The following is a 144,179-nucleotide window of genomic DNA, read 5'->3' as shown; positions in this document are numbered from 1 at the left end:
ATCCGTGAGCAATGAAAAGGGCTGTCCATACAAATACGGCTGCAACTTCTTTAGGGCCCACACCACAGCCAGGCATTCCTTTTCGATGGCGGCGTAGCTTACTTCTCTGGGTGACAACTTGCGACTGATGTAAGCCACGGGATGTTCTCCGCCATCGGCCCCGACTTAGTACTGCCCCCAATACAAACATAGAAGCGTCTGTGTGAACAAGAAAACGTTTAGTTGGATTGAGAGTTGCCAAGACAGGAGCATTGCTAAGTGCATTTTTCAGATGTTGGAATGTCTGCTCACACTCCGGGGTCCAGGTTACTTGGCAGAGAAGGTTCTTATGGGTCAGGTCAGTAAGGGGTTTTGCTAGGGCGCTATAATTGGGGACAAACTTCCTATAGTATCCCGCTGTCCCTAGGAATGCTAGCACCTGAGTCTTAGTCCTAGGAGTGGGCCATTGGGCTACGGCCTCTAACTTGGCTGGTTCTGATTTCTGCTTTCCACAGCCAACTCGATGTCCCAGGTATTGTACCTCGGCCATTCCTATACCACATTTGGCCGGTTTTAACGTCAGACTGGCATCCCTAATCCTGCCTAGAACCGCTCCTAAATGGGTGTGGCAAATCCAGCCACTGTTCATTGTCCTTTATGTATATGTAATGTTATGCATACGTGTATACACCTTAAAGAACCAAGCGTATGTATTCTGTGTAACATGGTTCAAGGAAATCCTAGCGTTCATATGCTGCCGGCATACGAAAACCGCCAGCATTCATGTAATCGTTTCACGAACTGTGAATTTCAACACCCTTCGTGAAACGAACAAACTACCAAATGGAGACCACACACAGGAGGTCGTGTGGCGCCCATTAAGGATTGCAACATTGTTGCAATCGGCAATTAAGAGGATTCAGGGTGGCCGTCGTTCGGCTACCGACCACGCGGCAGTCGGCCATCTTGGATCCTTTGTTAAGTTCAGCGGTATTTGGTCGTCGAGCGCCTGGAACTAAAATCGGCTACTCGACGGCACGAATACCGCTGGACTTCCAAGCCGTTCGGGAGCCCCGGTCCTTCGGTAATGTGTTTCTATATAGTCATTCGGTAGTTTGAAGGTAACTTAGAAATAATGTGTAATTTGTGCTGCGTTCGGTTATTTAAGCTGGGATCTGAGCGGCACTTTCACGAAATGTGCGCTCAGACCCCAGCTATCTACCGAACGTCCATTCGTTTAAATCAGACGAATATTGTATAAGTTATAGATTTTAATGTAAAATATTTGTTCTGCTGCACGAGGGGATAATCCACTTAACTGTATATTCTGGTGGGAGTGTCCCTCTCGTGCAGCAGTGTATTATGGGAGAAATGACCAGGTTGCTAAGTTCCCCATGTAGTCCCCTACTGTACAACCCCTGTAATGTCAGTAGGGAAACCACTTGCATGGGGAATTGCATAAATACTGTGACCTGTGAATAAAGCACTCAGTTGACTCCCAGCCTATGTTTCGTCTAGTTCTTGGGAGGGAAGGATTCTTACTACGCTACCTGGAATATTGTATGCTGTACCTGCCTATGCTGATTATTGCCTGTGTTCCTGACTACCAGCGGAGATCTGTGGATTATACTACCTCTCCGCTACAATGGGCCATGTGCTTCTGGCAGGTATTGCTAAAAATGGCAATATTATGCACAGGTGTAGTCCTGGAACCCATCTAGGAGTTGGTCCACCATCCGCTGGAAGGTAGCCGGAGCATTTTTCATCCCAAACGGCATGGCTTTAAAGTGGTACAGGCCGAATGGGGTGACAAAGGCTGACTTAGGGATGGCGTCCGGAGCCAAGGGAATCTGCCAATACCCCTTACACAGATCAATAGTAGTGAGGTATTGGCCTCTGGCCATCCGGTCTAGCAGTTCATCTATCCTAGGCATAGGATATGCGTCTGATACGGTCTTTTCGTTCAATCTCCGGTAGTCCACGCAGAAGTGGGTCGTGCCGTCCCGCTTTGGTACGAGGACTACCAGAAAAGCCCAGGGGCTATCTGATCAATCACCCCCAGTTGGAGCATCTCATCAATCTCCTTGCCATATTCTCCCGTACCGCTTCAGGGAGGCGGTATGGGGTCTGGCGCATGGGGAGTTGCCCTGGGGTTTCCACCCGGTGAGTGGCCAGAGGAGTGTATCCAGGTATATTAGAGAAGATCTCTTGCTTCTCTCGCAACAGCTGCTGTACCTCGGTACGCTCCTGTGGGCTCAGCCGGTCTCCCAGCACAACCTCTCCTAAATCCCCAGACAGCCTACCGTCTCCCAGCAGATCTGGCAGGGGAAGGCTGTCAAACTCGTCGGAGTTGGGTGCAAAAATTGCTGTCACCTCCTCTGAGCGTTCCTGGTAGGGCTTCAGAATGTTCACATGGAGCATGTGTCACCCTCCAATTCCTGTACAGGGGCCAATTATATAAGTGGTGTCACATCTCTGTTCCACGACTTTATAAGGGCCTTGCCAGGCGGCCTGTAGCTTATCATGTCGGACAGGTTTTAAGATTAAAACTTTCTGCCCAACCTGGAAGCTACGGTTCCTGGTGCCCCAATCATACCGCTGGCGCGTCTGAGCCGCCTGAAGGTTTTCACTTACTGTCTTAGTTAGGGCCTCCAGTCGGTCTCAGAGCGCCAACACATATGGTACAATGGGGGTACCGGTCTCCCTCCCAATGTTCTCTCATAAGGTCTAGGGGCCCTCTTACTCTCCTCCCAAATAACAGCTCAAATGGGGAAAACCCGGTTGACTCCTGCGGCACCTCCCGGTAAGCAAAGAGGAGGTGAGGCAGGAATCGCTCCCAGTCCCTGTGGGTCTCGGGGAAGGTTCGGAGCATTTGCTTTTTGTAATGTCCCCACTTCTGGCAGTGATGACAGGGTGTGGCGAAACCGACCTCGCCACGTGTCCTTGGAGGGGGCTGCTTGCCCGCCTCTTGCCTTTGGACTATGGCCCTGGGAGATTGGGCCCTTCTACAAAACGTATTCGGCCCTAACAGAGTGCATGTCACTCATTCTGGCCCTTTAAACACAGTGGGGCCATTCAGTACTTGCCCTGTGTGAGCAGTGATACCCCCAGATAGCTATGCCATGGAGCCTATTCATATAATGAAAGTGTAGCGTTACTTACCTTATCCGGGGGCCGGCCGCGGTCCTCTCTTCAAGCCGCGCGCGGTTCTGCGGCTGCACGAGCCGCGCGCGGCTCATCCGACTCTCCTAACAGGAAGACGGGCAGTGACCGCGAGATGCGGTCACGTGTCCCGCCCGCAGCTAAGAGCGCGCCGCGAGTCTCGGGCGCGCTCTTAAAGAGACAGTGGGAGCCTAAATTGCAAAAAGGCTCCCATTGGCTCCTGTCATGCCAATCACCCCATACACTTACCTGTTGGGGGTGTGGAAGTGACAGGAGCCAATCACATTAGTTTGAAGGCTACTTATACTCACCCTTTTCCCTTAGTTCCTTGCCCTATCGTGGTTTCTGCTACAGTTCCCTTTAGTGCTTGTTGTGTTCAGTTGTGTTTCTCCGTATTTGACCTTGGCTTTGTATTCTGACTTCGTTTTCGCTTTATCCTTGTCTGTTCTGTTTGCCGGCTTGCTGATTCCTGTGTACCAGACCCCGGCTAGTTCTCGTTTACGCTGTCTCTTTGTGCCCTTGACCTCGGATTGTTCCTGACTCTGTACTTCTCCTATTACGTCGAGTCCGGCCACTCTAAGGTCCGGTAGACGTATCTCTCCTCTGTGCTGTCTTCTGTTTGGCTGGATTCTGCGTGTAGGGGTATATTCTCGTTACATTACGATAGGGCCATGGACCCCGCAGATTTAGCTCAACAGATGGCGTCCCATGAGGCTAGATTTGTAGAGCAGGATCACCGTATGGATCAGATAGCTCAGGCGCTCCAGACGCTCTTAGCTAGAACCATTCCAGCAACCACACCTAACCCTCCTACACCCCTGCTTCCTGAAGTATCCACTTTGCCTACTACTTCGGCCCATTTAACATCTCCTCCTAGGTATGGAGGGGATTCCAAGACATGCAGAGGGTTCATTAACCAAATAGAGTTTCATTTTGAGATGTATCCACGTTCGTTTCCCACAGAGAGGTCTAAAGTTGGGTTCTTTATGCACCAACTTACCGACAAAGCACTAGAATGGGTGAATCCTATTTGGGAAGCTAATGGACCTATGGTGCATGACTTTCACAGTTTTCTTACAGCATTTCGCAGAACTTTTGACACTATGAAAAGGTCTAAAAATGCCGCAAGAGCATTAATGAGAGTTAAACAGGGTTCTAGGTCTGTGGCTGATTACGCTATTCAGTTTCGTACTCTTGCCTCACAGGTAGATTGGACCAACAATGGGTTAACTACTGCCTTCATGGAAGGCTTCTCAGACTCTATATTGGATGAGGTAGCAGCTAAGGAACTTCCTGTTGCTTTAGAGGACCTTATTGACTACCTCATTGATATAGATAATAGGATTCGTGACAGGCTCTATACTAAGAACAGAAATAGACATTTTGTTACACCTATTCACCCCAGAGTTGATACACCGGAGAGTGTAAAAGTATCTGAAGAGGAACCTATGCAATTAGGGGTTGCCAAACTCTCTGATAATGAAAAATTACATAGGAGAAGGGAGGGACTCTGCCTATATTATGGTATATTGTGGAATGTCCTTTGCTCCCGGAAAATTCTCGCACCTAAGACCTTATAGGGGACTGGCCTTGGGTGTGATTTCTAAGTCTCCTACATTGCCTCCTAACCGACTGCTTCTCCCTGTTTCTTTACATATGGGAGAGAGTTGTATCGTTGAAAATATATATGCTCTGGTTGACTCTGGGGCAGCTGAGAATTTTATAGACTCTAGTTTTGTAAAGAAAAACAACATTCCCATCAGGGAGAAGGAGATACCCTTGGCCGTTGAGGCCATAGATGGTAGACCATTGATATCTCCAGTTGTTACTCATGAGACTGCACCGTTACACATGTACACAGGGGTTTTACACTATGAAACCATTCGGTTCCAGGTCATCACCTCTCCCTCTTCACAATTAGTGTTAGGGTATCCATGGTTACGTGCCCACAATCCCATTTTTGACTGGGAGACAGGGCAGATAAAATCATGGAGGGAAGCCTGCCATGAGTCATGTACTATTGAAGTCACGCCTGTGAATTCTATTAATGTTCCTACCATTCCTCCTTTGTCTACGGCTATACCCTCTCAGTATTTATCTTTAAAGACGGTCTTTGATAAAAGAGAGGCTGACAAATTACCGCCTCACAGACCCTACGATTGTGCTATTGACTTGTTGCCTGGCACTATACCTCCAAAGGGCAGGGTGTACCCTCTATCGGTTCAAGAAAACCGTGTCATGGAGGAATACATTAAAGAATCATTAGACAAGGGATTTATTAGGAGATCCTCTTCTCCGGCTGGAGCGGGGTTCTTCTTTGTATCAAAAAAAGAAGGTGATTTAAGACCTTGCATTGATTATAGAGGTCTTAATAAAATCACCATCAAAAATGCTTACCCTATACCATTAATAACAGAATTGTTTGACAGGCTCAAACATGCTACGGTATTCACCAAATTAGATCTTAGAGGAGCATACAATTTGATACGTATAAAAAAAGACCACGAATGGAAGACAGCCTTTAACACTAGGTCAGGTCATTATGAGTATACCGTCATGCCATTTGGGCTTTGCAATGCCCCAGCAGTATTCCAAGAATTTATTAATGATGTCTTAAGGGACTTTATTCACTCATTTGTTATTGTGTACTTGGATGACATTTTAATATATTCTGCAGACTTACACACTCATCACAGACATGTTACAACAGTTCTGAAGACCCTTCTTGCTAATGGTCTTTATTGCAAACTAGAAAAATGTCTATTCGACCAATCCGAGGTCCAGTTTTTGGGGTATTTGATTTCCGCTAAGGGTTTTCGAATGGATCCCCAGAAGCTCGCTGCGGTCATAGAATGGCCTCTGCCGCAAGGTCTGAAAGCCATCCAGCGTTTTCTGGGTTTCTCTAATTATTATAGACGTTTTATCAAAGGTTTTTCGTCTATCGTAGCACCTATTACTCGTATGACTAAAAAGGATGGCAATACACGTGCCTGGTCTACCGAGGCACTTCAGGCTTTTGACTTTCTTAAGACTACGTTCGCCTCTGCACCTATTTTACAGCATCCTGTCCCCTCATTGCCATATATACTTGAGGTTGATGCTTCCGATATAGGGGTAGGTGCTGTCTTATCCCAAAGAGAGTCTCCTGACAAGCCATTGCATCCTTGTGGCTTCTTTTCTAAACAAATGTCCAAAGCAGAAAGGAATTATGATGTGGGTAATCGCGAACTCCTTGCTATCATTTTAGCACTCAAAGAATGGAGACATTTGTTAGAGGGCACTAAGGATCCTATCCTCATATTTACGGATCATAAGAACCTATCCTACCTTAGCGAAGCTAAAAGATTGTCTTCCAGGCAGGCTAGGTGGTCACTGTTCTTGTCTCATTTTAATTTGTAACGGAATGCAGTATATTAGTCCACGATATCCGTTGGTATCTTCAGGTAATCCACAGTCAGAGCAGAAAGCACGGCAATATCCCAATCCTCCCAATAACCGGACGAAACACAGTTTGGGAGTCAACTAACTTGCTTTATTCACAGACCTCCATATTTATGCAGTTCCCCATGCAAGGGGTTTCCTTACAGATGTTACAGGGGATTTCTCCCATCAGGCATTGTAATTATCCCAACAGGCATTGCTGCACGAGAGGGATACTCCCACTAAAATGGACGATTAAGTGGATTATCCCCTCGTGTAGCAAAACCGACAATTTATATAGAAATCCATATTTTATACAATTTTACTCGCTTTTAGACGAATGACCGTTCGGTAGATAGCTGGGGTCGGCGGGCACATTTAGTGAGAATACCGCTCCGATCCCAGCTAAACTAACCGAACGCCGCACAAAATACATTAAAACATTGAGTTCGGTTTAAAAGTACCGAACATCTATGGGGAACAGAATGTGCCGAACGCGGAACTCCCGAACGCTCTGGAAGTCCAGCGGTGTTCGGATCATTGAGTAGCCGTTTTCAGTTCCAGGCTCTCGAGGACCGAACACCGCTGCAGAGACAAAGGATCCAAGATGGCCGACCGCCGCATGGTCGATAGCCGAACGACGGCCACCTAGGAGAGCCCTTAATTACCGATTGCAACATTGTTGCAATCGGTTAATTGGTGCCACACGACTGGTGAGTGGGTGGTCTACCTGGGGAGCCCGCATTCGTATGGCGAACGGCCTGGATAGCCGTGTTTCGTCAAACGAAAGGGATTTGTATGCTGGCAGCATACGGCTGCCAGCATGCGAACGGCCATAATACGGTACATATACAGTTTAAAATACACAGCATATATTCAGCCTACGGACAACCTTTAATACTACAGTCCAGAAGTGGCTAGGTTTGCCACATAATTATATAATCACCTATAGGCCAGGTGATCGGAACACTAAAGCGGACGCTCTGTCCAGACAGTTCGAGACTATTGACAAACAGGAGATTGATGTTACTCCTGTCATTCCCCCAGACAGGATAATAGCAACTACTGTATTGCCTATTTCCTCGTCCCTCTTGCAGGCCATACAAGCGAAACAAAGCATGGCTCCTAGCGAGAGGCCTAATGATAAATTGTTCGTTGACGTTCCCGAGAGACGGGATATTCTGTCACTGTATCATGATACTAAGACTGCTGGACATCCTCGTATTTCCAAAACGGTGTCAGCCGTTTCTCTGTATTTTTGGTGGGATACCTTACGTAAGGATGTCACTGACTATATAAGTGCTTGTACTACTTGTGCATGTATGAAATCCTCTCGTAGAGTTCCTTGTGGGCTGTTGCATCCGTTACCCGTTCCCGAGAGACCTTGGTCTAATCTATCAATGGATTTTATTGTTATAATGATAGTAGATCGGTTTTCCAAAATGGCTCACTTTGTGTCTCTTCGCAAGTTGCCCACTTCCAAGGAACTGGCTCTTATCTTCGCTAGAGAAGTGTTTCGATTACATGGTATTCCCTTATCTATTGTATCCGATAGGGGTAGCCAATTTATTTCCAGGTTCTGGAAAGCCTTTTGTTCGGAGATGGGTATTTCTCTCTCATTTTCTTCCGCTTACCATCCCCAGTCTAATGGAGCTGCTGAACGTGCCAACCAGTCTCTGGAGCAGTACCTCCGTTGTTTTGTGTCTCACCATCAGGACAATTGGTCTGACCTGCTTCCTTGGGCTGAATTTGCTCGGAATAACGCCACTCATGATTCTTCCGGCAAAAGCCCTTTTTACGTTGTCTATGGCCAGCATCCCGTTGTTCTTCCGGCTGCATTCTCCTCACAGGGCATGCCAGTTCTGGATGAACATTTGGCTGGTTTGCGTAATACTTGGGAGCAGGTTCAGCATTCTTTGGTGGACTCTGCTGCCCGCCAGAAGGCTCAGGCTGACAAGCATCGCAGAGCGGCTCCTTCCTATGTTGTGGGGGACAGGGTTTTGCTTTCCACACGGAATATTCGCCTCCGGGTGCCTTCTATGAAATTGGCTCCCCGCTTCATTGGTCCTTATCGCATTATACATAAGGTTAATCCCGTTTCTTATGCCTTGGGTCTGCCTAAGAATCTGCGTATACCTAATGTCTTTCACACCTCGTTATTGAAGCCTTACGTACGCAGCCGCTATACCCGGCATACTCCCCCTCCCCCTCCTGTCTCTGTGGAGGGTTATGAGGAGTTCGAAGTGTCTGCTGTTCTTGACTCTCGTTTCCTTAATCCTGTATTTAGGTCCCCACATGTGTAATGGAGTTTATCTTTGACCTGGGAGATAATTGGATTACTTCTCCAATTATCTCCAGGGCAGAAGGGAGGAAGCCAGGATGCATTGTGGGGATGTTTTACTTTTCCAGATTAAAATACTGCCAGCCAGGGGGAACAAAAGATACTTTTACTAACTTTTGAACCCCTGGTCTGATTCATGCCATTTTTTAATATGTTGTTCCCCTGAATGGATTGATTGTGGATATGTATTTTTATGTGAATGTGATGTATGGTTTTAAAGTTACAGAGTATGTGTGGAAACTGTATTTTACTGTATGTAATAATTATGTTAATAGCTTATCTGAGGGGAGGGGATGTGTGGGTTGTATTGTTACTTGATTGGTTGTTTTATGCCTCCCCTGGGTGTGTCCTGTATGTGCACAACTGTAATAAAAGCAGGCTGGGTGTTCCAGACCTCAGATTCTGCTTGACCCTCAAACCGATGTGTCATCTCGTTTTTGGGGGAATTGGATTGTATGCTGACTGCCAGGAGTGTAACCCCTTTTGCATGGTTTTCCTGTTCAGCTGATTCCAGGGTTCGTGTGTTCCCAGTTCGGAAGGTTGGTGATTGCTGTAGCTGCTGGTCTATGGAAAAGGGGGATATCGCCTAAACTGGGTTTTATCCTCTTGAAAGTGAAACGGTCCGTTACACAGGGCCCTGAGCTAGGCTGACGAAATCACGATTGTACAGCAGGTGGTGGTGGTGGTACTGTGGGGTAGTTTGTCCCCCCAAATTATTTTACTGTAGTCTTTTGGACTACCGTTTTTTGTAGCCTGTGAGCATCCAGGTAGTCGTCTGCTTTCCTAGCAGTCTCTGTGAGGGATATAGGGTTACGGTCCCTTACCCACTCCTGGACATCGGTTGATACCCCATCATAAAATTGTTCCATTAGCAACATTTGTATGACATCCTCCATGGGCCATGCTTTGCTAGCTTGTACCCATCCGAGGGACGCCCGCTGTAGCCTACAAGCCTACTCAGCATGCAAGTCCTTCTCAGCTTTCTTTAATTCCCGGAACCGCCTTTGGTATGCCTCTGGTGTGATGGCATACTGGGCCAATATCATTTCCTTTACTCTACTGTAGTCCCGGATTTCATCGTCTGGTACAGTACGATAAGCTTCTGCTGCTCTCCCAGTTAAATGCCCAGCCAAAATGAGTACCAAATCTTCTGTACTGATCTTATGCAAGGCACCCAGTCTTTCAAAATCCTGGAGGAAGGCATCTATGTCTTCCTCTGCCTCCACATAATTTTTAACAGCTTGGTAAGGTACTTTTGTCTTACCCTCTGTGTTGGTAGTGGTTGCTGTGTTTCTTACTGTGGCCTGTGGTGGTCTTTGGCGTAGTATAAATTCTTGCACTTTGGTCATAGTCCTGGAGATAATATCAGGCGTTGGATTTTCTCCATAGAAGGCCAGCCTAAATTGTAGCTGCCTTTGACATTCTTCCTGTTCAGATCCATCTGCTGAATTTTGCTGTTCAGGGATTGCCCTGCCCTCGGTTTGGTATTCTTTTGTTGCTTGCTGCAATACCTCTTGCTTCTAGTAGGTTTTTTAGTGTGGATCTTTTTAGCTTAGCATAATCACTCTCCATCCGTATGCCATTAGTCCTTGTTCCTTTGTGAGTCTGGATCCCAGCGCTGCCAACCAATGTATCGGAGGCCTGGTATTCCACAGGTTAACTCCTGGCCAAAAGAAACTCTGGGTCAGTCGGTATCGGGTACGACTGACCCCCAAATGCCCGGATAGCGGAATATCGTGCGCTATCCGGAGCAATTCGGCTCGGTACCTCTGTGGTACAACTAACTGTCTTAAAACAATTGGATCTAACCCAGCTACCTGCTTGTCTGACTCCCTGTATAACAGCTGTCCCTCCCATACAAATCTTTCCCTCAGTATGACACTTAATCCCATTACACATACTGTAGTTTTCCCCGAGTTCTGCTTTACCTCAAAACGAAGTGTTGTCTCGTTATTGGGGGAATTGGATTGTATGCTGATTGCCAGGAGATTGTATGCTTTTCCTGTTCAGCTGTTTACAGCATTCATATGCTTGAGAGCATTCGTATGCTTCTCCGGTTTGGTGGTTGTGGTGTCTGTTGCAGTGCTTGGAGTCCTCAGGAAGCGCTAGAGCATCCATCAACGGAGGTACACAGTCGGGGTGCCCGTCGATCCGTTACAATATGTTTTTTATCAAATATACGTGCGTTATATAACATAGTATATAACAAGAAACAGCTGCTTATAACTTGTGAAAAACAATCTATGTCATGGCCACGCTCTTATACTCATGCCCACACAAACATGAAAACGATGTATAAATATAACTTGCGTATTAAAAGAGTTTGAGTTGGATATGGAACACGTCTCTACTTTTCATTTCCAATTTCCAGAGCTTTGTAAGAGTTGGCAAACATCCATTTAATCCGAGGGTCCCGGTATGATTTTATCCCCAACACATCCAGCAAACAAAAGGAGAATTAAGATGTGGCGAAACCGACCTCGCCACGTGTCCTTGGAGGGGGCTGCTTGCCCGCCTCTTGCCTTTGGACTATGGCCCTGGGAGATTGGGCCCTTTTCCAAAACGTATTCGGCCCTAACAGAGTGCATGTCACTCATTCTGGCCCTTTAAACACAGTGGGGCCATTCGGTACTTGCCCTGTGTGAGCAGTGATACCCCCAGATAGCTATGCCATGGAGCCTATTCATATAATGAAAGACTATGGGAAAGACTTTGGCTCCATGGCAATTAAACTGTATTTGTGTGGTCTGCGTGCCATTCACCTAATAATGTGCACGCAGACCTGAGCTATCTGGGGATATGTTACATGTCTGTGTTTAATCTATAAAAAGTTTATATATTTTAAAACATAATCCTGTATTTAGGTCCCCACATGTGTAATGGAGTTTTGTCTTTGACCTGGGAGATAATTGGATTACTTCTCCAATGATCTCCAGGGCAGAAGGGAGGAAACCAGGATGCATTGTGGGGATGTTTTTACTTTTACTGTTTGAGTCAGATTAAAATACTACCAGCCAGGGGGAACAAAAGATACTTTTACTAACGTTTGAACCCCTGGTCTGATTCATGCCATTTTTTAATATGTTGTTCCCCTGAATGGATTGATTATGGATATGTATTTTTATGTGAATGTGATGTATGGTTTTAAAGTTACAGAGTATGTGTGGAAACTGTATTTTTACTGTATGTAATAATTATGTTAATTGCTTATCTGAGGGGAGGGGATGTGTGGGTTGTACTGTTGCTTGATTGGTTGTTTTATGCCCCCCCTGGGTGTGTCCTGTATGTGCACAACTGTAATAAAAACCAGGCTGGGTGTTCCAGACCTGAGATTCTGCTTGACCCTCAAACCGATGTGTCGTCTCGTTTTTGGGGGAATTGGATTGTATGCTGACTGCCAGGAGTGTAAGCGGATTGTATGCTTTTCCTGTTCAGCTATTCCAGGGTTCGTGTGTTTCCAGTTCGGGACTTGGAAGATTTGTACAGTTTGCAGTCCGGGAGATTGGTGCTTGCAGTAGCTGCTGGTCTATGGAAAAGGGGGATATCGCCTAAACTGGGTTTTATCCTCTTGTAAGTGCAACGGTCCGTTACATAAGAACTATGTGGAAGCTGACATGGTCTTGTTGTCAGCCATATGGCTACTCTTAGCTATTTTATGGAGCAAAATGTATGGTGTCCAAATTTATATTCTTTGAATGACTTATACTTTTTTTCTGAACTATGCTGAACTATTTTTTTTGTAGAGTTAGCCAGAAAGGGAGGAGGTGTTAGCTGACCCAGGGAAGGATGTAGTATGTGTCGTTGATGTATGTTGAGTGTGCCAAGGATGGATTGCCATGTTGTGAGGAACTGGGTGTGGATATGACTGGGTTTGACTCGACCTTGGGAATGGGGATATGGTTAGGAGATATAGGACGTAAGGTCCTGGTTGCAATTACTGTAATAATTGTGAGTTTGATGATAATATACTTAATGATGATAATATGCAAATGGATTTTCCACCATTATCAAGAAGTGTTTCCCATCTCCACCCAATACCCAAGCTATGTATTCACAGGTGCGGCTATTAGAAGTCACAGGTGGTGTCAACGTGAGGGCTGACATGTCTATACGGTCAGGGTTTCCCCAGATGTGCTTTTTTTTAAAATACCAGTTTTTGTCACTGTTCTTTTTTTTTTACCTGGCCCCCGACCACCGGGTGGACTAGTAATCCTACGAGTGATGGGTATTATTCCCACTTTGACTATATGCATTCATGTTGTGAATGAAGGAAGGAAACTGTTGGGAATAATAGACTTTGCCTATACTGACCCAAGGCTCAAGCTACAGATGACTGGATGTTCAGTCTGTTTAAAATGTGCTAACTTGGAGCATGTCAGCTATTTGAAATAATATATTTTGTCTGTATACAATTGTGACAGATCTCTCTGAATTACTTTTATTTCTCCTTGGTTCGTCTGTTTGTTCCGATATTTCCCTGTCCGTACGGTTCCTACGTTATTCCCCTGTTTTACCGAAAGACTTGCTGAACGGCCGGCCACCCAGCATGGAAGTGTGCTGCTGGTTAACCTCTTGGCCTCATTAGGACGTTGTGGTTAACTGCAGACACTTCCTAATTGTCGACAGTCGGCTTGGTGGTTGTCGTTGGTAGGAACGAACATGTGGCGGCAGCCATCTGGGACATACAAATGCCCAGCGGTGTTCATCGACGATTTCATGGAACTGAAAACGGACTGTGACGAGACCAATCTCGCCACATTGCATTGGAGAAGCCTGGTCGCCCGCCTGCTGCCTTTGGATTATGGACCGGCAGCTAAAGGGTTAATTTTACTGTGCAGAATAATTTAGTTCTCCCTTTCTGCACAGCCATTCGGTAGATTCTATCTACCGAACAAACAGCCTGTTTGCAACCTTCCCAGAGCCGTGGGAAGCCGGCCGGCGCCGTTAATTGGCCACCCAGAAGCTGGAGTGTGCTGCCAATTTACCTCCCTGAAGCTGCGGTTAGCCGCAGCTTAATTGATTGTTACTGGGTGGCCGCTGTTACCCTTAGCGGCCGCTAGGTGGCAGTGTTCTGGAGCTCCCCGGGCAGCCAGCGCTTTTCTGCCCGGCTTTCATGCACCAAAATCGGACACTTTTACGTGCAGGCACCGCTGAACCTCCAGCCCCTGGTTCTAATTCGTATGGATTTGGTGAATGCAGGGAAATTCGGTAGTTTGTATAGGTGAATGTTTTAACCCAGATAGCCATGCCATAGAGCCAATTCGTGTAATTAAAGACTTTGGCTCCATGGCAATTAAACTGTATTCGTGTGGTCTGAGTGCCATTCACCTAATAATGTGCACTCAGAACTGAGCTATCTGGGGATATGTTACATGTCTGTGTTTTATGTATAAAATGTGTCTTTATGTATTTTAAAGTGATAGTCTGTCTTTGTGTCCCCACGTGTGTAATGGAGTTTTTTCTTTGTCCTGGGAGATAATTGAATTACTTCTCCAGGGCAGAGAGGAGGAAGCCAGGATGTATTGTGGGGATGTTTTACTGCTGTATGTCTGTAATTGGTACTTGTCTGTCCGTTGTTACAGTCTTCCATCTGGTCCCCTAGGGGAGTGTCCACCAGGTGGGAGACCTGCATAAATACAGGGGCAGGTAGCCCTCAATAAACAGACCACTGCTTGACCCTCAACACAGAGCCTTGTCTCGTTCTTGGGGGGATTCACTGTATGCTGATAGGGACTGACTGCCAGGAGTGTAAGCCGCTTGGGAGCTTTTCCTGTTCGTCTGCTAGCAGCTATTCGTGAGGTTCCAGTTCGGGAGTTTGGAGTGCTACCTTATTCCCTTGTATGCAGTTCTGGGGTTTGGTGCATTCCCTTGTATCCAATTCGTGAGTTTTGGTGTTTCTACAGTAGCTGTGCCTGTCTGTGAAAAGGGGATTATCGCCTAAACTTATTTTTACCCCTTTTCTGCTGAAACGGTCCGTTACACGGACACTATTTTCTCACAAACACCACTGAAGCCGCCGACTTCCCTTCTTCTCTCCAGCATACGAACGTCGGCCCATTTGGTACTTTTCCTTACGAATGGAGTCATCTCAGATAGCTATCCCATGGACCCCATTCATATAATGAAATACTATGTGAAATACTTTGGCTCCGTGGTGATTGAACTGTATGTATGTGATCTGAACGCCATTCAGTAATAATGTGCGCTCAGATTTAAGCTCTCTGCGGATACATTGAACATGCATGTTTCATTCGGTAGTTGTAATATTGTATATTTTTATGTCTTTTTATTGTCTTTATTAAAATTAAAGGTAATGCTCTATCCTCGGAGATAATTGAGTTACTTCCCAATTATCTCCAGGGTAGAGAGGAAAGTTCTATACGGCTTAAGGGGGAGTATTTATACCTGTACTCTTATGATTGGCTACTGTATCTTTCTGTCACAGTTTTCCACCAGGTCCCCTAGAGGAGTGTCCACCTGGTGGGAGACCTGCATAAATACCTGGCAGATAGCCCCAATAAACCAGATTCCTGCTTGACCCACAATACGGAGCCTCGTCTCATACTTGGGGGGATTTATTTGTATGGTTTTTCCTGTCCGGCTGTTTGGAGTGTGCATGATTCGTATGGTACCTGTTCGGCTGATTGGAGTGTTCGGTAGCTGCCTCTGCATTCGGAAAGGGAACATCCTAAACGGTTGTAACCCCTTTTATGCCTGGGGTGCCATTACAACAATGCTTAGTGAAAATACAGAGCTATAAACTTTACTGTCTCAGAGCGTTGGTCTTATTTCCTGTTTTCTATTTCTGTAATTCTAACTGCGTAGTAACATATCTACTTTATGAGTTCGTAGTAACTTTTAATATCAGCTGCATAGTTAAACTGAAACTATAATGAGTACATTATACCTTACATTATACCCCATTACACATGCAAGCTAGCTGTAGGATAAGATATGTTGAGATAAGTTTGATGAATGATGTTATTATTGAATAATGTTTATAAGACCACCCCTGTTTCCTCTTGAATATAACCTGTTACACAGCCTGTAACGGACCGTTTCAGCATGAAAGGGGAAAAATCCGTTTAGGCGATAATCCCCTTTTTGAGAGACAGGCACAGCTACTGCAGAACACCAAACTCCCGAACTGTATACAAGATAACACTCCGAACTGGAACAGCTGAACAAGGAAAGCATACAATCCGCTTACACTCCTGGCAGTCAGCATACAATCCAATTCCCCCCAAGAACGAGACGACACTTCATTTTGAGGGTTAAACAGGAACTCTGGACTGGCTCATCCAGCCTGGCTTTTATTTCCAACTCACACATACAGGCCACACCCAGGGGGAGGCATAAAAGAACCAATGACATAGATGTTACCTCCCACACATCCCCTCCCCTTATTGTGACACATAATCCCATTATGCATACAGTGTAAAATATACTTTTACACAACTTTCATAACTTTAAAACCATACATCACATTCACATAAAAAATACATATCCACAATCAATCCATTCAGGGGAACAACATATTAAAAAATGGCATGAATCCGACCAGGGGTTCAAAAGTTACTAAAAGTATCTTTTGTTCCTTTCTGGCTGGCAGAAAAACATCCCCACAATGCACCCTGGTTTCCTCCCTTCTGCCCTGGAGTTAATTGGAGAAGTAATCCAATTACCCAGGACTAAAGGCAGACTCCATTAACCACATGGTTGCAAAACAACATAAAACACTTTAAAATACATAAAGTCACATTTACACATAACACACAGACATTTCACCCATCCCCAGATAGCTGGGATCTGCACGCACAAAACTACCGAATAGCGCGCAGATCCTACTCACACAGTACAATTGCCATGGAGCTAAAGTCTTTCCCATAGTCTTTCATTATATGAATAGGCTCCATGGTATAGCTATCTGGGGTATCGTCTGGTCCATAGTCCAAAGGCAAGAGGCAGGCAAGCAGCCCCCTCCAAGGACACGTGGCGAGGTCGGTTTCGCCACACTTCTCCCCTTTTCCAAATAGACTAACAGGGTATCTGACCTCCTGCCGGTCAGTGCCCTGGTTAGTCCAGCAGCCCACCCACAAAACAGAAACAGCAGTACAGCCCACCCACAATAAACGGTTACTACACCTGGGTAAGGGAGAATCTGGTCCATGTCCAGGTGCCTTACCACGGCTGTGTGGGGGACTGGTAGGCTGCCTTGGTGGGTTGCTGAGGGGGCAGAGACCAGCGGTACTCTGTCCTGGTGCCCGCACTACCACGGGAGTAGTCTGGTTGGAGCCTGGTTGCTGGAGACTGACTGTCTCCCCTTTAGGTGCATAGCTCGGCTGCCGGAGGGAGAGACCGACTGTCTCCCCTTTGGATACACCGCTCTGTGGCTGGGGGACAGGACCGACCGTCCCTACCCCTTGTGCTGTAAGTGCAGAGACTACGGTCCCATCTGCACAGTTGTGGGGCTTAACATCTCCCCTTGGTGGGTTAGGCTGCCGTTGGAGAGAGGGTGTAACAAGCTCCTCTCTCTGGACGGTGAACTGACGCTGGGGAGAGGGGTTAGCAGGCTCCTCTCCCTGCCACTCTCTCTGCTGGTGGAAAGGGAGACCAGCTGTCTCCCCTTTCATTCTCTTGTCCTGCTGCTGGGGTGCGAGACTGACTGTCTCTGCTCCCTGCAGGACACACTGCCGCTGGGGAGGATGGACAACACCATCAGCTCCCTGGGGTACACACTGCCGCTGGGGAGGAAGGACGGCACCATCAGCTCCCTGGGGTACACACTGCCGCTTGGGAGGAAGGACGGCACCTTCTGCTCCCTGGGTTACACACTGCCGCTGGGGAGGAAGGACTGCACCTTCTGCTCCCTGGGACACACACTGCCGCTGGGGAGGAAGGACGACACCTTCGGCTCCCTGGGTTACACACTGCCGCTGGGGAGGACGGACGACACCATCAGCTCCCTGGGTTACACACTGCCGCTGGGGAGGAAGGACTGCACCTTCTGCTCCCTGGGACACACACTGCCGCTGGGGAGGACGGACGACACCATCAGCTCCCTGGGGTACACACTGCCACTGGGGAGGAAGGACTACACCTTCTGCTCCCTGGGGTACACACTGCCGCTGGGGAGGAAGGACTACACCTTCTGCTCCCTGGGGTACACACTGCCGCTGGGGAGGAATGACTACACCTTCTGCTCCCTGGGGTACACACTGCCGCTGGGGAGGAAGGACTACACCTTCTGCTCCCTGGGGTACACACTGCCGCTGGGGAGGAAGGACTGCACCTTCTGCTCCCTGGGACACACACTGCCGCTGGGGAGGACAGACGACACCATCAGCTCCCTGGGGTACACACTGCCGCTGGGGAGGAAGGACTGCACCTTCTGCTCCCTGGGACACACACTGCTGCTGGGGAGGACGGACGACACCATCAGCTCCCTGGGGTACACACTGCCGCTGGGGAGGAAGGACTGTACCTTCTGCTCCCTGGGACACACACTGCCGCTGGGGAGGAAGGACGGTACCTTCTGCTCCCTGGGGTACACACTGCCACTGGGGAGGAAGGACGGCACCTTCTGCTCCCTGGGATACACACTGCCGCTGGGGAGGACGGACGACACCATCAGCTTCCTGGGGTACACACTGCCGCTGGGGAGGAAGGATGATACCTTCTGCTCCCTGGGACACACACTGCCGCTGGGGAGGACGGACGACACCATCAGCTCCCTGGGGTACACACTGCCACTGGGGAGGAAGGACTACACCTTCTGCTCCCTGGGGTACACACTGCCGCTGGGGAGGACAGACGACACCATCAGCTCCCTGGGGTACACACTGCCGCTGGGGAGGAAGGACTGCACCTTCTGCTCCCTGGGACACACACTGCTGCTGGGGAGGACGGACGACACCATCAGCTCCCTGGAGACAGGCACAGCTACTGCAGAACACCAAACTCCCGAACTGGATACAAGATAACACTCTGAACTGGAACAGCTGAACAAGAAAAGCATACAATCCGCTTACACTCCTGGCAGTCAGCTTACAATCCAATTCCCCCCAAGAACGAGACAACACTTCATTTTGAGGGTTAAACAGGAACTCTGGACTGGCTCATCCAGCCTGGCTTTTATTTCCAACTCACACATACAGGGAGAGGTGGTGCGCGTTATGACGTGCTGACGTGCTCTGCGTGCGGCGTCGTTGTGACGGAGGAGGAGGGGCAGCCACCAGGGATGGCGGGTATCGAGGCGGCCGTTTCGAGATGAGCCGTCCGTGCTCACGCTGCAGCTCCGAGGAGTCACTACGGTCTGCCAACGGGGAATGAACTCTGCCTGATCCCCCTGTCTCCAGCCTTGACAGAGTACCATCTGCTCCCTTATTTAACCAAAGCTTAAGGTAATCTACCGGAGGAAAACACTCTGCCTATATGTCCTCAACAAGGTTGCGGTGGCCGCTTCCCACGTGGCAAACGCTGCTCCTCTGACCAAGGAGTTATATTTTTCTCTACTTTGTCTACTGATACACCCTGAAGGGAAACTCACACTATTAGTGTGTAACTAAACTCCACCAAAATCAGCCAAAATTATTTCATATATCTTGTTGTGTGGGGCAGAACGAGCAGCTGTATATTCCTATAGACATTCATATTCATATTTTTTATATATATATTTTTGTGTGCCAACTCAGTATACCACTGTGCAATTCCAGGAGCAATTCTAGGTTTGTCTATGCAAACATAATCAACGAGCAACTATATTTACTGGTGTGCAACCTCAGCTCGGATTGATTTTTCTCCAATATGGCCTCAAGAAAGCCTAATGACACTAAGACCTCATCAAGGAAAGATAAAAAAGATTCTTCTCAAGATAAATCAATGAACACTTATTTTTCACCACAACAGAATAAGAAGTCTAAATTGACAGTGAACGATACAGATACAGATATTAGCCTTGATAATCCCGAGGTTGAGGGCAGAAAATCCGTTGAAACAGACCAAGTTACACTTACTATATTACAAACTACCCTTAGAGCGAACCTGGATGAAATAAAGATCGAATTAGCTACGACTGCAGCAGCAATTAAAACAGAAATTAAACAAGAAATAAATGCTCTTGCTGCTAATATGCACAGAATAGAAGATCAATTCAAAGCAATGGATTTTCAAGTCAAAAGTCTTATGCAAGAAAGTACGAACGCTCAAATTAAGATTTCGGCATTAGAACTTAAAATAAGTGACTTGGAAGATCGCAGTCGGCGTAAAAATCTACGTTTCAGGAATATACCTGAGAAAGACCAATCTCGCCGAGATCACCACAATGACCACCATAAACCACAATTGAATGTACTGGGTGAGTCTTATCTGAATCAGAATACTCTACACATATATATATAAGAGTATAACAAAATATCATTTATTGTATAATAAACCAATCATAAAAAATGAAACAACATCTCAAAACGTCCAGTATCAGATGTAATCGTGATGAATAGTAAGGGGCCCCTTATTCATATTCTTGTCGACAAAGGACTGATGTAAAAAATCCGAGATGTGCACATTAGCATAAAAACTATATGTGAACTCAAAAAAGTTCAAGCAGTAGGCTCCAGTCCAGTCCGTGAAAAAATATATAAGTGGATAAACGGATAGTGCCCAGACGACCAAGCCGTCTTACGGAGAGGGAGCTCAAACACCAGCCAAACACCCTGGTCAAGACTAAGAGGGAAGCGATAGGGATGGCCCCAAAGGTGAAAAATCACATCCAGATATGGAAAACTATGGGGATATCACTTCAGCAACTTACCCTATCCGTCCGACCATCGGGTGAGAAACTGGGAGCACATAAACTCCAAACCGTGAGGGCTGCAGGAAAAAGGCCGTTCTCGCCAGGTCGCTTGCCGAAAATCAATGGCGGGTCGTAAAGGACGAATCGGCTGGGAAGTTCAAATCCGTCGGCGGTGTGGTGAGGTAGCAGACAGCACGTCTACGCGTTTCGTCCTAGCTGGAGGACTTTTTCAAGACAATGTCTGCTGTCTAAGAGCCGGGTTTATATACCCACTCTTAATTGATTCATAGAATGGTCATGATTGTTAATTGATTCATAGAATGGTCATGATTGTTAATTGATAAACTGAGATCATTACAGATCTAAAGTAAATGGTCATAATTGTTAATTGATAAACTGAGATCATTACAGATCTAAAATAAAATATGCTGCAAGTGGATAGAAAAACACAAAATATAATAAATGAAAACATATATCCTTATTAGGACAATCTCATATTATTAACATCGAAAAATTATATATATATAGACATAAAATAAAGATTAAAAATATATTTTTATTTTTACTTTTATTTTTACTAATAAAGTATTTCAATCTCAAGTTTAACAGAGATAATTAATCAATCTTGATTTGTGAGCCTTTTTTTTTTTTTTTTTTTATTTAAAAATAATAATAATGATAATATAGTTCAATTGTTTTATAAAAATCTGTTATTTATATATATTAGATTAGGAACAAGAACATTAAAATAAATGTTGAGCACTATATTTTTGTATATATATTTATATGTATAATTAAGAAAAAGAACATTGGAAAAAATGCTGAACACTCATATAGGATTCATATAAGTGTTAAAGAGACCATGGGGTCTAAGGTGAATCGTAATATATATGTGGTTCCCGATTCATCCTCTCCCACATATAGAGACAGTGAAAGATCTTTCACTCACAGGGACAAATAAGTATGTCTTCCAAATTTTAAATGTTACATTCCACTTCTTCATTTAACCCATTAGGAGTAAGTGTGTTGAGTATAAAGATCCATTTAGTTTCTGCTGTAATTAAGGCTAATTTTCTATTGGGTATATTCTCTGCAATATGCTCGATGCCCATTACTAAAAGCTGTGAAGGGTTACTGTCATGGGCCATTTGGAAGTGTCTGGCTACTGGAGATTTTTTATCACGGTTGCTGATGGCTCGTCTGTGTTCCCTGAACCTGGCTTTTAATGGTCTTGAAGTCTGACCTACATATAGCAAGTCACAAGTACATATCAACAGATATACCACAAATGAGGTATTGCACGAGATTCTAGTGGTTGTATGGAAGTTCTCATCTTTAGAGGAAGGGGGAAAATTCTTTTTTCCGTGACATATGTGTTGGCAGGTGGATGTCAATGGTTTTTTACACTCCACGAGTGGTCATCATCCTACGTGGATTAATAATATCCCGTTTAGCCAGTTCACCAGGCTCCGACGCAATTGTTCCTTTTTGGAGAATTTTGAAGAGGAGTCGTTGGACCTTTGCCAGCGATTTCTGGATAAGAATTATGACCCTAGCATCATTGGTCGGGCGTACCAGAAGGCTAGAGGGCTCAATAGAGATTCCCTTATCAACCAGCGTAAAATTGGAATGGACGGAAAGAACTCTAAAATTATCCCTGGGTTTGCAGCTGATATACTGATTTCATCACCTTCCCCCTCAGTCAAACATAGGGAGATTCTATCTCTATTGGAGAATCATCCGATAATAAGGAGACCTAAACCGAGGATAGACTTTCACATCAGTACTAGAGAGGTGGGTCAGAATAAAGGTCCCATCTTCTCGACAACGTACAATAGGGCGTACAACCAGATCATTCATATCCTAAACAATCATTGGTCTATTCTGCGGTTGGATCCATGGCTTCGTTTCAGTATCCCTGAAGTACCCAGAGTAACATTCCGTAAAAATAGGAATCTAAAGAACCTATTGGCCCCTTCCAAATTTCCGACTGCAAAAACTAATCTAACATCGATATTATGTGAAGCAGGAAATTTCAAATGTGGTGCCACCCGATGCTTAACCTGCCAACACATATGTCACGGAAAAAAGAATTTTCCCCCTTCCTCTAAAGATGAGAACTTCCATACAACCACTAGAATCTCGTGCAATACCTCATTTGTGGTATATCTGTTGATATGTACTTGTGACTTGCTATATGTAGGTCAGACTTCAAGACCATTAAAAGCCAGGTTCAGGGAACACAGACGAGCCATCAGCAACCGTGATAAAAAATCTCCAGTAGCCAGACACTTCCAAATGGCCCATGACAGTAACCCTTCACAGCTTTTAGTAATGGGCATCGAGCATATTGCAGAGAATATACCCAATAGAAAATTAGCCTTAATTACAGCAGAAACTAAATGGATCTTTAGACTCAACACACTTACTCCTAATGGGTTAAATGAAGAAGTGGAATGTAACATTTAAAATTTGGAAGACATACTTATTTGTCCCTGTGAGTGAAAGATCTTTCACTGTCTCTATATGTGGGAGAGGATGAATCGGGAACCACATATATATTACGATTCACCTTAGACCCCATGGTCTCTTTAACACTTATATGAATCCTATATGAGTGTTCAGCATTTTTTCCAATGTTCTTTTTCTTAATTATACATATAAATATATATACAAAAATATAGTGCTCAACATTTATTTTAATGTTCTTGTTCCTAATCTAATATATATAAATAACAGATTTTTATAAAACAATTGAACTATATTATCATTATTATTATTTTTAAATAAAAAAAAAAAAAAAAAAAAGGCTCACAAATCAAGATTGATTAATTATCTCTGTTAAACTTGAGATTGAAATACTTTATTAGTAAAAATAAAAGTAAAAATAAAAATATATTTTTAATCTTTATTTTATGTCTATATATATATAATTTTTCGATGTTAATAATATGAGATTGTCCTAATAAGGATATATGTTTTCATTTATTATATTTTGTGTTTTTCTATCCACTTGCAGCATATTTTATTTTAGATCTGTAATGATCTCAGTTTATCAATTAACAATTATGACCATTTACTTTAGATCTGTAATGATCTCAGTTTATCAATTAACAATCATGACCATTCTATGAATCAATTAACAATCATGACCATTCTATGAATCAATTAAGAGTGGGTATATAAACCCGGCTCTTAGACAGCAGACATTGTCTTGAAAAAGTCCTCCAGCTAGGACGAAACGCGTAGACGTGCTGTCTGCTACCTCACCACACCGCCGACGGATTTGAACTTCCCAGCCGATTCGTCCTTTACGACCCGCCATTGATTTTCGGCAAGCGACCTGGCGAGAACGGCCTTTTTCCTGCAGCCCTCACGGTTTGGAGTTTATGTGCTCCCAGTTTCTCACCCGATGGTCGGACGGATAGGGTAAGTTGCTGAAGTGATATCCCCATAGTTTTCCATATCTGGATGTGATTTTTCACCTTTGGGGCCATCCCTATCGCTTCCCTCTTAGTCTTGACCAGGGTGTTTGGCTGGTGTTTGAGCTCCCTCTCCGTAAGACGGCTTGGTCGTCTGGGCACTATCCGTTTATCCACTTATATATTTTTTCACGGACTGGACTGGAGCCTACTGCTTGAACTTTTTTGAGTTCACATATAGTTTTTATGCTAATGTGCACATCTCGGATTTTTTACATCAGTCCTTTGTCGACAAGAATATGAATAAGGGGCCCCTTACTATTCATCACGATTACATCTGATACTGGACGTTTTGAGATGTTGTTTCATTTTTTATGATTGGTTTATTATACAATAAATGATATTTTGTTATACTCTTATATATATATATGTGTAGAGTATTCTGATTCAGATAAGACTCACCCAGTACATTCAATTGTGGTTTATGGTGGTCATTGTGGTGATCTCGGCGAGATTGGTCATTTTTAAGTTTATTGATATTTTCATCTTGATTGTTATGTAGATCTGCATAATTAATTGGAGCGCTCACATACCAGTTATATCTTTTCGGTTTCATTTAATAAGTCGCTCCCTTGTATGTGACGCAGCCCTACTGTTATTTCATCCCATTGGGTATACTTATTTCTCACTGTCAGTCCATATTACATTTACATTTTATATACCTGAGAAAGACCCACAAGAAGATCTAAAAAAAACCTTGCTGGATTTCGTGGAAGTTCTAGGTATTGGGTTTGATCCACACGATCAAATAATAGATAGTTGTCATAGATTATCTAAACCCCAATCAATTCAGAAAAATCTTCCACGGGACATCATTGCTTGCTTTTTTTCATATGACTTTAAGGAATCTATTCTGCGGTCAGTTCGAACAAATCAAATCAATTCTGGCTGTTTTCAAAATGTACAGGTGTTTCGGGATCTCTCCTTTGAAACCAGACAGAAAAGGAAAACATTTAGTTCTGCAACTCAATTACTTAGATCTCACAACATAAGATACAGGTGGCTACACCCCTTGAAACTTTCGCTGATATATGAAGACAAAAGAGAGACTTTTGATACCAATATGGACTTGGTGGAATGGCTTAAGGGCAAGAAATTAATGCAATAGCACCATTAAGTGGTTAAGAATACAACGTATATAATGAAGTGCCACGCTGGGGACGGGGGGGAAAGGGGGAGACAGGGGATAGGGGTAATAGGAAAGGAAAAAGAATAAAATAAAAGAGAAAAAAAAGGGGGAAGGAAAAAAGAAAAAGGGAAAAAAAAAAGAAAAGGAAAAAAACAACTCCTTTAAATACCCGTCCAACCGTACTATAATACGGATTCGGTTCCACTCCTCGAAAACAACAGCCAAGTGACACAATTATGGCAGTTTGTTTTACTACAATTTGATAGTAGTGTATGATATGTCAGTCTACCTATACTCACTATTATTAGAACGTTAAGATCAACGGTTACATAGGGGACCAGAATATAAAGTTATTACAATTAGCCATGGGTACTCAAAAGGTACAAATAGGGGGGACGATAAGGTGATTTGGGATTTTTTAGTTTGTTTAAGACGATTCACCAGACGCGAGAAAACTATGATCTAAAGCCTGATGTAATATAGATTCACTATTTACTTATTCACTATTTGTTCGTCTGTGCAGATCAAGAATCATTCTGCTAGCTGATTTACATTAGAAATGGTAAAGACATGGACAAACTTAAGACGTCACGGTATATTGGTATAAGCAAGTTGATACACATTAGTAACTCTATAATGCCATGTGCAAATTAAGTTGCTATGGCCTATATATATTTAGACACGGTATTTTATAATATAAATAACTGTTAGAGTCATTTAATTTTGTTTTATTACTATAGGATAACACTGTGTGAAAATATGAAAATGGGTAAAGGGAAAAGAACGTTAATTTGCCAAAGTTTAAATTTATCACTATTTCGAAGCAATTATGGAAGGAGGTTTATGGGGACAGACTCAACGGAAATTAATCTATGCACATTCTCATATAAATGCGCACAAATAATTCTTATGGGCACAATGGTATTATATCTGTACGATAATTTCATATTTTAAAAGTCATGTTGGTGGGGACACACGTATTAAGGTAAAATAAGATAATTTTTTGAGTAATTTATACCCATTGCTATTCACTCTATTAAGAAGTGGGGGTAGATGGGTAAGTAGGCGATTAGATTATGAAGTTGATAAGTCATGGCATGATTACCCAATGGCGATATATACTGGCGAGGTGATAAGTTGATTCTGGATAGGAGGCGGTCTAAGGGGGCTTAGCTAAATTAAGTAGCCCCACAGTGGAATTCTATAAATGCTACGGGTAAATTCTATTTTTCTATGCATATCAATTTTTTCTTTTTTTTTTTTTTTTTTTTTTTCTTTTTGCATTTATATAGTGGCCCCGACTGGTTAAGTGTATTGACACTAAAATACACAGAACATGTTGGGTGGGACCAGTCTAGGAGTATCTCTCTCTCCCCGAAATAGTAATATTGGACGTAAGACCCTAAGAGGCTGTGGTTAGCCCTTTCTGGGAGGTTGCCCCTCTTGGTGTAGTGATACTACATCGTTTCTGTCAATTTCTAATTCCATCTGAAATTTACAGTGTAAGAGAGAAAAGAGGGACAAGGAGGAAACGGGAAGAACTAGGGAACCAGGTTCTTCTATATTTGTTACATGTTGTTTGTGGCTATTGGATCAATTTTGATCCAATTTCTTTTTATCATGGGTGTTATATTTTTGTATTCGACTTGTTTTTTTTGTTTTCTTAGAGCATATGATATTTTGGAGAAATTTTCGATGACAGTTCAATTTTTTGACTCTAGACGTTTGGACCAAGTCCATCAAATACTTTTGAATACTCCACACGAAAGATATGATTAAGTTTATGTCGCTAAATGTACAAGGCTTAAATACAAATAGAAAGAGGAGAAGACTGTATGCCTCGTTAGTTGAACACAATATACAACTGGCATTCATACAAGAAACCCATTGGCTAAAGGATCGTACCCAGAATTGGGGAGGGGATAAGTTTCCCACCATTGTTCATGCTTCATTAACAAATACCAAAAAAAGAGGGGTTGCAGTTATCTTCAATAGTAATATCAATGTGGAAATTGAGTATATTGAATTGGACACAGAAGCTAGATTTATAATTATTGTCTGTGCCATTGATAATACGGTCTATACTTTAGTCAATGTGTATTTGCCGAATGTAGATCCTATGGCTAAATTTATGTCAATAATGAAGCAAGTCGATAAAGTGCACAAAGGTCATCTAATTATAGCTGGGGACTTCAATTGTGTCAGTGATCCTAAAATGGATAAGTTGTATACATTTGGTACTCTGATTGATAAAAGAACAATTAAGCAGGCTAAAAAACTCCATACCATTTGTAAACAATACAACCTGCACGACATATGGAGAATATTGCATCCAACCGACAAAGATTATTCTCATCAATCTTGTGTACATGGATCATATTCAAGGATTGACTTTTGTCTATTGGACGCAAACTCGATTTCTTCATGTAACACAAGTGAAATTAAAGACAGTATTTGGTCAGATCACAGTTTTATATTAATGGAGTTTGGTAATAAATCTCCCCCAGTTCGAAATACTTGGAGATTGAATGATGCTCTTATTAATGATCCAAAGAGCAAGGAGGAACTAACTCAGTTATTAAAATATTTTTGGCAGGAGAACAGCCCCTCCGATACATCTCCAGCAAATAATTGGTGCACACATAAATCAGTCATGCGAGGATATTTAATTAAATTAGCCCACATTATGAAGATAAAAACTGGAAAGACTTTAAGTGATTTGTATATTGAGTTTTATAATTTATCAAAATTGAACAAACAGAATCCCTCTACAGAAATCAAAACTAAGCTAAAAGGGTTACAAAAACTAATAAATTTAAAGGTTGAACAGAAAATTATAACAAATATTCATAAATTAAAACTAAATAATTACCACACGGGGAATAGAGCAAATAAAAATCTGTCCAAACGATTACAAAATTATAATGCAAAAAATAGAGTTGAACAACTGACCGATGGTCAAAAGGTTTACTCGACCCCTACTTCAATAGGGGAAAGATTTAACCAATTCTATGAGGATCTGTATAACTTGAAACTGTCCCCTAAGGTTAATGATATCAAAAAATATTTACTTGATACGCAAATACCAAAAGTCACTCACCAGGATATATTAAATTTAAATAAAACCATTTCGGAGGACGAAGTTCAGTTTCAAATAAATAGACTACCCATAAATAAAACCCCGGGTCCGGATGGTTTTACAAATTTATATTATAAACATATGCAGTTTCTGTTGACTAAACCTCTAACGGATATGTTTAATCAAATAGCCATAAACGAGTCCTTTCCAACCGAACTATTACAAGCAAATATCATTCCAATACTAAAACAAAATAAAAGCAGTATCGATCCTAGTAATTACAGACCTATAGCGCTAATTAATGTAGACATGAAGCTATATGCGGCTATAATTGCGGAGAGAATCAAGTCCATAATTACGACCCTGATCCATCCCGATCAGATTGGATTTGTACCGGGTAGGCTAGCATTGAGCAACACTAGGAGAATAATAGATATTGTTGATTTGGCTAATAGAGATCAGCTGCCCCTCCTGGCCCTGTCTTTAGATGCTGAAAAAGCATTCGACAGGGTCGGGTGGGGCTACATAGCTGAAGTTCTCACTGCTTTCGGGCTTACAGGTTGGATACAAAATGCCATAATGGCTTTGTATTCTGCTCCCTCTGCGCGCACTGTGGGCCCTAATATTACCGCAGGGTGGTTTGCTCTTAAAAATGGTACGCGTCAAGGGTGTCCACTCTCCCCCTTGTTGTATATTCTGTCCATTGAGCCTTTGGCTATTAATATCAGGAACAATCCACGGATTAGAGGTGTTCAAATGGATACTCTGGATGTTAAAATATCTCTCTATGCGGATGATGCGTTACTTACGCTCTCCGCTCCAGAGTCGTCTCTGAAATTCCTAATGTCTGAAATTGACAGATACTCCATTATTTCAAATTTCAAATTAAATATTAACAAATCCACAGTAATGTTCATGAATATGAGCAGTGAACAAGTTACTACCTTAGCCGACACTTATAAATTTATATGGACAGATTTAGAAATAAACTACTTGGGGCTAGTTATAACTGCTAACCCGGCTGGAATAATGGAGAGGAATATTTTGATTTTTATTCGCAATATGAATCTTAAACTTAAAAAATGGAGAAATTTAGAAACCTCATGGCAAGGTAAAATCAATATTATCAACTCATATATTCTACCTAAATGGCTATACTTGTTCTCCATGATCCCACTTAAAGTCCCTGCACCCTGGTTGGCAATGATTCAATCAAGCTTTAACAATTTTATCTGGAATTATAAAAAACCCAGAATTACTCAAAAGATTCTAACCAAAAAGTTGAGCAATGGCGGTCTAAACTTCCCTAGCATTGTATATAGTTACCAAGCAAATATTATTAGGCATATCTATCTTCTCCAGGATCCCATGCAGGTTTCTGAGCCCTGGTATATTATAGAATCCAAAGTGGCCCATTTGGATAAATTACAACATTCTTTGTGGACAACCACAAAGATTTCTCTTAAAAATTCTCCACTAACCAGCTCGTTAATATTATCCCAGACTCTGGAAGAATGGCTAAACATTAAGAAAAAACTAGGCATAAATAATTCTATACCTAAAACATGTACGCTCGACATACTGGAAATATTGATAGAAGATTTCTCGTTAAAGCACTGGAATAATGTTGGCAAACTGAGGATTGCAGACATCATGCAGGGAGACAAGATCGTACCTTTTCAAAGCATTATAGATACTCGTCATATTCCAGGCGGAGAAATCTTTACTTACCTCCGCTTAAAAAACTTCATCCATAAAAACGTTATTAAATCATCTAATATATTTGCAAAGAAATTGGAATTTATTTTTCGAAGTCAAGCTATCAGAAAAATTTTGTCTGTTGCAGCGTCCTTGCTGGAGCTGCTAAAAGAATCCCCTTATAGAGTGATCAAAAGGTGGGAATTAGAACTAGATTTGCAGATTTCTGTAGAAGAGTGGATTTCCTCTCTAACTATGGTAAATAAATATATACACTGCCTTAACCTGTCTGAGTGCCATTTTAAAGTGTTATATAGATGGTACTATACTCCAGCCAGACTGGCCAGAATATATGATTCTACTGATCCAACGTGTTGGAGATGTGGAAGTCAGCCAGGCACTTATACACACATATGGTGGACCTGCCCTGCGGTTAGATATTTATGGCTATGGGCGTTTAATATCTTTACAGCTATGACGACAAATAGAATTGAGGAGAATGCCGCTTCGGCCCTCTTACATCTAAACCTGATTTTTAACTCCCAGAAGGACGTTTGTTTTGCCATACATTGCCTAGTGGCTGTTAAAATTATTATTGCGCGACATTGGAAATCATCAAAGCCGTTTGACAAGCGGCTACTGATCGATCAGATCATGTTCCAAATGTCAATGGAATATGCGCTGATCAACAATTCGACTTTTAGGTCGAAAAAGAAACAATGGTACACAGATTGGTTAAAAAAATACAAGGGCTTATTTGGACACCCTTCTATCTAGATAGTTTGTTATATTTGTATTTTACTGTGATGTACTTGTTGGCCTTATTAAGGGATAAATCAAATACTATATAAAATAGATGCGGAGCTATATAGATTAATTTAGGAAGTTGAAAACAATCGATTATGTGCTCTAAATTATCTGCTCTAAAATTTGGTGATGGTTTTTTTTTTTTTTTTTTTTCGTTTTTGTTATTTATGCTGGTTCCTATGGGATCATTGTGACAATATCTTTCTGTACAATGTCAAATAATGTGTAATAATTTATTCTAATATTTATTTGTTTGTAACACTGTACATGAATTGATTCTCTTAGGCCCAATATAATTGTCTCTTATTGTGAAAAAGGAAAATATTTCAATAAAAATCTATTTAAAATAAACACTTTAAAATACATAAAGTCACATTTACACATAACACACAGACATTTCACCCATCCCCAGATAGCTGGGATCTGCACGCACAAAACTACCGAATAGCGCGCAGATCCTACTCACACAGTACAATTGCCATGGAGCTAAAGTCTTTCCCATAGTCTTTCATTATATGAATAGGCTCCATGGTATAGCTATCTGGGGTATCACATTCCCATAAAGTCTGGTCCATAGTCCAAAGGCAAGAGGCAGGCAAGCAGCCCCCTCCAAGGACACGTGGCGAGGTCGGTTTCGCCACACAGCCTATTAAATGTTAGGAGTCCCAGGCTTAGCACTGTATAATAACCGAGTAATTGATGCCCTAGCCTGTTCCCTCGCCAAAAAGGTTTCAATGCGACATCCCAGGCCCTGGGGGAACTTCTAATGGATACCCAGTTTAATAAGAAAGCAATACATAAACAGAAATAGTGCGATGACCAAACGTAGAAAAGTGCAGACAAGCCACTACTAATGGGACACACTCCCTATATTCCTTTCAAAATCAGTGCAAAGAGAAACTGTATAACAGCAGAGTGAAAATACAGTGTAGGGCGCCACTTCACAAGCAGAGTGGTGTATGTAGCGGAACGCAGTAAGCCTGTCCTGCAAAATGCCTGTGTGACTGTAATTGTTATATTTTTTCCTATGTTGAAATTGCTATTCGCCTATTTAATATGTGAATTATATGTTATTCGGTAGTTTCCATCCGTATTATATACTTATGGAAACTACCGAACGGAGAGACCACCCCGGAGAGAAGTGTGCCAGCAATTAAGGTTCACATTCTCTCCAAACCGCAAGTTAACCGGCTCATTAACAGTGTGTCTGGGTGGCCGCCATTCGGCATGCGTACACGTGGCGGCGGCCATCTTACGCATGAAAATCTCAGCGGTGTTTTGTCGTCGAGTGTCTGGAACTCAAATCGGACACTCAAACAACCAAACACCGCTGAGACCTCCAGAGCTCCGTAACTACCGAACGGAGAGACTTAACGAATCCCCATTCGGTAGTTACAAAGTACCGAATGAGCGAATCACTATCTAGGTGAATTAAAGTATGGATGGCAGTTATAAATGTCTGTTTTAACTGCCGAAAGGAGACCGACCGCAGGGCCCATTCTCATGGAACCCTTTTCGGATACCAACTCGTGTGCGGTCGGTCAAACTTCACCTTCCTGTAACTGCCGAACCACTGGTCCGATCTGGGTGAATTTTGGATATTATATTCACCCAGATCAGGGCTACCTAGCGGTACCCTAATATTAAGGATATGTGATGGTTTAGGGGTACATCCAAGTTTGGGGTAAAGTACGGTACAAGTTAAGGGGATTATGACTCACTCTGAGGGGAGGAGATGTGTGGGAGGTAACAAGCACTGCATTGGTTACTGTCATAATTACTGTAGTTCCCTCCCTTGCATGGGAGCAGGCTTTATAAGAAACCTTGGAATAAACGATTGTCAGTTCTACTCCTGAAACTGTGTGTCGTCCAGTTATTGGGAGTGCTGTGGGGATTTCGCTGTACCTTTTTACCTGCTGGAAACTCTGCTGTGGATTTACTAATGACTTGTTCCTGAGCCTTCCTTGGATCTACAGTGGAGAATAGCTGCGAGAAATCAGCTCTCCGCTACATTGGTTGGCAGCGCTGGGATCCAGACTCACAGAGGAACAAGGATTAATGGAGATTGACCTTTCTACGCTAAAGAGAACCACATTGAAAGACCTTCTGGAAGCGAAAGGTGTTTCTGCCAGCAGCAAATCCAAAGCAACGCTTATCACCGAAGTAATGGCAGAGTACAGAGCAGAAGAGGTCCAGGCCACGGAACAAAGACCTGAAACAGAACAGGAGGAGTTCCAAAGGCATTTACAATTCAGACTGGCCTTTTATGGGGAAAACCCACCAACAGAGATCATCTCTAAAACAATGACAGAGGTGCAGGAGTTTGTGATGAGAAACAGGAGACCACAAACACCGGAAAGAGGTGCAGCAGGAGCTGTGGCACAAGAGGGTAAGCCTAAAATTCCCTATCAAGCGTTTAAAACGTATGTGGAAGCAGAGGAGGATATAGATGCCTTCCTCCAAGATTTTGAGAGACTGTGTACGCTGCATAACATACCAAGGGAAGAATGGGTACCCATATTAGCAGGACGGCTGTCAGGAAGGGCAGCTGAAGCTTACCGCACTGTGCCTGATATTGAAATTAGGAACTATAGCCGGGTAAAAGAAATTATCCTGGCCCGGTATGCAATAACAGCAGAGGCATACCGGAGGCGCTTCAGGGAATTGAAAAAGGCGGACAAAGATTCGCACGCAGAGTGGGCTTGCCGACTAGAAAGGGCAGCTCTTGGGTGGATGCAGTCGAGTAAAGCGCGGTCCATGGAGGACTTGTTACAAATGCTGCTGTTGGAGCAGTTTTATGAGGGGATATCCTCAGAGCTACAGGAATGGGTGAGGGATCGTAACCCCACCACCCTCACCGAGGCTGCCAAAAAGGCAGATGATTTTATGGACGCTCGCAGACAAACCAAAGCAGTGAGTACCAAACCTGTCATGCGACCACTAGGGGGGAATTCCTTCTCTCCTAACCCTCAACCCCCACCAAGACAACTCCCTCCACCAGCACCAGCAGCAGCGCAGCAGAGATACCGCACACCTGCTTCTGTGCAATGCCACCGATGCCAGAAGTGGGGACATTTCCAACGAGATTGTCCGCAGTCTAGAGACCGCACCACCTGGATCCGACCAGGGCCTCCACCACCACCACCGAGAGCAGCAGCGCATCACTACCAGGACGAGGTACCACTTCCCTACAGCTCTGCCGTCCCAGTCACGACTGTAGAACAGTGGGAAGTGCTGCATGAGGCCAACCCGTTACAAGCACAGGCAGATAATCGGCAACACCATAGGCAGACCGTGTATCTGGAAGGGAAGCCTATGCAGGGGCTCAGAGACTCGGGGGCCACCATCACCCTGGTGCAAAGCCATTTGGTTTCGGACAAAGCTAAACTGAATAAGACTGTGGCTGTCAGGGTTGCAGGGGGAGCCGTGTATCGGCTGGACACAGCCAGGGTACACTTGCATTGGGGTGCGGGGTTTGGGAATGTGGAAGTGGGGCTAATGCCGCAATTACCTGCTGAGGTGGTCCTAGGGAATGATCTGGGCAAACTCACCTCCGCATTTGAACCACAAACTACTGAGGAAGCACACCCAGTAGTCACCAGGCAACAGGCCCGCACCCAACACAACAACGCACTGCCGGAGGTCCAGGTAAGAGATTCCTCCCCTTCCCTAGACTGTATCCCTTGGGCCCCTCCTGACGAGTTTGTAGCCGAGGTGATCACTGACCCTACCTTACAAGTATACCGAGACAAGGTCACCTCTATCCAACCGGGGGCGGAGGGGGAAAGATTTGTATGGGACAGGCAGCTATTATACCGGGAAACGAGTAAAGAGATAGCTGGGTCAGACCCCATTACTGCAAGACAGCTGGTGGTACCTCAGAGGTACCGAACCGAATTACTCCGGATAGCGCACGATATTCCGCTATCCGGACATTTGGGGGTCAGCCGTACCAGATATCGGCTGACCCAAAGTTTCTTCTGGCCAGGGATTAGCCAGGAGGTGCGCAGGTATTGTAATACCTGCGATACGTGCCAGAGGGTAGGAAAGAGAGGGGATAAGCGTAAGGCGAAGCTGCACCCCCTACCCATAATTGAGGAACCCTTTCATAGGGTTGCAGTAGACATTGTAGGCCCCTTCCGGAAGCCTAGCCCATCAGGCAAACGGTACATTTTGACCGTAGTGGACTACGCCACTCGCTACCCCAAGGCGGTAGCCTTAACTAATATACATGCAGAGACGGTGGCTGAGGCGCTGATGCAGATTTTCTCCCGGATGGGGTTACCCAGGGAGATCATCTCGGATCAGGGCACTCAGTTCACGGCAGAGGTCACCCAACAGCTCTGGAAGTTTTGTAAAATTAAGCCCATAATTAGTGCTCCGTACCACCCCCAGACTAATGGGCTCTGCGAACGGTTCAATGGCACCTTAAAACAGATGCTCCGAACCTTCGCAGAGACTCACCGAGACTGGGAAAAATTCCTGCCGCACTTACTGTTTGCTTACAGGGAGGTGCCGCAGGAATCTACGGGATTTTCCCCCTTTGAACTGCTATTCGGGAGGAGAGTAAGGGGGCCCCTGGACTTGATTAGAGAGCACTGGGAGGGAGACCGTAGCACTGACGGCACCCCTATTGTACCATATGTGTTGGCCCTCCGAGATCGCCTGGAAGCCCTCACAAAGACGGTAAAGGAAAACCTACAGGCAGCTCAGACACGTCAGCGCACCTGGTACGATAGGGGCGCCAGGGACCGCAGCTTTCAGGTCGGACAGAAAGTTTTAATTTTAAAACCTGTCAGACACGATAAGCTACAGGCCGCCTGGCAAGGCCCTTATAAAGTGGTAGAACAAAGGTGTGACACCACTTATATAATTGGCCACTGCGCAGGGAATGGGGGGCGACGCATGATCCATGTGAACATGCTGAAGCCTTACCAAGAACGATCAGAGGAGGTGACAGCTATCTGCGCCCCCACCTCTGAAGAAGGCGACAGCCTACCTCTCCCCGATCTGTTAGAAGACGGACAGCTAGCTGGGGATTTAGGAGCGGTTGTACTGGGGGATCGGTTGAGCCCACAGGAGCGTATCGAGGTACAACAACTACTGCAAGAAAAGCAGGAGACCTTTTCTAATGTACCTGGATACACCCCTCTGGCTACCCACCGAGTAGAAACCCCTGGTCAACTTCCCATGCGCCAGACTCCGTACCGCATCCCTGAAGCGGTACGGGAGAATATGCGCAAAGAGATTGAAGAGATGATACAGTTAGGAGTCATTGAGCCCTCAGATAGCCCTTGGGCCTCTCCAGTAGTCCTCGTACCAAAGCGGGACGGCACGACCCGTTTTTGCGTGGACTACAGGAGATTGAATGAGAAGACCGTATCCGACGCATATCCGATGCCTAGGATAGATGAGTTGCTGGACCGGATGGCCAGGGGTCAATACCTTACCACTATTGATTTGTGTAAAGGGTATTGGCAGATTCCCCTGGCCCCGGACGCCATCCCTAAGTCCGCCTTTGTCACCCCATTCGGCCTGTACCAATTTAAGGTCATGCCGTTTGGGATGAAAAACGCGCCGGCTACCTTCCAGCGGATGGTGGACCGCCTCCTAGATGGGTTCCAAGACTATACCTGCGCATATCTCGATGATATTGCCATATTTAGCGATACCTGGCAGGAACACTTGGCCCATATAGGAGCAGTTCTAGACAGGATCAGGGAGGCTGGTTTGACCCTGAAACCAGCGAAATGTAGCATTGGGATGGCCGAGGTACAGTACCTGGGCCACAGAGTAGGCTGTGGTAAACAAAAGCCGGAACCAGCCAAAGTAGAGGCAGTATCACAGTGGCCGACCCCGAAAACTAAAACCCAAGTGTTAGCCTTCCTAGGGACAGCAGGGTATTACCGGAAGTTTGTGCCCAACTATAGTACCCTGGCCAAACCCCTCACTGACCTGACACGTAAAAACCTTCCCCGCCAAGTAACCTGGACCCCGGAGTGTGAGCAGGCATTCCAACACTTGAAAGATGCACTTGTTAATGCCCCTGTCTTGGCCGCTCCCAATCCAACTAAACGTTTTCTTGTTCACACAGACGCTTCTATGTTTGGATTGGGGCAGTATTGAGCCAAGTCGGGGCCGATGGCGGAGAACATCCAGTGGCTTACATCAGTCGCAAACTTTTACCCCGGGAAGTAAGCTACGCCGCCATCGAGAAGGAATGCCTGGCTGTGGTGTGGGCCTTGAAGAAATTACAACCCTATTTGTATGGACAGGCTTTTTCTTTGCTCACGGATCACAACCCGTTGGTCTGGCTGAACCGGGTGGCTGGGGACAATGCCAGGCTGCTGCGCTGGAGTTTGGCGCTGCAGCCCTTTGACTTTAACATTCAATACCGCCCGGGTAAGCAAAATGGAAACGCCGACGGGTTGTCACGACAAACTGATCTGGAGAAATAATCCGTGAGCACCCCGGTCATCCCCAAGCCGATCCGTGTGGGATCAGACTGTGTATGCCGGCTTGTGGGCAAGGGGGAGCAGTGTAGCGGAACGCAGTAAGCCTGTCCTGCAAAATGCCTGTGTGACTGTAATTGTTATATTTTTTCCTATGTTGAAATTGCTATTCGCCTATTTAATATGTGAATTATATGTTATTCGGTAGTTTCCATCCGTATTATATACTTATGGAAACTACCGAACGGAGAGACCACCCCGGAGAGAAGTGTGCCAGCAATTAAGGTTCACATTCTCTCCAAACCGCAAGTTAACCGGCTCATTAACAGTGTGTCTGGGTGGCCGCCATTCGGCATGCGTACACGTGGCGGCGGCCATCTTACGCATGAAAATCTCAGCGGTGTTTTGTCGTCGAGTGTCTGGAACTCAAATCGGACACTCAAACAACCAAACACCGCTGAGACCTCCAGAGCTCCGTAACTACCGAACGGAGAGACTTAACGAATCCCCATTCGGTAGTTACAAAGTACCGAATGAGCGAATCACTATCTAGGTGAATTAAAGTATGGATGGCAGTTATAAATGTCTGTTTTAACTGCCGAAAGGAGACCGACCGCAGGGCCCATTCTCATGGAACCCTTTTCGGATACCAACTCGTGTGCGGTCGGTCAAACTTCACCTTCCTGTAACTGCCGAACCACTGGTCCGATCTGGGTGAATTTTGGATATTATATTCACCCAGATCAGGGCTACCTAGCGGATATGTGATGGTTTAGGGGTACATCCAAGTTTGGGGTAAAGTACTGTACAAGTTAAGGGGATTATGACTCACTCTGAGGGGAGGAGATGTGTGGGAGGTAACAAGCACTGCATTGGTTACTGTCATAATTACTGTAGTTCCCTCCCTTGCATGGGAGCAGGCTTTATAAGAAACCTTGGAATAAACGATTGTCAGTTCTACTCCTGAAACTGTGTGTCGTCCAGTTATTGGGAGTGCTGTGGGGATTTCGCTGTACCTTTTTACCTGCTGGAAACTCTGCTGTGGATTTACTAATGACTTGTTCCTGAGCCTTCCTTGGATCTACAGTGGAGAATAGCTGCGAGAAATCAGCTCTCCGCTACAGTGTATATATTTACCAACTTGTTGCTGAGCATGTAGATCTCACATGAAAATAGAAGAAAAATATCAGTGCAAATGCTTTAATTGACATGAGATAAAAATAAAATAAAATGGAACACACACAAATATAGTGGCACAATTGAAAAAAATCAATATGTGCAAAAGCATGTGTGCCTCAAACACGCTAATACCCTGTGTACAGCAGTCTTTGATGGTGTGGAATTTCAAGAACAGTCTCTCTTCACTGACCGTCATTCGGAAGGCAGCAATAGCGAGGTGTCTAGCTCCCAGCCGCAGTAATCCTTTCAGGGTTCAAAGTGTGCTCAACGCGTTTCGTCTGGGTTCTTAGACTTCGTCAGGAGCTTGTCTTTCTTCTGTGACCGGCAATTTAACCCCTTAAGGACCAAACTTCTGGAATAAAATGGAATCATGACATGTCACACACGTCATGTGTCCTTAAGGGGTTAAATATGCCAGGCTGCGTCCTCTCGTAGTGTGTGGGCATGCGTTGTGACGGGACGTAATCACGTCTGCGTCTACCGCCCATGTGCGTTCCACCCAGGAGCGCAAATAACTTTAGCAATCTCGGCACACGGGACGAGCCCAGAAACAACATAAAAGAAGCCCGTCTCAAGCCACTTGCCCAATTAAAAATAAATAATATATATGTATGATCCATAAATCTATTGGATGTATAAAGAATAATTATAACACTTATGAAGCATAGTAAAAAGTGGTGTGTGCTAAAATATAGATAAGTGAATCGATCATAGAGAGTAGATAAGGAGTCAGGCTTATATAAAACCCCATATTGAAAGGTTACAATAGTAATCATTAGGTTAAACAATACATTGGATATTAACAATATCGTTAAATTTTTTTAAAAAGTTGATAAAAAATTACGGTAAAAATTACAATTACATTAAACATAATGTTACAAGGACTCGTTATAGTGTTACAACCTGACTCTTTTCGTTAAAAACCTTATTCTACCGGCATTCAGATCATACGAACGGATTACACAAACTATTATAAAGACTCATTTGTCGGTACGAACGATGGACCACCCAGCCGTTGGCTTGTGCCGCCACTTAACCTCGTCACCCCTCGAAGTACCGAATGGCCGACCACCCTGCGAGCGGAGTGTGCCGCTCACTAACCGCACAAGGCGTTGTGGTCTGCGGTTAACCACGAACTAATTGATGGTCCCAGGGGACCCCCCATTCGTATACAACTCCCCAAAGGGAAACTACCGAAAGACTCACGAATGGGGGACCACCTATGTTCCGGCGTGTGGCATTGATTAGAACGTTCATCTTGCGGTTAACCGCAGGTTAAGTACCCTTTCCGGGCGGTCTCCGTTCGTATTCCGAACGGTCGAGACAACCAGGCTGATAGCGGGATTCGTGTGACTATGTACCCGACCTCCGCTCCATAAGTACGGAGTCGAGGTCCCGCTGTCCATTGACCGACCTAAAAACATGGCCACCATCAGGGGTTCACAACCAAAGTGCCGAACAAGACTTTCTATAACAGAAACCCCCAGTTCTGTTCGTGGGATCGGGGCGCAATTCGTACACTTGATGTACCCCGATTTGAGCTACCGAATGAATAGTGGAATGAACTATATTGTATATAAGATGCCAAAGTTATATATTTTTATGCTGTTTTCCAGGACACAATAAAGCGTGGTCTTTTAGGCGCTTGGAGATAATTAGATTGTATAACCGTTGGCCTCATTATCTCCAAGCTGGGCAGGTACTAGTTTGAATGATACATTGTATTATGATTGGTTGAATCTTTGTACTGTACCAGTATCTCATCAGGTCCATAGGGGGCTGTCCCTGGACCTGGGGACTTGCATAAATTGCCATGCTTGTGTGCCATTAAAGCCAGTTCGTTTTACCCTCAACTCGCAGCCTCGACTCTTGTTGTAGGGATCCGGGAATCCTAGCTTTACTATAGCTAGTGGGATATTCTACATTTACAGGTTTCTACCGATTGGAAGCTCGTTCGACTCTCTGACTTCGGGAACCAGGACATCTAAAGCGATCCAACCTCCGGTTAGACCATGGCAATCGTAACACATAACTTCATTAAAGATGGCATCCCAGTAATATTGCCATGGGCATCAAATTGATAACAGTTCTCATGAACATATAGGAGCATACAGGAACATACATAGGGTTACTGTAACGAACCGTTTTGCACACAAGAGGTTAAAAACCGGTTAGGCGATATTCCTCTTTCCAGATGCACAGGAAGCTACTGCAAGCACCAATCTCCCGAACTACAAACTACACGAATCCTCCAACTCCCAAACACGAAACACACGAACACTGGAAACAGCCGAACAAGAAAAGCATACAACCAGCTTACACTCCTGGCAATCAGCATACAATCCAATTCCCCCAATAACGAGACGACACTTCGTTTTGAGGGTCAAGCAGAATCTGCCAGAGCTGTGGGTTTATTGTTCTTATATACACATTAGTACCTGTAACGGATCGCCTGGCACCCCGACCGAGTACCTCCGTTAATGGATGCTCCTAGCGTTTCCTGAGGATTCCAAGCACTCTGGCAGACACCACAATCACCGAACTGAAGCAGCATATGAATCTTCTCAAGCATGGGAATGCTGTAGACCGTTTAATAGGAACCATACGAATAGGCTTGCACTCCTAGCAGTCAACTGGAACAGCATGCAATAAATCCTCCCCCAATAATGAGACGACACATCACTTTGAGGGTAAAAACAGGAACTGAGGCTGGCACTCCCAGCCTGGTTTTTATTACAGTTGTTGAGAATACAGGTCCGCCCACAGGGAGGGACAAAACAACCAATCAATCGGTACAATACACACAGACACTCCCACAAAAAATCCTCCCCTCTGCCTGTAATAGGATTACTGAACACAATAGGTAATCTCATTATCACAGGCAGAGGAATACAGTTTTAGAAAAAATATCACAGGGACCCCAAAACATGTACATATAATGTATATAACCCCATATAAAGTATATACTCAGAACCAGGGGATCTGGGTGAACCACATATCCAAAATTCCCCCAGATCCATTCAGTAGTTTGGAAGATACAGTTTAATGCAGATTCCGCAGAACATATACAGATTATATACAAAATAATTACTGTATAATGTGTCCCCTGTTGTATAGTTTAAAACTACTGCACGATGTCTTTTTGTGCCAAATACCGGCGAGATGGCACCGTGTAGAAAAGTCACAACAATGTCTGTGAGTTAAAATGGCCGCCATCCATTGTTCTCACCATGTGCTTCATCCATTGTTCTCACCATGTGCCTCTGATACATGAAATGGTGGTCACCCAGTAACTCCACAGTATGTCCCCAGATGGTTCTTAAAGGGCCAGTAAGGTCATACATAATCCATTATGCCCAAATATTGTACTTGAAAGGCCATATCTCCCAGGGACCATAATCACAGGGCAGGAGGCGAGCAAGCAGTCCCCTCCAGGAAACTGGGGCAGACTCTGGTGCAGGGTCCAGTCCGCTACAGTACCACCCACAGGGTTTTGGAAAACAACCAATAAACACAGACAATACACTCAGACACTCCCACACAAAATCCTCCCCTCTGCCTGTGATACAATTACCTTACACAATGGGTAATATAATTATCACAGGCAGAGAAATACAGTTTTTCCACATTATTCATAACTGTAAAAGTATGCATCACATTCACATAAAACTTTTTTCAGAATCAGCATACTCCAAATACAAACATACATCAAACTCATACAAATTGGTCCAGTGGTTTATAAGATAGATCGTAGTCCTTTAAGACCAAATGAAGCATGGCTTTTCTGCCCAAAACCAGTTCCACAGAGTCTTCTATCCTGGAGATAATTGGGAAGTAATCCAATTATCTCCAAGGACAGAGGCAAAACTCCATTGAACACATGGCAGCAAAAGACAATAAAATACATAAAATATATAACTGTGCAGCCATTGCATAAAACAGGTACATTCAACATATCCCCAGATGGCTCAGATCTGAGCGCACATTATTACTGAATGGCGCCCAGATCACACACATACAGTTCAATTGCCATGGAGCCAAAGTCTTTCATTTCACGAATGGGCTCCATGGCATAGCTATCTTGGGTATCACTGCTCAAACAGGGCAAGCACGGAATGACCCGGCTTTCGTGTCTTTGCAGGGGAAAATCGAGCGTTTCAACATGGGGCCATAGTACAGTGGCAGGAGGCGGGTGACCAGGCTCCTCCAGTGGCCAGTGGCGAGGTTGGTTCCGCCACAATCACAAATGGAAAAGGAGGAAGGATATACAACTAGGAATAATAATCAAAATAAAAAATATATATATAAAACATTAATATAAATATAATATAATTTTATTATGCGTTATGATCTTCTTATAAGGATATTTATATTAATGTTTTACTTCTCTATATCCTGTTTCTATGTGTCTGTTTTATGCTATATTTCTTAATATATTTTTAATTTATATTTTTGGTTATTATTCCTAGTTTTGCCTTGCTCCAGTAGGAAATCATAACAGCAGTTGCACTTTGGAACAATAGATCAAAGTACAGTGAGAATCCCATTTAAGTTTTAAGAGTCATAATAAAAGTGGTACTATAAACCTGTGTGACATCATCTGTTGGTCCCTTGATTGGGGGTAAAACACGTGAAGTAAGAAAATGGTTAATTTTGAAACGCTGCGATGGTTTGCACAACATGGATAGCAGCCTTCAGAATAAAGCGAAAATGCTGCCCTCCCCCCCCCCCCCATTTTTGCCAGCCTCCTACCAAAAGACTACGGGCCAGGTCAGCGACTGTAAAGACCCATATTTTATTCCCCCTGATTCGGCACTTTACGGTAAATAAGTGATTTATCGGTGAAATAAAGGAAATCTGAATATGATAAAAAGGTTGAGGTTGCTGTGGCTGAGCCGGTTAATGTAATGCCTGGTAGATAAATACGGTAAGAGGTTCCAGTGGCCCCTATTGCCGGCCTATCCGGTAAATACCATGTGAGTAATTAGTAAGAGGAACATGTCCAGAAATGGTTAATATTCTCTGTCACTTTAATAACATCTCCTGATGGCACTACATTCATATATAATCACAGCAACTACACTGCTCCCATGTAGCTGAGCAATGAAAAGGTTCTCCTGCTCTCTCATCATGTCACTGTCACTCCCAGCTGGAGATGGGGACAGGAAGTGACGTCACGGAGGCGGCCGGCGCCATGATGGATGAGGGCAGTATGGGCAACAGGCAGCCATTAGCGGATTGATTTCACTCAGTTCGGGCACATTGCGCTGTATGAGAATTCCAATCCTTAATGTCAGTGTCCATTACCCATAATACTCCACGGGATTAAACAGGATCCTTGCCCTCAGCCAAAATGGCGCCACAATTCCTGACGTCACTTCCGCTTCCCCGTGGCGTGACGTCATTCAGTGTGCGCCGTGCAGAGCTGGCTGAGTGAGCGGAGGGTGAGTCCGGGGTTCATTGAGTTTATTGGGTTATTCCTGGATCCAGAGCAATAATATCACTAATCAGTCAATTACACTAACATGGGGAGAGGGGGGAGCATGGGGAGAGAGAGAGGGGGGGACATGGAGAGAGAGAGAGAAGGAGAGGGGGGAACATGGAGAGAGAGAAGGGGGAACATGGAGAGAGAGAGAGGGGGGAACATGGAGAGAGAGAGAGAGAAGGAGAGGGGGGAACATGGAGAGAGAGAGAGAGAAGGAGAGGGGAACATGGAGAGAGAGAGAGAGGGGGGAACATGGAGAGAGAGGGGGGAACATGGAGAGAGAGATGGGGGGGACATAGAGAGAGAGGGGGGGACATGGAGAGAGAGAGGGGGGGACATGGAGAGAGAGAGGGGGGAGACATGGAGAGAGAGAGAGGGGGGAGACATGGAGAGAGAGAGAGGGGGAACATGGAGAGAGAGAGAGGGGGAACATGGAGAGAGAGAGAGGGGGGAACATGGAGAGAGAGAGAGGGGGGGACATGGAGAGAGAGAGAGGGGGGGACATGGAGAGAGAGAGAGGGGGGACATGGAGAGAGAGAGAGGGGGGGGCATGGAGCGAGAGAGGGGGGGACATGGAGAGAGAGAGAGGGGGGGACATGGAGAGAGAGAGGGGGGGACATGGAGAGAGAGAGAGGGGGGACATGGAGAGAGAGAGAGGGGGAACATGGAGAGAGAGAGGGGGGAACATGGAGAGAGAGAGGGGGGGAACATGGGGAGAGAGAGGGAACATGGAGAGAGAGAGGGGGGGCATGGAGAGAGAGAGGGGGGGACATGGAGAGAGAGGGGGGGGACATGGAGAGAGAGAGAGGGGGGGACATGGAGAGAGAGAGAGAGAGGGGGGACATGGAGAGAGAGAGAGGGGGGACATGGAGAGAGAGAGAGAGAGGGGGGACATGGAGAGAGAGAGAGAGGGGGGGACATGGAGAGAGAGAGAGAGGGGGGGACATGGAGAGAGAAAGAGGGGGGGGACATGGAGAGAGAAAGAGGGGGGGGGACATGGAGAGAGAGAGAAGGGGGGAACATGGAGAGAGAGAGAAGGGGGTGAGAACATGGAGAGAGAAGGGGGGGACATGGAGAGAGAGGGGGGGGGCATGGAGAGAGGGGGGGACATGGAGAGAGGGGGGGGACATGGAGAGAGGGGGGGACATGGAGAGGGAGAGAGGGGGGGAGAGGGAGAGAGGGGGGGACATGGAGAGAGGGGGGGACATGGAGAGGGAGAGAGGGGGGGACATGGAGAGGGAGAGAGGGGGGGACATGGAGAGAGAGAGAGGGGGGGACATGGAGAGAGAGAGAGGGGGGGACATGGAGAGAGAGAGGGGGGGAACATGGAGAGAGAGAGAGGGGGGGAACATGGAGAGAGAGAGAGGGGGGGGAACATGGAGAGAGAGAGAGAGAGGGGGGGGAACATGGAGAGAGAGAGGGGGGAACATGGAGAGAGAGAGAGGGGAACATGGAGAGAGAGAGGGGGGAACATGGAGAGAGGGGGGGGAACATGGAGAGAGAGAGGGGGGGAACATGGAGAGAGAGAGGGGGGGAACATGGAGAGAGAGAGGGGGGAACATGGAGAGAGAGAGGGGGGGACATGGAGAGAGAGAGGGAGGGGGGACATGGAGAGAGAGAGGGAGGGGGGACATGGAGAGAGAGAGGGGGGGGCATGGAGAGAGAGAGAGAGGGGGGGACATGGAGAGAGAGAGGGGGGACATGGAGAGAGAGAGAGGGGGGGACATGGAGAGAGAGAGGGGGGGACATGGAGAGAGAGAGGGGGGGACATGGAGAGAGAGAGGGGGGGACATGGAGAGAGAGAGGGGGGACATGGAGAGAGAGAGGGGGGGACATGGAGAGAGAGAGGGGGGACATGGAGAGAGAGAGGGGGGACATGGAGAGAGAGAGGGGGGACATGGAGAGAGAGAGGGGGGACATGGAGAGAGAGAGGGGGGACATGGAGAGAGAGAGGGGGGACATGGAGAGAGAGAGGGGGGACATGGAGAGAGAGAGGGGGACATGGAGAGAGAGAGGGGGACATGGAGAGAGAGAGGGGGGAACATGGAGAGAGAGAGGGGGGAACATGGAGAGAGAGAGGGGGGAACATGGAGAGAGAGAGGGGGGAACATGGAGAGAGAGAGGGGGGAACATGGAGAGAGAGAGGGGGGAACATGGAGAGAGAGAGGGGGGAACATGGAGAGAGAGAGGGGGGAACATGGAGAGAGAGAGGGGGGAACATGGAGAGAGAGAGGGGGGAACATGGAGAGAGGGGGGAACATGGAGAGAGAGAGGGGGGAACATGGAGAGAGAGAGAGGGGGGAACATGGAGAGAGAGCGAGGGGGGAAACATGGAGAGAGAGCGAGGGGGGGAACATGGAGAGAGAGAGAGGGGGAAACATGGAGAGAGAGCGAGGGGGGGAACATGGAGAGAGAGCGAGGGTGGGAACATGGAGAGAGAGAGGGGGAAACATGGAGAGAGAGCGAGGGGGGGAACATGGAGAGAGAGCGAGGGGGGGAACATGGAGAGAGAGCGAGGGGGGGAACATGGAGAGAGAGAGGGGGGAACATGGAGAGAGAGAGAGAGGGGGGAACATGGAGAGAGAGAGAGGGGGGAACATGGAGAGAGAGAGAGGGGGGAACATGGAGAGAGAGGGGGGAACATGGAGAGAGAGAGGGGGGAACATGGAGAGAGAGAGGGGGGAACATGGAGAGAGAGAGGGGGGAACATGGAGAGAGAGAGGGGGGGACATGGAGAGAGGGAGAGGGGGGCATGGAGAGAGGGAGAGGGGGGCATGGAGAGAGGGAGAGGGGGGCATGGAGAGAGGGAGAGGGGGGCATGGAGAGAGGGAGAGGGGGGGGCATGGAGAGAGGGAGAGGGGGGGGCATGGAGAGAGAGGGGGGGCATGGAGAGAGAGGGGGGGGGGGCATGGAGAGAGAGGGGGGGGCATGGAGAGAGGGGGGGGGCATGGAGAGAGAGAGGAGGGAACATGGAGAGAGGGAGAGGGGGGCATGGAGAGAGGGAGAGGGGGGCATGGAGAGAGGGAGAGGGGGGGGCATGGAGAGAGGGGGGGAACATGGAGAGAGAGAGGGGGGAACATGGAGAGAGAGAGGGGGGAACATGGAGAGAGAGAGAGAGGGGGGGACATGGAGAGAGGGAGAGGGGGGCATGGAGAGAGGGAGAGGGGGGCATGGAGAGAGGGAGAGGGGGGCATGGAGAGAGGGAGAGGGGGGGGCATGGAGAGAGGGGGGAACATGGAGAGAGAGAGGGGGGAACATGGAGAGAGAGAGAGAGGGGGGAACATGGAGAGAGAGAGAGAGGGGGGGACATGGAGAGAGAGGGGGGAACATGGAGAGAGAGAGGGGGGAACATGGAGAGAGAGAGGGGGGAACATGGAGAGAGAGAGGGGGGAACATGGAGAGAGAGAGGGGGGGACATGGAGAGAGGGAGAGGGGGGCATGGAGAGAGGGAGAGGGGGGCATGGAGAGAGGGAGAGGGGGGCATGGAGAGAGGGGGGGCATGGAGAGAGGGGGGGGCATGGAGAGAGAGAGGAGGGGGCATGGAGAGAGGGGGGGGGCATGGAGAGAGAGAGGAGGGGGCATGGAGAGAGAGAGGGGGGGCATGGAGAGAGAGAGGGGGGGGACATGGAGAGAGAGAGGGGGGGCATGGAGAGAGAGGGGGGGACATGGAGAGAGAGAGGGGGGGACATGGAGAGAGAGGGGGGGACATGGAGAGAGAGGGGGGGACATGGAGAGAGAGGGGGGGACATGGAGAGAGAGGGGGGACATGGAGAGAGAGGGGGGGACATGGAGAGAGAGGGGGGGACATGGAGAGAGAGGGGGGGACATGGAGAGAGAGGGGGGGACATGGAGAGAGAGGGGGGGACATGGAGAGAGAGGGGGGGACATTGAGAGAGGGGGGGGGACATTGAGAGAGAGGGGGGGACATGGAGAGAGAGGGAGAGAGAGGGGGGGGACATGGAGAGAGAGGGAGAGAGAGAGAAGGGGGTGAGAACATGGAGAGAGAAGGGGGTGAGAACATGGAGAGAGAAGGGGGTGAGAACATGGAGAGAGAAGGGGGTGAGAACATGGAGAGAGAAGGGGGTGAGAACATGGAGAGAGAAGGGGGTGAGAACATGGAGAGAGAAGGGGGGGAGAACATGGAGAGAGAAGGGGGGGAGAACATGGAGAGAGAAGGGGGGGAGAAGGAGAGGGGAGAACATGATTATGTGGCAGACTGTTGTGATTGAATTGGCCGCAGCAGCATTCTTATGTATGCATGTTTATGTGAGTGCAACTGTCTTGATATATATATATACAGAAATAAAGAGATGCACTCCAAAGACCTTGAGAAAGACCCGAACGGCTATTTTTTAATGCTATACCTATTGGAATAAACTACCCCTTTTTTCGTCTACCAAGTCCTTGGAGTGCATCTACTTATTTCTGTTTATATATATTTTCAACGTGGGATTGCACCCAGGCTACATTGAACTATACACATGAAAGGGTGAGTGCCAAGAAACACTTTTTAAATATCTATATATATATATATATATATATATATATTCATTCACATATAATCCAGTCACACAAATCACTTGCACACTAGTGTCCCTTGTATACCACTCCTATTTCCAGTCCTTTATATTTGATCCTCAACATACTCCTCTATTTTAGGTTATCTTTGTTCTCCGAGCTTTGGTAAGCACGATCTGTGCATTTGTCTCACAGCCCTCACCACTGTATACATGTTACCTAGCAACCACGTTCCTTACCACGTCATCACGTGACCCTCTGCAATCACTTCTGGGTCAGCACTGTACGGGAGAGGTTCACTTACTATTGGTAAGTACACCTTACACTTTTTCTATATATTTCCAGTTTGCTGTATGTCACATTGATCTTGAGAAACACTTGAACGGGTCAAAACGTTGATCGAGCTCTTTTGTGATTTAATGTCTAAATAAACACTACTTTAACCACTTAAAGGGACACTATAGTCACCCAGACCACTTCAGTTCAACCAAGTTGTCTGGGTTCCAGGTCCCTCAGGTTTTAACCCTTCAGATGTAAACATAACAGTTTCAGAGAAACTGCTATATTTACATTTGGGGTTAATCCAGCCTCTAGTGGCTGTCTTTCGGACAGCCACTAGAGGCGTGTAGCGGACTGGACCCTGTACCAGAGTCTGCCCCAGTTTCCTGGAGGGGACTGCTTGCTCGCCTCCTGCCCAGTGATTATGGTCCTGGGAAGATGGGACCCTTTAAACCCCTTGACTGGATATAAGGGATTGTGTATGACTTTACTGGCCCTTTAAGAACCGGCCAGGGAAATACTATGACTTTTTGGGAACAATACCCCTTTAAGACTTTGTAGCAGATTACAGTAAGGTTGTATTTTATATTATGTATGTTTCTGTGTGTTCGGTTAAATTGTATATGTGTATGCAGCATTCAACTGATTGTTCGGTAGAATCACTCCATTCAGTATATTGAGTGAAACTACCGAACAACCAGACCACCCAGGAATAAGTGTGCCTCCAATTACCGTTTGCAACAATGTAACAAGGTAATTGGCAATCTATGTAATGTGTTCTTTGTCCTCTGGGTGGCCGCCAATCGAGAAACAAACACGTGGCGGCGGCCATCTTAAACTCCCGAACAGCAGTGTTTTGCTGTCGAGTGTCTGGAACTAAAATCAGAAACTTGACTAGGCAAACACCGCTGAGACCTCCAGACTTACAGCAATTCGTGCAGAAACTACCGAACGGCCTGCCGTTCGGTAGAAAGGATCCCACGAACAAGGGGATTCATACGAATCCTCCCCAAGCTCCATAACCCGGTCAATTCGGGTGTTTCATTCCCTTTTCTGTGACCGACCGCAGGGCCAAAATACATGGAACTATTTTCGGATACTTTACCCATGCGGTCGGTCAAATCTTCACCTGCCCATAACTCCCGAATCCCTGGTCTGATCTGGGTGAATTTTGGATGTGTTCCTCACACAGATCAGGGCTACCAGAGGGTACCGTATTTAAAGGTGTATCCCCCATATTTGGGGTACATCCAAGAATTGGGGAAAAGTGTGTGTACTGTATAATTATGTTAAGTGTTAATCTAAGGGGAGGAGATGTGTGGGAGGTAACATCGATGGGATTGGCTATTGTAATAATTATTGTAAATCCCTCCCTTGCATGGGAGAATGTCTTAAAAGGAGGTGGTGTGAATAAATCTGCGGTTCCTGCTTAACCCTCAAAGTGAAGTGTCGTCTCATTATTGGGGAAGGATTTATTGTATGCTGTTCCAGTTTGACTGCTAGGAGTCTAAACCTATTCGCATGGTTTTGCCTATTCAGCTGTTTATAGCATTCATATGCTTAGGGGGATTTATATGCTTCTCCAGTTCCGTGATTGTGGTGTCTGCCAGAGTGCTTGGAGTCTTCAGGAAATGCTAGGAGCATCCTTTAACGGAGGTACCCAGTCGGGGTGCCAGACGATCCGTTACAAGGCGCATCTGCAACGGTGGAGGCGCATTTCGCCTCCACCACGCAGAGCGTGTGTAGCGGACCGGGTCCTATACCAGAGTACGCCCCAGTTTCCTGGAGGGGGCTGATGGCTCACCTCCTGCCCAGTGATTATGGCCCTGGGGGTATTGCCCTTTAACCCCTTAAGGACACATGACATGTGTGACATGTCATGATTCCCTTTATTCCAGAAGTTTGATCCTTAAGGGGTTAAAGACAGTATTTGGGCATAATGGATTTTTATTATGTGGCTACTGGCCCTTTAAGCACAGTGTATGGACTTCTATTAGACTGTGTATAGGAAGGTGTACTCTCCCCCGTTTCCTGTCCCATTGTTCTCCAGCAGGGCGTTGTTCCAGGTACACTGCCTGGAATTAGTTTGGGCGGGAGAGCCATGCTTCAGTGGAACTAAAGGGAAATCCACCTAAATTTTAACCCCCATAACTCCCGAACCCCTGTTCCGATCTGGGTGATTTTTGAATATGTTATTCACCCAGATCAGGGCTATCAGGGGATACCACATTGTTGTTCAGCCTCTGATTTTACAAATGTGTATTTGTGATACCGATATCTTGGAGACAAGTATCACCACTTGCTAATGTAAGGGTTTCTATTTGGGGGGAAGGGTATCTTTTTTACTATTAAAACGGTTTTACACTATGCAAGCCTTTTTTGTATCTTTTTAAGGTACTATCTACGGAAAAAGCTACAGTGTATTTCTTGATGTTACATCTTCTACTACAACACAAGATTAACCCCTGCAAGACTCCCTTATAGAACTTAATGGACTCTTAAGCAAGTTTTTATATATTTTTTTGTGTATAATCTTACTTACTGTGGGATATAGGTGTTGTTATATGTATACCACTTATGCACAGAGATCAGTTTGATTTTTTACACATCATTTATAGGCTGCCTTATTGCAAGGCTACCGTATGTAGCGCTGACATTTTTTCCATATATTTTTCCAACGATATTTAGGGCAAGATCTTTAAGGAATTTTGCTTTATGTCTAGCTGCTTGGTTATATATTGCTAATATATTTTTATTTATTTATATTTATATTTACTTTTTAAGAATTGCGCTCTCCTGTTTTTCAAAGTTACTTTATAGGTTGTAAAGAACTGAAAATTGTCATTTGTTGTGTTTGCAGCATATTTACTGAAATTAAAAGCTAGTTCAATCAAACTTATACATTTTAACACATTTGAACAGGTCACGTTACATTTTAACATAGGACCCCTTATTTGATAGCAGCTTCACAAGTCTTGCATCCATTGAACTTGTGAATTTTTGGACAGTTTCTGCTTGAATGTGTTTGCAAGATGTCAGAATAGCCTCCCAGAGCTGCTGTTTGGATGTAAACTGCCTCCCACCCTCATAGATATTTTGCTTGAGGATGCTCCAAAGGTTATCAATAGGATTGAGGTCAGGGGAGGATGGAGGCCACACCATGACTTTCTCTCCTTTTATCCCCATAGCAGCCATTAATGCAGAGTTATTCTTTGCAGCATGAGATGGTGCATTGTCATGCATGAAGATGATTTTATTACGGAAAGCATAATTCTTCCTTCTGTACCAGGGAAGAAAGTGGTTAGTCAGAAACTCCACATACTTTTCAGAGGTCATCTTTACACCTCCGGGTACCCTAAAGGGGCCGACCAGCTCTCTTCCCCTGATTCCAGCCCAAAAGATGACTCCACCACCGCCTTGCTGACGTCGCAGCCTTGTTGGAGCAGGGTGGCTGTCCACCAACCATCCACTACTCCATCCATCTGGACCATCCAGGGTCACTCATCAGTGAACAGGACTGTTTGAAAACTAGTCTTCATGTATATTTCTGCTTGTGAGCATTGGTTAGTGGTGGCCGAATAGAAGGTTTATGCACAGTTGCAAGACTGGGGGATTCTACACCTTGATGTCCGTGGGACTCCAGCGGTACCAGCAGCTTCAATTATCTGTTTGCTGCTATGAAATGGTATTTTAGCTGCTGCTCTCTTCATCCGATGCATGGATCTGGCCGAAATCTTCCTCAATGTGCCTTTATCTGCATGAACCTGTCTGTGCTCTGAATCAGCCACAAATCTCTTAATAGTACGATGATCACGCTTAAGTTTTCGTGAAATATCTATTGTTTTCATACCTCGTCCAAGGCATTGAACTATTTCACTCTTTTCGGCAGCAGAGAGATCCTTTTTCTTCCCCATATTACATGAATATGGTGCTTCTGCTTAATAATGTGGAACACCCTCCTTTAGTAGGTTTTCCTTAAATTGGGCTCACCTGGCAATCTAATTATCACAGGTGTCCGAGATTGTTTTCAGTGATCAAAAGAGCCCTGAGACACAATGCCATCCATGAGTTAAATTGAAAAACAAAATATTTAATCTTTGTGACACTTAAATAGAATTTGGAACAGGGTGTAAACTGCTCACTTCAAAAAGGGTATCCAAAACACACATTTATCACAATCATCATTTTCACAGAATAAACTTTTAACAGCTGTATTCAGAACATATTATTGTAAGGTATACCAATTTTAGTTTGTATCAGATTTTTTTTTGGTTGTACAAAAGAGGTTACAAACAAGCCTGAAGTGTCACGACAGCAGCGACAGGCGCAATCAAACAGGCTTTATCATGACATCTGATTAAACTGCACAGTTTTTTTTTTTTTTTAAGAAACAGGAGGGTGCTAATTATGCCAGAGGTTATTGAGTATGGTTAGTACTGGCAGGTTTGTTATGTGAGAGCTGCCGGTTGCCGGGTGTCGTTGCTGGAGCTTTTCGAGAGGTAAGTCCTGAAGCCTCGGGTGGTTGTGTCTGTAGGTCCCGGTGCCGACCCTCCCAGGCCATGTAGCTGCATAGTCATTCTATGCCCGTTTGGGGCCTAGGCTTTAGGCTGGCATGTAGAGCGGCGTTGCGGTGCTTGGTGGAGTGGCCGGTCCTGTCACGTGCTTGTAGATGAGACTGTATCAACCTGTTGGTGATTTGTAGTCTGACAAGGCACTGGTTCGGCCCTGTAGGTCCGTCTCGTGGGTCTGGTTTGGCGCCTCTCGTCTCTTCGCGTGTGATTTGGGGGCCATCTTGTTAAGGGCTTGGGAGCTCTCATGAGTTGGCAGCGTGTGCTGAGGCTTGCAGCCTGCGATGACCCTGATGCTGGGTGTGCTTTGATGCTAGCAGGCTTTCCTTTCTGTGCCCAACTCTTGGCGGGCCCTTTCACTGGTCGTGGTTGAGCTTTCCCGCCATCCGGCTGTGGGCTGTCCGTGGGTACGGTGCATTGCTGCTGCATCTTCCGCCAGAAGCACTGGGAGATTTTGTCGAGCTTCACCAGGGTCAATTCTATCCGTAGTGGCTATTTGATGATGCTGGAGGTTGGCTATATGTTGCTCTACAACTGTCAGCCTTGAGTCTTGGGTGCAGGAGCCTGGTGATTTTGGAGGCTACCGATTCAATGGCTGTTTTGTAGTAGGCCATGTCGGGCCGTGATATTTTTGCGTAGTTCACTCAGCATCTGTTGGAGCAGGTCCGCTGTTACCGGGAGCCCTGGCTTTGGTGGAGCCCTGGCAGGGTCTGGTGCTTTGCTAGCTGTCGCTCCTGTATCTAGGTCGGATGTGAAGTCCTCCAAGGAGTAGGAGTAGAGATCAGTTACATTGTAGCCTCCCAAAGGCATATTACTTTTTATAGCCTACCCAAGGCTAACCTCCTACCAAAGGGGGGACTGTCTCCCAAAGACAGCAACTATGAAGTCTACCTTAGACAATGCAGTAAAAATCCCCTTCAAATAAAGAATGCAATGTGTGGAGGATGGGAGCAAAAAGGAAAAGAATGAATGTCAGAAAGACACGATTCTCTTACCTTTTTTTTTCCATCTCCAGTTGCATCCCGCTTCTGACACCAACTTGTTGGGGAAAAATCAGCTATACACGGGACAAAGACCTTCTGGTTGATGGATGCAGACCGACCTCCTCCCTCTCGGAGCTCCAGGAATTAGTTATGAAGACAGAAACGTTTTCCAAAACCAACTAGATTTTTATTGACTGCAAATTATATTTATACATATCTTTCATAGCAAAAAGGGAGGGGGGAAAAATGAGTACATGGGATTGACAATTACTTAACAGTTGTTTTTCACAAGATATAAGCAGCTGTTTCTTATTATATCCTATGTTATATAACACAAGTATATTTGATTTAAACCAGATGTTACAAATACTAAAAATTTGGACAGTAACAAGAACATTTGGCACGCAGTAAGGTTTTCCGAGAAATGGAATAACAAACAGTTATTCCAAATTCCAATTAACACCTAATATGAACAGCTAGAATAGATGGTAAGATGGATATTTTTATCCTTCAGCCGGTGTGAAGCCGTGAGTATCCTGGTGCTCTATGGTCTTAAAACATATGGTAGAAGCTGAAACTGCCGTCCTAAAAAATAGGAGATGGTATTGAACTTTGGATGTAACTTAGCCAGTGGTTATTAATAGCCACAAAAAAAAAATAAAAAAATTAGTATTTGTCATATGGAGCATCTTAAAATAATAATTAATTGTGAACTGGATCCCAACGTCCTGCTATACGTTTGAAAATTAACATCACCCAACTATGAAGTAATATAAATAATAAAACCAAATGTGGTATGCTGAAAATGATGGGAGTTGCAGTGTCTGAGCCATAAATATTGCAATGGTCAATTTCTGGAAACTTGCCTTTAGATGTGAAGTGCGTAGGAGATAAGTAAGATGGATAATATTATTTACTATTGGGTGAGAGAGGTTTAGTTTGACGAATGCTGTAGTAATCCAAACTTGTAAAGTCAGCAACAATCAACGACCACTTAGTATAAATGACACTGTAACGGAATGCAGTATATTAGTCCACGATATCCGTTGGTATTCTCAGGAAATCCACAGTCAGAGCAGAAAACACGGCAATATTCCCCATCCTCCCAATAACCGGACGAAACACAGTTTGGGAGTCAACTAACTTGCTTTATTCACAGACTTCCATATTTATGCAGTTCCCCTTGCAAGGGGTTTCCTTACAGCTGTTACAGGGGATTTCTCCCATCAGGCATTGTAATTATCCCAACAGGCATTGCTACACGAGAGGGATACTCCCACTAAAATGGACGATTAAGTGGATTATCCCCTCGTGGAGCAAAACCGACAATTTATACAGAAATCCATATTTTATACATTTTTGCTCGCTTTTAGACGAATGACCGTTCGGTAGATAGCTGGGGTCGGCGGGCACATTTAGTGAGAATACCGCTCTGATCCCAGCTAAACTAACCGAACGCCGCACAAAATACATTAAAACATTGAGTTCGGTTTAAAAGTACCGAACATCTATGGGGAACAGAATGTGCCGAACGCGGAACTCCCGAACGCTCTAGAAGTCTAGCGGTGTTCGGATCATTGAGTAGCCGTTTTCAGTTCCAGGCTCTCGACGACCGAACACCGCTGCAGAGACAAAGGATCCAAGATGGCCGACCGCCGTATGGTCGGTAGCAGGACGGCGGCCACCTAGGAGAGCCCTTAATTACCGATTGCAACATTGTTGCAATCGGTTAATTGGTGCCACACGACTTGTGAATGTGTGGTCTATCTGGGGAGCCCGCATTCGTACGGCGAACGGCTGGGATAGCCGTGTTTCGTCGAACGAATGCTTTGTATGCTGGCGGCGTACGGCTGCCAGCATGCGAACGGCCATAACACAGCACTTATACAGGTAAGGACATACAGTATACATTCAGCCTATGGACAACCTGCAATACATATAGTCCAGAAGTGGCTAGGTTTGCCACAATGCTCCCCCAGAACCAGGCCGGCATACACAGTCTGATCCCAACGGATCGGCTTGGGGATGTCCGGGGGAGTACTCACAGATCACTTCTCTAGTTCAGTCTGTCTGGATAACCCGTCAGCGTTACCGTTTTGTTTTCTTGGCCGGTAGTGGATGGTAAAGTCAAAGGGCTGCAGCGCCAAACTCCAGCGCAGCAGCCGGGCGTTGTCCCCAGATACACGGTTTAGCCACACCAACGGGTTGTGATCTGTGAGTAAGGAAAAAGGTTGTCCATACAAATACGGCTGTAACTTTTTAAGGGCCCACACCACGGCCAGGCATTCCTTCTCAATAGCGGCGTAGCTCACTTCACGGGGCAACAACTTGCGGCTTAAGTAGGCTACGGGATGTTCTCCGCCATCGGCTCCCACTTGACTCAGCACTGCCCCCAATCCAAACATTGATGCGTCTGTGTGGACAAGAAATCTTTTAGTTGGATCAGGAGCAGTTAACACGGGAGCATTAGTTAGGGCGGTCTTGAGTTGTTGGAATGCCTGCTCACACTCTGGGGCCCAGACAACCAGTCGAGGAAGGTTCTTTTTGGTCAGGTCCGTCAGGGGTTTGGCCAGGGTGCTGTAGTCGGGTACAAATTTCCTATAATACCCTGCGGTCCCTAGAAACGCTAGCACCTGGGTTTTGGTCCTGGGGGTAGGCCACTTAGCTACGGCCTCAATTTTGGCTGGCTCGGGTCTCTGCTGCCCACATCCTACTCGGTGTCCCAGATACTGCACCTCGGCCATACCTACGTGGCACTTACTCGGTTTCAAAGTTAACCCAGCTTCCCCAATACGGTCTAAGATCGCCCCTATATGATCTAGGTGATCTTCCCAGGTCTGGCTGAAGATGGCTATGTCATCCAGATAGGCACAGGCATAGTCCTGGAAGCCGTCCAGTAGCCGATCTACCATCCGCTGAAAAGTAGCCGGAGCGTTTTTCATTCCGAAGGGCATGACTTTAAACTGGTACAGGCCAAACGGAGTGACAAACGCCGACTTGGGGATGGCATCATCGGCTAAAGGAATTTGCCAGTATCCCTTACATAAGTCAATGGTAGTGAGATACTGACCCCGGGCCATCTTATCTAACAGCTCGTCTATCCGGGGCATCGGGTAGGCATCAGACACTGTCTTGTCATTCAGCCTCCGGTAGTCAACGCAGAATCGGGTAGTGCCATCCTTTTTAGGCACCAGGACTACCGGTGATGCCCAGGGGCTATCTGAGGGTTCGATAACCCCTAGCTGCAGCATTTCATCCAACTCGGCCTTCATATGGGTCCGGACGGATTCCGGAACCCTATATGGCGCCTGTCGCATAGGTAGCTGTCCCGGGGTTTCAACTCGGTGTGTGGCCAGCGGAGTGTACCCAGGTAAATTTGAGAAGGTAGCCCCTTTAGCTACGATCAGCGCCTGTATCTGGGCACGCTCGTGAGGGTTTAGCCGCTCCCCCAGTTGAACTCCCCGGGAAGGCTCTACCGGTTCTTCCGGTTCTAGTAGATCAGGTAGGGGCAAGTTCTCCTGATCTTCTAAGGCGGAGGCACAGATTGCCGTCACATCTTCTATCCTCTCATGGTAGGGTTTGAGCAGGTTTACGTGAAGCATGCGTCTCTTCCCCATCCCTGAGCAGGGGCCGATTACATAGGTAGTGTCGCATCGCTGCTCCACTACCTGGTATGGGCCTTGCCAGATGGCCTGCAGCTTGTCTGTGCGGACAGGTTTTAAAATCAAAACCTTCTGTCCCACTTGAAAGCTGCGGTCCCTGGCTCCTCTATCGTACCAGCGTCGCTGACGTTGCTGAGCCGCCTGGAGGTTGGTGTGCACCGCCTGAGTTAGCGCCTCCAGACGATCCCGGAACTCCAGTACATATGATACGATAGGGGTTTCGCTAGCTGTACTCTCCCCCTCCCAGTGTTCCCTAATCAAGTTTAAGGGTCCCCGTACTCTTCTCCCAAACAATAGTTCAAATGGGGAGAACCCGGTTGATTCTTGGGGAACCTCTCTATATGCAAAGAGCAGGTGAGGCAGAAACCTCTCCCAGTCTTTGTGGGTTTCCCCGAACGTCCGAAGCATCTGCTTCAGCGTCCCATTAAACCTTTCACATAGTCCATTGGACTGGGGGTGGTAGGCGGAATTGACTATTGGCTTAATGCCACATACCTTCCACATATGTTGGGTGACCTCGGCAGTAAATTGGGTGCCCCGGTCGGATATTATTTCCTGGGGAAACCCTACCCGGGAAAATACTTTCATTAGGGCTTCAGCTACGGTTTCAGCGTGAATGTTAGGGAGAGCCACAGCTTCGGGGTACCTGGTGGCGTAGTCCACCACGGTTAGAATATACTTTTTACCAGAGGGACTGGGTTTTGGCAGGGGCCCTATTATGTCCACTGCTACCCTGCTGAAGGGTTCGGCAATAATGGGTAGGGGACATAACTTGGCCTTGTAGCGATCCCCTCGTTTACCTACTCGCTGGCAAACGTCGCAGGAGGTGCAATACTGTCGCACATCCTGTGAGATTCCGGGCCAGAAAAACGCATGCGTCAGGCGGTATCGGGTACGGGTCATCCCTAGGTGCCCTGACAAGGGGATATCGTGAGCAATTCTGAGCAGCTCCTGCCTATACTTCCGCGGTACTACTAACTGTTTGTTAGTCAAGGTGACAGACCCCCCCACGTCCTTGGCCGTGACACGGTACAACAACTCTTTCTCCCACGTGTAATGCTCCCCCTCTAACCCTGTCTGGTCAGCTTGGGCCCGGTCCCTATAGACTTGTAGAGTGGGATCGGTCTGTACTTCAGTGACAAAGGTAGTCGGGGTATCCCAGGATATGGGAGTCGGGTGGGGGTCATGGTCTCTTACCTGAGCCTCAGAGTGTATCGGGGTAGCCGTGGTGCGAGCCTGTTGCCGTGTGGTTACTGGATGGGCTTCCTGGTAGGGGGCCTGTGGAACAAAGGCAGAGGTCATCTGACCCAAATCATTCCCTAGCACAACATCTGCGGGTAAGTTCTGCATTAGTCCCACTTCTACTGTCCCCTCTCCCGCACCCCAGTTCAAATGTACTTTTGCCGTGGGTAGTCGGTATACAGCTCCCCCGGCTACCCGAACAGCCACAGATCCGCCGGTATGCGTGCCCTCCGATACCAAATGGGGTGCTATTAGGGTTAAGGTAGCTCCCGAATCCCGCAGTCCCTGAACTTCGTTCCCCTCAAGGGTTACCAGCTGCCAGTGATGCTGCCGGTTATCGGTGGCTCGGACCGACATTACTTCGTGCAATATACCCAGGGGTTCCTCCGCATGAACACTCCACAAATCCTGAGTGGCTGGTTCCCTCTGGTAATGGTGAGCAGCCGCCCTGGGTGCGGGGTTTGGACGCCCCTGATTCCAGGTGGGCCTGCCGCGATTCTGGGTGCATTCTCGGGCCATATGCCCCCATTGTTTACAGGAATGGCACTGGATGTTGGCCCGCCCGTTGTATCTGGAGGGTGGCGGTATCTGTCCTTGTGAGGGACGGAACGGAGCGGCTGTGGGCGCTAGAGATGGTGTAGCGCTAGGTAGTCCTGTGGGTCGGGAGTAGCTTTTGGCTACAGGTCCCTGGTGCCTCCGGGCATCAAAGTGTTGATCGGCCAATCTAGCCGCTTCGGTTAGGGTGAGGGGTTTTCTGTCCCGCACCCATTCTTGAGTCTCCGGTGACAATCCGTTAAAAAAATTGTTCCAGCAACATCATCTGACGCAATTCCTCCATGGTGGTGGCGTTGCTGGCCTGTATCCACCCTTGGGAGGCTTGATCTAATTTGTGTGCCCATTCTGCGTGCGAATCTCGCTCTGGTTTGCGTAAGTGTCTGAACTTGCGCCGGTATGCCTCTGGGGTAATGGCATACCTCTCCAAGATTGCGCGCTTTACTTTTTCATAATCTTTGCTGTCCTCACTGGGCACAGCACGGTACGCTTCGGCTGCCCGACCTGCTAGTTTGCTTGCTAGCAGTTGCACCCATACTGACCGTTCTAGCTCATGCAGATCACACAGTCTTTCAAAGTCCTGCAAGTACCCATCTATTTCGTCCTTTTCCTCGCAAAAAGCTCTGAAGGCCTGGTACGGGATCTTGGGCTTTACCGGGTTGTAAAAAGACCCGGGGTTGGACTCGGTTCGAGTCAAGGTGTGTTGCGGGCTGTGTGCCATAACATATTCCTGCACATTTGCCATCACCAGGTTCAACATGGCATCCGATATAGGCTGCGGCAAAAATGCTAGCCTGGTCCTCATCTCTCTTTCATAGAGGGTTTCCTCCATAACTACTGGGGGTGTAGCGCTGCGGGCTTGGTCTCCCTCCATCAGCTCGGCGATTAGGGTAGCCTTGGTTTTGCTGCTGGCTACTTTCCCTCTGGCTTCTAGTTGTTCCTTTAAAGTCTGTCGTTTCAGTATGGTATAATCAATCTCCATACGAATTGCCTTTGCTTTCCTTGTTCGGTAGTTCCAGTTACACGAACTCCTTTTTTCGGCTGTAAGGTTCGGATCCCGTCGCTTGCCACCAATTGTAACGGAATGCAGTATATTAGTCCACGATATCCGTTGGTATTCTCAGGAAATCCACAGTCAGAGCAGAAAACACGGCAATATTCCCCATCCTCCCAATAACCGGACGAAACACAGTTTGGGAGTCAACTAACTTGCTTTATTCACAGACTTCCATATTTATGCAGTTCCCCTTGCAAGGGGTTTCCTTACAGCTGTTACAGGGGATTTCTCCCATCAGGCATTGTAATTATCCCAACAGGCATTGCTACACGAGAGGGATACTCCCACTAAAATGGACGATTAAGTGGATTATCCCCTCGTGGAGCAAAACCGACAATTTATACAGAAATCCATATTTTATACATTTTTGCTCGCTTTTAGACGAATGACCGTTCGGTAGATAGCTGGGGTCGGCGGGCACATTTAGTGAGAATACCGCTCTGATCCCAGCTAAACTAACCGAACGCCGCACAAAATACATTAAAACATTGAGTTCGGTTTAAAAGTACCGAACATCTATGGGGAACAGAATGTGCCGAACGCGGAACTCCCGAACGCTCTAGAAGTCTAGCGGTGTTCGGATCATTGAGTAGCCGTTTTCAGTTCCAGGCTCTCGACGACTGAACACCGCTGCAGAGACAAAGGATCCAAGATGGCCGACCGCCGTATGGTCGGTAGCAGGACGGCGGCCACCTAGGAGAGCCCTTAATTACCGATTGCAACATTGTTGCAATCGGTTAATTGGTGCCACACGACTTGTGAATGTGTGGTCTATCTGGGGAGCCCGCATTCGTACGGCGAACGGCTGGGATAGCCGTGTTTCGTCGAACGAATGCTTTGTATGCTGGCGGCGTACGGCTGCCAGCATGCGAACGGCCATAACACAGCACTTATACAGGTAAGGACATACAGTATACATTCAGCCTATGGACAACCTGCAATACATATAGTCCAGAAGTGGCTAGGTTTGCCACAGACACATAGGGATGCAGCACAGTATAATAAATGGGTAAAACTAGCTGGATACTAACTGATTATATAACAAATGATATGTGAATGCCTAATGATGGATAGCATGGCTGAACGAGGTTTATATAATAAGTGAAATTAATATCACTGATTGTATCGTTACAATGGCACCTGTCATGGGGTGAGATAAATTAGGCAGCAAGGGAGCAGTCAGTTCCTGAATTTGTGTTAGAAACATAAAAAGGGCCAAGCAAAAAGATCTGAGTGACTTTGACAAGGGTCAAATAGTGACGGCTAGACGACTGGGTCAGAGCAAGTCTGATGGGTGTTCTCGGAATGCAAAAGTATTGCATGGAAGGACAGCAAGTGAACTGGCATCATGGTCATGGGTGCACAGGGCTCATTGATGTATGTGGGGAACAAAGGCTAGCCCATCTGGTCCAATCACAGTGTGAACCTATACTATTATACCACAAACATTTTGTTAAAAAACATTATTAGAAGCAATGGATTGGTGACAAACTTGGAAACAAAAAAATAAAATCCATGGAATTCCCACCGCTTAACAGGATCTACTAATTTATTTATTTATTTTTCAGTTCCTCTGTATATGCTGTATGTAACACATAGGGAATAGTAGAACTAGTCCATCCTGAGTTAGGATCTTATCGGAAATGTCATCTAAATTTAGTGAGATGTCAAAAATGATTGCCACCACAGAATAGTTTTCCTAGAGAAGTCCGTATAGAAGGTAAGCGGAGATCCATCAATGGGCCAGTAGAGGTATTCTGTGTGAGGAGGGCTTGCATTTGTTTGTGGTGTGTTGTATTGTGTCACTGAATAGTTTTCCTAGAGAAGTCCGTATAGAAGGTAAGCGGAGATCCATCAAACGGCCAGTAGAGGTATTGTGTGAGGAGGGCTTGCATTTGTTTGTGGTTTGTTGTATTGTGTCACAGAATAGTTTTCCTAGAGAAGTCCGTATAGAAGGTAAGCGGAGATCCATCAATCGGCCAGTCGAGGTATTATGTGTGAGGAGGGCTTGCATTTGTTTGTGGTGTGTTGTATTGTGTCACTGAATAGTTTTCCTAGAGAAGTCCGTATAGAAGGTAAGCGGAGATCCATCAAACGGCCAGTAGAGGTATTGTGTGAGGAGGGCTTGCATTTGTTTGTGGTTTGTTGTATTGTGTCACAGAATAGTTTTCCTAGAGAAGTCCGTATAGAAGGTAAGCGGAGATCCATCAATCGGCCAGTCGAGGTATTATGTGTGAGGAGGGCTTGCATTTGTTTGTGGTGTGTTGTATTGTGTCACTGAATAGTTTTCCTAGAGAAGTCCGTATAGAAGGTAAGCGGAGATCCATCAATCGGCCAGTCGAGGTATTATGTGTGAGGAGGGCTTGCATTTGTTTGTGGTTTGTTGTATTGTGTTACTGAATAGTTTTGATAACTGAATGCAAGGTACATAAAATAACATTACAATTTGTTTTAATTTTTTTAGACCTGAGCTCATTAGAAAATATTTAACCTAAAAACAGAAGCAGCAGCTGTCAATCTCCATTTGGTAAGTTTTTTTTTACATTTAGTTTGTTTATGTTTCATATAAACATACAAGATCCAGCACACTCACTCATTCACTAAACAGCAAGCAAAAACTATGGGGGGCTTAGTTACAGTATGATCATGTGGCAGACTTATGCGATGGATCTTGTATGTTATATGAATTGGCCCCAGCATGATTCTTATATATGCATGTTTAGGTGAGTGCAGCCATTTTGGTTTCCTAAAATAAATAAATAAATATATATATATATATACACACACACATACACCTTGAAAAGAGATGCACTCTCCGGTCTTTTATAAACAAAATACTATTTTAATCCAAATGTCAGTTTACATTCAGTTTGATTGATGTTTTGACCCGTCCAGGTCTTTCTCAAGATCAATATAAGCATATACACACATTCATAAAGTATAAAAGTACTCACCAATAGTGACTAACTCCCTCAATCTCTCCGTGTGAACCCGGAAGTTACTAACGGCGGTCACGTGACGTGACGTAATTAGGGCGTTTTTGTGTGAAGTGTGGTTGCTAGGAAATCAATATTCAAGTAATTAGACTGACTACCTGTGATACTATTAGGAGGGTGTGTTGTAGCTCTGCTTAGAGCATATAAATTATATTTGTTTTAGAGTCGCTTAATAGACTGCATTGTGCCAACCCAGTGTAGTGCAGTAAATGTCAAAGGGTGTGTAAAACTATTGTGTACTAGTGATGTCGCGAACACGAAATTTGACTTCAATGGGCAGGCGAATTTTAAAACCCACAGGGACTCTTTCTGGCCACAAAAGTGATGGAAAAGTTGTTTCAAGGGGACTAACACCTTGACTGTGGCATGCCGGAGGGGGATCCATGGCAAAACTCCCATGGAAAATTACACAGTTGATGCAGAGTCTGGTTTTAATCCATAAAGGGCAGAAATCACCTAACATTCCTAAATCGCAATGGATATGGATTGACACCTGACATATGACATATTGACACCTTGACATATGGATTGACACCTGTCCTCAGAGACCCTGATACACACTGACACAGAGCAGAATAGGGACTGTTCCCCCTACATAGGGTCACTTGGCAGGTATGGATTGACACCTGTCCTCAAAGCCCCTGATACTGACAAAGAGCAGAATAGAGACTGTTCCCGCTACATAGGGTCACTTGGCAGGTATGGATTGACACCTGTCCTCAAAGCCCATGATACACACTGACACAGAGCAAAATAGAGACTGTTCCCCGTCCTCAGAGACCATGATACACACTGACACAGAGCAGAATAGTGACTGTTCCCCATCCTCAGAGACCATGATACACAATGACACAGAGCAGAATAGAGACTGTTCCCCCTACATAGGGTCACTTGGCAGATACGGCTTGGTCGTGGGAGGATGACTTTCACCTCTTCCCCTGTTAGATTCCCGTTGTGCTGTGACATCACCCTTATAAGCTGTGTAAAGCATACTATTTAATTTGATCAGCGTGGCCACTTGAGTTTTTAAAGTTTTCACGCTGCTTGTAGTTTATATATAGGCGAGGTAGTCTGCTACCTGTCGGTCGAGTCGTTCTCTGAGGGTGGATCCCGAAGGACTGTGGCGATGCGTAGGACTTAAAAAGGTCCGCATGTCCTCCATCAACAACACGTCTTTAAAGCGTCCTGTCCTTGCCGGCGTGGTCGTGGGAGGAGGAGGATGACTTCCACCTCTCCCCCTGTTAGATTCCCGTTGTGCTGTGACATCACCCTTATACGCTGTGTAAAGCATACTTTTTAATTTATTTTGCAAATGCTGCATCCTTTCCGACTTGTTGTAATTCGGTAACATTTCCGCCACTTTCTGCTTATACCGGGGGTCTAGTAGCGTGGACACCCAGTACAGGTCGTTCTCCTTCAGCCTTTTTATACGAGGGTCCCTCAACAGGCACGACAGCATGAAAGACCCCATTTGCACAAGGTTGGATGCCGAGCTACTCATTTCCCGTTCCTCCTCCTCAGTGATGTCAATGAAGGTATGTTCTTCCCCCCACCCACGTACAACACCACGGGTACCAGATAGGTGACAACGAGCACCCTGGGATGCCTGTTGTGCTTGGTCTTGCTCCTCTTCCTCCTCCTCAAAGTTACAATCCTCCTCTGACTCCTCTTCCTCACAATCCTCTTCCAGCGTTGCCGCAGGTCCAGCAAGCGATGCTGATAAGGCTGTTTCTGGTGGTGATGGTGACCACAACTCTTCCTCTTCACGCTCATCTAAGGCCTGATCCAGCACTCTTCGCAGGGCACGCTCCAGGAAGAAAACAAATGGTATGATGTCGCTGATGGTGCCTTCTGTGCGACTGACTAGGTTTGTCACCTCCTCAAAAGGACGCATGAGCCTACAGGCATTGCGCATGAGCGTCCAGTAATGTGGCAAAAAAAATCCCAGCTCCCCAGAGGCTGTCCTAGCACCCCGGTCATACAAATATTCATTAACAGCTTTTTCTTGTTGGAGCAGGCGGTCGAACATTAGGAGTGTTGAATTCCAACGTGTCGGGCTGTCGCAAATCAAGCGCCTCACTGGCATGTTGTTTCGCCGCTGGATTTCGGCAAAGTGAGCCATGGCCGTGTAGGAACGCCTGAAATGGCCACACACCTTCCTGGCCTGCTTCAGGACGTCCTGTAAGCCTCTGTACAAAGCGTTGTACGATCAGATTACACACATGTGCCATGCACGGCACATGTGTCAACTTGCCCAACTTCAATGCCGCTAACAAATTTGTTCCGTTGTCACAAACCACTTTGCCGATATCCAGTTGCTGCGGAGTCAGCCACTTTTTCACCTGTGCGTTCAGGGCGGACAGGAGTGCTTGTCCGGTGTGACTCTCTGCTTTCAAGCAAGTCAAACCCAAGACGGCGTGACACTGCCGTATCCGGGATGTGGAATAGTACCTGGGGAGCTGGGGGGGGTGCCGTTGATGTGGAGCAAGACACAGCAGCAGAAGAGGACTCAGCCGAGGAGGTTATGGAAGAGGATGGAGTAGGAGGAGTAGAGGAGGTGGCAGCAGGCTTGCCTGCAAGTCGTGGCGGTGTCACCAACTCCTCTGCAGAGCCACGCATTCCATGCTTGGCAGCAGTCAGCAGGTTTACCCAATGCGCAGTGTAGGTGATATACCTGCCCTGACCATGCTTTGCAGACCAGGTATCAGTGGTCAGATGAACCCTTGCCCCAACACTGTGTGCCAGACATGCCATTACTTCCTTTTGCACAATCGAGTACAGGTTGGGGATTGCCTTTTGTGAAAATAAATTTCTGCCGGGTACTTTCCACTGCAGTGTCTGAAGCAGTTTTGATGTGTAGATCGTTTTTTTTGCTGATGATTTTTTGCTGATGATACGAAGATATGTAACAGGGTTGATGTTCCAGGAAGGATAAGCCAAATGGCTAATGATTTAGGTAAACTAGAAAAATGGTCAGAGTTGTGGCAACTGACATTTAATGTGGATAAATGCAAGATAATTCATTTTGGACGTAAAAGCCCAAGGGGAGAGCACAGAATATTTGATAGAGTCCTAACCTCAACATCTGAGGAAAGGGATTTAGGGGTGATTATTTGAGGACTTAAAGGAAGGCAGACAATGTAATAGAGCAGCAGGAAATGCTAGCAGAATGCTTGGTTGTATAGGGAGAGGTATTAGCAGTAGAAAGAGGGAAGTGCTCATGCCATTGTACAGAGCACTGGTGAGACCTCACTTGGAGTATTGTACGCAGTACTGGAGACCGTATCTTCAGAAGGCTATTGATACCTTAGAGAGAGTTCAGAGAAGGGCTACTAAACTGGTTCATGGATTGCAGGATAAAACTTACCAGGAAAGGTTAAAGGATCTTAACATGTATAGCTTGGAGGAAAGACGAGGCAGGGGGGATATGATAGAAACATTTAAATACATAAAGGGAATCAACACAGTAAAAGAGGAGACTATATTTAAAAGAAGAAAAACTACCACAACAAGAGGACATAGTCTTAAATTAGAGGGGCAAAGGTTTAAAAATATCAGGAAGTATTACTTTACTGAGAGGGTAGTGGATGCATGGAATAGCCTTCCAGCTGAAGTGGTAGAGGTTAACACAGTAAATGAGTTTAAGCATGCGTGGGATAGGCATAAGGCTATCCTAACTATGAGATAAGGTCATGGATTAATAAAAGTATTTAGAAAATTGGACAGACTAGATGGGCCGAATGGTTCTGATCTGCCGTCACATTTTATTTTTCTATGTAAAGTATTTTGCTTTTCTGTTTGCTTCTAACTTTAGGTTAATAATTTTCCTGTACTCGTTAGCACACTCACCCACACAAGCCTGCACGAGATCCGTGTCTAGGGCTGTCACTATAGGCATTTTGCCGCTTGGCTTATTAGTAAGTGGAGATCAGTTTAAACTTTTATTAACATATGATTTGTTGGAGTATTAGATTTTGTATGCCCATAGGTCCCTAATTCATTGATTTTACTTAGGTTCTGGCGCTATCCAACCCAAGCCCGCAAGACTTGCCACTCTCGTGGCTCACACCATATGTCACTGGTCCGCTGAGATATGTTAGTAAGTGGCTTTCATTTCAAACTGGTAATTTAAGATAAATGTTATCTATCTTTAGTTTTAATTAGGGGTATTGTATGCTCGTAGGTCTAGTCCCAGGTATTCGTTTACTCTCTACCCCGTCTGTCATTCAAGCTTCAGGAGGTAGGCACTAATTTTCCTACCTCTCTCTCCTGTACGTTGGCATTTACAGGGGTTTATGGGTACTTTCTTTTATTTTAGTAGATCCTGCTGTTCCCGCTACAACCTCAGATATAAAAGTCTAATTACTTGGCCAAGGTACGGTTCATTCTACTAAATTAAATTTTCGAGGTACGTCTGCCCATCGGTCCAACACATAGTGCCTCGCTCTTTGGTACAGTCAGGGCCTCATCTGTCATGCCCAATGTAACGAACCCTGAAGTGGTAGCTAGGGGTTCGTCTGTTTTTACCCGAACGGCTAAGAGCAGGAGTGATTATAGCTCGCTAGCTTCGGGTTTCCATTCGTCTCGTACTCCAGATTAGATAGAGCGTTCCCAGCAGAATTTCCCAAAGTAGTAATCAGGTACCCAAACATCAGCCGAAACATGATGAAGGGTGTAACAGGAATGAATCTTTATTGTGCCACACTGGCTTTTATGCGATTTCTCCAGGCCAGAGGAACATCCCCTGGACCTGATGGAAAACAGGGACATAACTTTTTACAGCCAATGACAATACCAGTGACACTCCCAGTACAAATCGTTAATTCCCTCCTCTCTGCCTGGAGATAATTGGGTCAGATAAAGTAATAACTTAATTATCTCTGGGCAGAGGGACCAGCATTTTTACAAAACTTGAAAAACAACCAAAAACATACAGGACCCCCACAAATGTCACAACCCCTGATAGCCCCGATCTTGGTGACCAACATATCCAAAAATCACCCAGATCGGTTCAGGGGTTTTCAAATTTCATGGAAGTCCCATTTAACCGACCGCACACGAGGCTCCTATTATTAGCTACTTTAATTATATCACAGGCAGAGGGGAGGGATTGTTTACTGTATGTGGGAGTGTCATACTGTTAATTACTCTTTTGATTGGTTTACGTCCCCTTTGTCCCTGTCTTCCATCAGGTCCAGGGGGTGTGCCTCTGGCCTGAAAAACTGTATAACAATTCAATCCGTGCCATTAAACCTTGAGTTCCTGTTTTACCCTCAACATAGTGTCATCTCATGTGTGCGGGGAAAGGCTGCAGCTTCCCTGGGGATTACTATATCACTATACTCCCCAGGAAGTATAATCACTAAGCTCTTTCAGCTTAGTTCAGGGGTTTTCAAATTTTATGGAAGTCACATTAGGATCGACCGCACACGAGGCTCCTGCCCAGAAACAGTTCCATTTGTTTAGGCTGTGCGTTCGGTCTATTTCGTCAAGTCACAAAACAACAAATGCACGAATGGATCCCTCTGGCTCATAGTATCGATTGTTCGCATGGTTCGTGGGAACCAAACTACCGAACAGCGCTCTCCTAGCTGTTCAGGAAAAGGAAGCAGACGTTCATCAGTTTGACCGGTGTTTCGGAAAGTCGAGTGTCCGATTTTAGTTCCAGACACTCGACGACGAAGTCCTACTGCCTCCTTTCGTGCATTCAAGATGGCCACACATAGAGATCGCTTAATTAAAGGTTTCCTTTAGTAATAATGAGCCAGAGGGGTGGTCGGTCGTTCGGTAATTTGAAAACTAAATAAACAAAATTGGAAAAATAGGCAAAATATTGTACGAACAAAGTTAGAAAATGCTGGTTTTCTCACACCCAACCTTGTCTTTCGGTTATCTGTCACCTGAGGCATTCTCCACAGCATGACGCTAGAGAGTATTTACGCCTGCATGCTAATTCTTAGTTAAAGCCTCTCTCACCACTTGGCGCTTAGTTACATTTCTCCAAATTCATCCCCTGGTAATTCAATTTCGCCACTTGGCACTAGCTACTGCCAGTCCATCTAATTTTCCTTCACCTATTATTTACACTGTTACACATTGTCTATTCTTCCTACCTAGAATGTCAAACGAGTCCATCCAAGGTCACGACCTGTCTTTGCCTAGTACCCCGGCCAGGAACGATTCCCCCTCCAGGCAAGGGGAGTCCGCAAGTCCTAGTTCACTAAGATCATGGACTATCACGAAGATCACGGCCGAATTAAAGAAGAGGAATGTGGCCTACCCTGCCACGGCTAGGAAGGCAGAACTGTTCAGATTATTATGGTCTCAGACTGACTCTGAAACCCCTGGTCCCAGTTACGAAGGAATAGTTCAACCAACCTGCACTACTTAATTACTAATTTGACCTCCGTTAACACCATTGCTACTAGGCTTGGGGTCTTCAAATCCGCTACGGTTGCTGTTACTTGCAATAGGTTAGTCTTCAAACTAAAAGAAATTTGTCTAGATGAATATTCCTGTTCTTGGGTAGAACATTGGCTTAAGGATAGAGTACAACAAGTTTTAATTAATGGTACATTTTCAGGCTGGACAAAAGTGGTAAGTGGTGTCTCTCAGCGTTCTGTTTTAGGACCGCTTCTCTTTAACATATTTATAAATGATCTTGAAATCGGCATTGAAAGCCATGTTTCGGTGTTTGCAGATGACAAAAATCTGTAAAGTAATAAAATGTAAGCAGGATATTGCTTTGCTGCAGAGTGATTTGGATAGATTGGGGAATTGGGCACTAAAATGGCAGATGAAATTTAACGTAGAGAAATGCAAAGTTATGCACTTCGGGGTCAAGAATGCACAAGCAACTTACACCCTAACTGGTAATGAATTAGGGATAACCACACACGAGAAGGATTTGGGAATTGTTATAGACAACAAATTAGGCAGCAATATGCAATGTCAATCTGCAGTTACTAAGGCCAGTAAGGTTTTGTTATGTATAAATAGGCATAAATTCTCGAGATGAAAAATATAATTTAGCCTCTTTATAAATCGCTGGTAAGACCACACCTTGAATATGCTGTGCAATTTTGGGCACCTGTTCTAAAGAAGGATATCATGGCACTATAAAAAGTGCAGAGACAAGCTACAAAACTGATAAAAGGAATGGAGCATTTTAGTTACGAAGAAAGGTTAAAAAATGTAAATCTCTTTAGTTTGGAAAAACGGCACCTCAGAGGGCATATGATAACATTATACAAATATATTCGGGGTCAGTACAAACCATTATTTGGAAATCAATTCATAAACAGGGCTTTACATAGGACATGAGGTCACACATTTAGGCAGGAAGAAAAGAGATTTAATTAGTGTGTTAATTAGTGTGTTAATGTCTCCAAGGAGACATCTGACTGCTATTTTGGGGTCAAGAAGGAATTTGTTCCTAGTTTGTTGTAAAATTGGAAGTGCTACATGTGGCTAAATTAACCTCGCCACTTGCCAGCCTCTTGCCATGTGATTATGGTCCCTGGGAGATTTTACCCTTTAAAAACATTATTTGGGCTAATGGATTTATATTGTGCTGCTGCTGGCCCTTTAAGAACTGTATTGTGGCTTATGAACTTGTATTGGACCATGCTGGCCCTTTAACCCCTTAAGGACCAAACTTCTGGAATAAAAGGGAATCATGACATGTCACACGTCATGTGTCCTTAAGGGGTTAAGAACCATCTGGGGACATATTGAGACTTTGTGTGACAATGCCCCTTTAACCTCTTAAGGACCAAACTTCTGGAATAAAAGGGAATCATGACATGTCACACATGTCATGTGTCCTTAAGGGGTTAAGACAGTGTCCCCAGACTTAGTTAAAATATTTTGTTCTTGGCTATTTTCCACTTGGTTCAGTAAATGGGACTTACTGAACCAAGTACCACACAGGCGGACCACCCAGAAGTGGAAGTGTGCAGGCAATTTACCTCCCAGGCTGAGAGGTTACTGCAGGTTAATTGCCGACCGCTTGGTGGCCGCAGTTGATGCAAACGAACACTTGGCGGTGGCCATTTTTGTTCATTTGAACAAGGTCAGCGGTATGTGTAGCCAAATCCATGGAACTGAAATCGGCTACACAGTTCCGCGAACACTTACCTTCTCCCACAGTGATTTTGCAGCCGTAGAGACTAAGTCCCGTTCGAAGATTCGAACGCTCGTTCGAATGGGAGTCATTTTTTCAGCCTGAAATAGACCGACTGCACAGCCCAAATCTATGGAACTGTTTTGGGCATGAAAATGTGCTTGCAGTCGGTCATAAAGGGACCTCCAGCTAACTTTTTAACCCCTGGATGGAATTGGCTGAATTTTCACTATGTTTCTAATTAAAGTGTGCTGAGTTCGAATATGTGATATAGGTTTGTGGCATGTATATTTTGGAAGTTATTAATATGTTGCATAAAGTGTATTTTTCCTGCCAGTGATAAATTACATTAACCCATTGTGTTCAGTAATTATATCACAGGCAGAGGGGAGGGATTGTATGTTTGTGTTGGGTGTGTTTTACGGTTTGCCTGTAAAGAATTGGTTGTACTGTGTCCCACCCTGTGGGATGTCCCCTTGCATGGGGACTTGCATAAAAGCCAGTGTATGTTCATTAAAATCAGATCATCTTGAACCTTTCTTGAAGCCTTGGCTCATATTTGGGGGAAGGGATACCTACACTCTGGCGATTGCTATAATCACTTACTTCCCAGAGTAAGCTCTTGCAATAGCTTGATTTGTTCCTGCTACGCTCTCTGGATTTATGAGAGGTTCACCCACTGGGAGCTGGATCCTGGTCGTGGATCCAGGGTGGGTGGAGATGGCGAGACCCCGGCGCAGCTGCATCGCTGGAAGTGGGGTCTGCAGTGCTGATGGTGTCGGTTGGAGTGCTTGGAGTCCTCAGCGAGCACTAGGCGCATCGATTGGCGGAGGTACTCAATCGGAGTGCCAGCGGTCCGTCACACTACAGACTAGGTTTTTTGTCTTCTTTTGGATCAACAGCAAAAACATAATTGTGAGGAAGGCTGAACTTGATGGACGCAAGTCTCTTTTCAGCTATCTAACTATGTAACTACGCCTAATAATAGTTTATTCGCCTCCTCATTCTTCCACTACACCGAGTCTAAACTCACTAATCTCTTCCAAGGATTTTTCTCTACAGTACGTCAGAGTAGACAACGCTATCGCTAACATCCTCAATGTTGGTAGGGGAGCTTGGTTATGCAAAACCGACATTGCTAATGCCTTCAAGCTCTTGCCTATCCTTCCTCCCTGTGTCATCTGTATGGGGTTAAGTAAGAAGACCAGTACTACTTTGCTACAAAGCTTACTTTCGGTGCCAAAAGTAGCCCCATGTTGTTCGATATCTAAGCGGAAACCTTGTGCTGGCTCCTGCTTAACTACTGCAGATGCCCCAGAGTAGGGATCGACCGATTATCGGTTTTACCGATATAATCGGCCGATATTCGGTATTTTCGGCAATATCGGTATCGGCCAATAGGGATACCGATATTGCCGATAATACCTCCCAGGACTGCCAGGCTCATTACAAGCCCGGCGGTCCTGGGGGGGCGGGCAGCAAGCATTTACTCACCTCCCAGCAACTCCTCCATCTCCCCAGTGTAAATCTCGCGAGACCCGCGGCCAGCTATAATAATAGAGTGTATGTGTGTGAGGGGGCATTTTTTATATTAAATTAATATTTTTTTATATGTTTAATTATTATAATTTTTTTGTTGTTGTCCCCCCCCCCCAGGGAGGGGGGGACAACAACAAAAAAATTATAATAATTAAACATATAAAAAAAATATAAATTTAATATAAAAAAAAAAAATGCCCCCTCACACACATACACTCTATTATTATACACATACACTACACAAACACACTGTGTATATAATTCAGTGTGTTTGAATAGTGTGTGTGTGTATATAATGCAGTGTGTGTGTGTGTGTGTGTGTGTGTGTATATAATGCAGTGTGTGTTTGTATAGTGTGTGTGTGTTTATAATGCAGTGTGTGTGTGTGTATATAATGCAGTGTGTTTGTATTGTGTGTGTGTGTGTATATAATGCAGTGTTTGTATAGACACACACTATACAAACACACACTGCATTATACACACACACACTATACATTATATACGCACACACTATACAAACACACACTGCATTATATACACACACTATACAAACACACACTGCATTATATATACACACACACTATACAAACACACTGCATTATATATACACGCACACTATACAAACACACTGCATTATATATACACACACACACTATACAAACACACTGCATTATACACACACTATACAAACACACTGCATTATACACACACTACACAAACACACTGCATTATATAAACACTGCATTATATACACAGTGTGTTTGTGTAGTGTGTTTATATAATTCAGTGTGTGTTTATATAATTCAGTGTGTGTTTGTGTAGTGTGTTTATATAATGCACACTACACACACACTCTGCATTATATACATACACTATACAAACACACACACTCTGCATTATATAAACACTACATTCACTATACACACACTACACAAATACACACACACACACTACACAAACACACATACTTTGCAGTTAGTATATACAGCATTCACTTTACACACACACTGCATTCACTTTACGCACACTACCCACACACTACACAAACACACTAGACAAATACACACTGCATCCACAACACAAACACACACTGCATCCACAACACAAACACACACTGCATCCACAACACACACACACTGCATCCACAACACACACACACTGCATCCACAACACACACACACTGCATCCACAACACACACACACTGCATCCACAACACACACACACTGCATCCACAACACACACACACTGCATCCACAACACAAACACACACTGCATCCACAACACAAACACACACTGCATCCACAACACAAACACACACTGCATCCACAACACAAACACACACTGCATCCACAACACAAACACACACTGCATCCACAACACAAACACACACTGCATCCACAACACAAACACACACTGCATCCACAACACAAACACACACTGCATCCACAACACAAACACACACTGCATCCACAACACAAACACACACTGCATCCACTACACACACACACTAAACAAACACTGCATCCCCTACACACACACACTAAACAAACACTGCATCCCCTACACACACACTACACAAACATACACAGCTCCCCTGTCTAAACACACTGCATCCACTACACGTGGCATGTATATTTTGTGCATTTACCTTTAGAAATAGTTTTTATTTTCCAAAATGTTAAATGTACAGAATATCGGCAAATTATATCGGCTATCGGCCTGAAAGTTCACAGAATATCGGTATCGGCTCTAAAAAAATCAATATCGGTCTATCCCTACCCCAGAGTAATTCACTACCTAGACGATTTCCTGACCATCGAGGAACTTATTCACCCCCTGTCAGTCTAGTGCAGATGGTGAATCTATTTAACACTCTGGGGGTGCCAATTTCTGAAGCAAAGACTGAAAGGCCTGGTACAAAAATAACCTTTCTGGGGATTGTACTCAATGTACCCATGTGGAATGTAATGGCAACCACGCTATGACATTGGGCACGTCATACATCACATGACGCTTCACATACACTTCCGGGTTCGGATTGCGGGAATGAGGAAACACTGCACGATTGGTGAGTAGTTTTAACACTTCCGATATATATCCTGTTAAGGATAAGTTTACAGATTGATCTTGAGGAAGACCTGAAGAGGTCGAAACGTCGATCAGATTTATGTAAACATTTTGTTACATTAAATACCAGTGATTTCTTTCACAAAGACCGCAGAGTGCATCTCATTCTTCCGTACTATATATATATATATATATATATATATATTTTTTTTTTTTTTATATATATATATATATAAAAAAGTGATTTTTTTCACACCTCCTGTATGGTATGTTTATTTCTCATTCTCGGGTCCTCTACCAGAGGCCTAAGAGTTTGAGGGTTCTGCACAGTATCTTAGTTGTTCCTAGAACTGCACTCTTCTGGACAATGATCTCAGATGTACCACCTAGAATCTGTTGATGCCACTCCCCAACTAGGGAGTCACAGTTATCACTACTGGAACCACTGTCTTCACTTTCCACATCCTTTCTAGCTCTTCTTTCAGTACTTGGTATTTCTCTGCCTTCTCATGTTCCTTCTTTCTGATGTTATAGTCACTGGGTATTGCAACATCCACCACGAGTGCAGTCTTACGGTCCTTGTCTACCACCACAATGTCAGTTTGGTTGGCCAGCACTTGCTTGTCTGTCTGGATCTTGAAGTCCCACAGCCCTGTCATTCTCAGCTACCCTTTGTGGTATCTCTCATCTGGACTTAGGCTGGTCCAATCCATATTTTGTGCAGATGTTTTGGTACACAATCCCAGCAACTTGGTTGTGTCCCTCAGTTTATGCTGTTCCTGCTAACATCTTGCATCCAGCTACTAAGTGTTGGACTATCTCGGAGGCCTCTTTGCACAGACTGCATCGTGGGTCTTGCCTGGTGTGGTAGACTGCAGCTTCTATTGATCTGGTGCGGAGTGCCTGTTCCTGTGCTGCTAGGATTTAGTGCCTCAGTGCTGTCTTTCAGTTCTGCCTTTTCCAACCACTGGTAGGATTTTGTCATGTGACCCACATCCACGATCTGCCGGTGGTACACCCCATGCCTTGCCATGTGTCAGGGTACCTGAAGTCTCTACCTCGGAGGAGGTTAGACTTCCCAGCGCCCGTCCTCTCAGGGGGGCTGATTCACTCAATCCTCACAGCTCTCATAGCCGTTCACACGCCGGCCGCGATAGCCCCGCTTCGTTTTATGACGCGGCGCTCAGGAGCCGACGTCATGACGGCAATCCCATCCCGACCTGTCAATCTAGTTCTGAACAACGAATCAGTGCTCGGCAAGGGCGGAGTCATCAATTAAAGAACCAAGGTATAAAAGAGGGATGTGTGTAATGGTTCATTGCCCTGTCGTGGTTCTAGCTTGTCTGGTCCCTCAGTGCTCTTATTACTATTGTCTATTTGGTTTTGACTCGGCTTGTACTTTCGTTTCAGTTTATCTCGTGTCCTTTGACCTCGTCTCTCGCTTACCTGTTCTCTCGTTCCCTCGACCTCGGCTTGTCTCTGACCATTCTTTGCTTTCTCCTTACGTTAGTCCGGCCATTCTAAGGTCCGGTATACGTACCTATCTCCTGTTTGTATTCTGCGTGTTGGATCCCTGTCCCGATCCTGACATTACGACAGGGCCATGGATCCTGCAGGTACAAACGCTCAGATTGGTTCTCCTGACTCGAGGTTTGAAGCCATGGACCATAGAATGGACCAAATGGCTCTAGCGCTGCAAGCATTGCTATCCCACCCGAGTAATCAAGCAGAGGAGATGCGTACACCACCCATCTCTCTTGCTAACACAGGCCTAGAGGTAGCCACAGTGGGAGCCTCTTCCCGTGTTACTTCCCCTTTACGGTATGGCGGTTCTCCGGATACCTGTCGAGGTTTCCTAAACCAGATAGGGATTAATTTTGAATTACAACCCCGCGCCTACCCTACAGACAGGGCGAAGGTTGGATTCATAATCTCGCTACTCATTGACAAAGCTCTTAGATGGGCTAACCCTCTGTGGGAAAATTATAATCCAGTAGTCTATAATTATAATGCATTTGTTACTACTTTTAGGAGGACTTTTGATCCTCCAGGAAGAAAGGCCAGTGCAGCTAGATTACTATTACGTCTTAGACAGCATAGTCTAACCCTTGTGGATTATGCGTTAGAGTTCAGATCCTTGGCAGCAGAGGTCAAGTGGAATGAACAAGCCTATATGGACGTATTTCTGAACGGATTATCAGATGTGATCTTAGACGAGGTTGCCACAAGAGATCTTCCTGAAAATTTGGAAGAATTAATTTCATCTATCTCTCGAATAGATGAACGCATGAGACAGAGGCAGAACACTCGTGATAGAAGTTATAGACCTTCCTTAAGACTAGCTCCCGCATTTCAGAATTCTGAATCTACTACTCTAGCTCTCCCAGAACCTATGCAGATTGGTAACTGTAACGGATCACCTGGCACCCCGACTGGGTACCTCCGTTGATGGATGCTCCTAGCGCTTCTTGAGGATTCCAAGCACTCTAGCCGACAACACAACCACCGCAGGACGAACCTCTCTTCCTTCCAGAGCGAAGCAGGAATGAGCTCTTAAAAGAGCTTAGGAGTGATTATAGCAAGGGAATATGCAGAGCATAGCAATCCCTTGTAGCAGATTCCCCCAATAAGAGACAGGACTCCAAATTGAGGGTGAAGTAGAACTGACAAAATCTTTATTTTACTTGGGACTAGCCCATTTGGTCATTACATTAACATTGCTGTGAAAACTCAATAAAATTACAAACAGTCAAATCATAGCAGGCAACATTCAGTGACTTATTATAACATAATTACATATTTATAAATAGGTGGGGAAGACCATAATTAACACAAATGTCTCTCCTGCATGCAGAATTAGCGATATGCAAATTACCAGTCTTGCTATTCAGGTAGTGCATATTACTGTTGCTACCAACAGAGGGCACTACACAAGCTCCATAGCCAAATCCACCTAAGGGGTAGCAATCCTCAGCAGTACAGGAGAGCAGGCAATAGATCTCAGGGGCCATAGTCACATGGCAGGAGGCTGGCAATCAGTCTTCTCCAATGCCCAGTGGCAAGGCTGGTACCGCCACATTTCTCCCCTTTTCCAAACAGACTAACAGGGTATCTGACCTCCTGCCGGTCAGTGCCCTGGTTAGTCCAGCAACCCACCCACGAAGCACAAACAGTAATACAGCCTACCCACAATACATGGTTACTACACCTGGGTAAAAGATTAGCTCGTCCATGTCCAGGTGCCTCAACAAGGCTGTGTGGGGTACTGATAGGCTGCCTTGGTGGGTTGCTGAGTGCCAGCGCTACCACGGGAGTAGCCTGGTTGGAGCCATGCTGAAAAGAAGAGTTGGTAGGCTCCTCTCTCGGGATCTGGGGCTGCTGCTGGAGGGGGAGACCGACTGTCTCCCCTTTGGTTACATAGTCCTGCTGCTGGAGGGGGAGACCGACTGTCTCCCCTTTGGCTAAACAGCCCTGCTGCTGGTGGACAGGACCAACTGTCCCTACCCCTAGTGGTGCATGTGCAGACACCACGGTCCCATCTGCACTGTTGTGGAGCTTACTGTCTCCCCTTGGTGGGTTAAGCTGCTGCTGGGGAGAGGGGGTAACAAGCTCCTCTCCCATACATACTTTCAGCCGCTGGGGAGAGAGACTAACTGTCTCCTCTCCTAATGACACACACTGCTGCTGGGGAGGAAGGACGACACCTTCAGCTCCCTGTAACACACACTGCCGCTGGGGAGGAAGGACTGCACCTTCGGCTCCCTGGACTGCTGGGGAGAGGGACCAACTGTCTCCTCTCCTAAGGACACACACTGCCGCTTGGGAGGAAGGACTGCACCTTCGGCTCCCTGAGACTCACTGGACTGCTGGGAAGAGGGACCAACTGTCTCCTCTCCTAAGGACACACACTGCCGCTGGGGAGGAAGGACGGCACCTTCAGCTCCCTGGGATACATACTGCCGCTGGGGATCTGGGCCGACTGCCCAGCATCCCTGTAGGGCCGGTAGAGAGACCTCGGTCCCATCTCCACCTGCCAGCTGGGTGTCTTCCCAGGACAAGTCAATAAGATCTTCCATCTCTGGTGCTGGTTGGGACATATGTGGTACAGTACCAAGGTCCCCTGATAACAGGCTTGGTTGCTGGGGAGGAAGAACTAAACTCAATGCTTCCGGTGGCATACAGTCAATAAGCCCCATCATGTCAGAGACAGGCGGCGTTATACATTGGAATAGGCAAACATAATCCTGTTCTAGTTCCCACTCCCGGTTGGCAAGAAAAGATAGATCTGGCTGAATGGCATCGATCTCCGTAAGGTCCCAGTTGTCTGCCCGCTCAGCTCGGATGGACCAGAAGCGAGCAATGTCGGTGTCTCCGAACCAGAGACTAGTTTCAATAGTATCCCACAACAAACCAGGGCCATCGTAGTCTTCCCCCTCAATACACTTGTACTCGATCAGCCATGGGTAGAGGTGGTAAGCATGCCACCGCAGGGCCCGATAGGAATCATCCAGCCACACCTCAGTCTCAACTAGCATCTCCAGTTCGCTTACCCATTCCTCTGAGGGCTGGTTTCCCAATAATGGCATCCGCAGCTCTAGTTGTTCTGCTTGGCGCTGGTTAGTGGTCAGGATTTCATCGAACCGAAAGGGTCGAATTTCGTCGATGTCCTCCTTCCAGAGATCGGTACGAAGCGCCACCCTCCACTCTGTCTCTTTTTCCTCTGGGATAGGATACTCCATACTGCGCATCACATCCTGTAGTCGCTGCTGGAGCCTGGCATCAAAGGGAGATACTGCACGGGCTTCCATCTCTGAAGTAGTGCTGGTTTTCCCAAGGCTAGGAAGCAATCCCACCGCTGCCACCAATGTAACGGATCACCTGGCACCCCGACTGGGTACCTCCGTTGATGGATGCTCCTAGCGCTTCTTGAGGATTCCAAGCACTCTAGCCGACAACACAACCACCGCAGGACGAACCTCTCTTCCTTCCAGAGCGAAGCAGGAATGAGCTCTTAAAAGAGCTTAGGAGTGATTATAGCAAGGGAATATGCAGAGCATAGCAATCCCTTGTAGCAGATTCCCCCAATAAGAGACAGGACTCCAAATTGAGGGTGAAGTAGAACTGACAAAATCTTTATTTTACTTGGGACTAGCCCATTTGGTCATTACATTAACATTGCTGTGAAAACTCAATAAAATTACAAACAGTCAAATCATAGCAGGCAACATTCAGTGACTTATTATAACATAATTACATATTTATAAATAGGTGGGGAAGACCATAATTAACACAAATGTCTCTCCTGCATGCAGAATTAGCGATATGCAAATCTACCCGAATATGCAAATTACCAGTCTTGCTATTCAGGTAGTGCATATTACTGTTGCTACCAACAGAGGGCACTACACAAGCTCCATAGCCAAATCCACCTAAGGGGTAGCAATCCTCAGCAGTACAGGAGAGCAGGCAATAGATCTCAGGGGCCATAGTCACATGGCAGGAGGCTGGCAATCAGTCTTCTCCAATGCCCAGTGGCAAGGCTGGTACCGCCACAGTAACACTCGTCTCTCAGAAAATGAAAGACAATATAGGAGAAGGGAGGGTCTGTGTATGTATTGTGGAATAGGAGGTCACCTACGCCTAAATTGCCCTAACCGCCCGGGAAACGCTCGCACCTAAGTTCCTCAAGAGGACAGGTCTTGGGTGTTTCTATTTTGTCCTCTACATATGATTACAAGGATCATAGGCTACTGTTACCTGTTTCTTTAACTTGGGAAAAGGGAGTACTTAATGCTATGGCATTAATAGATTCCGGAGCAGCTGAAAGCTTTATTGACCAAGCCTTTGTCAAGAACCACTCTATCCCATCTCAGCTAAGGGAGACACCCTTGGCCGTTGAGGCCATAGATGGTAGACCATTATCAGATCCTGTTATTTCTCGTGAGACTATACCAGTTAAGTTGACCATTGGTATTTTACACGAGGAGGATATTTCTCTCATGCTTATCTCATCTCCTTCAGTTCCTATAGTCTTGGGGTACCCCTGGCTTAAAAAGCATAACCTTATTATTGATTGGGAACAAGGTGAGAGTCTCCTGGGGTCAGGGTTGCCAGAAGGGTTGTGTACAGAAAATCTCACCGGTTTGCGTAGTGGACACACCTAGTAACTCTAACCAGCCCACAGATTTACGGATACCATCTCAGTACCTGGATTTAAAGGCAGTCTTTGATAAAAGGAGGGCTGATACTTTACCCCCACACAGGTCCTTTGACTGTAAGATTAGACTCCTACCTGGTACTATGCCTCCGAGGGGTAATGTATATCCTCTATCCACTAAGGAGAACTTAGTCTTAGAGGAATACATACAGGAGAATCTAGACAAAGGGTTTATTAGGAGATCCTCTTCTCCAGCCGGGGCCGGTTTCTTTTTTGTAGATAAGAAAGACGGCACACTACGGCCTTGCATTGAATATCGGGGCTTGAATAAGATAACGATCAGAAATGCTTATCCTATTCCCCTGATTACTGAGCTATTTGATCGCCTGAAAGGCTCCAAGATTTTTACCAAGTTAGGTCTGAGGGGAGCTTATAACTTGGTGAGAATTCAGCAGGGTGATAGGGTATGGTTGAGTACCAGAAACATCCGCTTGAAGGTTCCTTCCATGAAATTTGCTCCCAATCCTCACAGCTCTCATAGCCGTTCACACGCCGGCCGCGATAGCCCCGCTTCCTTTTATGACGCGGCGCTCAGGAGCCGACGTCATGACGGCAATCACATCCCGACCTGTCAATCTAGTTCTGAACAACGAATCGGGGCTCGGCAAGGGCGGAGTCATCAATTAAAGAACCAAGGTATAAAAGAGGGATGTATGTAATGGTTCATTGCCCTGTCGTGGTTCTAGCTTGTCTGGTCCCTCAGTGCTCTTATTACTATTGTCTATTTGGTTTTGACTCGGCTTGTACTTTCGTTTCAGTTTATCTCTCGTGTCCTTTGACCTCGGCTCGTCTCTCGCTTACCTGTTCTCTCGTTCCCTCGACCTCTGCTTGTCTCTGACCATTCTTTGCTTTCTCCTTACGTTAGTCCGGCCATTCTAAGGTCCGGTATACGTACCTATCTCCTGTTTGTATTCTGCGTGTTGGATCCCTGTCCCGATCCTGACACCATGGAACATCCTCTTTTTATGCATCCTCTGTTGTTGTCTCAGGCATTCCCTCAGCAGTTAATATTTGGCAGCCATCTTTGTGATGTACTTGTGGATGCCATGTGTTTAATCCAAGACTTGGATTTTGGGTGCAATCCTCTATTCATAGTGAATAGTTTCCGGGTCTTGACATCCATGGTGACCAGTTCTTTTCTTGGCCAGGTTATTATTAGCTGGGTGCCTGATGACTGGCATACAACTTGATGTCATCCATGTAGAGTACATAGCTCCACTCTTGAACCTGTATCCGTATCCACTCTTCTTGATGATTTAGCTAACTGTATTGAGGCCTATGCAGAACAGCATTGGGGGTAGTGCATCACCTTGGTACATGCCACATTTGATGTTCACTTGTGTTATTGTCCTGGAATTGGCCCCTAGAGTTGTATTCCACTTGCCCATCGAGTTCTTGATGAAGGCTCTAATTGTCTTGTTGACCTTGTATAGAGCCAAGCATTCCAGTATCCATGTGTGTGGCATTGTGTCATAGGCTTATTTGTAGTCAAACCAGAATCCCTTGTGACTGCTTGGTCTACCAGTAGTTGATGTTTGGATCCTTTGGTGTTATTTCCAATCACCTTCTGAGTATTGCTCATATATTTACTCATATGCCCTTGGATCTTGGAGTTTCCATGTTGTGGGGAGGCAGGTTATTGGTTGGTAGTTGGATGGTGTTGTTCCCTTGTGAGGATCCTTCATGACCAGTATCATTCTGCCTTGTGTTAGCCAGTCAGGGTGGGAGCCTGTTGCTAGTAGCTGGTTCATTTGTGCTGCTAGGCATTCATGCAACGTCGTTAACTTCTTTATCTAGTAGGTGTGGATCATGTCAGGTCCTGGGGCTGACCAACTCTTCATGTGTGTTACTTGCTGTTGGATATCTTCGACTGTTATGGTGACTGGTTACTGTTCTAGCAGCATGCAGTGGTCTGCTTTCCGGTCTAGTAGCCACTGAGGCTTGGTGTTATGAGATGCTTCTTTCTCCCAGATATTCTTCCAGTACTGTCCAGTCTCCGCTCTGGGTGGGTATTGAAAGGAGATGTGGTGGTTACCCTGAAGCTATGCATACACCTTGTCTTTGAAGTTAACAAGCCAGGGGGTGTTCGGGGGTTGTGGGGTGTATAAAAAGGGGGAAACAACTGAACGGAGAGGGGAACAAGTCAGCTACATTAGTAATATGTCATGATTTATACAAGTCTTACTCACATTTGGCGAATGTTTTAATAATAATGTAATCATTCATTAGGTTCTTTCTATCAATATATTTACTTACAAGGTCTTTCCTGTCTTGTTCTGGAGGATTACGGCACCATGTTGTAGGTCTGCTGTGACAAAACCCCTGTTTTATGGATACAAGTGGCCTTTTTGTGTGCTGTTCGGGAATTTAGCTCTATTCCCTTTTATTTCATTTACCGAACACACGGATGAACAGCTGGAAGACCCGCAAGTGGAGTGTGCAGCCTATTAACCTCCCAGAAGCTGTAGTTATCCACAGCTCAATTGACGAACGGCTGGATGGTCGCCTTTCATATGAACGAACATGTGGCGGCGGCCATCTTAAACTGTTGAACGCCCACCAGTGTTTTTTCGGCAAACGCATGGAACTGTTTTCAGACACTGTTTCACACACCGCTGGGACTTCCAAACTATCAGTCATTTGTTTCTGTTACAAATGAACCCAGGTTGGCTGAGGGTTGGACCGCTTAGATTTCCTGATTCCTGATCCTGGAGAGAAATAACGAAGTTCAAACCAGCATCCAGTGATAATCCTGAAAGTGTGAAGACATCCAACTTGCTATAGGTAGCTAGTAGCTGTTTCCCTACAACACGAGTCTAGGCTGCGAGTCATGCACTGCCTCAATACATATTTTCAGGCCAGAGGAAAACCCCTCTGGGCCTGATGGTACATAGGATGACAAAGCGTAGCAGCCAATAAGAACAAAGTGCTTTTTCTAAAACGCTCCCTCCTGGCCTTGAGATAATTGGTCTCAACGGTTACAGTAACTCAATTATCTCCAGGTACATGAAATAATATAACTTTATGGACACATGAAAACTGAATAAAAATATATAACTTTTACACTGGAGTCTTTGAATGCCACAGTCAACCCATCCCCAGACAGCTTGGATCTGAGCGCACCAGATACACGAAAAGCTCTTAGATCTCACAAACGGTATGGGAACACCATGGGGATGAAAATTGTCTGGAGGGCGGTTCGGCAAGTAGCAGCCCATGGATTCTCGGCCATAGTGTCCTGCAAGGGGTCGGTGTATTCTTCGTAGCATCAAAGTGTCGAATGGCATGCTCTTCTGTGTTTTATACACGAACGGACGATGCAAGATGAATCCCAGCGGGGTTCATGCAGAATAGTGTCCGAAAAGAGTACCAGGCGTTTGACGACCAGGTCCTGCTGGGCGTTCGACAACAAAAGATGGCTGCCGCCACATGTTCGTGCATACGAACGACGACCACCCAGTGGGTGAACCTCTCTTACTCCAGAGAGCCAAGCAGGAATAACTCTTACAATAACTCAGAGAATCCAAGGGAGTATAGTGATTATAGCAGTCCCTTGTCGTGATATAGCAGTGAGGTACAGCTGATATCTCTCTAGGCACCGTGAGCAAGGTGTCCACGTCTGGATTACCCTTTAAGCTTAAGGAGAGCAAAAAAACAAGTCGCAAGAGAGTGCTGAGGATGGACATCAGCTCAATTTGCCTGCCCTTCGGTGGGTCCCCGCTCACTGATGATGCCTAACAAGGCTGAAACGATTGTTTGGGGTTGCTGTGTCTCTTGTGCAGAGAGAGACGGCCTGTATTTTGGATCTGTTGTGCCCTTTTGCGTGGAATCAGTCTGAGATGCATGGTCTGGTTCTCTTTGTAACGGCACACGATGAGCTAAAACCAGCTTGAGAACTGAGCGGGGACCCACCGAAGGGCAGGCTAATTGAACCGATGTCCGTCCTCAGCACTCTTTTGCGACTTGTTTTTTAGCTCTCCTTAATGTGACAATGAATGACACTCCCACATACAGTAAACAATCCTTCCACTCTGCCTGTGATCTAATTAAGGCAGATAATGCATTAACTTAATTATCCCCAGGCAGAAAAAAACACACAAAGTCCAATAAGTACCCCAAAATATCCCCATAAAAGTCACATCCCCTGATAGCCCTGATCTGGGTGAACAACATATCCAAATAATCTAATAACACAAAAAAAGGTAAAAGCGCACACCAAAGGGAGAGTGATAAATTACCTGAAAATATATAGTAACAGGTAGTTTTAAGTAGATTTGTTTCCTCCCTTATAGGTGAAGAGAATATTCAAAGGTGCGTGGTGTACATTTCCTATACAGAAAATACATGACAAAACATAGTGTAATCTGTATATAACACAATAAAATGGAAATGAATGAGTTGAAACCACTCACACTTTCTTGAGCCGCTTAAAAGTGGGCTTAGGACTTATATCGCTTTTATGTCACTTCTCACGGACAATAGGAGACTCTTCCCCCTTTCAGATGGATCCAATCGTAGTAAGGGTCCTTCGATGAAAATTGGAGTCAGGAGTCAGGAGTAAAAGATGTACAAACAAAAGTTTTATTATACATAAAATAAATAAAAAAGATGCACAACGCGTTTCAACCATTTGCATATGGTCTTCCTCAGGTGCTGTTCAGTAGAACACTGCAAACAATATCGTTTTTATATGTATCAATATGGTTAACATAATTGAATGATTTGCAACATATGTGGCAAAGTTTACACCCATATCCTTATATGGTCCGGACCGGATGTGTACTGCCACCTCCAATATGGCCACACATCCGGTCCGGACATTTCCGGTATAAAAACACTCCCTCCAAGATACATACATAAAGAAAAAATAAATAACATATAAACTCAGAATTTATCACCGTTTTCCGAGATAGACCATACGGGATGGTCTGCCCGCAAAATATCTCGGTGCGTGGGGAGGCAGAGAATACACTCGGTCCGTCCGTTACGTCACTTCCTGTGACGTGTGTGCTCAGTCCGTCGCGTCACTTCCTGTGATGCACATATCACATTGCCGCTCGCGTCACTTCCGGTTTCGCCGTGTATACTTCCCATAATTCATTTAGAGTTTTAGTAAGTCCCTCATGATGGCGCACGAGCCATTTTATAAATGGTCAAAGTCATTCCAAAAGGTAATAAAGAAAGTAATAAAACACAAAAAAATATATTAAGAATTTGAATTAGAAAGAACACATGCAATATAGTTAAAGTGCACAATGGAAATAGAATAGTAATAAAAGTAATATCCACTATCTATTCCATATAAGCGCAGCATAATAAATAAATGAACTTAATACAATCAATAAGAATAACATTCATAGATCTACATTCCTTATCCACATAAATAAATTGATCATAAAACATAATAAAAAAAAGAATATAAAATAAATCTTGTAAAATGAGATTTCAAATCCATACATAAAAAACTATATTAAGATATATATATATATATATAATAAAAAAATTCAATTTTATTAATTTCAAAGTCGATGTTAAGTCCTTTTGGAATTAAGGTGCGTAGTTCAAAGATCCATTTGGATTCTTTTAGACTAAGCATCTTTGAAACATCACTTCTCCAGTTTTTAATCAGTTTTTCTATTGCACAAAAATTAAGAAATTTAGGATCCGAGTTATGATGTTGGGAAAAGTGTCTAGACACACTATGATTGGGAAAATTATTTTGAATATTTTAATATAAGATGTTCACTAATTCTTATTTTTAACTGCCGTGATGTCTTCCCAACATACTGAAAACCACAAGAACAACTTAAAAGATAAATAGCATTAGTAGAGTGGCATGTGACTAAATATTTAATATTATATTTCTTATTGGTGACACCCAGATCAGATCAGGGGTTCAGGAATTTTATGGAAGTCATAGTTCTGACCCACCATGCACAGGGTCCCATACCCAAAACAGTTCCAGAGAATTAGGGCTAACGGTCGGTCTCTCTGTCTTGAGTACAAAAGTACATACTTCACATGAACAAAGCCTTTTAAAGTGCATTGGGCAAGGTATATTGCAGGGCTCATAGTCCTGAAGCAAGAGGCTGGCCAGCAGGCCCCTCCAAAAGCCAGTGACCTTTCATCACAGTTAAGTTGCGTGAAAGATGAGTTATGTATTTTACCGTATATACTCGAGTATAAGACGAGTTTTTCAGCACATTTTTTGTGCTGAAAAACACTAACTCGTCTTATACTCGAGTCAGTTGTCTGTATTATGGCAATTTTCATTGCCATAATACAGACATGGACCGGGGGCTGTCAGGAAGCTGTTACTTACCTTCACAGCAGCTCCTGTCAGCTCCCTTCTCTCTTCTCCGGTGCGTACAGCTCCCAGGTCAGCTTCCTCTGCAACTCTCGCGAGAGCCGCGGGGTCAGAGCGTTGCCACGGGTTACCGTGGCAACGCTCCGCGCGGCCGCGAGAGTTGCAGAGGGAGCTGACCTGGGAGCTGCACGCACCGGAGAAGAGAGAAGGGAGCTGACAGGAGCTGCTGTGAAGGTAAGTAACAGCTTCCTGACAGCCCCCTCCTACAGCCCATCCACTGGACCACCAGGGAGTGAGAGCCCCCCTCCCTGGCCAGCTAACAAGCAGGGAGGGGGGACGAAAAAATACAAATATTAATAATAAAACAAAAAATAATTAAAATAATAACAAAAATAATAATACAAATAATAATAAAATTAAAAAAAATAGTTACCTAAAAAAAAATAACATTTAAAAAAAATATTAAAATAATAATTAAATAATAATTAATAAAATGCCCACCCCCCACCAATGCTCTGCACTCATACACACACACTGCACATACACACACTGCACATACACACACTGCACTGCATTCATTATAAACACACTGCATTCATACACACTGCACTCACACACACTGCACTCATATACACACACTGCACTGCATTCATTATAAACACACTGCATTCATACACACTGCACTCACACACACTGCACTCATATACACACACTGCACTGCATTCATTATACACACACTGCATACACACTGCACTCATACACACACACTGCACTCATACACACACTGCACTGCATTCATTATATACACACTGAATTCATACACACACACACTGCACTCATATACACACTGCACTCATATACACACACTGCACTGCATTCATTATACACACACTGCATACACACTGCACTCATATACACACTGCACTGCACTCATATACACACTGCACTCATACACACACTGCACTCATACACACACTGCACTCATACACACACACACTGCACTCATACACATACACACTGCATTCATACACACTGCACTCATACACACACACACACACTGCACTCATACACACACACACACTGCACTCATACACACACACTGCACTCATACACACACACTGCACTCATACACACACACTGCACTCATGCACACACACTGCACTCATGCACACACACTGCACTCATGCACACACACTGCACTCATGCACACACACACTGCACTCATACACACACACACTGCACTCATACACACACACTGCACTCATACACATACACACTGCATTCATACACACTGCACTCATACACACACACACACACTGCACTCACACACACACACACACACACACTGCACTCATACACACACACTGCACTCATACACACACACTGCACTCATACACACACACTGCACTCATGCACACACACTGCACTCATGCACACACACTGCACTCATGCACACACACTGCACTCATACACACACACACTGCACTCATACACACACACACTGCACTCATACACACACACACTGCACTCATACACACACACACTGCACTCCATTCATTATATACACACTGCACTCATACACACTGCATACACACACACAGCATACACACACACAGCACTCACACACACACACTGCATTAATTATATACACACACTGTAAATAAATATTCAGTTAATATAATTTTTTTAGGATCTAATTTTATTTAGAAATGTACCAGTAGCTGCTGCATTTCCCACCCTAGTCTTATACTCGAGTCAATAAGTTTTCCCAGTTTTTTGTGGTAAAATTAGGGGCCTCGGCTTATATTCGGGTCGGCTTATACTCGAGTATATACGGTAATATGTTTTGGACATTTATAACGTGGAAATATTTTCTGTACCTGGCGATAATTAAGTTTACTACGGCCACTTAACCCAATTATCTCCAGGATAGAGAGGAGGGTTTTTACTGTATCTGTGGGAGTGTTTCACATTGTACTGTATGTTGATTGGCTACTGTAAATTGTGTCCCAGTCCTCCACAAGGTCCATGTAGGAGTATCCCTTGCTGGAGGACCTGCATAAAAGGCCAAGCTGTGGCCACCATTAAGTAGATTGTTTAACCCCTTCAAGAAGTCTTGGCTCATGTTTGGGGGATTGGGAGCTATAATTCACTACACCTTCTGCTACACTTGGATTTTGGGAGATTCTGCACGGATATGCTCAGCTAGAGTATAGGAGATCTGTTACATCTGCATTATCGTGGAAAAATTTTAAGGCAACAGATTTCTCGGTAGATCGTTTGTGATTGGTTGTTGGGCCAATAGGGAATGTTTTGAATGTCCCATGGTTAGTCAGAAGCCCGATGAATAGGGATTAGCTGTAGGCACGCTCAGAGCAGATTTAGCACACGTCCATCTAGCTTTGAGGTTGGCTCCACCCCCCATTGTTTATATTCTATATATTGGGTTGATGACTACTATAATCTTTGCTGAAGCTCAGGAGTAGTGGGAGTGTAACGGATCGACGGGCACCCCGACTGGGTACCTCCGTTGAAGGATGCTCCTAGCGCTTCCTGAGGGCTCTAAGCACTCCAGCAGACACCATAACCACCGTAGACTCCTCCAGAGAGCAAGGCAGGAACAAGCTCTTACAAGAGCTTAGTAGTGATTGAGCAAGGGAGTATGACAAGCATAGCAATCCCTTGTAGCAGATTCCAGCAATAAGAGAGAGCACTCCAAATTGAGGGTGAAGTAGAACTGACTGTACTGGCACATACAGCCTCTTTTATTCACATTCTATAAACATAGTACTGCCCACAGGATTTTGAAGAACAACCAATCAACACATTACAACACAGCTAACACTCCCATTCATTACATCAGAAATCCTCCCCTCTGCCTGTGATACAATTATTCCCGCTCATACACAATCTCGACACAATAGACTAAATTATCACAGGCACGAAAATACAGTATTATAAAACATAGCACAGGGACCCCAAAACATGCAATAACCCCATATTGCATGTTTTTGGAAGATACGGTTTAATGCAGATTCCGCAGAACATATACAGGCTATATGAAAATTAATTACTGTTAAATGTGTCCCCTGTTCTGTAGTTTATAACTACTGAACGATGTCTTTGTGCACCAAATACCGGCGAGAAAAGTAAAAACAGTGTCTGTGAGTTAAAATGGCCACCATCCATTGTTCTCACCATGTGCTTATCCATTGTTCTCACCATGTGCCTCTGATACATGAAATGGTGGCCACCTAGTAACTCCACAGTTTGTCTGGTAGTCTATCCAGCCGAACCAACAGATGAAACACATGGGGAACAGTGCAACAAACGAAAGGAATCATAAAAAATATGGACAATAGTCATATTTGTGCACAATCTCCAGTTTTGTCACAGGGCACAAATAGTTTTTCAAATGCCATATATCCCAGGGCCATAGTCAGAAGGTAGGAGGCGGGCAAGCAGCCCCCTCCAAGAACACATGGCGAGGTCTGTCCGCCACATTGAGTTTGAGTGAAGGGCTTCATTTTGTGTGTTTTTGTATTACACAGCCATGTTTACAGTGCTGCCGCCCAACACATGTGTACTACTAATCCCTTCCTGACCACGGACTTCTGCGGCAAATATGAGCCATGGACTTAACTGGACCGGCGATCCCGGTCGGGGGTGACTGCCAGAGAGCCTAGCAGTCCCCCTGCAGCAGCTCCGGCCACCTCGGCCCTCCTATATAATATATACATATTATACATTTCATTTTTCTATTTATTTATATATAAATGTATATGTGTGTGTCTATGTGTATATATACATATATAAGGGGAGCTCAGGATTGGTTTAATGCCACACAACCTCCACAGTTGGGGGGTCATATCGGCAGTAAACTGGGTGCCCTGGTCCGAGAAAATCTCCCAAGGAAACCCCATCCGGGAGAACACTCATCAGGGCATCAGCCACAGTCTCTGCCCGAATATTGCTCAGGGCGACTGCCTCGGGTTTCCGAGTTGTGTAGTCCACGATGGTCAGAATGTACTTCTTCCCAGATGGACTAGGCTTGGCAAGGGGACCTATGATATGATATTGACAGCTACTTTGCTGAACGAATCTTCGATAATGGGTAGGGGATAGAGGGGGGCCCTGCGCCGGTCCCCCCACTTCCCCACTCTCTGGAAGACATCGCAGGTCTGGCAGTACTGCCTCAGATCCTTGGAGATTTTCCTGGGAGATGCGTGCCCAGAAGAAGTTTTGGATGAGCTGAGATGCTGTCCCACTCCTGCCCAAATGCCCTGTCAAGGGGCTACCATGAGCTAGCTTCAGCTGCTCATACCGATACTTCTTGGGCGCCACTTGCTGCTTGGTGGTAGAAGGGGGTGTAGCTGGTTCCTTGGTTACATGTAATTTAATTGTAACATATACTTTGACAGAGTATATCCACGAAAGAGTCTCCCTAGTCCCCCATTCAGTTTAACAGTAAGCCCGCCCAGATGCCTCTGTCTGTGAGATAAGTGAGCACTCGAGGAACAAGACAAAACCACAAAACACCCCAAAATGCATAAAAGTTTGATGGGAACCACCACAAGTATTATATCCCCGATTTCGAGCGCTCAAGTTGTGCAAATATCGCTCAAATCCATGTAATATAGCTGCATCGCCACCAAGGAAAGGAGATGGCCAATCCACTGTGTGGAGTTCCTGTATCAACATAATCTAAGTCTCCCTCTGGCTCATACATCGTAAATGGTCCTCTTGTGCGAGAGGGTCTTTTCTCCGAAAAGTGCTCTCCTTGCTTGTCTGGGAACTGACCAGGCAACATTCTAATTTTTCCCGGTGTTCGTGAGGCATAGTGTCATTTTACATTTTGCCAAGTGAATAAAAGTAAGTGTGTGTACGCAGTTTTTAGATTATAATGGGAATTGGAGCACACAAATATTTTCTAATTTTTAAGGTATTACTTAATCTCCATAATGTTTCATTGTCATATTTCTGATGTTTCACGAAAATCAAGTCAGTTTTTCTAAGTATGGTAAACAATAAATCATTTATAGACAGATTTTCTATAACTCCCAGTACATTTTGTTTCAGATATTTCCAGCAGTAGGAGTTTTTCTAAAGGACAGGACACCAACAGAAATATACTAAGCAAGATTATGAAGAAATCTTTTAATAAAAAGACCAAGGATTCTAACTCTCCAACCTCAAGCAATCTCTCAGAATCTTATATGTCTACAAAGGAGATAGTAAACCTCAACACAAAACCTTTATCATGTTCTGTATGCGGAAAATGTTTTCGCTGGCAGTCAGAAATTGTAATACATCAGAGAACTCACACAGGAGAGAAACCGTTTGCATGTTCTGAATGTGGGAAATGTTTTAGCTGTAACTCTGCTCTAGTTATGCACCAGAGAACTCACACAGGTGAGAAACCTTTCTCGTGTCCTGAATGTGGGAAATGTTTTCGTGATAGCTCAGCTCTAGTTCAACACCAGAGAATTCACACAGGAGAGACACCTTTCTCATGCTCTGAATGTGGGAAATGTTTCAGCATTAGCTCAGGTCTAGTTGTACACCAGAGAATTCACACAGGAGAGACACCCTTCTCATGCTCTGAATGTGGGAAATGTTTTCGTGATAGCTCAGCTCTTGTTCAACACCAGAGATCTCACACAGGAGAGAAACCTTTCTCATGTTCTGAATGTGGGAAATGTTTCAGCATTAGCTCAGGTCTAGTTGTACACCAGAGAATTCACACAGGAGAGAAACCTTTCTCATGTTCTGAATGTGGGAAATGTTTTAGTGATAGCTCAGTTCTAGTTCGACACCGGAGAACTCACACAGGAGAGAAACCTTTCTCATGTTCTGAATGTGGGAAATGTTTTAGTGATAGCTCAGTTCTAGTTCGACACCAGAGAACTCACACAGGAGAGAAACCTTTCTCATGTGCTGAATGTGAGAAATGTTTCCGCCAGTATTCTCAGCTTGTTAAACATCAATTATCTCACACCGGAGAGAAACCTCTCTCATGTTTTGAATGTGGGAAATGTTTTAGCTGTAACTCAGCTCTAGTTGTACACCAGAGAACTCACACAGGAGAGAAACCTTTCTCATGTGCTGAATGTGGGAAATGTTTTAGCTGTAACTCATCTCTAGTTGTACACCAGAGAACTCACACAGGTGAGAAACCTTTCTCATGTGCTGAATGTGGGAAATGTTTTAGCTGTAACTCATCTCTAGTTGTACACCAGAGAACTCACACAGGAGAGAAACCTTTCTCATGTGCTGAATGTGGGAAATGTTTTAGCTGGAACTCTGCTCTAGTTATACACCAGAGAACTCACACAGGTGAGAAACCTTTCTCGTGTCCTGAATGTGGAAAATGTTTCAGCTATAGCTCAGGTCTAGGTCAACACCAGAGAACTCACACAGGAGAGAAACCTTTCTCATGTGCTGAATGTGGGAAATGTTTTTGCCAGTACGCTCAGCTTGTTAAACATCAATTAGCTCACACAGGAGAGAAACATTTCTCATGTACAGAATGGAGAAATAGTTTTGTCAGTAAACCAGAGTTTGTTAAGCATCAGACAACTCACACAGTAGCGTTTTTATAATGTGTTTATGAATTAACATCAGAATTAAACAACTAATACTATGAATTGCTTTATTGCTGACACAAGAAAATATACCTGTGATAGTAGCAATGTATAAATGATGCATTGGTATTGCGATTGTGTTAACTCTACAGAGCCCCTCTTTACTTTCCTCCCCTTTGATATTACTGTTAAATTTGAAAACGTCTGTGCCTTCCATGCACAACTTTTGTTTTCTTTAATGTTTGTTTATTTGTGGTTAGTGTGAGTTATTGCACATATTGAATCTGAATGTTGAAAATATTTTGCCCGTAAAGGAGAGCTTGTTATACTAATTCAACTAATTCACACAGGAGAGAAACCTTTTTCTTTTTCTGAAAGTGGGAAATGTTTTAGCCTGCATGTGCACCTTGTTAGTCATCAGAGAACTCACACCAGAGAGAAATTGTGTGATGTTTTGATTGTTCCAAATGTCATAGTCAACTCTAGTAATATATGAAGCATCTATGTATTAATTTGGGAATAAAATATATTTTACTGTGAACGTGAGACATTCTAAAATCATAATTCGAAGTTTGCTTACGTTTCAGCACCTTGTTATAGCAAAGCCTTTCTCATGCTAACACTATAAATAATAACTGTAACAGTAGCAGTCAGTGTACAAATGATGCATTGGTAATGTGATAACTTGTAAGCATCCCCTGTTAACTGAATGAAAATGTGCAAATTGACATAATGCTGACGTAATTTAGTGCAACTATGTCTATCTATCTGTGCACTTTAATGTGTTTTAAAGAACTACTTGTAATATATATTTGATATAGTATTAGAATTGCTTATTCCCTATTTCTCTGTAATGTTGTATATTAAATGATTTTCCCCGCAGGTGTTGAAGGACAATTCACTAAATGAATAGTCCTTGTTTAAAAAAAAGTATTGTGTGGTACTTCTTTTGGGAACTGTGTGTCCTATTTCGCTTGTTTGGGGATTCCAGTAGCAGTCTTTAACCCCTTAAGACCGCAGCCAAATGTACAAGTTGTGATCCAAACAAAACCTGGCATTTGCGCTATATGTCTGTCCAACCGTAATTCACCTCTTTCATATTAAATGCACTGTGGCGAAACCAACCTCGCCACTGTGAACTGGAGAAGCCTGGTTGCTTGCCTGCTCCCTTTGGACTATGGCCCTGCAGGTTAAACCGTTTATTTTCCATGCAGAAAGGCTTATTTGTGTGATCTGAGTGTCATTCATCTAATAATGTGCGCTCAGATCCCAGCTATCTGGGGATATGTGAAATGTCTGTGTGTTATGTGTAAAAGGTGACTTTATGTATTTTAAAGTGTTTTATGTCTTTTTGCAACCATGTGCTCAATGGAGTCTGCCTCTATCCCTGGATAATTGGATTACTTTCCCCATTGTCTCCAGGATAGAGGCTCTGTAAAACCTATTTGAGCCAGATTGCCATGCTGCCAGCCAGGGCCCAAAACATATTTTTACTAACTTTTGAACCCCTGGTCTGATTCATGCCATTTTGTAATATGTTGTTCCCCTGAATGGATTGATTGTGAATATGTAATTTTTATGTGAATATGATGTATGGTTTTAGAGTTAGGAAAGTTGGGTAGAAAGTATGTTTTAACTGTATGATAAGGGGAGGGATTATGTGGGATGTAACTGATATGTGATTGGTTGTTTTATACCTCCCTGTGGGCGGTCCTGTATTTGAAAAGACTGTAATAAAAACCAGGCTGGGTGTGCCAGCACCTCAGATTCTGCTTGACCCTCAAACCGATGTGTCGTCTCGTTTTTGGGGGGAATTGGATTGTATGCTGACTGCCAGGAGTGTAAGCAGATTGTATGCTTTTCCTGTTCAGCTATTCCAGGGTTCGTGTGTTTTCAGTTCGGGAGTTTGGAGATTTGTGTAGTTTGAAGTTCGGGAGATTGGTGATTGCAGTAGCTGCTGGTCTATGGAAAAGGGGATTATCGCCTAAACGATTTTTATCTTCTTGTGAGCGAAACGGTCCGTTACATGCACCCACACTTATTATATATCATTTTATTCAGGGGAAACAGGGCTTTTGTTTAACATCAAATATTTAGGTATGGAACATAATTTAATTTGAAAAAAATATTAAAAAAATGGGAGAAAGTAAGATGTAACGGACCGTTTCAGCATACAAGAGGATAAAACCCAGTTTAGGCGATAATCCCCTTTCCTCAGAAAGGCACAGCTACTGCAGAACATCAGAACTCACGAACTGGATATAGGTGAATAAGGTAGCACTCCAGCTGGAACCTCACAAATAGCTGCTAGCAGATGAATAGGAAAAGCAGACATCAGCTTACACTCCTAGCAGTCAAATCTCCAACAGCATACAGTGAATCCCCCCAAGAACGAGACAAGGCTCCGTGTTGAAGGTCAAGCAGTGGTCTGAGTGGTCTGGGCACCCAGCCTGGTTTTTATTACATGAGTACACATACAGGCCACACCCAGGGGGAGGCATAAAATAACCAATAACATAGATGTTACCTCCCACACATCCCCTCCCCTTAGTGTGACACTTAATCCCATTATGTGTACAGTTCAAAATATACTTTTACACAACTTTCATAACTTTACAACCATACATCACATTCACATAAAAATACATATCCACAATCAATCCATTCAGGGGAACAACATATTAAAAAATGGCATGAATCCGACCAGGGGTTAAAAAGTTACTAAAAGTATCTTTTGTTCCTTCTGGCTCAAACAGTAAAAGTAAAACATCCCCACAATGCATCCTGGCTTCCTCCCTTCTGCCCTGGAGATAATTGGAGAGGAAATCTAATTATCCAGGACTAGAGGCAGACTCCATTAACCACATGGTTGCAAAACAACATAAAACTCTTTAAAATACATAAAGTCACTTTTTATACATTAAACACAGACATTTAACATATCCCCAGATAGCTCAGGTCTGCGTGCACATTATTAGGTGAATGGCACGCAGACCACACAAATACAGTTTAATTGCCATGGAGCCAAAGTCTTTCCCATAGTCTTTCATTATATGAATAGGCTCCATGGCATAGCTATCTGGGGGGTATCACTGCTCACACAGGGCAAGTACCGAATGGCCCCACTGTATTTAAAGGGCCAGAATGAGTGACATGCACTCTGTTAGGGCCGAATACTGTTTGTAAAGGGCCCAATCTCCCAGGGCCATAGTCCAAAGGCAGCAGGCGGGCAACCAGGCTTCTCCAGTTCTCAGTGGCGAGGTTGGTTTCGTCACATCTCTCCCCCTTTCCAAAAAGACTAACAGGGTACCTGACCTCCTGCCGGTCAGTGCCCTTGTTAGTCCAGCAACCCACCCACAAAGCAGAAACATCAGTACAGCCCACCCACAATAAATGGTTACTACACCTGGGTAGAGGAGAAAGTTGTCCATGTCCAGGTGCCTCACCCCGGCTGTGCAGGGGACTGGTAGGCTGCCTTGGTGGGTTGCTGAGTGGGCAGAGACCAGCGGTACTCTGTCCTGATGCCAGCACTACCACCGGAGTAGTCTGGTTGGAGCCTGGTTGCTGGAGACGGATTGTCTCCCTCTTCGTTGCATAGCTCTGCTGCTGAATGGGGAGACCGGTTGTCTCCCCCTTGGATACATAGTTCTGTCGTGGGGGGGTAGGACCGACCATCCCTACCCCCTGTGTGGTAAGTGCAGAGACCACGGTCCCATCTGCACCGGTGGGGGGCTTACAGTCTCCCCCTGGTACATTAAACTGCCGCTGGGGAGAGGGGGTAACAAGCTCCTCTCCCGATAGAACACTCTGCCCATTAATAATCCCACCGCTGCCACCAATTGTAACGGACCGTTTCAGCATACAAGAGGATAAAACCCAGTTTAGGCGATAATCCCCTTTCCTCAGAAAGGCACAGCTACTGCAGAACATCAGAACTCACAAACTGGATATAGGTGAATAAGGTAGCACTCCAGCTGGAACCTCACAAATAGCTGCTAGCAGATGAATAGGAAAAGCAGACATCAGCTTACACTCCTAGCAGTCAAATCTCCAACAGCATACAGTGAATCCCCCCAAGAACGAGACAAGGCTCCGTGTTGAAGGTCAAGCAGTGGTCTGAGTGGTCTGGGCACCCAGCCTGGTTTTTATTACATGAGTACACATACAGGCCACACCCAGGGGGAGGCATAAAATAACCAATAACATAGATGTTACCTCCCACACATCCCCTCCCCTTAGTGTGACACTTAATCCCATTATGTGTACAGTTCAAAATATACTTTTACACAACTTTCATAACTTTACAACCATACATCACATTCACATAAAAATACATATCCACAATCAATCCATTCAGGGGAACAACATATTAAAAAATGGCATGAATCCGACCAGGGGTTAAAAAGTTACTAAAAGTATCTTTTGTTCCTTCTGGCTCAAACAGTAAAAGTAAAACATCCCCACAATGCATCCTGGCTTCCTCCCTTCTGCCCTGGAGATAATTGGAGAGGAAATCTAATTATCCAGGACTAGAGGCAGACTCCATTAACCACATGGTTGCAAAACAACATAAAACTCTTTAAAATACATAAAGTCACTTTTTATACATTAAACACAGACATTTAACATATCCCCAGATAGCTCAGGTCTGCGTGCACATTATTAGGTGAATGGCACGCAGACCACACAAATACAGTTTAATTGCCATGGAGCCAAAGTCTTTCCCATAGTCTTTCATTATATGAATAGGCTCCATGGCATAGCTATCTGGGGGGTATCACTGCTCACACAGGGCAAGTACCGAATGGCCCCACTGTATTTAAAGGGCCAGAATGAGTGACATGCACTCTGTTAGGGCCGAATACTGTTTGTAAAGGGCCCAATCTCCCAGGGCCATAGTCCAAAGGCAGCAGGCGGGCAACCAGGCTTCTCCAGTTCTCAGTGGCGAGGTTGGTTTCGTCACATAAGAATTTTTAAAATTGTTTTAGTTCTACGTGACATTTTAACTGTGAATGTCAAAATACTGTTTGCTTTTACTGCAATACAATACACACATTTGTATTCAGCGATGTCTCACGTGTAAAACAGTACCCCCTATGTACAGGTTTTATGGTGTTTTGGGAAGTTACAGGGTCAAATATAGCGTGTTACATATTTCAGTTTTTTCACATTGAAATTTGCCAGATTGGTTATGTTGCCTTTGAGACCGTATGGTAGCCCAGGAATAAGAATTACCCCCATGATGGCATACCATTTGCAAAAGTATACAACCCAAGGTATTGCAAATGAAGTATGTCTAGTCTTTTTTAGTAGCCACTTGGTCACAAACACTGGCCAAAGTTAGTGTTAATATTTGAAAATGGAAAAAACTCAATTGAACGCAAATTTTGGACAGTGTTTGTGACTAAGTGGCTACTAAAAAAAACCTGAACATACCCTATTTGCAATACCCTGGGTTGTCTACTATTGCAAATGGTATGCCACCATGGGGATAATTTCCATTCCTGGGCTACCATACGGTCTCAAAGGCAACTTGGCAAATTTTAATGTGAAAAAACTGAAATGCAAACCTTATATTTGACTCTGTAACTTTTGAAAACACCATAAAACCTGTGCATGGGGGGTACTGTTTTACTCGGAAGACTTCGCTGAACACAAATATTAGTGTTTCAAAACAGTAAAACGTATCACAACAATTATATCGTCAGTGTAAGTGCCATTTGTGTGTGAAAAATGCAAAAAATGTCACTGTCATTGACGATATCGTCGTTGTAATATATTTTACTGTTTTGAAACACTAATATTTGTGTTCAGCGAAGTCTTCCGAGTAAAACAGTACCCCCCATGCACAGGTTTTATGGTGTCTTGGAAAGTTACAGGGTTAAATATAGTGCTAGAAAATGTAATTCCCTGAACTTTCGGCCTGGGTTGTCAGGCAGGTCCTGCAAATTGTAATTAATAAAATGACCTAATTATGTAAAATTATTACATAAATATATACGTAGAATTATTATATATATATATATATATATATATATATATATATATATATATATATGTGTGTGTAGAAATACAGAATATCCTTGCACTCACGCTAATGAACTGGTATAAGCCGGGTGCTTGTAATCCAGGGAAAAATACGCTTCTGGTGAATAAGGATCAGCACTCTCAGTCTTTAGAAGATTAAAACTTAGTTTATTGAAAATCCATTTAAAAGATCAGCGTTTCAGTTCCATCTGGAACTTTCATCAGGATCAGGCATACATAACAAGTAAAAATAATGCATTTATATACCTAAAGTATAAGTGAAATTAGCCAAAAATGACTTACCCCTGTGCTCTGAGTAGTGGGAGTGGAACCCCTGGCGTCCACCATCGTTCCGTGCGCATGCGCGGACGTGGCCATGCCCCTACGTGCCGTGATGACGTCACGTGTTGCCGCGGCAACGCTAAAGTCACATGGGGGATGAAGCCAGGACGTGACTAGTAGTGAATTGCGTGTGGATCCGGTTGCTATAGCAACCCGGCTAAATCACGAAACCTATTAAATTAAATAGAAATCCCACATTACAAGTCAAATCATCCTGTAAGAAGAGATAAAAAGGAGATATAAAGGATGGAAGTTCAAAAAGTATATTAATATGAAGTGATACTAATATGTGCTTACAGTGCTTAGGGAAATATACATACTTAATCCATTGGTTAATACCATTATGTTGGCAATTAAAAACTTGCCTTAAAGTGCCAATAACTGCTTTAAAGTGCTAAGACCAGTACTTAAAATTAGATGGATTGGTGACAAACTTGGAAACAAAAAATGAAATTCCCACCGCTTAACCCCTTAAGTACACAGCTTCAAAAGCTTGTCTTACGCTAAATGACACAAGCAATTTTTGCATTTTCTTGCTGTTTGCGTTCAACTTCAATTTGTATCTCTCTCGTTTATTGCACCGACGCATATTATATACTGTTTTTTAGAGGACAGAAAGGGCTTTAATTTGATGTAACATATAGTAACTGTAGTCAGTGATCAATTGGCAGGGAAGGGGTTAATTTTATTAAAACAGGGGGAAGGGGGGGAGCACTGATCTGTCTCCCTGCACTTCACACAGAACCCGGAAGTGCAGGGAGGCGGAAGGTGAGTACATGCAGCACATGTGCTCGCTCTGACATGCTGTCAGAGCGAGCACCGGTGCTGGGGCAGCCCGATCGGGTGCTCCCGGTCTGCCTCTAATACAGAGGCAGACCGGAGCACTGTTAACCCCGCGATTGCCGCGATTGCGGCGATCTAGGGTTAACTTTAGTAAATGACGGAAATTTTCCGTCAACGGTCCTTAACTGAAGGACAAGGTTGACGGAAAATTTACGTCACCGGTCGGGAAGGAGTTAACAGGATCTACTAATTTATTTATTTATTTTTCAGTTCCTCTGTATATGCTGTATGTAACACAAAGGTAATAGTAGAACTAGTCCATCCTGAGTTAGGATCTTATCGGAAATGTCATCTAAATTTAGTGAGATGTCAAAAATGATTGCCACCACAGAATAGTTTTCCTAGAGAAGTCCGTATAGAAGGTAAGCGGAGATCCATCAATCGGCCAGTCGAGGTATTATGTGTGAGGAGGGCTTGCATTTGTTTGTGGTGTGTTGTATTGTGTCACTGAATAGTTTTGATAACTGAATGCAAGGTACATAAAATAACATTACAATTTGTTTTTATTTTTTTAGAACTGAGCTCAGAAAATATATAACCTAAAAACAGAAGCAGCAGCTGTCAATCTCCATTTGGTAAGTTTTTTTTAAATTTAGTTTGTTAATGTTTCATATAAACATACAAGATCCAGCACACTCACTCATTCCCTAAACAGCAACATCAAGTCTTACGGAATGTAAGCAAAAACTATGGGGGGCGTAGTTACAGTATGGTCATGTGGCAGACTTATGCGATGGATCTTGTATGTTATATGAATTGCACCCAGCATGATTCTTATATATGCATGTTTAGGTGAGTGCAGCCCTCTTGGTTTCCTAAAATAAATATATATATACCTGTTACGATTGCCTCCAGGCTAGCAGGAGGTTTGATCGCTTGGATGTCCTGGTTCCCGGGCTTGAAGAGTCGAATGGAGCGATACTCGGTAGAGACCTGTAAGTGTAGAATCTCCCCCTAGCTATGGTGCAGCTAGGATACCCTTTCCCCACACAAAACGAGTCGAGGCTGCGAATTGAGGGTCAAAATAAGAACTGAGGACTGGGGTGCCCAGCCTGCTTTTTATTGTAAGTACACACAAAGGGGACACTCCCAAGGGGAGGCATAAAATACCCAATCACATATTGGGTTCAACCCACATGTCCCCTCCCCTCAGATAACCAAGTAACGCAATTATGTTACACATACTTTTGTCCATATTCTGGATGTACCCTAAAGCCAGGGGGTACACCCCTACATCCTGCATCGCTAGATAGATCTTGTTCGGGAGGCCAACATATCCAAAAACTGGCCCGTTCGGATGAGCGGTTCGGGAGTTAGGAGCTTCTACAGTTTGGACCGACCGCACGGACTTTCCAGCCGAAAATAGTTCCATACGTTTAGGCCTTGCGGTCGGTCTTCGTTCGGACGGTAAAACTCCACAACCCTTTGCCTTCCGTAGTCATCCCTGGGGTCGCTGTATTCTCCATGTGCAGGGCAAGTGCCTTACGGAACGGTGAATAGTTCGGTACGTCCAGCACTAAGTTATGTGATCTTGGAGGTCTCAGCGGTGTTCGCCTGTGTGTGTCTCCGTTTTTAGTTCCAGATGGCCATGGGCAAACACCGCTGATTGTAGGTAAGATGGCCGCGAACACGTGCAAAGTCCCGAAATGGCGGCCACCTATAGGCTTACATAGCGGGTTCGTGCTGGACCATACGAGGACTGTAAATCAGTTAGAACAGTGTCCAAAGTACCAAAAGTATGCGACAAAATAGGGCTTTCATAACAGGGGACAACAGTGATGTAACAGTGCTCCCTCCTTGTGGAACACTCTGGCAGACACCGTCTGACCCCTTTTCGGGGTAGACTAAGGCTGTCCAGACTTCTGGTTAGGCTGGGCTGATATCGGTTTGCCTGGACAATCCATCGGCATTGCCATTCTGTTTCCCGGGTCGATAAGTGATGGTAAAATTAAATGGTTGTAGAGCCAAGCTCCACCGTAACAGTCGGCCATTATCTCCAGAGACCCGGTTTAACCATACCAAGGGATTGTGGTCCGTAACCAGGGTGAATTCTTGCCCGTACAGATAAGGAGTCAGTTTCTTTAGTGCCCACACCAGTGCCAAGCACTCCTTTTCCACGGCGGCATAGCTAACTTCGCGTGGCAGGAGCTTACGACTGATGTAGGCAATAGGGTGTTCCCCTCCGTCTTCGCCTACTTGGCTGAGGACGGCTCCCAGCCCGAACATGGAAGCGTCTGTGTGAACGATAAAACGTTTGTTAGGGGCTGGGGCGGCCAACACGGGAGCATTCACAAGAGCAGTTTTTAAAGTTTGAAATGCTATTTCACAGTGGGGAGACCACAGGACCTGTCGAGGAAGGTTTTTCTTTGTCAAATCTGTCAGGGGTTTGGCAATGGCGCTATAGTCAGGCACAAACTTCCGATAGTACCCTGCGGTACCTAAAAAGGCTAGTACTTGCGTCTTGGTGGCGGGGGTGGGCCAATTGGCAACTGCCTCTATTTTAGCAGGTTCTGGTCGTTGCTTCCCGCACCCCACCCTATGACCCAGATACTGCACTTCGGCCATGCCAAAATGGCACTTCTCTGGTTTCAGAGTCAGGCCGGCGGCCCGAATCTGATCTAAGACCAGCCCTACGTGGGTTAGGTGTTCCTCCCAGGACGCGCTATGGATCGCTATGTCGTCCAGGTATGCACAGGCGAAACCCTGGAAGCCATCAAGGAGTCTATCCACCAAGCGCTGGAACGTGGCCGGGGCATTTTTCATCCCGAATGGCATAACCTTGAAGTGATATAGGCCAAACGGGGTGACGAATGCCGACTTGGGGATAGCCTCCCTGGCCAGGGGAATCTGCCAGTAACCTTTACACAGGTCAATGGTAGTTAGGTAGTTCCCCTGGGCTATGCGATCCAGTAGCTCGTCTACCCTGGGCATGGGGTAGGTGTCTGTCACAGTTTTATCATTAAGTTTCCGATAGTCCACACAGGATCTGGTAGTACCGTCTTTTTTGGGTACTAGTACTACCGGGGATGCCCAGGGACTATCGGAGGACTCTATGACCCCTAGGTTCAGCATTTCCGTGATTTCTTGTTTCATCCCCGCTCTGACCGCCTCTGGGATGCGGTAGGGGGCCTGCCTCAAGGGTTGCTGTCCGGGGGTATCTACCTGGTGGGTGGCTAGATTGGTGAATCCTGGCTTTTGGGAGAACATTGCCTGTTTTTCTCGGAGCAATTGCTGCAATTGCTCCCTCTCTACTGGGTTAAGCTGCTCGCCTATCTGTACTTGGCCCACTATATCGGCCGGGTTGTCCTGGGTAAGTAAGTCGGGAATGGGCAAGTTATCGGGGTCTTCGGCTGCGGGACTACAGATGGCCAGCACATCTTCGGGGCGTTGGAGATATGCTTTCAACATGTTAATATGGAATAGTTTCCTTAGGCTCGGGTCGTGGCAGCTGGCAATCACGTAAGTGGTATCTCCTTTTTTCTCTACTATTTGGTAGGGGCCCTGCCAGGCTGCCTGCAATTTATCTGTTTTGACGGGTTTAAGAACCATTACTTTTTGCCCTATCTCAAAGCTCCTTTTCCTTGCTCCTCTATCATACCAGACTTTCTGTCGCCTCTGGGCCGCCTGGAGGTTAGCCCGGACCGACCTGGCTAGCTGCTCCATGCGGTCCCTAAGCTCTAGGACATATGGTATGATGGGGACCCCCGTGTTCTCCGTCTCCCCCTCCCAATGCTCTCGGATCAGGTCTAGGGGGCCCCGGACCTTGCGTCCATACAGCAGTTCGAACGGGGAGAATCCGGTAGTTTCCTGCGGCACCTCCCGATAAGCGAATAGGAGGTGCGGTAAGAAACGTTCCCAGTCTCTATATTCCTGGGTAAAGGTCTTTAACATTTGTTTAAGGGTCCCGTTAAACCTCTCGCATAGTCCGTTGGTTTGGGGGTGATATGGGGAACTGAGTAGGGATTTTATTTTACAGACCTGCCACAGCTGTTGCGTTAGTTCCGCCGTGAACTGGGTGCCTCGGTCGGACAGGATTTCTCGGGGAAATCCTACACGAGAGAAGACTTGGACCAGCGCATTGGCTACCGTGTCTGCCTGGATATTAGACAGAGCCACCGCCTCCGGGTAGCGGGTAGCGTAATCCACAATAGTGAGGATATATCGTTTCCCGGAGGGGCTGGGAGTGGCGAGGGGTCCTATCAGGTCAATGGCCACACTACTGAACGGTTCTTCGATGAGGGGCATATGTATGAGGTGTACCTTGGGGTGGTCTCCTCTTTTGCCGACCCTCTGGCACACTTCGCACGTACTGCAATACGCACGCACATCGGTATGTACCCCTGGCCAAAAGAAGGTATGGGTGATACGTTTAAGGGTCCGGGTTACTGCCAAATGTCCGGCTAGGGGAATGTCGTGACCTATCCGGAGGATATCTCGTCGATATTTGTGAGGGATTACTAACTACCTCCTATGGTTCCCTTTCTTTTCCGTCTGTCGGTACAGTCTCCCCTGTTCCCATACAAATATCTCTTGGTCGGATCCCCCTGTCCCAGTGTCGTCTCTCTCTCTGTATTTCTGGAGAGTGGGGTCAGTTTTAGTCTCAGCCTCGAAGGCGGTAGGGGTATCCCAGGGTAATGGGGCAGGGAAGTTAGGTACAGTCGGGATCGGTCTTACCTGAGTCTCCCGCACCGGTGAAGCCTCTCGAGTCCGTCCTGCCTGGGACCGGGTGATAACCGGATATGCCTCGGAGTTATAGGAGGGGGCAAATGCCGAAGTCATAGGTCCCAGGTCGTTGCCCAGTAAGACCTCAGCGGGTAAACTGTCCATGATCCCCACCCTCACAAGTCCTTTTCCCGCACCCCAATCAAGATGTACTTTTGCTGTGGGTAATTTGTATATGTCCCCTCCAGCCACTCGGACCGCCACCGTGTCTGTGGAGTGTTTATGCGTTGGTACGAGCTTCCCCTGGACCAGAGTGATGGTGGCCCCGGTGTCTCTCAATCCTTGTGCCGGGCGGCCCTCCAACAGTACCTCCTGTCGATGGTGCTGTCGGTTGTCGGTTGCGGCATACACTGGGTTAGCTTCATGCAATGGTCCCAGATACTCTTCCATAGTATTTTCTTGGTCTACACAAAAAGCACGGGCGGGGCGGTTGTTACCCGGGGGGTTGTTGTTTAGGGGGCAGTTGGAAATGAAGTGCCCCGGCTGCTTGCATTTGTGGCAAGTGGGGCGGGTACGTTCTTGGGGGTACTGGCTGGGTGGCCCGGCATAGCGAGTAGGTCCGGCTGGTACTGGGGTACGAAACTCGGGTCGGGGGTTCGGTCTAGGGGTCTCTATCGGTGTTCGGGCCGGGCGGCTATTCGAGAGTGGTGGTATTCGTGAACTTGAGCGTCCCGATGTTCGTCAGCTAGTCGGGCTGCCACATTGAGATCGCTCGGACGCCGATCCTTTACCCACTCTCTGTCCTTTGGCGCCAACCCGTCATAAAAATGCTCTAATAAAAACAGTTCCAACACTTCGGCTGCGGTAACGGCACGGCACCCATTCATCCAGTGGGTGGCCGCCCTCCGCATGCGGTGAGCCCATTCAGCATGGGTGTCATTTACTTTCTTACTGGTGTTGCGGAATTGTCTGCGATAAGTGTCGGGAGTTACTGCATATCTCCTCAGTAGGGTGTCCTTTACCGTCTGGTATTGCTCCGCTTCCTCGGTGCTGAGAGTCCGAAAAGCCTCCATGGCTCGACCCGCCAGTTTCCCGGCTAGTATCTTTGGCCAAGCTGTGGCGGGGATTTGGTGTAGTGCACATTGCCGTTCAAAATCGGCCAAGAACTCGTCAATCCCCATTTCACTTTCCACAAACGGCTTAAATGCTGCGAAAGGAATCTTTGGAACTCCCGTTGCCTCCGGGGGGGTTCGGTCGTCGAGTCTCATTTTGTGTTCGTAGGCTCTGGTCCTTTCGACATCTGCCTCGGCTTCGGCCATTAATTGCCGTATGAGTTCCACGGAAGGGTTCGACCCATACAGGGGCAGCCTCTCCCTGACCAACCGGGTTTTCTCATCGGTGCAAGTGGCTGTGGCTTCGGCCATGGTAAAACTCTGGTCCATTTCGGTTAGTTCTGCGATTAGCTCTCTCCTTGGGCGGCTGTTCGCGTGTCCCCCTCGGCTCTCAAGTAAGTCCTTTAGCGTGGTGCGCTTCAATTTGTCGTAGTTACTCTCCATCCGTTCTGTACCTCTTCTAGGAATTCCAGGATGATCCCGCCGCTGCCACCAATTGTTACGATTGCCTCCAGGCTAGCAGGAGGTTTGATCGCTTGGATGTCCTGGTTCCCGGGCTTGAAGAGTCGAATGGAGCGATACTCGGTAGAGACCTGTAAGTGTAGAATCTCCCCCTAGCTATGGTGCAGCTAGGATACCCTTTCCCCACACAAAACGAGTCGAGGCTGCGAATTGAGGGTCAAAATAAGAACTGAGGACTGGGGTGCCCAGCCTGCTTTTTATTGTAAGTACACACAAAGGGGACACTCCCAAGGGGAGGCATAAAATACCCAATCACATATTGGGTTCAACCCACATGTCCCCTCCCCTCAGATAACCAAGTAACGCAATTATGTTACACATACTTTTGTCCATATTCTGGATGTACCCTAAAGCCAGGGGGTACACCCCTACATCCTGCATCGCTAGATAGATCTTGTTCCAAAAACTGGCCCGTTCGGATGAGCGGTTCGGGAGTTAGGAGCTTCTACAGTTTGGACCGACCGCACGGACTTTCCAGCCGAAAATAGTTCCATACGTTTAGGCCTTGCGGTCGGTCTTCGTTCGGACGGTAAAACTCCACAACCCTTTGCCTTCCGTAGTCATCCCTGGGGTCGCTGTATTCTCCATGTGCAGGGCAAGTGCCTTACGGAACGGTGAATAGTTCGGTACGTCCAGCACTAAGTTATGTGATCTTGGAGGTCTCTGAAGGGGTTACAGGGTGGGGAGGGGGAGGGGGGCAGGGAGTGAAGGGGTTACAGGGTGGGGAGGGAGTGAGGGGGTTACAGGGTGGGGAGGGGGGAGGGAGTGAAGGGGTTACAGGGTGCGGAGGGGGGCAGGGAGTGAAGGGGTTACAGGGTGGGGAGGGGGGCAGGGAGTGAAGGGGTTACAGGGTGGGGAGGGGGGCAGGGAGTGAAGGGGTTACAGTGTGGGGAGGGGGGCAGGGAGTGAAGGGGTTACAGTGTGGGGAGGGGGGCAGGGAGTGAAGGGGTTACAGGGTGGGGAGTGGGGCAGGGAGTGAAGGGGTTACAGGGTGGGGAGGGGGGCAGGGAGTGAAGGGGTTACAGGGTGGGGAGGGGGAGGGGGAGGGGGGCAGGGAGTGAAGGGGTTACAGGGTGGGGAGGGGGGAGGGAGTGAGGGGGTTACAGGGTGGGGAGGGGGGAGGGAGTGAAGGGGTTACAGGGTGCGGAGGGGGGCAGGGAGTGAAGGGGTTACAGGGTGGGGAGGGGGGCAGGGAGTGAAGGGGTTACAGGGTGGGGAGGGGGGCAGGGAGTGAAGGGGTTACAGGGTGGGGAGGGGGGCAGGGAGTGAAGGGGTTACAGGGTGGGGAGGAGGGCAGGGAGTGAAGGGGTTACAGGGTGGGGAGGGGGGGGCAGGGAGTGAAGGGGTTACAGGGTGGGGAGGGGGGCAGGGAGTGAAGGAGTTACAGGGTGGGGAGGGGGGCAGGGAGTCAATGGGTTACAGGGTGGGGAGGGGGCAGGGAGTCAATGGGTTACAGGGTGGGGAGGGGGCAGGGAGTCAATGGGTTACAGGGTGGGGAGGGGAGGTAGGGAGTGAAGGGGTTACAGGGTGGGGAGGGGGGCAGGGAGTGAAGGGGTTACAGGGTGGGGAGGGGGGCAGGGAGTGAAGGGGTTACAGGGTGGGGAGGAGGGCAGGGAGTGAAGGGGTTACAGGGTGGGGAGGGGAGGGGGGGCAGGGAGTGAAGGGGTTACAGGGTGGGGAGGGGGGCAGGGAGTGAAGGAGTTACAGGGTGGGGAGGGGGGCAGGGAGTGAAGGGGTTACAGGGTGGGGAGGGGGGCAGGGAGTCAATGGGTTACAGGGTGGGGAGGGGGGCAGGGAGTCAATGGGTTACAGGGTGGGGAGGGGAGGTAGGGAGTGAAGGGGTTACAGGGTGGGGAGGGGGGCACGGAGTGAAGGGGTTACAGGGTGGGGAGGGGGGCAGGGAGTGAAGGGGTTACAGGGTGGGGAGGGGGGCAGGGAGTGAAGGGGTTACAGGGTGGGGAGGGAGTGAAGGGGATACAGGGTTGGGAGGGGGCAGGGAGTGAAGGGGATACAGGGTTGGGAGGGGGCAGGGAGTGAAGGGGTTACAGGATGGGGAGGGGGCCGGGAGTGAAGGGGTTACAGGGTGGGGAGGGGGGCAGGGAGTGAAGGGGCTACAGGGTGGGGAGGGGGGAAGGGAGTGAAGGGGTTACAGGGTGGGGAGGGGGCAGGGAGTGAAGGGGTTACAGGGTGGGGAGGGGGCAGGGAGTGAAGGGGTTACAGGGTGGGGAGGGGGCAGGGAGTGAAGGGGTTACAGGGTGGGGAGGGGGCAGGGAGTGAAGGGGTTACAGGGTGGGGAGGGGGCAGGGAGTGAAGGGGTTACAGGGTGGGGAGGGGGCAGGGAGTGAAGGGGTTACAGGGTGGGGGAGGGGGCAGGGATTGAAGGGGTTACAGGGTGGGGAGGGGGGCAGGGAGTGAAGGGGTTACAGGGTGGGGAGGGGGCAGGGAGTGAAGGGGTTACAGTTTGGGGGGGGTAGGGAGAAAATTATTTACATAAGGGGGCAGGATCTGGGGGCTGTGTCCTACCTTCCTTGAATTCCCTGGTGACCCGGAGACCCGGTCTGAGCTCCGCCGGGTGCAGAGCTGCAGACAGTGTAATAAAAGTCTTGCGAGCTCCCAGAGTGTTGCCATGGTAACGCTCTGGGAGCTCGCAAGGCTTCTATCACACGGTCTGCAGCTCTGCACCCGGCGGAGCTCAGACCGGAGCTGCTGGGCAGACTGACTGGAGGGAGCCCGGCGGCATACAGGGCAAGCCGCCGGGCTCCCTCCTGATGTCAGTCTGCTTACCTGACCACCTCGGCGGCCCTGGATGTGTGGGTCAGCGCGACCCACTGGGAATCGCCCTGCGACCCACCAGTGGGCCGCGACCCACACTTTGGGAACCGCTGGTGTAGAGTCTCTTAATAGACTGCATTGTGCCAACCCAGTGTAGTGCAGTAAATGTCAAAGGGTGTGTAAAACTATTGTGTACAAGTAATATGTGCAATTAAACAATGTATGCAAGTGTGAACCTACACCAATACTATTATACCACAAATATTTTGTTAAAAACATTATTAGAAGCAATGGATAGGTTTGCAGAAAATTATCAATTAATATCGCTAGTTAATCATTCATGTGCATAAATCAATTACATCCAATGGTAGTGTGGTAACTCTGTATCTGTCCAGGAAGCATAATGTATACAGCATATAATTAAAGTTATATCACTTAGAAAAAGTGGAAAACACATCGCAGAGGAGTTCTAGCAAGTTAAGGTCATACACTCACTGTGCCATACCTAGGTCTCATGACTGAACCTCCCTAAAAAATATCTACACGGGCAGAGGATTAAACAGGTATCACAGATTGTGGCGGAACCAACCTCGCCACTGAGAACTGGAGAAGCCTGGTTGCTAGCCTCCTGCCCAGTGATTATGGTCCCTGGGAGATATTGCCCTTTAAGGGACTGAATTGGGGCTTATGGACTGCTACCATAATGTACTGACCCTTTAAGAACTACTTGTGGGCATGTGGATTGTATAATACTGTCCCTAGCCCTTTAAATACTTTGGGGACAGATTGGTACTTTTGTATATGGCACTTCAGACACTGTCGAAGCTGTCGAAGTGGCCGGTATCGGACAAAGGACCAAGTGGCGGTGGCCATTTTAACTTCGAACACCGCCGACCCTTAACATCAACTCCACTTCGACTAAAGTCGAAGTACAGGCACACTTCGAATGGGACTTAGCCGTTTTTATGCCAGGAATTGACCGACCGCACAGCCCAAATCTATGGAACTGTTTTGGGCAAGAAAATGTGCTTGCGGTCGGTCATAAAAGGACTTCCAGCTAACTTTTGATCCACTGGAGGGATTTGCCTGAATTTTGGAAGTGTTTATGTTTAAAGTATGCTGAGTCTGAATATGTGATGTGATTTGTATGTGAATGTGATGTATGGTTTTGAAGTTACAGATATTGTGTAAAAGTTATGTTTTAAACTGTATAATAAGTGGATTATCTCTCAGGCTAAGGGGAGGGGATGTGTGGGTTGTACCATATCTCGGATTGGTTATTTTATGCCTCCCCTTGGGTGTGGCCTGTATGTGTGAGATGGAAATAAAAGCCAGGCTGGATGAGCCAGTCCAGAGTTCCTGTTTTACCCTCAAAGTGAAGTGTCGTCTCATTATTGGGGGAAGGATTTATTGCATGCTGTTCCAGTTGACTGCTAGGAGTGTAAGCCTATTCGTATGGTTCCTATTCAACGGTCTACAGCATTCCTATGCTTGAGAAGATTCATATGCTGCATCGGTTCGGTGATTATGGTGTCTGCCAGAGTGCTTGGAGTCCTCAGGAAGCGCTAGGAGCATCCTTTAACGGAGGTACCAAGTCGGGGTGCCAGGCGATCCGTTACACAGATTTATTGGAAAAAGATAAGGACCATGCAGCTATATCTTCTATACTACAAAATATACTATTCTCCTTGTTGACAGGGCTCTGAGTGACCCACTGATAAATCACCTAATTACGAGATGAACAAAAGCTAACTGGAGAATATCAATCTATACTGTCCTCAACATGTGTTACAGGGCCATTAGTCAAATAAATATAATAATGTTTTTTTTTTATAAATAATTTTTTTACTAGTGAATATAGGAACGGGATCCCTAGTCCGAGCTGAACTTATATTTTATGTCAAAAGTACCCAGCAAGTTAGCTAACAGAATATTCAAAATCGCAATTGGAAAATAACCCAATGTCGAATATCAAGTATCACCAAAAATAAAAAATAATGTGAAATGAAAAATAAATCAAAAATGTAAAAATGAAAAATATAATAACAGTGAAAAATGACTAAAACTCTAGAAATATATTAACACCAAAGTGTGTTCATGCAAACAAGAGAACAAAATCAGGTGTATATCCAAAAGTCAAAATTCTACCAAAAATTCACAAACTGAAAATACTATATTCTCATTCAGTCCTCTGGGTGTAACAGTGTCCAATCGATGTATCCACTGGGCTTCTCATTGTAACAGTAGTCTCGATCTGTCACCTCCTCTGGGTATAGGGGGGATGGGGTCTATGGCAGTGAAGCGTAGAGTCAAGAGTCTGTGTTCTATATTCAAGAAATGTTTAGCAACTGATTTGTCGCTGTGTTTATCTCGAAATGCTGTAGTTATGGTGGAGCGATGTACTCGGATTCTGTCTCTGTGTGAGGTTGGTTTTGCCAACATAGGATAGGCCACAGGGACATGTGATCATGTAAATCAACAAAACACCAGCCATTGACGGAACTTCACTTCTTGTGACTATGGATGTGCAGAGCCTGTACACCATCATACCCCACAGTGATGGTGTACAGGCTTTGAGAAATGTACTGGTGGAATCATTGGTATATGAAGGTCCCCCGATTGAGTACTTAATTGACTTTTTATCAATTGCCCTCACATGTAATTAGTTCAAGTTTCAGAACCAATTCCTTCTCCAAATCTCGGGGACTGCTAAGGGGGGCGGCGATGGCACCATCATATGCCAACGCCTTCATGTATATTTATGAACGGGACTCACTTCCTACAAAAATATAATGAATACATTAGACACTACTACCGTTTTATGGATGATGTATTTTTAATTTGGACAGGGACTGTGGAAGAGTTTGAACTAATGATCACTGAGATCAATCATTTGCCAACACCGGTTATTTTCAGTTTCAAACATGACCAACAATCAATTGAGTTTCTCAACGTTACAATTTATAAAAATCAGGGTAAACTAGAGTTTACACTTTATCGGAAGAACACTGACCGTAATACTTTATTGATGGCTTCGAGTTTTCATCCCCAACAATTTAAAAAATCACTACCTGTCTCTCAATTTTTGAGGGTAATACTATCCTTACCTTTTTGTGTCATTTTACCCCACTCCCTCTAGCATGTAAGCTTATTGAGCAGGGCCCTCAGCCCCTCTGTTCCTGTGTGTCCAACTTGTCTGGTTACAACTACATGTCTGTTCGTCCACCCATTGTAAAGCGCTGCGGAATTTGATGGCGCTATATAAATATCATAATAATAATACAACAGTGAAACAGATAAACGGGAGATTCAATTAAAAGAAATGTGGAATAGATTCAGAATAAGAGGCTACCAATCACGCACTTTGGAAACAGCACAGACAAGAGCAATAGAAATCTGGAATCATGAAATATCTGAAGAAGGGAAGAAGAAAGAACCGGGTAAATAAAAATTATATCTTCCAATAACATTTCACACAGGCACATCTAAAGTGATACAATCAATCAACAAACATTGGGCACTGCTTCGGTCAGACAAAACCTTAAAACCTTCCAAGATCTACCGGTCATGAGCTATAAAAGAAACAGAAACCTGAAGGATATACTGGTGAAAAATGAACCAGTGGCATGTTATTGCAAACCCACCATATCTTCTAAAAAGGGATGTTACAGATGCACGGGATATGTGACGTCACCACATGGTCAGTGGTGCGACTTTTGCACATCCACATAGTGGGCTTAGAATCCAGATACCCCATTATAAACCTTGCACCACTGACCATGTGATTTACATGATCACATGTCCCTGTGGACTATCCTATGTTGGCAAAACCAACCTCACACTGAGACAGAATCCGAGGACATCGCTCCACCATAACTATCACACTTCGAGATAAACACAGCGACAAACCAGTTGCTAAACATTTCTTGAATATGGAACACAGACTCCTGACTCTACGCTTCACCGCCATAGACCACACCCCCCCATACCCAAAAGAGGTGACAGATCAAAACTACTGTTACAACGAGAAGCCCAGTGGATACACAGATTGGACACTGTTACACCCAGAGGACTGAATGAGAATATAGTACTGTCTGTTTTTTTGTGAATTTGGTAGAATTGTAGATTATGCTAGTTTTAGTGTACCTATAATCTTAATTTTATTAATGACAGGAGGCGAGTATTTGCTTAAGTCTCTCTTTACTAGAACTCCACGGCAGCACAGAAAAACAACCAATCAGAAAAAAGTTAGGTACTATAAAACTCCCCTCCCCATGCATCATCTCCTCTTTCAAGCTGCGACAAGACAGAAACAAATACAGAAAATACAATGGGGAGAAATGAAGTCCTAGATACAATGAAGTCCACCTTCCGAGAGGAACTGCCACACCAGATAGTGTTGATGGACTGTAAACTGAAACGAGAGAAAAACAGAATCGAACAGGTTGATTAGCCAATGAAATGTACTCTGAATAAACATGTAGGTACCCAATGTAGCAACCAAAATTACACGAATATGCAGAATATCCCAGCCCTACTTATGAAAAAAAAACAGATATAAGAAACAATTGACAGGTAGCAGAGACAACAAGCAGAGTTGCATACTGTAGCGAAAACCACTTCGCCACTGTGTTTTGGAGGGGGCTGCTTGCCCGCCTCTTACCGTGTGACTACGGTCCCTGGGCGATTTGGCCCTTTATGCACGGTATTTGGGCATACTGTGTTTTATCGTGCGGCTACTGGCCCTTTAAGCACAGTGAATGGACTTTTATTGTACTGTGCTGGCCTTTTAAAAACAGTGTATGGACATACTGAAACTTTTTGGACACTTCCTCTTCCCCTCCCCCGGATCCATTGTTCTCCAGCAGGGTGTTGTCCCAGGGACAAGGAAAAGCCATGCTTGCAAGTGAAAACAAAGGACTTCGACCTAACCGTTAAACCCCTGAACCTATTCAAGTGAATTTTGGATATGTTTGTCCCCAAGTTATACTGGTTAAAATAATATAAGTTTTATGTATGTACGATGTTAACTCACAAAGTTATAAAAATGTATAAAAAGTGTAACTTTTCAGCTTGGAGATAATTGAGTAGATACAGTAATTGACTCAATTATCTCCTAAGCAGAGGGGAGGAATATGCTGGGTGTGTTTCTATTGTCCCATTGTGTCTGATTGGCTGCTGTACTTGCATTGTATGTGTTGTAATGTGTTTATTGGTTGTTCTGCAAAACCCTGTGAGCAGTACTAGGTTTTGTGGATTGTGAATAAAAAGGGCTGCAAGCTAGCAGCCAGGGAGTTCTATTTTTACCCTCAACTTGAGTCCTGTCTCTTATTGGGGGAATCTGCTACAAGGGATTGCTATGCTAGGCATATTCCCTTGCTATAATCACTGAGCTCTTGTAAGAGCTTGTTCCTGCTTCGTTCTGAAGGGAGATAGCTGCAGCCTGCGGTGCTTATGGTGTCTGGTGGAGTGCTTGGAGTCCTCTGGAAGCGCTAGGAGCATCTTTCAACGGAGGTACCCAGTCGGGGTGCCAGGCGATCCGTTACATTGGTGGCAAGCGGTGGGATGGCGTCCTAGTGCGAGGAGAAGCAGCTCAGAGACACCGGTAACTTGTGGAGTTGTGCAGCGTCCCTATCTTCAGCAACATAATGGAACCAGCAGTGGCTACAGCAAGCATGGCGTATAGCTACTCCGTACTAGAGTTTGGCACGATGGTAGGGTTGCGCCTGAAGTTTTACGGACCCAATCCAGAGGAGAAATACGTGAGGTTTGTGTGGGACATGGTGACCCGGAACCTACAACACAGGGCGTTGAGGGAAGGCCAGTGGGCACGTTGGGAGAAACTCCAGCCACAGGTAGAGTGGGACGAGGAAGAAACCGAGGTGGCCGGTGGAGATGGGACCGAGGTCTCTCTACCGGCCCTACAGGGATGCTGGGCACCCGGCCCAGATCCCCAGCGGCAGTATGTTTTACAGGGAGGGGAGACAGTCGGTCTCACTCCCCAGCGGCAGAATGTGTTATTGGAGGAAGAGACAACCGGTCTCCCTCCCCAACAGCAACCAGAGGTACCCGAGGTAGAGGACCTCATAGACTGGTCCTGGGAGGACCCCCTGCAGGCAGGTGGAGATGGGACCGAGATCTCTCCACCGGCCCTACAGGGATGCTGGGCAACCGGCCCAGATCCCCAACTAGAGCTGGAGTTACAGAAAGTGGAGAGCATCGACCTCCCCCCCCAGCAGCAGCCGGAGTACCAGGGGGAGGTAAGTGATATTTCTCCTCCCCAGTCAACTCCTTTGTTCCCTGACCCCCCAGCAGAAGAGCTGGCAACTGGGCAGAGCGCCGCTGGCCTCTGTCCTCCCTTGTTTCCTTCCCCTGAGCCTGACTTTCTACAGGCTGCCTCAGCGGAAGAGCTGGCAACTGGGCAGAGCGCCGCTGGCCTCTGTCCTTCCTTTTTTCCTTACCCTGAGACTACCCCAGCTCTGACCCCGGAGCAGAGCACATCGGGCATCTGGCCCCCAAGTACTCACAGCCATTTGCCCAGCAAGGCCGAGGGTGCCACAGTTTCACCCCACAACTTGGGACCTACAGGCCAGTATGACTTATTGTTGGGGGGCTATTCTGTGAATTCTTTATTGTGGGGGGGCTACACTGCTAAATTTGTTTTGTGGGTTAGACCCTCTGTGAACTATGTACCGTGGGTGGGCCATTCTGTGAATTCTTTATTGTGGGGGGGCTACACTGCTAAATTTGTTTTGTGGGTGGGCTACTCTGCTAATTTTGTTTTATGGGTGGGCTGCCCGACTAATCTAGGTACTGACCGGCAGAAGGTCAGGTACCTGGTTAGTCTACCCCCGAATGGGAAGATATGTAGCGAAAGCCACTTCGCCACTGTGTTTTGGAGGGGGCTGCTTGCCCGCCTCTTACCGTGTGACTACGGTCCCTGGGCGATTTGGCCCTTTATGCACGGTATTTGGGCATACTGTGTTTTATCGTGCGGCTACTGGCCCTTTAAGCACAGTGAATGGACTTTTATTGTACTGTGCTGGCCTTTTAAAAACAGTGTATGGACATACTGAAACTTTTTGGACACTTCCTCTTCCCCTCCCCCGGATCCATTGTTCTCCAGCAGGGTGTTGTCCCAGGGACAAGGAAAAGCCATGCTTGCAAGTGAAAACAAAGGACTTCGACCTAACCGTTAAACCCCTGAACCTATTCAAGTGAATTTTGGATATGTTTGTCCCCAAGTTATACTGGTTAAAATAATATAAGTTTTATGTATGTACGATGTTAACTCACAAAGTTATAAAAATGTATAAAAAGTGTAACTTTTCAGCTTGGAGATAATTGAGTAGATACAGTAATTGACTCAATTATCTCCTAAGCAGAGGGGAGGAATATGCTGGGTGTGTTTCTATTGTCCCATTGTGTCTGATTGGCTGCTGTACTTGCATTGTATGTGTTGTAATGTGTTTATTGGTTGTTCTGCAAAACCCTGTGAGCAGTACTAGGTTTTGTGGATTGTGAATAAAAAGGGCTGCAAGCTAGCAGCCAGGGAGTTCTATTTTTACCCTCAACTTGAGTCCTGTCTCTTATTGGGGGAATCTGCTACAAGGGATTGCTATGCTAGGCATATTCCCTTGCTATAATCACTGAGCTCTTGTAAGAGCTTGTTCCTGCTTCGTTCTGAAGGGAGATAGCTGCAGCCTGCGGTGCTTATGGTGTCTGGTGGAGTGCTTGGAGTCCTCTGGAAGCGCTAGGAGCATCTTTCAACGGAGGTACCCAGTCGGGGTGCCAGGCGATCCGTTACACATACGTACCTGATGAACTCAAACTATAAAATTACACAAGGGAGGGATAAGCATGGGTGGGAAATACTCGCCTCCTGTCATTAATAAAATTAAGATTATAGGTACACTAAAGCTAGCATAATCTACAATTTTATAACATGACAGGAGGCTTCATATTTGCTGTTTTAATGCTCAGTTCACCAATCCAATGCTGTTTGTGTCGCTGGTACCCATTCCAGGAGATATCAGAGCAATCCTCATAGGACTTACCAACTGCGATAAGCAACAGAAGACGGATCAATGAAGATGCCAGTCGACGCAGCATCTCAAACACGGAAAAAAACACCATCTGCCGATAGATCCATTGTACGTGGTGTTGCGACCAGTTTCCTAGCAGACGTTCCATGAGCTGGCAAGCTGACCTATCAGCCAGCTTCCTGTAGTTGTAAAATATCGAAAGCCGTTTACGGACGTAGGGCCGCGAGAAGAAACTGCCACCATGTCTCAACTCTTGATCTTTAAGGAGGCACCTCCGATCGTGCCAGGGTCATCCGGCGATGTGGCCTTGCAGGTAGACCTCCACTCTCAAGGGATGCGCCCAAGTCCACCACCAAGTCGCAATAGAACCGAGTAGGATCTTTCGTTCCCTCCTGGCTTACCCGGTGAGATGTCTCATCCGAGAATAAATTTATAATGCAGGCAAGAGTGTGGTCAGACTAGCCGTATCCTAAGTGATTCCAATATTCCAAATGGACTGTGTAATCCTCGGATGTGGTAGAGAAAAGACTCCAAAAGGACGTCCATTCAGGGTTCTGAACTGAACTTGTGTAGAGGAACGATGGTCGACTATTCAGGGAATAGTGAATCCCAGAAATATTCAAAGGGATGGGAAGTGCAAACTGGAGCGCAGATTTCCATGCGGATTTGTCCTCGTCTAAGAGTGAAAGATGTTTGTGTAGGAGTCGGGGCACACCAGGTACCTCCATAAAGTCTCGTAGGTCTCCTCGACGGTAGTTGAAAAGTAGGTTAGCGCGAATCCAACAAAACGGCTCCCGTGAGGGATAAATAGAGTATAGATGGAGGGTGCACCATCTCCGAACCCTGTTCACCAGGTATGCGCTCCGAGGAGACTGGGCAGTCCTGCCATCTTATCCCAAGATCGTAATGACCGTGGAAGTCAAGACAACCGGGGTTTCCGGTCTTACCATGTGATCCATACGTACGGTTTACCTTCAGACCGGGTAATAGGCCTTCCTTAATCTTGTTATCCGAGCAAGGCAGTGCCCGTTTGCTCCATGAAGGTCTCCGTATCTCCTGACATCTTGACATGGGAGAAACTGTCTGCGCAGTTTGTTCGTAATGGTCTGGATATCCAAAACAGAAAGCAATTCTCTGCATTATATGGTGCAGAATATACCAAAACCTGCACTCTCGTAATACCGGAGGTCCATCCGTTAGCCGTACCATCTCCGGGAGTGTGTGTAAATAAGTGGTAGTCTCCCCCCGTTATAGCTCTGTGAGTATTTTTCGCGTGTGTTACAGCGGTCCGGATCCAGTAGATCCATTACAGGAGATGGAATAGAGGGATCCAGTCTAAATATGTATATCTTGCATGACCAGGCAGACCTCTATAACGAAATCAGTAGCATGGACGTCAGCTCTCATTGAATGCAGGAGGGACGCCCCTCTATGTAGTCATCAATGTCTTGCACAGGTACAAGCCTGTGTGATGAACAAATGGCCGGTACTGTAGAGCGTCGAGTGTATGAGAGAGCCGCGCTCTCTACTAATGTGATCGCATACCGTGATAGCGTCCGGCTGCTAGCCTGAGCGGGCCGCACTCGTTAATAACCAACAGCAGAGTCTACATCCATGACCAGTTCTCTTTATGAGAATGTGTCCTCCAAACCTGTCCTCTGTATCCAGCCCAGTATCTGGTGGAGGTCGAGGGAGGGGCTGCGCCCTCTAATAACAAATCAGTATCCGGTTCTGTATATGAGAGGGGTTCGCCCTCTGTTTCTGAAAATAAATATACTCGGATCGAGGTGATGGAGGGCCGCACCCTCTTGTGATCCAAACTAGAGTCCCTAGAGACTCAGGGTGACCAACTGCAGGGCACACCACTTATTAATGTCAGCATAAGGCTGAGGGCAATCTTCGGAAACAACGATGGAAAACTATCAACCAACTATCCGGATTGCGTCCAGGAAAACCGTTGGTAGTCTGAGGAAAGCTGGAGACGTTCTCCGCAATCCACGAGTGCCCGGGAGGTCGGAGGAGGTCAAGTCAGGCCTCTCGACGACCCGAGCGAAAAGGAAAAGGAAGTCATGAAAGAACAAAAAAGCAACAATTAACGTAGATAAGAGTAAATACACCAATTCTATCTCAGAAGGCAAATAGCAGGCCGGAAGGTAATAAAAGTATGCCCCACTGGACAGGGCCAGGAGCTAACCTAACGCGAGAAAAAACTACCGACACCTATAAGGATTCCGGGAGGCAGATACGGAGTAGATGTTAAAGACAAGGAAAAACACCGCTTTCTCCTGTAGGTGTCTGAGTACCGGTCCTTGCCTGTGCAAAGTTCTCCTTAGAGATGTGCCGTCGCCGGTTTGGAGTAAACCGTGGATGTGTCCGGGGTCTTCATAAGAAACCTTGCCTTTCAGGCATGAGGTTTAGGGCCTACACCCTGCCCACCATATTCAGATGGCCATATACTGGTGTCCTCTTGGATAGTATGGCAATGGTGCTTGTCTGGACACCTGCCTATCTCCATGTCACTGGTGGGCACTGGGTTTTCCTCAGTGATATTCCCCCAGGCCTGCGGCCAAAAAGGGGTTCGGCACCAATAGTGCAGGCCCGTCAGGCCAAACGAATGGACACAGAATAGTTGGCCAAGCAAATAGGCACAGACATAGAGGGCCAATCAATGGGGCACAGAAATAGCAGGCCAATCAATGGGGCACAGAAATAGCAGGCCAATCAATGGGGCACAGACATAGCAGGCCGTTTAAATGGGCACAGACAAAGCAGGCCGTTTAAATGGGCACAGACATAGCAGGCCATTAAAATGGGCACAGACATAGCAGGCCGTCTAGATGGGCACAGACATAGCAGGCCATTTTAATGGGCACAGACACAGCAGGCTGTTCTAATGGGCACAGACATAGTAGGCCGTCTAGATGGGCACAGAAATAGCAGGCCGTTTTAATGGGCACAGAAATAGCAGGCCGTTTTAATGGGCACAGACATAGCAGGCCGTTCTAATGGGCACAGACATAGCAGGCCATTCTAATGGGCACAGACATAGCAGGCCATTCTAATGGGCACAGACATAGCAGGCCGTTCTAATGGGCACAGACATAGCAGGCCGTTCTAATGGGCACAGACCTAGCAGGCCAATCAATGGGGCACAGACCTAGCAGGCCAATCAATGGGGCACAGACCTAGCAGGCCAATCAATGGGGCACAGACATAGCAGGCCAATCCATGGGGTACTGTGAAATCCCCCAGTATCCAAATCCTTGTAAACTTTCTAGGCTCGCGGCCGAACGGGATTTATGTACGTCCAGGAGTCGGCATTTCAATAGAGCACTGGTAAGGCAGGCCAGACAGAGGGCACAGACCTAGAAGGCTAGGTCATATATAAATGTAGTAAGAGAATAGCCCTAAGGGTCAGCGCTAGGGAAGCTTTCCCTATATGTGAAATATAACTCCGGGTACTATATAATGTCCAATGATCCGAATCCCTGTGAATCAGGTATATCATGTATAGTGCAGCACACTATGTGGGACGGTCCCAATCTGTCCAGTAATGTAGAGATAAAGGGACAGCATCCAGGTAACGATATAATGTAAAGTGCAGCACACTATGTGGGACAGACCCCAAACTGTCACAGCATGTAATACTGATATAATGCATAGTGCAGCACACTATATGAGACAGTCTCAAACTGTCCAGCAATGCAGAGTAATGTCACAGCATGTGATACTGATATAATGCATAGTGCAGCACACTATATGAGACAGCCTCAAACTGTCCAGCAATGCAGCGCTATGTCACAGCATGTAATACTGATATAATGCATAGTGCAGCACACTATATGAGACAGTCTCAAACTGTCCAGCAATGCAGAGCTATGTCACAGCATGTAATACTGATATAATGCATAGTGCAGCACACTATATGAGACAGTCTCAAACTGTCCAGCAATGCAGAGTTATGTCACAGCATGTAATACTGATATAATGTATAGTGCAGCACACTATATGAGAGTCTCAAACTGTCCAGCAATGCAGAGTAATGTCACAGCATGTGATACTGATATAATGCATAGTGCAGCACACTATACGAGACAGTCTCAAACTGTCCAGCAATGCAGAGTAATGTCACAGCATGTGATACTGATATAATTCATAGTGCAGCACACTATATGAGACAGTCTCAAACTGTCCAGCATTGCAGAGTAATGTCACAGCATGTAATACTGATATAATGTATAGTGCAGCACACTATATGAGACAGTCTCAAACTGTCCAGCATTGCAGAGTTATGGCACAGCATGTAATACTGATATAATTCATAGTGCAGCACACTATATGAGACAGTCTCAAACTGTCCAGCATTGCAGAGTAATGTCACAGCATGTAATACTGATATAATGCATAGTGCAGCACACTATATGAGACAGTCTCAAACTGTCCAGCAATGCAGAGTAATGTCACAGCATGTAATACTGATATAATGCATAGTGCAGCACACTATATGAGACAGTCTCAAACTGACCAGCAATGCAGAGTAATGTCACAGCATGTAATACTGATATAATGCATAGTGCAGCACACTATATGAGACAGTCTCAAACTGTCCAGCAATGCAGAGTAATGTCACAGCATGTAATACTGATATAATTCATAGTGCAGCACACTATATGAGACAGTCTCAAACTGACCAGCAATGCAGAGTAATGTCACAGCATGTAATACTGATATAATGCATAGTGCAGCACACTATATAAGACAGTCTCAAACTGTCCAGCAATGCAGAGTAATGTCACAGCATGTGATACTGATATAATGCATAGTGCAGCACACTATATGAGACAGTCTCAAACTGTCCAGCAATGCAGAGTAATGTCACAGCAGGTAATACTGATATAATTCATAGTGCAGCACACTATATGAGACAGTCTCAAACTGTCCAGCATTGCAGAGTAATGTCACAGCATGTAATACTGATATAATGCATAGTGCAGCACACTATATGAGACAGTCTCAAACTGTCCAGCAATGCAGAGTAATGTCACAGCATGTAATACTGATATAATTCATAGTGCAGCACACTATATGAGACAGCCTCAAACTGTCCAGCAATGCAGAGTAATGTCACAGCATGTAATACTGATATAATGCATAGTGCAGCACACTATATGAGACAGTCTCAAACTGTCCAGCAATGCAGAGTAATGTCACAGCATGTAATACTGATATAATGCATAGTGCAGCACACTATATGAGACAGTCTCAAACTGTCCAGCAATGCAGAGTAATGTCACAGCATGTAATACTGATATAATGCATAGTGCAGCACACTATATGAGACAGTCTCAAACTGACCAGCAATGCAGAGTAATGTCACAGCATGTAATACTGATATAATGCATAGTGCAGCACACTATATGAGACAGTCTCAAACTGTCCAGCAATGCAGAGTAATGTCACAGCATGTAATACTGACATAATGCATAGTGCAGCACACTATATGAGACAGTCACAAACTGTCCAGCATTGCAGAGTAATGTCACAGCATGTAATACTGATATAATGTATAGTGCAGCACACTATATGAGACAGTCTCAAACTGTCCAGCAATGCAGAGTAATGTCACAGCATGTAATAATGATATAATACATAGTGCAGCACACTATATGAGACAGTCTCAAACTGTCCAGCAATGCAGAGTAATGTCACAGCATGTAATACTGATATAATGCATAGTGCAGCACACTATATGAGACAGTCTCAAACTGTCCAGCAATGCAGAGTAATGTCACAGCATGTAATACTGATATAATGCATAGTGCAGCACACTATATGAGACAGTCTCAAACTGTCCAGCAATGCAGAGTAATGTCACAGCATGTAATACTGATATAATGCATAGTGCAGCACACTATATGAGACAGTCTCAAACTGACCAGCAATGCAGAGTAATGTCACAGCATGTAATACTGATATAATGCATAGTGCAGCACACTATATGAGACAGTCTCAAACTGTCCAGCAATGCAGAGTAATGTCACAGCATGTAATACTGACATAATGCATAGTGCAGCACACTATATGAGACAGTCACAAACTGTCCAGCATTGCAGAGTAATGTCACAGCATGTAATACTGATATAATGCATAGTGCAGCACACTATATGAGACAGTCTCAAACTGACCAGCAATGCAGAGTAATGTCGCAGCATGTAATACTGATATAATGTATAGTGCAGCACACTATATGAGACAGTCTCAAACTGTCCAGCATTGCAGAGCTATGTCACAGCATGTAATACTGATATAATGCATAGTGCAGCACACTATATGAGACAGTCTCAAACTGTCCAGCATTGCAGAGCTATGTCACAGCATGTAATACTGATATAATGCATAGTGCAGCACACTATGTGAGACAGTCTCAAACTGTCCAGCAATGCAGAGCTATGTCACAGCATGTAATACTGATATAATGCATAGTGCAGCACACTATATGAGACAGTCTCAAACTGTCCAGCAATGCAGAGTAATGTCACAGCATGTAATACTGATATAATGCATAGTGCAGCACACTATATGAGACAGTCTCAAACTGTCCAGCAATGCAGAGTAATGTCACAGCATGTAATACTGATATAATGCATAGTGCAGCACACTATATGAGACAGTCTCAAACTGTCCAGCAATGCAGAGTAATGTCACAGCATGTAATACTGATATAATGCATAGTGCAGCACACTATATGAGACAGTCTCAAACTGTCCAGCAATGCAGAGTAATGTCACAGCATGTAATACTGATATAATGCATAGTGCAGCACACTATATGAGACAGTCTCAAACTGTCCAGCAATGCAGAGTAATGTCACAGCATGTAATACTGATATAATGTATAGTGCAGCACACTATATGAGGCAGTCTCAAACTGTCCAGCAATGCAGAGTAATGTCGCAGCATGTAATACTGATATAATGTATAGTGCAGCACACTATATGAGACAGTCTCAAACTGTCCAGCAATGCAGAGTAATGTCACAGCATGTAATACTGATATAATGCATAGTGCAGCACACTATATGAGACAGTCTCAAACTGTCCAGCAATGCAGAGTAATGTCACAGCATGTAATACTGATATAATACATAGTGCAGCACACTATATGAGACAGTCTCAAACTGTCCAGCAATGCAGAGTAATGTCACAGCATGTAATACTGATATAATGCATAGTGCAGCACACTATATGAGACAGTCTCAAACTGTCCAGCAATGCAGAGTAATGTCGCAGCATGTAATACTGATATAATACATAGTGCAGCACACTATATGAGACAGTCTCAAACTGTCCAGCAATGCAGAGTAATGTCACAGCATGTAATACTGATATAATGCATAGTGCAGCACACTATATGAGACAGTCTCAAACTGTCCAGCAATGCAGAGTAATGTCGCAGCATGTAATACTGATATAATGCATAGTGCAGCACACTATATGAGACAGTCACAAACTGTCCAGCAATGCAGAGTAATGTCACAGCATGTGATACTGATATAATGCATAGTGCAGCACACTATATGAGACAGTCTCAAACTGTCCAGCAATGCAGAGTAATGTCACAGCATGTAATACTGATATAATGCATAGTGCAGCACACTATATGAGACAGTCTCAAACTGTCCAGCAATGCAGAGTAATGTCACAGCATGTAATACTGATATAATGCATAGTGCAGCACACTATATGAGACAGTCTCAAACTGTCGAGCATTGCAGAGTAATGTCACAGCATGTAATACTGATATAATGCATAGTGCAGCACACTATATGAGACAGTCTCAAACTGTCCAGCATTGCAGAGCTATGTCACAGCATGTAATACTGATATAATGCATAGTGCAGCACACTATATGAGACAGTCTCAAACTGTCCAGCAATGCAGAGTAATGTCACAGCATGTAATACTGATATAATGCATAGTGCAGCACACTATATGAGACAGTCACAAACTGTCCAGCAATGCAGAGTAATGTCACAGCATGTGATACTGATATAATGCATAGTGCAGCACACTATATGAGACAGTCTCAAACTGTCCAGCAATGCAGAGCTATGTCACAGCATGTAATACTGATATAATGCATAGTGCAGCACACTATATGAGACAGTCTCAAACTGTCCAGCAATGCAGAGCTATGTCACAGCATGTAATACTGATATAATGCATAGTGCAGCACACTATATGAGACAGTCTCAAACTGTCCAGCATTGCAGAGCTATGTCACAGCATGTAATACTGATATAATGCATAGTGCAGCACACTATATGAGACAGTCTCAAACTGTCCAGCAATGCAGAGCTATGTCACAGCATGTAATACTGATATAATGCATAGTGCAGCACACTATATGAGACAGTCTCAAACTGTCCAGCAATGCAGAGTAATGTCACAGCATGTAATACTGATATAATGCATAGTGCAGCACACTATATGAGACAGTCTCAAACTGTCCAGCAATGCAGAGTAATGTCACAGCATGTAATACTGATATAATGCATAGTGCAGCACACTATATGAGACAGTCTCAAACTGTCCAGCAATGCAGAGTAATGTCACAGCATGTAATACTGATATAATGCATAGTGCAGCACACTATATGAGACAGTCTCAAACTGTCCAGCAATGCAGAGTAATGTCACAGCATGTAATACTGATATAATGCATAGTGCAGCACACTATATGAGACAGTCTCAAACTGTCCAGCAATGCAGAGTAATGTCACAGCATGTAATACTGATATAATACATAGTGCAGCACACTATATGAGACAGTCTCAAACTGTCCAGCAATGCAGAGTAATGTCACAGCATGTAATACTGATATAATGCATAGTGCAGCACACTATATGAGACAGTCTCAAACTGTCCAGCAATGCAGAGTAATGTCGCAGCATGTAATACTGATATAATACATAGTGCAGCACACTATATGAGACAGTCTCAAACTGTCCAGCAATGCAGAGTAATGTCACAGCATGTAATACTGATATAATGCATAGTGCAGCACACTATATGAGACAGTCTCAAACTGTCCAGCAATGCAGAGTAATGTCGCAGCATGTAATACTGATATAATGCATAGTGCAGCACACTATATGAGACAGTCACAAACTGTCCAGCAATGCAGAGTAATGTCACAGCATGTGATACTGATATAATGCATAGTGCAGCACACTATATGAGACAGTCTCAAACTGTCCAGCAATGCAGAGTAATGTCACAGCATGTAATACTGATATAATGCATAGTGCAGCACACTATATGAGACAGTCTCAAACTGTCCAGCAATGCAGAGTAATGTCACAGCATGTAATACTGATATAATGCATAGTGCAGCACACTATATGAGACAGTCTCAAACTGTCGAGCATTGCAGAGTAATGTCACAGCATGTAATACTGATATAATGCATAGTGCAGCACACTATATGAGACAGTCTCAAACTGTCCAGCATTGCAGAGTAATGTCACAGCATGTGATACTGATATAATGCATAGTGCAGCACACTATATGAGACAGTCTCAAACTGACCAGCATTGCAGAGTAATGTCACAGCATGTAATACTGATATAATTCATAGTGCAGCACACTATATGAGACAGTCTCAAACTGACCAGCATTGCAGAGTAATGTCACAGCATGTAATACTGATATAATGCATAGTGCAGCACACTATATGAGACAGTCTCAAACTGTCCAGCATTGCAGAGTAATGTCACAGCATGTAATACTGATATAATGCATAGTGCAGCACACTATATGAGACAGTCTCAAACTGTCCAGCAATGCAGAGCTATGTCACAGCATGTAATACTGATATAATGCATAGTGCAGCACACTATATGAGACAGTCTCAAACTGTCCAGCAATGCAGAGTAATGTCACAGCATGTAATACTGATATAATGCATAGTGCAGCACACTATATGAGCCAGTCTCAAACTGTCCAGCATTGCAGAGTAATGTCACAGCATGTTATACTGATATAATGCATAGTGCAGCACACTATATGAGACAGTCACAAACTGCCCAGCAATGCAGAGTAATGTCACAGCATGTAATACTGATATAATGTATAGTGCAGCACACTATATGAGACAGTCACAAACTGTCCAGCATTGCAGAGTAATGTCACAGCATGTAATACTGATATAATGCATAGTGCAGCACACTATATGAGACAGTCACAAACTGTCCAGCATTGCAGAGTAATGTCACAGCATGTAATACTGATATAATGCATAGTGCAGCACACTATATGAGACAGTCTCAAACTGTCCAGCAATGCAGAGTAATGTCACAGCATGTAATACTGATATAATGCATAGTGCAGCACACTATATGAGACAGTCTCAAACTGTCCAGCATTGCAGAGTTATGGCACAGCATGTAATACTGATATAATGCATAGTGCAGCACACTATATGAGACAGTCTCAAACTGTCCAGCATTGCAGAGTAATGTCACAGCATGTTATACTGATATAATGCATAGTGCAGCACACTATATGAGACAGTCACAAACTGTCCAGCATTGCAGAGTAATGTCACAGCATGTAATACTGATATAATGCATAGTGCAGCACACTATATGAGACAGTCTCAAACTGACCAGCAATGCAGAGTAATGTCGCAGCATGTAATACTGATATAATGTATAGTGCAGCACACTATATGAGACAGTCTCAAACTGTCCAGCATTGCAGAGCTATGTCACAGCATGTAATACTGATATAATGCATAGTGCAGCACACTATATGAGACAGTCTCAAACTGTCCAGCATTGCAGAGCTATGTCACAGCATGTAATACTGATATAATGCATAGTGCAGCACACTATATGAGACAGTCTCAAACTGTCCAGCAATGCAGAGTAATGTCACAGCATGTAATACTGACATAATGCATAGTGCAGCACACTATATGAGACAGTCACAAACTGTCCAGCATTGCAGAGTAATGTCACAGCATGTAATACTGATATAATGCATAGTGCAGCACACTATATGAGACAGTCTCAAACTGACCAGCAATGCAGAGTAATGTCGCAGCATGTAATACTGATATAATGTATAGTGCAGCACACTATATGAGACAGTCTCAAACTGTCCAGCATTGCAGAGCTATGTCACAGCATGTAATACTGATATAATGCATAGTGCAGCACACTATATGAGACAGTCTCAAGCTGTCCAGCATTGCAGAGCTATGTCACAGCATGTAATACTGATATAATGCATAGTGCAGCACACTATATGAGACAGTCTCAAACTGTCCAGCAATGCAGAGCTATGTCACAGCATGTAATACTGATATAATGCATAGTGCAGCACACTATATGAGACAGTCTCAAACTGTCCAGCAATGCAGAGTAATGTCACAGCATGTAATACTGATATAATGCATAGTGCAGCACACTATATGAGACAGTCTCAAACTGTCCAGCAATGCAGAGTAATGTCACAGCATGTAATACTGATATAATGCATAGTGCAGCACACTATATGAGACAGTCTCAAACTGTCCAGCAATGCAGAGTAATGTCACAGCATGTAATACTGATATAATGCATAGTGCAGCACACTATATGAGACAGTCTCAAACTGTCCAGCAATGCAGAGTAATGTCACAGCATGTAATACTGATATAATGTATAGTGCAGCACACTATATGAGGCAGTCTCAAACTGTCCAGCAATGCAGAGTAATGTCGCAGCATGTAATACTGATATAATGTATAGTGCAGCACACTATATGAGACAGTCTCAAACTGTCCAGCAATGCAGAGTAATGTCACAGCATGTAATACTGATATAATGTATAGTGCAGCACACTATATGAGACAGTCTCAAACTGTCCAGCAATGCAGAGTAATGTCACAGCATGTAATACTGATATAATGCATAGTGCAGCACACTATATGAGACAGTCTCAAACTGTCCAGCAATGCAGAGTAATGTCGCAGCATGTAATACTGATATAATACATAGTGCAGCACACTATATGAGACAGTCTCAAACTGTCCAGCAATGCAGAGTAATGTCACAGCATGTAATACTGATATAATGCATAGTGCAGCACACTATATGAGACAGTCTCAAACTGTCCAGCAATGCAGAGTAATGTCGCAGCATGTAATACTGATATAATGCATAGTGCAGCACACTATATGAGACAGTCACAAACTGTCCAGCAATGCAGAGTAATGTCACAGCATGTGATACTGATATAATGCATAGTGCAGCACACTATATGAGACAGTCTCAAACTGTCCAGCAATGCAGAGTAATGTCACAGCATGTAATACTGATATAATGCATAGTGCAGCACACTATATGAGACAGTCTCAAACTGTCCAGCAATGCAGAGTAATGTCACAGCATGTAATACTGATATAATGCATAGTGCAGCACACTATATGAGACAGTCTCAAACTGTCGAGCATTGCAGAGTAATGTCACAGCATGTAATACTGATATAATGCATAGTGCAGCACACTATATGAGACAGTCTCAAACTGTCCAGCATTGCAGAGTAATGTCACAGCATGTGATACTGATATAATGCATAGTGCAGCACACTATATGAGACAGTCTCAAACTGACCAGCATTGCAGAGTAATGTCACAGCATGTAATACTGATATAATTCATAGTGCAGCACACTATATGAGACAGTCTCAAACTGACCAGCATTGCAGAGTAATGTCACAGCATGTAATACTGATATAATGCATAGTGCAGCACACTATATGAGACAGTCTCAAACTGTCCAGCATTGCAGAGTAATGTCACAGCATGTAATACTGATATAATGCATAGTGCAGCACACTATATGAGACAGTCTCAAACTGTCCAGCAATGCAGAGCTATGTCACAGCATGTAATACTGATATAATGCATAGTGCAGCACACTATATGAGACAGTCTCAAACTGTCCAGCAATGCAGAGTAATGTCACAGCATGTAATACTGATATAATGCATAGTGCAGCACACTATATGAGACAGTCTCAAACTGTCCAGCATTGCAGAGTAATGTCACAGCATGTTATACTGATATAATGCATAGTGCAGCACACTATATGAGACAGTCACAAACTGCCCAGCAATGCAGAGTAATGTCACAGCATGTAATACTGATATAATGTATAGTGCAGCACACTATATGAGACAGTCACAAACTGTCCAGCATTGCAGAGTAATGTCACAGCATGTAATACTGATATAATGCATAGTGCAGCACACTATATGAGAGTCTCAAACTGTCCAGCAATGCAGAGTAATGTCACAGCATGTAATACTGATATAATGCATAGTGCAGCACACTATATGAGACAGTCTCAAACTGTCCAGCAATGCAGAGTAATGTCACAGCATGTAATACTGATATAATGCATAGTGCAGCACACTATATGAGACAGTCTCAAACTGTCCAGCATTGCAGAGTTATGGCACAGCATGTAATACTGATATAATGCATAGTGCAGCACACTATATGAGACAGTCTCAAACTGACCAGCATTGCAGAGTAATGGCACAGCATATAATACTGATATAATGCATAGTGCAGCACACTATATAAGACAGTCGCAAACTGACCAGCATTGCAGAGCTATGGCACAGCATTAATACTGATATAATGCATAGTGCAGCACACTATATGAGACAGTTTCAAACTGACCAGCATTGCAGAGTAATGGCACAGCATATAATACTGATATAATGCATAGTGCAGCACACTATATGAGACAGTCTCAAACTGTCCAGCAATGCAGAGTAATGTCACAGCATGTAATACTGATATAATGCATAGTGCAGCACACTATATGAGACAGTCTCAAACTGTCCAGCAATGCAGAGTAATGTCACAGCATGTAATACTGACATAATGCATAGTGCAGCACACTATATGAGACAGTCACAAACTGTCCAGCATTGCAGAGTAATGTCACAGCATGTAATACTGATATAATGCATAGTGCAGCACACTATATGAGACAGTCTCAAACTGACCAGCAATGCAGAGTAATGTCGCAGCATGTAATACTGATATAATGTATAGTGCAGCACACTATATGAGACAGTCTCAAACTGTCCAGCATTGCAGAGCTATGTCACAGCATGTAATACTGATATAATGCATAGTGCAGCACACTATATGAGACAGTCTCAAACTGTCCAGCATTGCAGAGCTATGTCACAGCATGTAATACTGATATAATGCATAGTGCAGCACACTATATGAGACAGTCTCAAACTGTCCAGCAATGCAGAGTAATGTCACAGCATGTAATACTGATATAATGCATAGTGCAGCACACTATATGAGACAGTCTCAAACTGTCCAGCAATGCAGAGCTATGTCACAGCATGTAATACTGATATAATGCATAGTGCAGCACACTATATGAGACAGTCTCAAACTGACCAGCATTGCAGAGTAATGGCACAGCATATAATACTGATATAATGCATAGTGCAGCACACTATATGAGACAGTCTCAAACTGTCCAGCAATGCAGAGTAATGTCACAGCATGTAATACTGATATAATGCATAGTGCAGCACACTATATGAGACAGTCTCAAACTGTCCAGCAATGCAGAGTAATGTCACAGCATGTAATACTGACATAATGCATAGTGCAGCACACTATATGAGACAGTCACAAACTGTCCAGCATTGCAGAGCTATGTCACAGCATGTAATACTGATATAATGCATAGTGCAGCACACTATATGAGACAGTCTCAAACTGTCCAGCAATGCAGAGTAATGTCACAGCATGTAATACTGACATAATGCATAGTGCAGCACACTATATGAGACAGTCACAAACTGTCCAGCATTGCAGAGTAATGTCACAGCATGTAATACTGATATAATGCATAGTGCAGCACACTATATGAGACAGTCTCAAACTGACCAGCAATGCAGAGTAATGTCGCAGCATGTAATACTGATATAATGTATAGTGCAGCACACTATATGAGACAGTCTCAAACTGTCCAGCATTGCAGAGCTATGTCACAGCATGTAATACTGATATAATGCATAGTGCAGCACACTATATGAGACAGTCTCAAACTGTCCAGCATTGCAGAGCTATGTCACAGCATGTAATACTGATATAATGCATAGTGCAGCACACTATATGAGACAGTCTCAAACTGTCCAGCAATGCAGAGTAATGTCACAGCATGTAATACTGATATAATGCATAGTGCAGCACACTATATGAGACAGTCTCAAACTGTCCAGCAATGCAGAGCTATGTCACAGCATGTAATACTGATATAATGCATAGTGCAGCACACTATATGAGACAGTCTCAAACTGTCCAGCAATGCAGAGTAATGTCACAGCATGTAATACTGATATAATGCATAGTGCAGCACACTATATGAGACAGTCTCAAACTGTCCAGCAATGCAGAGTAATGTCACAGCATGTAATACTGATATAATGCATAGTGCATCACACTATATGAGACAGTCTCAAACTGTCCAGCAATGCAGAGTAATGTCACAGCATGTAATACTGATATAATGCATAGTGCAGCACACTATATGAGACAGTCTCAAACTGTCCAGCAATGCAGAGTAATGTCACAGCATGTAATACTGATATAATGTATAGTGCAGCACACTATATGAGGCAGTCTCAAACTGTCCAGCAATGCAGAGTAATGTCGCAGCATGTAATACTGATATAATGCATAGTGCAGCACACTATATGAGACAGTCTCAAACTGTCCAGCAATGCAGAGTAATGTCACAGCATGTAATACTGATATAATACATAGTGCAGCACACTATATGAGACAGTCTCAAACTGTCCAGCAATGCAGAGTAATGTCACAGCATGTAATACTGATATAATGCATAGTGCAGCACACTATATGAGACAGTCTCAAACTGTCCAGCAATGCAGAGTAATGTCGCAGCATGTAATACTGATATAATACATAGTGCAGCACACTATATGAGACAGTCTCAAACTGTCCAGCAATGCAGAGTAATGTCACAGCATGTAATACTGATATAATGCATAGTGCAGCACACTATATGAGACAGTCTCAAACTGTCCAGCAATGCAGAGTAATGTCGCAGCATGTAATACTGATATAATGCATAGTGCAGCACACTATATGAGACAGTCACAAACTGTCCAGCAATGCAGAGTAATGTCACAGCATGTAATACTGATATAATGTATAGTGCAGCACACTATATGAGACAGTCACAAACTGTCCAGCAATGCAGAGTAATGTCACAGCATGTAATACTGATATAATGCATAGTGCAGCACACTATATGAGACAGTCTCAAACTGTCCAGCAATGCAGAGTAATGTCGCAGCATGTAATACTGATATAATACATAGTGCAGCACACTATATGAGACAGTCTCAAACTGTCCAGCAATGCAGAGTAATGTCACAGCATGTAATACTGATATAATGCATAGTGCAGCACACTATATGAGACAGTCTCAAACTGTCCAGCAATGCAGAGTAATGTCGCAGCATATAATACTGATATAATGCATAGTGCAGCACACTATATGAGACAGTCACAAACTGTCCAGCAATGCAGAGTAATGTCACAGCATGTAATACTGATATAATGTATAGTGCAGCACACTATATGAGACAGTCACAAACTGTCCAGCAATGCAGAGTAATGTCACAGCATGTAATACTGATATAATGCATAGTGCAGCACACTATATGAGACAGTCACAAACTGTCCAGCAATGCAGAGTAATGTCGCAGCATGTAATACTGATATAATGCATAGTGCAGCACACTATATGAGACAGTCACAAACTGTCCAGCAATGCAGAGTAATGTCACAGCATGTAATACTGATATAATGTATAGTGCAGCACACTATACGAGACAGTCACAAACTGTCCAGCAATGCAGAGTAATGTCACAGCATGTAATACTGATATAATGTATAGTGCAGCACACTATATGAGACAGTCACAAACTGTCCAGCAATGCAGAGTAATGTCACAGCATGTAATACTGATATAATGTATAGTGCAGCACACTATATGAGACAGTCGCAAACTGACCAGCATTGCAGAGTTATGGCACAGCATTAATACTGATATAATGCATAGTGCAGCACACTATATGAGACAGTCACAAACTGTCCAGCAATGCAGAGTAATGTCACAGCATGTAATACTGATATAATGTATAGTGCAGCACACTATATGAGACAGTCACAAACTGTCCAGCAATGCAGAGTAATGTCACAGCATGTAATACTGATATAATGCATAGTGCAGCACACTATATGAGACAGTCACAAACTGTCCAGCAATGCAGAGTAATGTCACAGCATGTAATACTGATATAATGCATAGTGCATCACACTATATGAGACAGTCTCAAACTGTCCAGCAATGCAGAGTAATGTCACAGCATGTAATACTGATATAATGCATAGTGCAGCACACTATATGAGACAGTCTCAAACTGTCCAGCAATGCAGAGTAATGTCACAGCATGTAATACTGATATAATGTATAGTGCAGCACACTATATGAGGCAGTCTCAAACTGTCCAGCAATGCAGAGTAATGTCGCAGCATGTAATACTGATATAATGTATAGTGCAGCACACTATATGAGGCAGTCTCAAACTGTCCAGCAATGCAGAGTAATGTCGCAGCATGTAATACTGATATAATGTATAGTGCAGCACACTATATGAGACAGTCTCAAACTGTCCAGCAATGCAGAGTAATGTCACAGCATGTAATACTGATATAATGCATAGTGCAGCACACTATATGAGACAGTCTCAAACTGTCCAGCAATGCAGAGTAATGTCACAGCATGTAATACTGATATAATGCATAGTGCAGCACACTATATGAGACAGTCTCAAACTGTCCAGCAATGCAGAGTAATGTCGCAGCATGTAATACTGATATAATGCATAGTGCAGCACACTATATGAGACAGTCACAAACTGTCCAGCAATGCAGAGTAATGTCACAGCATGTAATACTGATATAATGTATAGTGCAGCACACTATACGAGACAGTCACAAACTGTCCAGCAATGCAGAGTAATGTCACAGCATGTAATACTGATATAATGTATAGTGCAGCACACTATATGAGACAGTCACAAACTGTCCAGCAATGCAGAGTAATGTCACAGCATGTAATACTGATATAATGTATAGTGCAGCACACTATATGAGACAGTCGCAAACTGACCAGCATTGCAGAGTTATGGCACAGCATTAATACTGATATAATGCATAGTGCAGCACACTATATGAGACAGTCACAAACTGTCCAGCAATGCAGAGTAATGTCACAGCATGTAATACTGATATAATGTATAGTGCAGCACACTATATGAGACAGTCACAAACTGTCCAGCAATGCAGAGTAATGTCACAGCATGTAATACTGATATAATGCATAGTGCAGCACACTATATGAGACAGTCTCAAACTGTCCAGCATTGCAGAGTTATGGCACAGCATGTAATACTGATATAATGCATAGTGCAGCACACTATATGAGACAGTCTCAAACTGACCAGCATTGCAGAGTAATGGCACAGCATATAATACTGATATAATGCATAGTGCAGCACACTATATAAGACAGTCGCAAACTGACCAGCATTGCAGAGCTATGGCACAGCATTAATACTGATATAATGCATAGTGCAGCACACTATATGAGGCAGTCACAAACTGACCAGCATTGCAGAGTTATGTCACAGCATGTAATACTGATATAATGCATAGTGCAGCACACTATATGAGACAGTCTCAAACTGTCCAGCAATGCAGAGTAATGTCGCAGCATGTAATACTGATATAATGCATAGTGCAGCACACTATATGAGACAGTCACAAACTGTCCAGCAATGCAGAGTAATGTCACAGCATGTAATACTGATATAATGTATAGTGCAGCACACTATATGAGACAGTCACAAACTGTCCAGCAATGCAGAGTAATGTCACAGCATGTAATACTGATATAATGCATAGTGCAGCACACTATATGAGACAGTCACAAACTGTCCAGCAATGCAGAGTAATGTCGCAGCATGTAATACTGATATAATGCATAGTGCAGCACACTATATGAGACAGTCACAAACTGTCCAGCAATGCAGAGTAATGTCACAGCATGTAATACTGATATAATGTATAGTGCAGCACACTATATGAGACAGTCACAAACTGTCCAGCAATGCAGAGTAATGTCACAGCATGTAATACTGATATAATGTATAGTGCAGCACACTATATGAGACAGTCACAAACTGTCCAGCAATGCAGAGTAATGTCACAGCATGTAATACTGATATAATGTATAGTGCAGCACACTATATGAGACAGTCGCAAACTGACCAGCATTGCAGAGTTATGGCACAGCATTAATACTGATATAATGCATAGTGCAGCACACTATATGAGACAGTCACAAACTGTCCAGCAATGCAGAGTAATGTCACAGCATGTAATACTGATATAATGTATAGTGCAGCACACTATATGAGACAGTCACAAACTGTCCAGCATTGCAGAGTAATGTCACAGCATGTAATACTGATATAATGCATAGTGCAGCACACTATATGAGAGTCTCAAACTGTCCAGCAATGCAGAGTAATGTCACAGCATGTAATACTGATATAATGCATAGTGCAGCACACTATATGAGACAGTCTCAAACTGTCCAGCATTGCAGAGTTATGGCACAGCATGTAATACTGATATAATGCATAGTGCAGCACACTATATGAGACAGTCTCAAACTGTCCAGCATTGCAGAGTTATGGCACAGCATGTAATACTGATATAATGCATAGTGCAGCACACTATATGAGACAGTCTCAAACTGACCAGCATTGCAGAGTAATGGCACAGCATATAATACTGATATAATGCATAGTGCAGCACACTATATAAGACAGTCGCAAACTGACCAGCATTGCAGAGCTATGGCACAGCATTAATACTGATATAATGCATAGTGCAGCACACTATATGAGGCAGTCACAAACTGACCAGCATTGCAGAGTTATGTCACAGCATGTAATACTGATATAATGCATAGTGCAGCACACTATATGAGACAGTCTCAAACTGTCCAGCAATGCAGAGTAATGTCGCAGCATGTAATACTGATATAATGCATAGTGCAGCACACTATATGAGACAGTCACAAACTGTCCAGCAATGCAGAGTAATGTCACAGCATGTAATACTGATATAATGTATAGTGCAGCACACTATATGAGACAGTCACAAACTGTCCAGCAATGCAGAGTAATGTCACAGCATGTAATACTGATATAATGCATAGTGCAGCACACTATATGAGACAGTCACAAACTGTCCAGCAATGCAGAGTAATGTCGCAGCATGTAATACTGATATAATGCATAGTGCAGCACACTATATGAGACAGTCACAAACTGTCCAGCAATGCAGAGTAATGTCACAGCATGTAATACTGATATAATGTATAGTGCAGCACACTATATGAGACAGTCACAAACTGTCCAGCAATGCAGAGTAATGTCACAGCATGTAATACTGATATAATGTATAGTGCAGCACACTATATGAGACAGTCACAAACTGTCCAGCAATGCAGAGTAATGTCACAGCATGTAATACTGATATAATGTATAGTGCAGCACACTATATGAGACAGTCGCAAACTGACCAGCATTGCAGAGTTATGGCACAGCATTAATACTGATTTAATGCATAGTGCAGCACACTATATGAGACAGTCACAAACTGTCCAGCAATGCAGAGTAATGTCACAGCATGTAATACTGATATAATGTATAGTGCAGCACACTATATGAGACAGTCACAAACTGTCCAGCATTGCAGAGTAATGTCACAGCATGTAATACTGATATAATGCATAGTGCAGCACACTATATGAGAGTCTCAAACTGTCCAGCAATGCAGAGTAATGTCACAGCATGTAATACTGATATAATGCATAGTGCAGCACACTATATGAGACAGTCTCAAACTGTCCAGCAATGCAGAGTAATGTCACAGCATGTAATACTGATATAATGCATAGTGCAGCACACTATATGAGACAGTCTCAAACTGTCCAGCAATGCAGAGTAATGTCACAGCATGTAATACTGATATAATGCATAGTGCAGCACACTATATGAGACAGTCTCAAACTGTCCAGCAATGCAGAGTAATGTCACAGCATGTAATACTGATATAATGCATAGTGCAGCACACTATATGAGACAGTCTCAAACTGTCCAGCATTGCAGAGCTATGTCACAGCATGTAATACTGATATAATGCATAGTGCAGCACACTATATGAGACAGTCACAAACTGTCCAGCATTGCAGAGTAATGTCACAGCATGTAATACTGATATAATGCATAGTGCAGCACACTATATGAGAGTCTCAAACTGTCCAGCAATGCAGAGTAATGTCACAGCATGTAATACTGATATAATGCATAGTGCAGCACACTATATGAGACAGTCTCAAACTGTCCAGCAATGCAGAGTAATGTCACAGCATGTAATACTGATATAATGCATAGTGCAGCACACTATATGAGACAGTCACAAACTGTCCAGCATTGCAGAGTAATGTCACAGCATGTAATACTGATATAATGCATAGTGCAGCACACTATATGAGAGTCTCAAACTGTCCAGCAATGCAGAGTAATGTCACAGCATGTAATACTGATATAATGCATAGTGCAGCACACTATATGAGACAGTCTCAAACTGTCCAGCAATGCAGAGTAATGTCGCAGCATGTAATACTGATATAATGCATAGTGCAGCACACTATATGAGACAGTCTCAAACTGTCCAGCAATGCAGAGTAATGTCACAGCATGTAATACTGATATAATGCATAGTGCAGCACACTATATGAGACAGTCTCAAACTGTCCAGCAATGCAGAGTAATGTCACAGCATGTAATACTGATATAATGCATAGTGCAGCACACTATATGAGACAGTCTCAAACTGTCCAGCATTGCAGAGTTATGGCACAGCATTAATACTGATATAATGCATAGTGCAGCACACTATATGAGACAGTCTCAAACTGTCCAGCATTGCAGAGTAATGTCACAGCATGTAATACTGATATAATGCATAGTGCAGCACACTATATGAGAGTCTCAAACTGTCCAGCAATGCAGAGTAATGTCACAGCATGTAATACTGATATAATGCATAGTGCAGCACACTATATGAGACAGTCTCAAACTGTCCAGCAATGCAGAGTAATGTCACAGCATGTAATACTGATATAATGCATAGTGCAGCACACTATATAAGACAGTCTCAAACTGTCCAGCAATGCAGAGTAATGTCACAGCATGTAATACTGATATAATGCATAGTGCAGCACACTATATAAGACAGTCTCAAACTGTCCAGCAATGCAGAGTAATGTCGCAGCATGTAATACTGATATAATGCATAGTGCAGCACACTATATGAGACAGTCGCAAACTGACCAGCAATGCAGAGTAATGTCACAGCATGTGATACTGATATAATGCATAGTGCAGCACACTATATGAGACAGTCTCAAACTGACCAGCAATGCAGAGTAATGTCGCAGCATGTAATACTGATATAATGTATAGTGCAGCACACTATATGAGACAGTCGCAAACTGACCAGCATTGCAGAGTAATGGCACAGCATATAATACTGATATAATGGAAATATAAATAATAAGGGGGCAGACACAGAGGAAAGAGCCCCAAAGGGAAAAGGGAGCCAGAAGGAAAACAAAACTCCCCACCAAGCCCAGTGCCACATAACGCAGTGGGGCAAGCTAGTTATACCAAACATGTCCCCAAATAATAAAACATGGAAAACACAGAAATATAAATAAATCCCAAAGCCACCCACTATAAGCAGGAGGCAGTGGTACTCTGACCTGTACTGACTGCGGAGCAGCAAAGAAAGAGGAAATGATGCATGGGAAGGGGAGTTTTATAGTACCTAACTTTTTTCTGATTGGTTGTTTTTCTGTGCTGCTGTGGAGTTCTAGTAAAGAAAGACTTAAGCAAATACGAAGCCTCCTGTCATGTTATAAAATTCGGACTCCCCGTTAACACAGAGGTGTGGTTCCGGATATACACCTGATTTTTTTTTCTCTTGTTTGCATAAACACACTTTGTTGTTAATATATTTCTAGAGTTTGTCATTTTTCACTGTTATTATTTTTTTTATTTTTCATTTTTAAATTTTTGATTTATTTTTCATTTCACATTATTTTTTATTTTTGGTGATATTTGATATTCGGCATTGGGTTATTTTCCAATTGCGATTTTGAATATTCTGTTAGCTAACTTGCTGGGTACTTTTGACATAAAATATAAGTTCAGCTAGGACTAGGGGTCCCATTCCTACATTCACTAGTAAAAAAAATATTTATAAAAAAAAAAAAAAAAAAATTATTATATTTATTTGACTAATGGCCCTGTAACACATGTTGAGGACAGTATAGATTAATATTCTCCAGTTAGCTTTTGTTCATCTCGTAATTAGATGATTGTGGCGAAACCGACCTCGCCACGTGTCCTTGGAGGGGGCTGCTTGCCCGCCTCTTGCCTTTGGACTATGGCCCTGGGAGATTGGGCCCTTTTACAAAACGTATTCGGCCCTAACAGAGTGCATGTCACTTATTCTGGCCCTTTAAACACAGTGGGGCCATTCGGTACTTGCCCTGTGTGAGCAGTGATACCCCCAGATAGCTATGCCATGGAGCCTATTCATATAATGAAAGACTATGGGAAAGACTTTGGCTCCATGGCAATTAAACTGTATTTGTGTGGTCTGCGTGCCATTCACCTAATAATGTGCACGCAGACCTGAGCTATCTGGGGATATGTTACATGTCTGTGTTTAATGTATAAAAAGTTACTTTATATATTTTAAAACATAATCCTGTATTTAGGTCCCCACATGTGTAATGGAGTTTTGTCTTTGACCTGGGAGATAATTGGATTACTTCTCCAATTATCTCCAGGGCAGAAGGGAGGAAGCCAGGATGCATTGTGGGGATGTTTTACTTTTACTGTTTGAGCCAGATTAAAATACTGCCAGCCAGGGGGAACAAAAGATACTTTTACTAACTTTTGAACCCCTGGTCTGATTCATACCATTTTTTAATATGTTTGTGACGAGAGCAATCTCGCCACATTGCATTGGAGAAGCCTGGCTGCCCGCCTGCTGCCTTTGGACTATGGCCCTGGGAGATTGGGCCCTTTAAAAACAGTATGCGACCATACCAGAGTGTATGTCACTCATTCTGGCCCTTTAAATACAGTGGGGTCATTTGGTACTTGCCCTGTGTGAGCTGTGGTAACCCAGATAGCTATGCCATGGAGCCTATTCGTGTGATTAAAGACTTTGGCTCTATGGCGATTAAACTGTATTTGGTTGGTCTGAGTGCCATTCACCTAATAATGTGCACTCAGACCTGAGCTATCTGGGGATATGTGAAATGTCTGTGTGTTATGTGTAAAATGTGACTTTATGTATTTTAAAGTGTTTTATGTCGTTTTGCAACCATGTGGTTAATGGAGTCTGCCTCTAGTCCTGGATAATTGGATTACTTCTCCAATTATCTCCAGGGCAGAAGGGAGGAAACCGGGATGCATTGTGGGGATGTTTTTCTTCTGTTTGAGCCAGATTTTGCCATGCTGCAAGCCAGGGCCCAAAAGATACTTTTACTAACATTTGAACCCCTGGTCTGATTCATGCAATTTTTGAGTATGTTGTTCCCCCGAATGGATTGATTGTGAATATGTATTTTTATGTGAATGTGATGTATGGTTTTAAAGTTATGAAAGTTGTGTAAAAGTATATTTTGAACTGTATGCATAATGGGATTATGTGTCACACTAAGGGGAGGGGATGTGTGGGATGTAACATCTATGTCATTGGTTATTTTATGCCTCCCCCTGGGTGTGGCCTGTATGTGTACTCATGTAATAAAAACCAGGCTGGGTGCCCCAGCACCTCAGACCACTGCTTGACCTTCAACACGGAG

The 144,179-nt window shown here is 45.0% G+C and overlaps 1 protein-coding gene across 1 annotated transcript; it reads left to right on the top strand.

Annotated features, from left to right (window-relative positions):
* Positions 1–43,936: 43,936 nt before the first annotated feature.
* LOC134568474 (oocyte zinc finger protein XlCOF7.1-like) lies at positions 43,937–95,464 on the top strand. Its single transcript, XM_063427085.1, has 3 exons — positions 43,937–43,963; positions 48,664–48,831; positions 93,199–95,464. The coding sequence occupies exon 3, from the start codon at positions 93,264–93,266 to the stop codon at positions 94,719–94,721; it is 1,458 nt and encodes a 485-aa protein (XP_063283155.1). The 5' UTR covers positions 43,937–43,963; positions 48,664–48,831; positions 93,199–93,263; the 3' UTR covers positions 94,722–95,464.
* The last annotated feature ends 48,715 nt before the right edge of the window (positions 95,465–144,179 follow it).

Source organism: Pelobates fuscus, chromosome 7 (genome assembly GCF_036172605.1).
Source record: "Pelobates fuscus isolate aPelFus1 chromosome 7, aPelFus1.pri, whole genome shotgun sequence".
In the NCBI taxonomy this organism is placed as follows: Eukaryota; Metazoa; Chordata; class Amphibia; order Anura; family Pelobatidae; genus Pelobates; species Pelobates fuscus.
The sequence above is the reverse complement of the archived record's forward strand: the minus strand, read 5'-3'. Positions and strand labels throughout refer to the sequence as shown.

What these genes read in the sequence shown, in the direction of transcription:
- LOC134568474 (XM_063427085.1), top strand. Translation starts at nt 93,264, where the DNA reads ATGAAGAAATCTTTTAATAAAAAGACCAAGGATTCTAACTCTCCAACC.